At 37.1% G+C, this 144,179-nt stretch overlaps 6 protein-coding genes across 13 annotated transcripts; 3 read left to right on the top strand and 3 right to left on the bottom strand.

Moving 5' to 3' along the window:
* Window positions 1–46,029: 46,029 nt before the first annotated feature.
* On the bottom strand, window positions 46,030–53,654 carry LOC306864785 (ganglioside-induced differentiation-associated protein 1-like). Of its 3 annotated transcripts, none has more exons than XM_079409009.1 (6): window positions 53,074–53,359; window positions 50,373–50,565; window positions 48,812–48,985; window positions 47,752–47,846; window positions 47,431–47,545; window positions 46,030–46,806 (listed from the first exon to the last, which is right to left on the bottom strand). In XM_079409009.1, exons 2-6 carry the CDS (start codon window positions 50,476–50,478, stop codon window positions 46,454–46,456), a joined length of 843 nt encoding a protein of 280 aa, XP_079265135.1. In that variant the 5' UTR covers window positions 50,479–50,565; window positions 53,074–53,359; the 3' UTR covers window positions 46,030–46,453. The 3 variants fall into 3 exon arrangements, with proteins under 3 accessions (XP_079265135.1, XP_079265136.1, XP_079265134.1); XM_079409010.1 differs by lacking the exon at window positions 53,074–53,359 and adding an exon at window positions 53,488–53,654 and having other exon boundaries at window positions 46,031–46,806; XM_079409008.1 differs by lacking the exon at window positions 53,074–53,359 and adding an exon at window positions 50,946–51,294 and having other exon boundaries at window positions 46,031–46,806.
* Window positions 53,129–92,540, top strand: LOC306864784 (junctophilin-1-like). 3 transcript variants are annotated; one of them, XM_079409006.1, is made up of 6 exons: window positions 53,129–53,824; window positions 55,301–56,063; window positions 75,330–75,448; window positions 87,208–87,905; window positions 87,997–88,093; window positions 90,448–92,540. In XM_079409006.1, the coding sequence occupies exons 1-5, from the start codon at window positions 53,446–53,448 to the stop codon at window positions 88,075–88,077; spliced, it is 2,040 nt and encodes a 679-aa protein (XP_079265132.1). In that variant the 5' UTR covers window positions 53,129–53,445; the 3' UTR covers window positions 88,078–88,093; window positions 90,448–92,540. The 3 variants fall into 3 exon arrangements, 2 of the variants coding, with proteins under 2 accessions (XP_079265132.1, XP_079265133.1); XM_079409007.1 differs by having other exon boundaries at window positions 90,288–92,540; XR_013783812.1 differs by lacking the exons at window positions 75,330–75,448; window positions 87,208–87,905; window positions 87,997–88,093; window positions 90,448–92,540 and adding an exon at window positions 57,285–58,212 and having other exon boundaries at window positions 55,301–56,236.
* An 8,202-nt stretch (window positions 92,541–100,742) lies between these two features.
* LOC306864682 (thiamine-triphosphatase-like) lies at window positions 100,743–103,979 on the bottom strand. The gene is made up of 4 exons (XM_079408841.1): window positions 103,903–103,979; window positions 103,460–103,535; window positions 102,464–103,003; window positions 100,743–101,740 (listed from the first exon to the last, which is right to left on the bottom strand). The coding sequence occupies exons 2-4, from the start codon at window positions 103,527–103,529 to the stop codon at window positions 101,640–101,642; spliced, it is 711 nt and encodes a 236-aa protein (XP_079264967.1). The 5' UTR covers window positions 103,530–103,535; window positions 103,903–103,979; the 3' UTR covers window positions 100,743–101,639.
* Window positions 103,980–104,757: 778 nt separating this feature from the next.
* LOC306865288 (uncharacterized protein) lies at window positions 104,758–118,054 on the top strand. 2 transcript variants are annotated; one of them, XM_079409823.1, is made up of 6 exons: window positions 104,758–104,856; window positions 107,305–107,359; window positions 107,500–107,658; window positions 107,776–107,836; window positions 109,500–113,536; window positions 115,489–118,054. In XM_079409823.1, the coding sequence occupies exons 3-6, from the start codon at window positions 107,545–107,547 to the stop codon at window positions 115,861–115,863; spliced, it is 4,587 nt and encodes a 1,528-aa protein (XP_079265949.1). In that variant the 5' UTR covers window positions 104,758–104,856; window positions 107,305–107,359; window positions 107,500–107,544; the 3' UTR covers window positions 115,864–118,054. The 2 variants fall into 2 exon arrangements, with proteins under 2 accessions (XP_079265949.1, XP_079265948.1); XM_079409822.1 differs by lacking the exon at window positions 107,305–107,359 and having other exon boundaries at window positions 104,761–104,856.
* A 1,155-nt stretch (window positions 118,055–119,209) lies between these two features.
* On the top strand, window positions 119,210–127,333 carry LOC306864666 (polyadenylate-binding protein 2-B-like). 2 transcript variants are annotated; one of them, XR_013783801.1, is made up of 8 exons: window positions 119,210–119,717; window positions 121,174–121,282; window positions 121,570–121,637; window positions 121,781–121,887; window positions 122,310–122,397; window positions 123,321–123,472; window positions 125,748–126,018; window positions 126,672–127,333. XR_013783801.1 is itself a non-coding variant. In XM_079408817.1 (7 exons), exons 1-7 carry the CDS (start codon window positions 119,583–119,585, stop codon window positions 126,859–126,861), a joined length of 849 nt encoding a protein of 282 aa, XP_079264943.1. In that variant the 5' UTR covers window positions 119,216–119,582; the 3' UTR covers window positions 126,862–127,333. The 2 variants fall into 2 exon arrangements, 1 of the variants encoding a protein (XP_079264943.1); XM_079408817.1 differs by lacking the exon at window positions 125,748–126,018 and having other exon boundaries at window positions 119,216–119,717.
* Window positions 127,334–129,895: 2,562 nt separating this feature from the next.
* LOC306865085 (neuroguidin) lies at window positions 129,896–134,254 on the bottom strand. 2 transcript variants are annotated; one of them, XM_079409453.1, is made up of 11 exons: window positions 134,040–134,254; window positions 133,472–133,531; window positions 133,284–133,355; window positions 133,058–133,195; window positions 132,356–132,440; window positions 132,213–132,265; window positions 130,990–131,104; window positions 130,706–130,880; window positions 130,429–130,576; window positions 130,175–130,235; window positions 129,896–130,090 (listed from the first exon to the last, which is right to left on the bottom strand). In XM_079409453.1, exons 1-11 carry the CDS (start codon window positions 134,040–134,042, stop codon window positions 130,071–130,073), a joined length of 930 nt encoding a protein of 309 aa, XP_079265579.1. In that variant the 5' UTR covers window positions 134,043–134,254; the 3' UTR covers window positions 129,896–130,070. The 2 variants fall into 2 exon arrangements, with proteins under 2 accessions (XP_079265579.1, XP_079265578.1); XM_079409452.1 differs by having other exon boundaries at window positions 129,907–130,090; window positions 133,761–134,177.
* Window positions 134,255–144,179: the final 9,925 nt, after the last annotated feature.

Raw genomic sequence — 144,179 nt, 5'->3', positions numbered from 1 at the left:
TTGCCGTACTCTCTCTCGCTCTCTCTCTCTCTCACACACACACATTATATATGCATGTATTCTTTATTTTTTATTTACCATGCTGTCATACTTAATGTATTTTATAGGAAATGAACAGCAACAGTGCTGTAACAGACCCAAATCATCACTGCTGCTTAGTTGCATTTTTCCAGTTGCCAAATATGTTAATGTAGTGATTACGTCCATTTCTGGCGCTATGGTATTTCAGCGCGATGTCGGAGATGTTAGCATGTCTTTAATAAGATCGGTCACAAACATTATCCCTGCACGATCTAATGTATAGCGTCTTATTAACTCACTGTCATGCATTGTGTGCAACACATTTCTCTTCATGTTTTGTCCATTTTCTCCACTGCTAAAGAAACTCTTAAGCCCCTTAAAAGTCCTTGTCCGTACTCCTAACAATTTTGGACCTTAAGACCTCTTTTAAGGGTTAAGATGCTTTCTGAATGACTTTTTTCTTTACTAGGATCTTTTCTTTAATTTTAAGAGGAAACACCAACATTTCTAAGAATTTTCTTAGAATTTTGTTTACTAGGAGCGAGTTGCTAAGAGTTTTAGCACTAATATTTTTCATGAATACGGGCCATGATGTCAATTAACTTAATTAGTTGCTAGATGTTCTCCCAGCTGAATCTTTTCAAAATGTCTTGCTTTTTCAGCTCTTTATTGCCCCCGTGCCAAGTTTTTTGAGACCTGTAGCAGGCATCAAATTTGAATTGAGCTCATTTAGTGGATAAAAGTGTAAAATGTCTCTGTTTAAATATTTATAACGTTCTCTATGTTCTATTGTGAATAAAATATTGGGTCATGTGATTTAAAAGTCTTTTAGTTTTCATTTTATTCAAATTTAAAAAAAAAAAAAACATCCCAACATTTCTGGAATTTGGGTTGTAGTTCAGAGTCGCAGTGTTGTGTGAAAAACCAAAAGAACTTTGCCTAGCATAGTAGACAATGCTTTGATCTGTTTCTGACATAAGCTACTTAATGAGCTGGTTTTACTTCCAACAAAAGGACAAATGGATGAGTGAAGACTTAAGGCCTGTTCACACAGTGAATGATAACTTCAATGATAACTATAAAGTTTTAATAATCATTCTAATTCTAAAAGCAAAGCCCACACACAACTACATTGATAATAACGTAGAGGAACTATATCGTTGGAATCACTTGCAAAACTGTTTTTATCGTCTGTTGGTATTAGTATCGTGTAGCCAGACCTTCAGACTGACGGCAGAAGGTCTGGGAACATTGGTCGCTTTGAATGACCAAGGACCGTCCAAGAGGCCAAATGACAACAGGTAAAGCAACCAATCACGTTTTGTTTTGTTATGGGTCATGTTTAGGGGCGTGAAAATGTATCAATGTAACCATTATAACAGATTGTTGTTTATACTCTTGGACGTATTTTAAAGAATCTATGCCGCAAACTACATATTTCACTTTTGAAAATCTAGCATTTAGTTGATCCTGATAAGTGCTCATTGTCACATTTGTAAACACGACTACTTTCTTCTTTCGTAAGGGGGTTTGGCATAACGGCATCATTGTTTTCAGGCACAACGTTAAAGGACACGACACATGCAACTTCCAGAAATCCTGTATAATTTAACCAACTTAATGACGACTTCGAAACTCCTGAAGTGTCTCCAATTTTGTGTGCCATATGCATCAGACATTCAGCCAACAGTTCGTGGGTGTGACGTCTGAGGCTGAGACTAGTTGTTATAGACCAGGGATGTCAAGCATAGCTCCTGAGGGCTGCACTCCTACAGAGTTTAGTTCCAACCCTGCTACAACACACATACCTGTAGTTTTCAAAGGCTTTGTTCAGACTGCAGGCAAATCAGATTTTTTCTCAAATCAGAAAACAAGTGATCAAATCCGATTTGTGAGTCCAGACATAACCAACTTATCTGCAACTTAGAGTTGCTTTGATAACGAGGTAGGTGTACCTACGTATGTAAAGAGGCTTTCAAAACGGATGCAGGAAAGTGGACATGCATCATCTTGCTCTTAAAATATACGTCCTGTTGAACTGCAGTGTAAGACTCCTCCATCACACAAGAAAAACACAAGAGACGGAGGTTCTGTGTTATAGTCACAGCTGGCTTCACGGTGCACAGAGGGGTGCAGTGTTTTCCACCATTTCTGGTCACTGGTTTTGAGGTTAACCTTGTGCGTTACATTAAGAATAATGCTAAAGACTCTTTAAGATCCAATATAAGATGCATCTGTAAAAATCAGATTTGGAATTGGATTTCAAACCAGCTTAACCATAGTTTAAATCTAATTTCATGTGTTATTTGCTGTCCAGGCTTAATGCATGAGTTAACCTTCATACCAAATTTTCCCAAATAAAAACTTTGTATTAATACAAATACACATAAATACGGACAAAATGACATTAAAATCTTATGTCGAGGTAAAATATTAACAGATTTATTTACTGTACATAATAACATGTGATTCGCTTGATCCAAATGTCATGGAGATGGGCATGTTTTATATCATCTTCAACATTAAGGCATATTTACCATGGTGACATCTCCTTGTATTGTTAAAAAGAGTCCTGGTTCTGTTTGCTATAACTAATAGTTTGAATGAAAAATATACAAAATGTTCTCAATGCAACTTCCAAGGTAACAAGATAGAGCCAAAGAAACTGTACGCTACAGGGTTTAATGATAAATTGTACTCAATCCTTCAAAAAGAAGTTGATCTAAGCGCTTAAAGCTGGTAATGAAAGATTTCCAGTGTTACACTGTGTCCCCTTAATTGACCATTTTGGCTTTTTTTATTCAGAGGCTTTTTAAGGCATGTTGGCAGCGGTGATGGTCATTGAAAATCCATCATAATTTCTGTGCTTTTGTTTGGCTTACTCAACAAAGAATCCATTATAATTTAACGATTTCGGTGTCTTTAAATCTGTCACCCATCACTCTAAGTGAAACTGCCGCATGACCTCATTGTCTCCAAAAACAAAGAGTATCACACTCCCAGTTTTCATGCTCAGCCCATTGGCCTGCTGCATGTACGTGCTCAGCAGGTCTTGATTTAAAAAAGCTTTCTGTGAGGGCGTATCTGCTTTTATCGACAGGCTGGCTTTTATCAAGTATCAAATAGGGTGGTTCACTTTGAGGTCTTTCTCTAATTTCAAACAAATCATACAGTAAGCCGTGATACTGTCTTGTTTAATGAGACAATGAAAACTTGGCTAGAAACCTAGCAAGCTCACCCAGAGATGACCATGAGAATGTTGTTTTAGACTAGTTTGGGGTTTATTCCCATCACTGTATACCAAATGTTGACCTCACATGATGATGAAAAGAAATTCGCACAAGTACGCTTATTCTTTAGGGGGAAACAAGATTGAGCGTCTGTTTGTGCCTTCTACGCTTTAATAAATCTCATCTCTCCTTATCTTAAAGCTGAATTTAAACAGTCACGAGTGAAGCACTGCCTTATCGCAATTATTGTGTATTAGAATTACTCTTTGATGTTTCTGGATTCATTTATTATTTTATTTTCGACTCTGCTGTTTTAGCGTTGAGCAGACCAAACAAAAGTAGCCACTCCAGGTGCAAAATATGTCACTGGACACCCTAAAGTATAATTGGTGTAATGAGGCCGCTGAGGCTGAGTTAGAATCCATAAGCAGAAGTTTATTAAGCAGACTTTTAACAGGCAGAAACGAGAATTCAGGCAATGGGTCAATACCAGGATAGCAGTCCGATCCGTCGACAAGTACAGGGTTGATCCAATAGACAAAGATGAGTAGGCAAGCATAAGGTCCAAACACAAACATCAGAAGAATCAGGCAGGCACAGCAGAAGCGAGAATCCAGAACAATCGTGGTCAGATAAACAGGCAGAATCATACACAGCAAGGCAAACTAAATACAGGATGAACGCTCGGTAAGGCAGTGTAACTGGCAATACTTCGCATGGTCTAAAAAGGTCAGCATGCTTATAAATGTTCCAAACAGGAAGTGATAAGAGAAGCAGAGGGAGTGGAGCACAGTCAGTATTCAGGTGAGGGCTCCCTCTGCTGGTTTGGCATTACAGAACCCCCTCCTCTAGGAGCGACTCCTGGAGCTCGACGTGGCCGTCCCCGTGGTCGTGGCGCTGGTCGGTCGGGTCTGGCTCGATGGAATTCCTCGATGAGCGATGGATCCAGAATGTCCCGGGCAGATACCCAGGACCTCTCCTCAGGCCCATAGCCCTCCCAGTCCACCAAATATTGGAGTTGACCCCTTCTCCTCCTTGAATCCAGCAACACATTCACCCGATAAGCAGGATTTCCATCAATGTCCAAAGGTGGTGGTGGCTCTTGGATCTCGGTTCCGGGGTCAGCATCCCGGTGGACCGGTTTGAGGAGGGAAACATGGAAAGAAGGAGATATACGATAATTAGCAGGAAGCTCTAGCTGGTAAGTGACCTCATTTATTCTTCGAAGAATTTTGAAAGGGCCAACATACCTTGGGCTGAGCTTCCTGCTGGGTAGCCGAAGCTTGATGTCCCTCGTTGAGAGCCAGACCCGCTGTCCCGGCTGGTAGGAGGGATGTGGGCGACGTCGTTTGTTAGCCTGGAACTCCTGTGTTCTTACGGCTCTCTGAAGACGGACGTGCGCACTGTCCCACACCCCCTCACTACGCCGGATCCAATCATCCACAGCAGGTACCGAAGAAGGTTCGCCAGACCATGGGAACAGTGGGGGTTGAAACCCTAGGACGCATCGGAAGGGGGTTAGGCCTGTAGAGGGATGCGTGATGGAATTCTGGGCGTATTCAGCCCAGGGCAAGAACTCTGACCATCTGTGTTGTTCTCGCATGCAATAGGTTCGTAAATATCTGCCAATCTCTTGGTTGAGGCGTTCAACTTGGCCATTTGACTGAGGGTGATAACCAGATGTTAGACTCACATTAATGTCCAAATGTTTACAGAAGGCTCTCCAGACTTGGGAGGTAAACTGAGTGCCTCGATCACTGACAATATCTTCAGGTAAGCCGTAAACTCTGAAGACCTGATGGAACAAGGCGAGTGCGGTTTCCATAGCTGTGGGTAATCCTTTGAGTGGTGTTAGACGACAGGATTTGGAGAATCGATCTATAACTACAAGTATGGTGGTAAAGCCATCAGATGGGGGAAGATCGGTTACAAAATCGATGGAGAGATGGGACCAGGGACGTTGTGGGATGGGTAATGGATGAAGTAGCCCTGATGGTAGTTCTTTGGGAGTTTTGGATTGTGCACAGACTTGACATGACTTGACATACATGGTAGTGTCCTTGGTCATGGATGGCCACCAGAATGAATTTTGAACTAGGCGGAGGGTGCGAGATATCCCAGGATGACCCGTACTGATGGAGGTGTGGACCCACTGCATAATTCGTTGACGTAGATTGTGTGGTACATATTGTTTGTTTGGTGGGCAGTTATTAGGTGAAGGATCGTGTTGTTGTTCTCGTTGAAGCTCTTCCATAATATCCCAGGTTACGGGAGCAATGATAACAGAAGGAGGAAGAATCGGTTCTGGTGAGACATTTTCATTAGGAGGGTCATAACGCCTGGATAGGGCATCAGCCTTGCTATTTTTACTGCCTGGTCGATAAGTGACTGTAAATTGGAATCGGGTGAAAAACAGGGACCAGCGTGCTTGCCGTGGGTTGAGACGTTTGGCACCTTTTATATACTCAAGATTTTTATGATCAGTAATGACTTGGAACGGGTGGATGGCTCCTTCTAGCCAGTGTCTCCACTCCTCAATAGCGGCTTTCATTGAAAGAAGTTCCTTATTACCCACATCATAATTTCGTTCTGCTGCTGTCAACTTTCTTGAGAAAAATGCACATGGGAACAACTTGCCTGGTTGACCATGACGTTGGGAAAGTACAGCTCCGATTCCACAGTTTGAGGCATCGACTTCAACCACGAATGGTAAATTGGGTTCAGGATGTTTCAGGATTGGTGCTGTGGTGAATTTTCCTTTCAGGGAAGTGAAGGCGGTATCAGCTTCTTCTGTCCATGTAAGTTTTGTAGGTTTACCTTTTAGGAGAGATGTCAGAGGGCTGGAAATCATGCTGTAGTTACGGATGAAACGTCGATAGAAGTTAGCAAAACCTAGAAATCGTTGAAGTTCTTTGACTGTAGTCGGCCGAGGCCATTCAGTGACTGCTTTTACCTTAGTCTCATCCATTTTTACCCCCTCGTGGCTAATATGGTAACCCAAGAATGTTGTTTGTTTGACATGGAATTCGCATTTCTCTGCTTTAACGTATAGTTGATTCTCTAGAAGTCGAGAGAGAACAGTTCTTACATGGTTGATATGTTCTTCTTCTGATTTGGAGTAGATTAGGATGTCATCAATATAGGCTACCACATACTTATTAAGCAGGTCTCGGAATATTTCATTGATGAACGATTGGAAAACAGCTGGTGAGTTCGCAAGCCCATAAGGCATGACCTGATATTCATAGTGCCCCCTGGTGGTAAGAAAGGCTGTTTTCCATTCATCTCCCTCCTTAATTCTGATAAGATTATACGCACTCCTTAAATCAAGCTTGGTGTATATGGTGGCCTCACGAAGTAGTTCTAGGGCTGATGGAACTAAAGGGAGTGGGTAGCGAAACTTGACCGTGACATTGTTGAGTCCTCTGTAATCGATGCAAGGCCTTAGTCCGCCATCCTTCTTCTCAACGAAGAAAAAGCCTGCGGCAGCTGGTGAGGTAGAAGGACGAATGAAACCAAAGTTTAGAGCTTCATCGATGTATTCTTCCATAGCCTGGCTTTCGGTTCTGGACAGGGGATAAATTTTGCTTTTGGGTGGCATGGCATTGGGAAGAAGATCAATGGCACAATCCCCTGGTCGGTGTGGTGGTAGACTAGTGGCTTTGGTTTTACTGAACACTTCAGATAAGTTATGGTAGCAAGAAGGGATGTTTACAGTCTTATTAGTTTCTGGACTTTCGATGCTGGTTGTAAGACAAGGTTGCGGCAGTAAATCAAAACAGTGGTTCATACAAAACGTGGACCATTGAGTGAGCTCACCATGATGCCAGGAAATGTTCGGGTCGTGGATGGATAGCCAGGGGTGACCGAGAATGACTTCATGTTTAGAAGAGTTAACAACATACAGGGTAATGGATTCTTGATGAAACAGTCCAACTTTCAGAGTGAGAGTTTGTGTTCTTTGAGTGATTCCTTCCCCAATAAGTGCTTCGTCGATGGTTCTAATCTTAATTGGGGGGTTGCATGGTTGGGTGGGAAGGCTGTACTTTTCAATGATGTTTTCACTGATTAGATTAAGAGCGGCTCCAGAGTCAATCATCGCTGTTAATTCAAGAGAAATATGTTCAGTCTTAATGGTAACGGGAAGCAAGAATAATTTATTATCGAGCAGAGAAAAATATTCAATATTCACCCTCTGAGCGGTTTGAGACTTGTGTGGGCATCCCATGCTGACGTGGCCTGCCTCCCCACAATAAAAGCACAATCGAAGTTGTCTACGCCTTGTCCTTTCATCTTCAGACAATCTAGAAACACCAATTTGCATGGGCTCACTGTTCGCCTTGGTCTCTGCTGTAGACGAATCCCGGGGTGGAATTATTGAGTCGTGTCGGATGCCTCTGTTGCCTCTTCGTTTGGGTGCTTGTCTCATCAGATTGTCTATTTTAATAGCGAGCGTAACAAAATCTGAAAATGGTAGATCCTCCCCTTTACAAGCTAGCTCTGACTTTGCTGGAATATGGCCTTTAAAGAAACATCATTAAAACCGCTTTGGGCAGCGAGTGTTCTAAACTCCACAGCATAGTCCGCGGCAGTACGAGTACCTTGTGAAATGTGTAGGAGTTGAGTTGTTACAGTTTTCCCTCCAGCAGGATACTCAAACACTTCTTGGAGTTGATGAATGAAGTAATCAACAGAGGATCTAAACCGTGAGTCTGTGTCCCAAACAGCGGCTGCCCAGTCGATAGCTTTACCGGTCAACAAAGTCATCAAAAATGCACATTTCTTCTCTTCCGATTCAAACTTATCATCTTGATGATCTAAGTAGATCTTCACTTGACGAATAAAGCCTCTACATTGTTCAGGAGATCCATCAAACTTATCAGGAAGAGCAAAGCTTACCACCTTAGGTGTTGGTGAGGGAAGTGCCCGTATGTAATTCGTCAGGTGCTCGTTGATTGATTGATTGTAGACTAGAGAGCTGTTCCTGATAACCCCTCAGCAACTCATTTTGATAAGCAAACGCTGCTTGTAAGTTTGAAACTTCCGCTGGACTCATAGGAGGCGAAGTATTCTGTAATGAGGCCGCTGAGGCTGAGTTAGAATCCATAAGCAGAAGTTTATTAAGCAGACTTTTAACAGGCAGAAACGAGAATTCAGGCAATGGGTCAATACCAGGATAGCAGTCCGATCCGTCGACAAGTACAGGGTTGATCCAATAGACAAAGATGAGTAGGCAAGCATAAGGTCCAAACACAAACATCAGAAGAATCAGGCAGGCACAGCAGAAGCGAGAATCCAGAACAATCGTGGTCAGATAAACAGGCAGAATCATACACAGCAAGGCAAACTAAATACAGGATGAACGCTCGGTAAGGCAGTGTAACTGGCAATACTTCGCATGGTCTAAAAAGGTCAGCATGCTTATAAATGTTCCAAACAGGAAGTGATAAGAGAAGCAGAGGGAGTGGAGCACAGTCAGTATTCAGGTGAGGGCTCCCTCTGCTGGTTTGGCATTACAATTGGTTAGACGTTGTGCTGTTGGAATCCAACTTTTTAGTGTTTGGACTCAAGCAGACACACAAATCTGCATCACCTCAGTCTTTGTTTTGACTGCGGCTCTCTACCGTTGGTCAGTTTCACCCACCATTTTTCCTTTAGCTTTCATTCCCATTGCAAGCCATTTTTTTATTTATTTTTTTGCGCAACATAGACATAAGCTTGTTTCCTGGAAATAAAGTGGCTGGAAAATGTAAATTACTTTTAGCTCTGTTTATGAATTTATGCAAGGTGCGTCTAGCAGTTACAGCCCCAGATAAGTTTTGACTTCCAGCACCCCAAAGAGTAAAACCATGACATCATGTTTTACCACATCTGCATGGTGTTTAGGTCTCGCTAAAGCACTTAACCAGAAGATTCATTTTTCATTACATTCGACTGAAAATCAATAGTGCGTCACTGTAATGAAAATCCTGCCAGCAGGCTTTTGGTGGCTTGCTGGGCTCATCTTTTCACTTCTTCATTTCACTTGATTTTCCACAAACAGTAGCCATGTGGCCGCTGGTGCAAACCTCACATTGAATTTCTTCAGCAGTTTCCATTTATCAGCATGCATCTGACAATCATAACTCTGTCATATTACAGACAATCATTTTAGATCATGCCAGATGAGCTGGTTATATAAAAGGTTGATTATAAATAAACACAATTTTTTTTTTAGTGCAATCAAAATTCACAGTTTTACCAAAATGTCTGTGTTTTGTATTTTTATGCTTTTTGAGGTATTGTGCTATTAGCTTAGCAACATTCTAACATCCAAATGTGTTCAAATCAATTGCAAATCATTCAAAATCAGTCATTTATGAATTTCACCGTGTAAAATGGCAAGATGATCAAAAAGTCTTCCTTGTTGTTCTTTCTATGGCCTTTAAGTGCATCGGCAATGCACTAAATGTTGATGGCACTATTGATAAATAGCTAATGCATTCATATTTCTAGTCTATAGATATAGGTGTATATTATACAGATGTTCTGAACACAGTGAAAATGCATAGAGAAAAAAATGTATGATCTGTTATAGATGCTTTTTCCTACACATCGGAGCCAGTGGTATCTACCAGTTATCATAAAATAAATAGGTCTCTGCAGTCTCTGAAGTTAGCTTTTGGTCGTCAGGGCCATATCTTGAACTGAAACATGACTGACCAAAAATATGTTAGCATTTGGTATAGACCTAAAACTGCACTGTATCAATATTTTACTGTTACATAGTGGGTTTTAAATGTTGATGATACACTTTAGTGAGGTCACCTTTTAGTCCTTGTGCAGATTTTTCTCCCGTCCAGAATCTGGAACCCTGAGGTATCTCTTTGTGCTGTTAGAATGACAAACCTTTAGCTGACCTATGACTCTGAACATCACACACTGCCATAGTAAATCCAGATGGAACCACACTAAAAGAAATACACAGAAAGTCAAGAGTTAATGTCTTGTTTTGTCATAAACCTGTCCTGCATGTTTTAATAAGATATAACATATGTTATAATAACATGACTAAAGGTTGACTAAAACCTCGAAACCTTTAAATCATTTAAATTCACAGTGGTGGTGTATGACTCATTTTCTTGCTGCTCTTTTTTTGATAACTTGATAGCTAAGACTACTGTTAGGTGTTTCTTTCATTTATCATTTCGGTTACGCTTTATTTCGATGGTCCACTTTAGACATTCTACTAACTATAAGTACATTTGTAACTACACGCCAACTTATTCTCATTCATTTGAAACTACATGTCTACTAACTCTCAGTAGGGTAGGTTTAGGATAAGTAGAATAAGTTGACAGTCAGTATGTTGTATGTTGTGGACACATAAAATAATGTGTTAGAAGATATTAAGCAGATGGTCTACTATTACTCTAATGACTGCTTGTTGACATGTTGCAAAGTTTCTTACTGTTAGTAGAATGTTAGCAGAATGTTAATAAAGTGTTACCATAATTTCTTTTTTTGCATGGGGTAGGATGACACATTAACTTCTCACAGTGGGAAATACCCTCTTCTTCACTTCTTATCGTAAAAAAGACAATAAAGTGAAAACATACAGTCATACAGACCTGTTGACCACAAGTTGGCCTGAAAGTGGTGACCCTAATATACAACCCGAATTCTGGAAATGTTGGGACGTTTTTTAAATTTTAATAAAATGAAAACTAAAAGAATTTCAAATAACATGAGCCAAGATTTTATTCACAATAGAACATAGATAACATAACAAATGTTTAAACTGAGAAATTTAACAATTTTATGCATAAAATGAGCTCATTTCAAATTTGATGCCTGCTACAGGTCTCAAGAATAGTTTGAATGGGGACATGGTGAAGCATCTCCTCTTCTTTTCAACATAGTTTGAAGACCTCTGGACATCGAGGTTATGAGTTTCTGGAGTTTTGGTGTTGGAATTTGGTCCCATTCTTACCTGATATAGGTTTCCAGCTGCCGAAGAGTTTGTGGTCATCTTTGACGTATTTTTCGTTTAATGATGCGCCAAATGTTCTCTATAGGTGAAAGATCATGCAAGCGGCCCATACCGTGTGCACTTATGCACCCCCATACCATCAGAGATGATGGCTTTTTTAACTGAACGCTGATAACATGCTGGAAGGTCTCCCTCCTCTTTAGCCCGGAGGACACCATGATTTCCAACAAGAATGTCAAATTTGGACTCATCTGACCATAGAACACTTTTCCACTTTGAAACAGTCCATTTTAAATGAGCCTTGGCCCACAGGACACGACGGTGCTTCTGGACCATGTTCATATATGGCTTCCTAGATAGAGCTTTAGTTGGCATCTGCAGATGGCATGGTGGATTGTGTTTACCAACAGAGGTTTCTGGAAGTATTCCTGGGCCCATTTAGCAATGTCAATGACAGAATCATGCCGATGAGTGATGCAGTGTCGTCTGAGGGCCCGAAGACAACGGCATCCAACAAAGGTCTTCGGCCTTGTCCCTCACGCACAGATATTTCTACAGTTTCTCTGAATCTTTTGATGATGTTATGCACTGTAGATGATGAGATTTGCAAAGCCTTTGCAATTTGATGTTGAGGAACATTGTTTTTAAAGTATTCCACAATCTTTTTATGCGCTCTTTCACAGATTGGAGAGCCTCTGCCCATCTTTACTTCTGAGAGAATCTTTTCAAAATGTCTTGCTTTTTCAGCACTTTGTTGCACCTGTGCCAACTGTAAAGTGTAAAATTTCTCTGTTTAAACATTTGTTATGTTCTTTATGTTCTGTTGTGAATAAAATATTAGCTCATGTGATTTGAAAGTCTTTTCATTTTCATTTTACTCAAATTTAAAAAACGTCCCAACATTTCTGGAATTCGGGTTGTATATTAATACAGTGCAATATACCAGTTCTGTTATTGTTAACCAGAAATAATACCATACATTTTGTCAATTGAAATAAAGCTGAAATAAAAGAAAATATAATATTTAAAAAGTTAATCTGCATTAACACATATGTATTAAGGACTGAGGTACCTGAGAGAAAACCTACCTACCATTGCTTTAAATGCACTGGAGAAGTCATTTCCCTCAATGACATTAACACAAACAGAACAGTCTGGGGAGAGATCTCTCTGAACTCATTCCCATCGTCAAATAAACCTCAGTAACTGTAGTAACTTGGAGTTGGAGCCAGGAAAAGCAGACTCCAAAGCTCCAAACATGGTAAAAATAATAGTAAAGCAAAACATTTCATCAGTTAACAAAGATAAGAGAACTCCGTTATAGTTTGGGAAACCTCTGCTGTGACTGAACACTTTCTGGTCTATGATTTGTTGTATGAGGGTTCACGTTGTGATGACCAACTACATAATGACGAACAAAACGTTTCTTGAAACCTTTAGTCATTTAATAAACAAACTCAGAAAAGGATGGACGTCACAAAGAGATTTCACGAATCTCCAATAGCCTAATTGCATCAGCAGCTAAAGTGAAGTGACTTGTGGACTATATAATGTAAATTATATAGTGGGAGAGCTAAAAGGATTTAGTTAATTTATCATAGAGATAATGATAATAATTACACATATTCTTAAACAGATTTTTTAGAGATGATATTTGAATATTGCATGCCATTTATTATTGTTAGGGATAAGAATGTCTTATATAGTGCATTTTTAGGGGACAGCCAATTGTAGGTGTCTGAAACAATAATTGGCATTATTAAGTGCACTCGCACCTATTAAGCGCACCTCAATAATGATTGGAACCGAAGTAAAATGGCTAACATGTACTTTGAGCATTGCACCGAATGAATTCTCAACAAATGATTGCTGGCTCTTATTCACAATCATTAACTACCAATACAGCAGTGTCTTGGACTTTACAGTGACACCTACTGGTGTGGAGCCAGCACTGCAGTAAAAATATTACCAAAGCAGTTTTAGCCTGTGTTCCAATTTGTTTGTATCTTTCATAAACACTTCCCCTCAGGGGAATCCCCACTTGCATTGTGAGTGCGTTCCACATCGTGAAATGGACGAAGGGAGTTTATATGGGCTGACCCTTGACTCCTCGATTTTGACCAAGGGAGCGAGTCTACTTCATACACTCCAGGCAGCTCCATATATCACAATGCAACTCTATGATATATATGAAATCATTTGTAAGATATTTAAAATAGCACAAGCATACCTCTATAGAATGCTGCATCAAAGTAATTTGTAAGGGGGGAAAGTGTAAATAATAAATCAACTTCATAGCAGATTATAGGGTGTTCCAATTAGTAATTAGTAGTGGGCACTCGTGCAACATGATCAGTTACGTACATCAGAGTCAATGAGACAGAGGGAAGTTAGTGAGGAAAGGGCATAAAAATGAGGTGGAATGCAGCCCTTGAAACACTCCATTCGCAGATGTATTTTTTACCCATAATGAATTGATTCATCAACTGTGTGTTTGACTGGTCATATGATCTCAACATGGCAGCCACCATGCATTTGTAAAAATATTCGTCAAAAGTACAAGTCAGTCCTTTCAGTGTAAAACAGTTTCAAGTGGAAAGAATGAATTAGTGCACCTGTAAGTTGTATTAAAAGACAGACGGCACATGCTTGTCATACTACTTCATGTAGTAATGGCACCTTTGGTATTTGTCTTTGCCATTGTTTTGCAGATATATTTTTCCAGGTTATGATCCACACATATAAATTTAACTTAAAAAGACAATTTTAGTGGGATGTTTAGTTGAATGTGCAATATATCAGATATACCAATGATCACTTTATAAAGCATGTCTTGTTGAAAATGGCACATGATGTTGGCATATAGGTTGGAAAATTATAATCCGTTGCATAGTTTTTGAAAATTTCCTTTTAAAAATAACTGCTTAAATCATTTGAATTCACAATGGTGGTGTGACGAATTTTCTTGCTGCTCTTTTTTTGATATCTTGCCATTTTGAAAAGACTGCTGCTAGGTGTTTCTTTGATTTTTTGATTTTTTGCATGCTGTAGAATGACGGTCGCCATGATTTTGCTAAGTAAGACATGTTCCTGGATCAACATCTTTTGTAGATCCTGGATCAACATTACTGTCCAAAAATATAGACTTAACCCAATCCCTACCCCTAAACCTAGCCCTACCCATAATTTATTCCTAAAATCAGTGTGAAATGATAGCTGATTAACAAGGGTGTAGAAGCACCTAACCCTAATCATAAGCCTAAAACTAAAACATACATTCATACAGACCTGTTGATCATAAGTTTATAAATATTCATAAGTGATATTGCAATAGTACATATAATAGTGCATTAGTACTGTAATGACAGTCAAATCGATAACTAACTAAGAAGTAATAGCAAACTATGAAATAACACAAAATGAAACTTTGGAAACTATGGCCAAAACAATGTTAAACAAATAAAAGCTATTTTTTATTTTAGCTTCACCAAAGCTCTGAAAAATATTCATGAGAATATGAATATTTTAAATATTCCCCTGTGAATATTTTTTAAATATATCTTATTCATAGACAGTTTATATTGTCGTAGTTAAGCGTAAACTTTCAATCTTTTGATATTTTTATCGTCTTGTGAAGCATAACTGGCAGTGTACCATAAATCATGATTTTGAAAACCTAAGGTAATGCAGCTCTGCTTTAGCTCTGAGATAAATGCATAAGAATGCGCTTCTACAGCCCTAGTGGCATTTAACATAGGCTATATTGCCTGACAAGTCTTTATTTTTACTGGCACCTGGTGATGGAGACTTGTGCTTGTTTGATGATCTGCTCAGCAGGACTGCTTTACTTCTAACAGCAATGGATATCATATGTAAAACAGATTATCCAATAAAGCTCACTTTTCTTTTCCCACAATTAACAACTGAAATTGAGTAGTATGGGAGGACTAATGTATACTCTAATCGTTTCATATTTCTTAAAACTGGATGTTTCCAAAATTTGGCTTGTGATTTTATCATGCACAGAGCGCACATCCATTAGTCGATTTCCACTGACAGGAGCAGAGAAAGAATGTTAGGGCCCATCTGCAATATAGAAAAGGTCAGTCTTTAGCCATGATAAAATATCAATATGGTATCTTATTGGTATCAAGCCAATTTGAAAAAGTCAAGTATGTCTACTCTACAACTGCTCATGTAACATTGTGCATCCTTCCAAATCAACAATTAGTTTCACATCTTGCCGAATCAAACTTTTACCTTGCCCAGTCAAATTCAATTTAATGTCAGCATGCTAGACAGCAACCACACAATTTTTTTGTCCAGCGTTGTTATTGCAAGGCTAAGCCATTGTTTGAGATCTAGTCATGTGATTTTTAAGAAGTGAGTGTCAATGAATTGACCCTTGTCATCAAGAGGCAGACAGGGAAACACTTATATTACCCGTCCATATGTTGAGGAAAACTGTGGGTGGTAGTGACGTAAAACGCTGAAAGAACATTCTATTAACCTCCCCAAAAAAAACATTCCATTCATTCAAGAGCACTTTCATCAGCTGACACGAGTGACCAACATATGTGGGGTCAATGACGAAGATTATTGGATAAATATTATCATTATGAATGCATACATGCAAAAAACGTTTTTGAGGTATTTATTTACAATACTTGTCTCCAGCATAGGCATCTTCTTGTGGCTGTGGTAAAGTCATTGATAAAAAAAAAAAAAAAGTAGTTTTCTCCAAGACGTACCTATGAGGTTTGTTCTCACCCCATGGGGAGCCCCTCCAGCTACAGATGATGAGAAAACCAGTTGTGGCCCCAAAAGGGTAGCTAAACCCGCATTGACATAACAACAGTAGACTTTAACAGTATTAATGTGTGTCAGGTAAATTCTTAAATGGACAGAAACATAAAAATAATAATATAAATGTTTTTAAGTATAGCTAAATTAAATGCATACAAGTCTGTAAGATTTTTCAAATGTTTTTGAAAGAAGTCTCTTATGCTCATAAAGTGTGCACTTATTTGATCACAGATACAGAGAAAACAGTAATATAGTGCAGTATATTATTACAATTTAAAATAACTGTTTAAATATTTTAAAATGTAATTCATTCCTGATGGCAAAGCTGAATTATCAGCAGCCATTACTTCAGTCTTCAGCCTCACACGATCCTTCAGAATCTTTCTAGTAACATTTTCTATTATTATAAATGTTGAAAACAGTTGTGCTGCTTAGTATTTTGTGGAGACTGTGATAGATATTTTCCAGGATTCTATGATGAATAGAAATGTCAAAAGAACAGCATTTATTTCAAACAGAAATATTCTGTAAAAAATATTCATTCTTTGTAAATGTTTATGCAGTCACTTTTAAACAATTTAATCCATCCTTACTGAATAAAATTATTGCTTTCTTAAAACAAAGTTACTGACCCTCAAACTTCTAAAAAATATACTGCAAAAGTTATATTTTGTTAAATGTCATTATTGCCTTTTACTATGAATCATATACTGTAATGATACTCAAACCAGCTGAATATGAAAGTTTAATGCTAATTTTTATCTTTGTAGATAATCAGCAAGCACTTATAGCTGGTAGGATTATTTCATAATGTAACATTTACCAAAAACAAAACAAAAAACAAAGGTATTGATTTGACATCAATCCCATAATGCAACATATCTGTTATTCTTGGGGAGCCTGTGGCACAGTGACGCAAGCTGCCACAAAGACTTAGGCTCTAAAATGGATGAAGCATAACATTTTGGTTTCGTTCATGCAGTTACACAAATACACATCCTCTCAGTGCATGTAGCATGGAGAAGTTCACACTACAGCTCTCTGAAGACGTTTACATGTTTTCAAAACCCAGTTAAAATGTTCAATTGTAATAAATTAGGTCACAATCCCACTGTTAATGTTTGGGGAGTTTTTCTCGCGAATGCAAGTAGGTCCTAATGATAAATGGACTGATGTTGTTTGATTTACGAGATTTCTTAAGTACCCGACGCCAGACTAAATGGTCATCCAGGGCATATTTCTCAATGTTATCCTGTCCTTCCAGCCTACAAACGTCTCTGTTATCTGGATATCTTCAGTGCCCCAAAAGCCTAAATACAGTTAATTGTGATCTGAATGTTATAGTGGAATACAAAAGAAGATATTTTGAAAAAAAAAAAAAAATGCTGCTGCTTCTTAAAATCCTCTTAAAGATTTTTCTCAGAAATGGTGCAGCATTCCCATTGTGTCCTCTTTTGATGATATCAATAATTAATAAGCGTAATTTCTTTTGTTTGGATGGAACGGTACAATCCTTATCATGCCTTACAGATATCCATTAATCTTTCCAACTCAACATTCGACTTTTTTTAAGGAATAATAACTGTCTAAAGTCTTGTGGGCAGTAGCATGTTATTTTCTGTGGACTTTGAATACTTTTGAACTGTTCCTTTGGGGAAGAGTTTATTTTATTATCCATTATCAAGTCATTTAGATTTTTCCAAGATTATGTTCTGCTGGTTATGATTAATGTGATCACCAAAGGAAAGCCTGGACATTATCTTTGTATCTGAAAAAGGTGATTAACAAGTCTCAGTAGACCAATTTTCTTGTCACAGTTTTACTAGGCCAAAATCAATTGTAATAGACAGACAATATGATAGTTCTGGTCTTGTTTTTGGATGCTATTTCTGGTCAATTTGTTGATGAAGGCTTTCTCAGTTAGCTATGATAAACATTACAATACTGCTAGCATTGCATGATGGGAATTTAGGCTGCATTTCCCACTTCAGAAAATGTTAAATGCTTGCACAAGTGGAGAGAATGAAGAGGCTATTCACAGACTCAAAACTCATTTTTGGCTTTGGCTGTGAGGTCTTGAGCCAGACGCATGGCAATGTGGCTGTGGTCCGTCTTGTTTATTGGAGTTGCGAAGTGTAAACACTAAAACCTTAAAGCTGTAAATAAACAAGAGGGTATTGAGTTAATGTATTTTCCCACTGTGAATTAAATTAACATAGTAATATTTTCCATCCAAGTGTCACAAGACCTTAGCATGAGAGTGGCAATTTGAGTGGAAGAGACATTTTCTATTCTGGTTTTTTTTTTCTTTCACTTTGTGGGAAAAAGAGCTGATAGATTTGTTAATTCGAGACCTAATGTTCTTTGTGAACTAATTTTATGGACGATATGGTATCCTTTTCTAACTAGATGACCTTTAAAAGTGCACCACCTGCACTTTCTGTAGTTTATTGTTTGAAACACTGAATTTACAATCAGCAGTCAATCTGGGCAGGTCTAGATAAACTGAGATCAAACAATAACCAGTTTGAATTGTGGTAATGAGCCATATTGTGCAATATTTGTCAACATATACATTTTTTGAATGGTCTTCCACAGCGGTCTAACAGTGCTTGTCAATTTCAAAAAGATTGAGATGGCCAATTAAATCAAAGAAGGTGTGCTTTACTGAGTGCAAGGTAAGGTCTAAGTAGTTAAACCAAAGTTCCTTTCAAGGAAAGTCTGTTCACTTGGCAGCCATATTTGCAACGCCTCCATATTTGCAAGTCCTATCTAAATGAATGGGGAAATCCTGAAATCTCAAAAACTGCTCGCTGAACTTGCAATTAAATTAGATATTTCAAATCAGCAACAAAATCTGAAATAAACTGCCTTTTAATGTTGTTTCTTAAGCTCAAATATTTAAAAAGCTTATATTTTCAGACTAGACCAATGCACATGCGCAGACATAGCGTGCTTAAGACTGTGCATGCGCATTGGCTGGTCTAGCCTCAGGTTTCTATGGGAACCAGAGCTTCTAAAGGCCGCTGCAATGATGCAATGACTTTACCAATCAGCGATTGGCGCTTTCATTTAGAAGATGGGACTACTCCGCCATACTCTTTCATTTAGAAGATGGGACTACTCCGCCAAACTGCATGTTGCAGTTTATCCCATTCATAAATATATGAGTAAACTGTCTTTGTATCTCTATAGTCTTTGTTTAAACAATTCATATTTGACAAATGTTGATGTCTGATGCTAATATCCTTGAGTGTTTTGTCAAAATTCACCATTTTGAATTTCAGTAGACTATCATTAACGTTATCCATATAGTCCATAACCAAATGAAATTAAATACGTTAATGTAATTGCGAGTTATTTCAAATGTTTAGGCCTACTTTTTAATAAAAGTGTTTCTATAATTCAGTCCGGAAAAATAATACGAAAGTTTTCTGTCATTTTTATTAGCCTATAAGCTATTTTAAGTTTGTTCATCATTCTCATTTTTATCACTTTGCTTATTATTAAACATTTATTTTGCTTAAAGCAAACAGTAAAAGGTGAGTGATTAACATTTGTTCGCAAGCTGTTTTGTCAAGCTTCCGACGTCACACTCATTCAGGGTATCATTCAGATTTCCAGCTTTCTCACTTGTAAATATGATTTAGCTTGGCCATTCATCAACTCGAAACTGTAGCCTAAATATGATATTTCCAACTCCACTTGAAGGCCGCGTGCGAAGAGTGGAAAATGGAAAACATGGCGCGAGTACCGAAGCTTTGAACTAGAAGAATAAATAACTGTTGCTCCATTCCAGTCAAATACGTTCATGACTCCAGTCTGAGTCCGAATGACAAGCAAATCTTCATGGCTTCTTCTGGAACTATTTTCATTTGGTCAACTTTGAAACATAATGATTTTAACGTCTTGTTTATAGAATTGTATTGAATACTAATATGACTGTGATGTTCTGCAACCAAATTAACTAATTTCCTAATTATAGCTTAGAGTGTTTTTAGTTTATTTCACAGCGTACCATTGACTTTTCAGAAACTGCCATACCTGTTTATAAAGAATAAGCAATGGTCTAGTTTTTGATTATGTGAAGAAGTACAGTTTGTAATTTGCCATTGCTAGCAGCAAATGCCTGAACTTTGTTTTTGGCAGAAAAATAGGGATGTGAAAACTGAAAATATCCCACTGTAACATATCTCACACCATCCGAGGCACATTCCACGCTCAATATCTCTCTGGATTGGATGATGATGTGTATTATGGTGCAGAATGTACTGTTTCTATGGTATATGGTGACAGTTTATATGAGGCTGTCAGAGCACATACCCACCATGTGCCTGCAAGAATGCATGACCACAGTATCTCACTGAGTCTGCAATCCATCCTCTCTGAATCCTTTGTGCCTTGTCATTTTATTTGTGCAGGAATCCCTCGGTTCCATACCAGATGGGAGAGTGGAGACCGTATCTGTTCTGAAATATGGTTTTCAAGAGATTTCAGCTGGAAGAGTTGAAAGGTAGGAGAAATGACAAGGGAGTGCACTTTAGAGTGCAAAATAAATTAGGAAAAACACTCAAATTTTACCATACTGACATAAATTAAGAGAGGACTGAAGCGTATCCAAGATGTTCTGGTAAGAGGTCACCACTGTGGACATTTCATTCTTGAGAAACCAATATGAATCATGTGGCTTATCTAACGTCTGAACTAAAGACAATAAACAGCTGCATTAAGAACCAATAATATAACGTAAAACTGGGTTTTCATGACCATAGTGACTGTTCACACCGACTCTGCCCAGAAGTTTATCCTCATTATGCAAACACTGGAGCTCGGCGGGGTGAGAGCTATCAACAGCTATGCCAGACCTCCACTCACCAACATTATCTAATGAACCCCAGGACGCTGCATACTGTAGAGCCAAGCCAAACATCTATTAAACACCTTTGTTAAATTTCCATTTTCTACAGTGACCCATGAGGCTGATACGTCTGGCGTGATTTTAAGATAGCGAAACCATTTTTCGCTCGGACTACATCCTGTCAGCATGATTTAAATGCACGTGCACGGCTGAGATGTCTGCAGGGCTTTATCACCATGACCTTTGCAAAGAGTTTCTTCTGCTTTTTGTGAATAAGCCAGGTTCTCTAAAACAAAGACTTTGAAGGAACAGTTCACCCAAATATGAAAATTTGCAGAAAATGTACTCATCCTCAGGCCATGTAAGATGAGTTTGTTTCTTCATCTCAACAGATTTGGAGAAATTTAGCATTTCATTACATGCTCACTAGAGGATCCTCCAGTGAATGGGTGCCATCAGAATGAGAGTCCAAACAACTGATAAAAACATCACAATAATCCACACGACTCCAGATGTTTTTTTGGCTTACAGCTAAAATACAAGTACTCTATCCATAATATTACTTTCTCCAGTGAAAAGTCGCCCCATCTGAATCAGGAGATCAAGCATCGCTGAGATCGCAAGCGAAACAGTTCTAATATATGTGGATTTTGATGTAAGTGGACAACTGAGGGGATGGACTTTTTCATTGGAGGAAGCATTATTATGGATTATGGACTCTATTTTGGCCAGAAGTGATGGTTTAAAGTTAAAACGCCTTAAAATGGATTTGTTTCTTAAAATCACACAACTTTTTACTTCACATGATGTTAACTGATGGTCTGGAATCTCTCTTTCTGATGGCACCCATTCACTGCAGAGGATTCACTGGTGAGCAAGTGATGTTATGCTAAATTAAAATTCATGAAGAAATAAAGTCATCTACATCTTGGATGACCTGAAGTTAATTACGTTTTAAGCAATTTTCCATTCTTTGGTGAACTTCCTTGAACTTTATTTTAACTTTTTATATAGGCTAAGTACATACTCATATATAGTAGAACCTCAAACATTTGATTCTTCTGAAAAGTAAAGTATAGCACCATGATTGCTTTGATGCTGTATTATTACTGTATGTGCACTATGTAGATTGTGCTTGATTTTTATTCATAGCAACTAACTAAAGTATTCACAAACCAAAATATTCTCGTATCGTCTTTGGTAAGAAAGCGCTTGCCAAGAAAATACTGTAAATGTAAAGGTAAATGACACAGGCGCTGTTGACGTGTGAGGGACAGTGAAAGCTGCTGTAACAGTCGAGTTTATATTGAGTACATTTGGAGCTGATGAGTGTGGCTTGTTAGAGTTTAGTTTAAGAATTAAACACTGGAAATTAAACAGTGGAAAATAGCTTGGTTTTGAGTTTGCCAAAGCAACGGTTTTGGACCTTGCTGAGAAAACAGAGATCCTCAGTGAATTCTTTATGTCAATAAACCTTCCTGCCATCTCATTTAATAGATGTGTATTACAATGAATTATTGTTAATGCTTTTTCCCCAAATGAATATACCAAACTGTTTAAAGCTAAAGTAGTTGGACACGCATGTGGTCCCACCCCAAACTCACACCATTGGTTTAAGGTTGAACCAATAGGCTATATATGAAATATATTTTGCTGAAAGATATTTTAACTGCACAATGATATTGATGTGATGTGATGGTATTACATGATATTAGAGTATTAAAGTTTAGTTTTTTGTTTTTGCAAAGATCAAGATGCAGTCCTCATGAATAGTTAAAATTATTTTAATTAAAATTATTTAAAAAAAAATATTGTTGATGGAATGATGTATTTCTGAATAAATACTTGCTTATTCTTTCTATTATTTCTTGATTATAAATGCTATTATTTCTTGATCGATCACTAACACTGTTTCTGGTTCAGCATGTTCACAAGCTTCCCTCTTGGCCTATATACATGAGGGTGTGTGTTTGATGTGAAGCAGGCCCCCTCATGGCCATTAGCATTATTAGTGGCTGATAGAGATCATAGTAATAGGACCATTAAAGCCAGTGGTCTCCTGCCAAATGCAGCAGTGAGCCAAGCGCACAAGCACAGGTTGGCCAAGAAACCATGGCTGCTGTTATCTTTGGCTGTGGCCCGATCAAACTGTATTTGTCTTTTCAGACCAAAGAGGACCTCAAACAGGACCAAAATCTGCAATTAACCAAAAAAGTCAGCTGGCCTTATTACCAGGTAGTGTTTACTAATTAAAATGTGTTTCTTGAAAAGCTCTGGCAGGAGGGTCACTTTTCTAGGAATACATCCAGTGGACTGCATTCATCTAAACACATTTGTTTTTTTGTCTGAGCATGTTTAAACAAGAAAGCATGTTCAAACTTAAAATATGGAAATCATTAAACACGTTGATTGATTTCTATACATAAATGTGTTTATTTATTTAATAAAAATAATGCTTTTATTCAGCATGCATTAAATTGTTCAAAAGTGACAGTAAAGACATTTATATTGTTACAAAAGATTATATTTTAAAAATAAGAATGTTCTTTTGAACTTTCAAACTCATATATATATTTTATTGGAAATTATCTTTTATTATTTTTCTATCATTTATAATTTGTATTATTTTTAGATTTTCAAAACAACTTTCGAGATGTTTTCAAATTGATTCCTGTTATAACTGTGTATATAACAGGATTATAACAGGAATATGCACAGACAAACATTATAACAGGAATTATGCATAAAATAACATTCAGCCATCTGGAATCCCACTTCCCAAATAAGACACATTTTGTAATAATAATAATCGGAAGAAGAAGAAAAATTATAAAGCATTTATACAAGCTGCACATTTCTTCTCTGAAACCCTCCAGAATGCATTCAACTGTAAATCCACAAATAATTTTAGATTTTTTGTCAATTTGGACCATTTCCAATTTGGACCACTCTATAGCCTAATTTTTTTTAGTTTTCCGGAATCCAAAATGCTTATGTTTAAAAAAAAACAGCAGAACGTTACCATGTTTACCACACCGCAGACACCTGAGTGGCTTGTTTTAACACTTGCCTGTGTTTGAGCTCGGCTGTCAGAATGCAAACAGCACTGGGTCTGGCTGAATTCTACCTAGCACTGCAGCTCAACTCTTTGAGTCCCATGTGAAATGTATGTTTTTAATGCTGTGATTTACTGTGTTGTGACAGCAGTGTATACTTCCCCATCTTTTTGAGGCTGGACACAAGACTCTGGTCATATGTGTATCTGTATATGATAATGGGGATTGTGGGAACACCTCTTATAAACTCTGCTTTTATATTTTAAATGACCCTTGACCCCCAGACATTTGTACCAGGATGCACCATACTGTTATATTATCTCATGTGCAGTCTACTGACACTGAGCTTTGCAAAGAAAGCCAATCCTTGTGAGAAGAATGGCAAATGTATGGATTTATAATTCAGTCTAGCTTTGTCGCTGCTGTATCCCTGCAAACCGTGAGCCCTCTGGATTACCTTCACATTCAGGACATTACATTTATATCTGTGACAAAGAGCAATATTAAAACGGAATATTACACTCACAGACAGTATTAGCAGATTTTTTGATCCAAAATAGCTTTCACAGTTCATAGCTTTTACCTCAAATATTTTTCCCTTTATGGATGACTTGGGTCAGGAAATCAAGACTTTCAGTCTGACATGGAAACATTGGCTGAAACAGTGGCATGAGTTAACGCTGGCGCTATCTGTTTGTACGACCAGCTTTCATAAAAACTGTTCGAATTATTATAGTCATTATTTTTGCAGTTCCGGTGCCAGTAGTGGCCTAGAAATGACCAGAATTGTTTTGTTTTCTAAAACTATTAAATTTGTTAGCGTTAATTTAAATAAAGCTGAAATCAAAAGAAAATACAATTATTAGACGAAAAATTTTAACTTAAAAATTGTAATAACAATTTTAAAAATTACAGTGGAACTAACTGAAATAAAAATAGATGAATTACTAAAATTACTGAAATATAAATAAATTAGTTAATTATAAAGTTAATTAAAAAATATTTTTAACAAACTAACAAAAATGACAAAAGTACGGAGCCCCGCTCATGACATGCAGGGGGAAAAAATGAAATTGTGTGCAAAATATAATAATGTGTTCCCTCGTTTTACTAAATCGTGTGCACTACATAATTTGTTCCCTCATTTTAAGTAAATTGTGTGCACAACATTGCTAAATTGTGGTGGTCACATTTTAGTTGAATCAAATCGAGCGAACAAATTATTATATTGTGCTCACAATTTAACGAGTTAGAAAGTTGTGTGCACGATTTCGTAAAATGGGGGAACGAATTAATACGTTGTGCACACGCTTTACTTTTTTTCCCTGCATGTCATGTGTGAGGCTCTGTATAAAAGCACATAACAAAATTAAATTAAAATTAAAACTGAAAATGTAAAATAAAAGCTAAATACTAATTCACACAAAGAAGGATAACTATAAAGATAGCTATAACGTTAGCTATATTAGCATCCTGCATTCGTTTATTATAAGTGCACGCACAGTTTTGTCATTGCTGCTTTTTTTAAAGTCGGGTCGATTTTTATTGGAGTTATTATGTGATTTGCTTTATTGTTTATCGTCAATGTTTTTATCATTCATCAGCTGGAAAAATCCTTCTGAAAGTGATTCCACCAATATTGTTCCTTTGTGTCGTTATTGTTACAGTTTTGGTGTGAACATCACTGTTCTCATAAAATTAGAATGATTTTTTAAAATACAGCTTTACCATTGTTGTTATCATTCTCGGTGTGACCAGGCTATATATATAGCATACAATAATAGTAGAGAAATAATAGTAAAATAACACTGTTGTCACACTGTAAACTTAAAGTGTGTTTGACAATCATGTAACCTGCTTTTCAAAGGTCCTGTCCCAAATGGTTGGCATTATGTGAACTCTCTATCTTCCAGAGTTGCGATGACCCTTGCTTACACGTGTCTGTGAAGTCCATAAGCGTGTTCCATTTATCATTTTATGATTTTGAAAGGTGCTCATATGCACTGGCTATCTGTAATTTTGCCAAGTTCACATTGATAGTAACGCTACACATCATTACATTCCCGAAGTGTGCACTCGACTGTGAGGACCTTGGCAGGATTTGGTCTGGGATCAAAAGGTCATCCTGTAAGGTCATGGCACAGGATGTAACAGAAAATGATAAAGCATTTTCTATATATGAAGATACTCTATATATGAAATGAGTGTGACAGTGCCATTTCAGTGCAAAATTTGTCCTATCTACAGTATATGATGATTGTACTTTAAAGCCAGCGCTTGTGTATTATTTGCAGTCATTATGAAAAGCCTTTGCATTCATTTGGACGGTGAGTTCACATTTGCATGGTTAAGTATCTACCCAAGGCCTGTGATGGCCTGAGCCGCTATAGATCAAAGCTGTTGGACACTGATGGTCTTGGCATATTTGTGTAGCAAACACATGAGTATTCACAGGCTGGTGAGAGGAGACACAGAGACCCAAACAGAGAATGAGACCAGAAGCACTGGCTTGGCTCAAAGCAGCCTCACAATACACAGATTTGAAAGCATTTGAGAAAAGAATGTCCATCATACCAGACAAATCCTTAATTCCAGTAAATATCAAACTTTTTGTCATCTAAATGTGACATATTTGACATGCGTTTTTTAAGTAATGCTAACCTTTTGAAATACAATGAATTTTGTAGGACCATGAATGTTTGTATATGATAATTAAAAATATTTATATTCTATTGTTATTTTCTTTTTGCAGTTTCTAATACTGTATACACATTCTAAAAATGTTTTAGATTATTTTTACCTATTGTCATTTTAAATTATGATACTTTTTAAAATGAATAATCTAGTATTACAGTATTTGTTTTTACACATAATACAGTATTGTATTATTATTTTACACAAACCAATAATTCAGTATACAGTAAAATAATACAAACATGCAAACCTTCAGTTCCTTCGTAAACCCTTAGGGGTCATTTTCCTGCCGCTACATGTGTTTAGTCACATGACATTTCTGGCTCATGTGATTGGTTCAAAAGCACTCCAAAACTGAGCATCTGTAAATAAGATGTCATGTAGGCCTACAGTAAATGTGGTTTTACTCTCTCATTTAAATGAGAAAAGATGTTTTATGGCAATGGTTTAATTTTTGAAATTTCTTGTCATTTAAAATGCATAGTATTTCATTGCTTGTGACAGTTTGGAGCAAAACTGTGCAATTTCCAGCAGCAATTATGTTAAGTATTTTGTCTCTTGTCTGCAAGAAAGGACAAAAGCCTGAATATCTACCAACAATGATGTGTGGTCCCAAATATCGGCTTTATATAACATGTAATTTTCACTAAAGAGAGCTGGTATTTTAAAACAATGAGGTGCAATACAGTCCCAACTGAAGCAGTGCCTTTTTGCTGTGGAGGCAACAAGTTCATTTCTCCACATTCAGAAAATGAATTAAGGGTGTACAATGAGTTGGTATGCTTTGCTTGGATGAGACAGTTTCAGTAAGTAGGCTTACTGAGTAAGAGGCCCAGCAGCAGTGACTGTGCTTGTATTCATGCACTGCTTGTTTAAACATTTGAGGAGCACATGAACAGATGGATGATTGCAGCAGGTTTCATCAGGAAGTTACGATGTTCAAACTTGCAGGGGGGCCATTCTAACACTCGTGTCAACAGCCCGGGATCCAAGCAGCCCATTCAGTCAATACCATAAAACAAACCCTGAAAGACATTTCGGGAAGACAGGCTGTTTTCTGAGAATGGCTTTTGATGGGCCAACACATTTGAGAGAAATTGTCTTTCTCCTTGAGTCTGAGGAGAATGTGTAACAGCACCAAACGCAACTGCAAAACATTTTAGTTTTTGTTGGGGACCATAATCATTTTATAAATCAATAATTCAAATGGATAAATCAGTTGAGAAATGATAAACATGCGGATAAATAGATAAAAAGAATCAACAATTTGATAATCAAAAACATTTCATTTATAAAGACATCAATAAAATACAAATAAAAAATGCAATATTATGTGTAGCAATAACATTTATAATGAAATTATTTATTGTAAGGTGATTTATAATTGTTGTTTTTTTTCCTATTATGTTGGCCTTTTATTAATTTCCCACTGAGGGGCAGAGCTTAATCTGCTGCCGTCAATCATCGCAAAAGATGTTGTTATTAAATAACATGACCATACAGTATAGTTAAAAACAATACAATACAATTAAATATTCACATTAAAAATGTAAAAATACACTAAAAATGTAATTGTATAATTACTTATATTAAAAATATAAAAATATAATTAAAAATTAATCATATTAAAAATGTAAATACACAATACAGTTAAAAATATAATTATATAATCACATATTATAAAGTAAAAATACAACACAATTAAAAATAAAATTATATGAAATGTTATGTAAAAATGTAAAAAATACAATTAAACAATTTTAATCACATATTTAAAAAGTAAAATAGTACAATTAAAATATATAATTATATAAACACATTAAAAATGTAAAAATACAGTACAGTTAAACAATTGTATTATCACATATCACACAAAACCAGTCATAAGTAAAACATTATCACACAAAACGAGTCATAAGTATCACGGGTATATTTGTAGCAATAGCTAACAATACTGTCACGGTTTATGGGTTCACTGACTCATTCTTGCTCTGTATGTGTGTGTGTGTGTGTGTGCGGGGGGTGTCTGTGATTGCTGTTGCCAGCTGTTGCTGATCAGCTCTGCTATTTAAGACCTGTGCATTCTGTCCTGTGTTGTCAGATCGTTTGGTGTTCCCGCTGTGTTCAAGTTCCCTGTTCCTGTTTTTCGTCTTCTTGGATTCCGTTACGAGTTACGAAGGATTCCTTATGTTCCTGGGAGATACACAGCGGCTGCCCATTTGCGTCCCTGCGCTGCCAAGAGTGACTGCGTGTGATGGCCATGTATTGGGCCACACATATCTTCTATAGACTATCTTTGCACTGATTCATAAAAACAAGCACATTGTTACGTTGGTTTAGCATGTTATCTTTATTTGTCATTTTTACTGAGTCAGTGCACGGGCTTGGTTATTTTGGCTTAAGGCTAAAATGTTAAAACCAGTTAACATTCTTTTGACTTGAAAGGTGACTAAAATTTAACAAATAACTTCTGATTAAGATACAGAGTAGCAGTAGGATTTAGATAAAAAAAATATACCTGCTGTGTCATGTGTACCCAAGCCAGACTCCTAATAAAGGGGTTCAAACAGGAAGTTGAACTGTTTTATTGGATTCTGGAGGAAGTTGGAATGTACCAACTATGCTTAGTTGGAAGGAACATTGGAAAATGTGATGTCTTGATTAAGGTGATTTTATTGCCTAGCACAATGCTATTTACATTAACTAAAGTTATCCATGGCTCTAACTTTAGTCAAATGTATTATGTTAATTCCTGGATATTTGTGGTTCATGTTTGTGTGTATATGTAATTTTTGTTACTCCCCTTTTTCTTCTTAAATGGTGCTGGTCACCTTCTTTAAATTCAGTGTATGTCTTGTTTTGGGGGAGTGGGTGATACTTCTTGTTCTGGGAAAGTTGTGCTGTAGTTAGTCCTCTGTGAGTTTGAGAGGCTAGAGCAATGTAAGGTGACTCTTTCTACTCCAACTGTATCCATGTGGAAGGGATGGTATTTTGCTGAACATTTGATTTTCACCATATTTTTTTTGTCATCAAAAGGATGTCTGAAGTCAGTAGTAAGTTGGTTTTGCCTTTTTTGCCTGCTGCTGTACGTTTGGATTTTTGTTAGTGGTTGGCCATATTTCATTATGGGGCCGAAGAAAGCACCGACAAGTCAAGCTAAGGAGACGACCGAAGGAGCTATCAGAGGAGAGGAAGATACTGAGGTGGAAATTGGTACCTTTTCTCAAGATGCTTCTCTTCAGGAGCTCAGGGACATGTTCCAGACATATATTGTGACGCAGAAGGCACGAGACAGTCGTATGGAACAAGCAGCAGACCGTCAGGACGCAAGGTGGAAGTCTCTGCAGCATCAGTTTAGTCTCCTTCAACAAGAGGTGCATGTTCGCACTACTCCTGTCCTCAATCCCGGGCTTAGTAGTAGCCATGATGATTCAGCGTCTCATCCTTCCATTCAACAAACTTCTCATGTATCCCAGCCAAGTCCTAGTAGTAGACAGCCTGCAGCATCACCAGTCTCCCATCAGTATGTCTATCCTGGTTTAGGACCACCAGCGATACAAAAAGAGCCACATTTGCAACAGCTATCTGACTTAGATGACATAGAGCACTATCTTACGACATTTGAAAGGATAGCTGTGGCGTGTCGGTGGCCTATGACTGATTGGGCAGTTAGACTAGTGCCCCTGTTAACCGGCAAAGCTAGGAGTGCCTATGTACATATGGATATGACTGAGTCTCTTGATTATCAGAAAGTCAAAGCTGCGATACTTAACAAATACGACATCAACTCTGAAAGTTATCGTTTGCAGTTTAGGTCTTCAGATGTGGGAAGGGATGAAACCCCAAAAGAGTTATATGTGCGACTGAAAGAACTGTATCACAAATGGGTTCAACCTCAAAATCGAACCAAGGAAGACATTGGTGAAGTGATTGTGCTGGAGCAATTTCTACGCATGTTATCCCCTGATTTACAAATATGGATTAAAGAACGTGATCCAAAAACTGCTTCTGAGGCTGCCGCTTTAGCTGATGTTTTTATGTCAGCTCGACGAAAGAACTCTGTATGGACTTTCAACCAGTGGCGGGGATCCAAAGATTCGAAGAATCAAGCTAAGATGCCTCCAGCCAAGACCAAATTCATCAGTGAGGGTAAGTCTGTGGGTGATCGGGGTGGTCTTGTTAGTCCCAACTCTATTCAAAAGTTTAATAGTAGGAAGGGTGTTGTGTGTTATCAGTGTGGACAGGAAGGTCACACTAAACCCAAGTGTCCCAACAATCCTGCTGCTAATGCAAATTTGTGTTGTGTGCCACGACCTGTTCACCCTGAGCGGAGACCTGTTCCCTTACATTGTGCTACTGTAATATTAAATGGTCGGGAAGAAAGAGCCTTAATTGATACAGGTAGTATGCAGTCTTTGGTCCGTACTGAGCTAGTTCCAGAAAATCGTAGAAATTCCGTGGCAAAGGTGTCTATACGGTGTATTCATGGAGACGAGAAATGCTACTCTACTGCTAATGTTCATATTGAAGTGCAGAAACAAGTTTATTTTCTGAATGTTGGATTGGTAGATGATCTTCCCCACTCAGTGATTTTAGGCCAAGATTTACCAGTGTTGTTTGACTTGTTGCCTGGTAGTCAGGAATGTAATATGGTTCAAACACGGTCTAATGCTAGGAAGAGAGAGGAAGACACCCGCTATATTAGTGCACTGCCTTTTTTTGATTCAGACCTAGACAGTCAACCCGGTAAAACCCGTAAGTCTAAGAGACAAAGAAGACAGGAAAAATTCAACTTTGTTGCAAGTGGTACTGAGGAAGAATTTGTTTTTGAACAACTTGAAACAAACTTTGAAGTTCCAAAAGATATAGGCCAATTGCAACAAGATGATTCCGAAATTGGGCCTTTATATAGGGAGGCACAAGAGTGCTCGGGCCAGAGTGGTCAAGAGGACCATCAGAGTAGGTTTTGTATACAGGATGGAGTATTGTATAGACAGCAGAGTGCCGAGACAAAGATAGTGGTGCCACAAAAGCTTAGAGATATGGTGCTTCATTTAGGTCATTCAGTTCCCTGGGCAGGCCATTTAGGGAGACAAAAGACAACTGCTCGTATTAGCCGTCATTTCTTTTGGCCCAATTTGAGAAGAGATGTGGGAGATTTTTGTAGGAGTTGTCCAGAATGTCAGTTTACAACTATTAGAGGACCTCCTAAAGCTCCCTTAGAACCCCTGCCTGTAGTAGGTGTCCCGTTTGAGCAGTTGGGAATGGACGTGGTAGGGCCATTGGAGCGAAGCAAGACAGGAAACAATGAGAAACGGTGAGAGCCAGAAATGTAGCTTTTTGTCTTGTTCAGCTGTTTTCTAGAGTGGGTTTCCCCCGGACCATAGTGACTGATCAGGGATCTAATTTTATGTCCAAATTGTTACAACAAGTGTATCATTTGTTAGGGATAAAAGGGTTAACCTGTTAACGTTCACCAGAGCGACCTCGCACTGAACGATCTTTGTTTGCATGTGTCATTGTTTTCTAATAGAATAAATGAAACGGGACAAAGTTAATCTTGTCAAACTATATATCATTCTGAGGGTCTAAGCCTCAAGCATCGACGACAGATCGCTGTTTTTCGATGGAAAGCTTATAAGGAATGAGTGGCACAAATTTGCTACATTTGTGTAAGCAGTACACATCCAAACACGCAGAATAAAAAAGCAGTACGTACCTTTATCATTGTAATAACGAGCCACAAACGCGTCCACTGCTGAAATCCCAGTTTAGTTAGAGAGGTAAGGGTCCACAGAACAACATACCAGCGAGCACTTTTAGTCCAGCGAAACAGTAACGTTGTAATAAGGATGAATATTCCTTTGTTTACGTTTCATTTCTTCAGAGAGTTATTGTTCGCGTCCGTTATGGAATAAATTACGCTCAAAAACAGCGTCTTGGTGGTAAAAAAACAAAACGATGTTACAGCATACGGTTTTACAAAAATAATGAGACCGTCTACGGAAAAAAAAGTCTCAGAAAAGCGGAATATAGATTATTTGAATTTGGCGCTCCCTCCTGCGAGCTCTGACGCGGGCTATGACGCTTCTGTCATCTGAGCGGGGCGTAACTTAGCGATCTGCTTTATCCATAAAAAACTTTTTTTTTCTTCTACATTTTTTATGTGTGTATTGTGTGGGGAATGTGGCCGTGTCTGCATGATTATAATATGTATGGACGCACATCAGCGTGTTTATTAGCGACTCTATGACGGCTATCATTGTGATTCATTGATCAGCTATTATTGATTATATGGCCCATCTGTTTGATTATAATCTGAATGGAAGCACATCAGCGTGTGTTTACTGACTCTATGACCATGTCTGGCAATATCACTTCACGTCTGGCAGTGATATTTATCATTGTAATAACGAATAACGAAGAATACTTCAGTATACATACTATATACAAAGCATTTTTTTTCTATTTTTTTTCCTTTTTATTACTCAAATAATTATTTTTGTATTTTTTAGTGCTCAAATAAATCTGTCTATTATTTTATAATTGAAAAACTATGCAGGAACATGTATAATGACTAAAATAGCTTGTATAATTCTGCAATCCATTTGGTGGTTATTTTTCCTCAAACAGGGGGGAGGGGGGGACTATAAATAGTTTCAGAAAATATTGCAGGAATCTCATTTTTCATGGTATCTTCTTCAAATTTGAAATATGAACTCATGAGACCAGTGGCTTTCGATCCATTACTTTTCTGGATTGCTCCAGGACTTATTTCATGTATTTGTATATGAAATAAAAAAAACATTCAGTGTGGAAAAATATTTTTCAAGGCACGTCAGTGCCTATAACTTTTTATCTTTTTGAGCATTATCAACTCTGGATGATAGATAGTAAAGCCCAGAGTCTCTTCTTTCCAAAGATACCTAATTTGTTTGTGTAAGCACACTTTGTCACAAACTGTTACCATTTTAATTTAGGTAGGTTATTTTCACCTGCGAGGCCACAAATGGCAGTGAAGGTTAACAGGTTAAGGACCACACCCTACCATCCACAGACAGATGGTCTGGTTGAAAGATTCAACCAGACCTTGAAACAAATGCTACGGAAATTTGTCAGTGAAACTGGGACTGATTGGGACCAATGGCTCCCTTATTTGTTATTTGCATATCGAGAGGTGCCGCAGGCTTCCCTGGGATTTTCCCCTTTTGAATTGTTGTACGGCCGTGAGGTCAGAGGACCCCTATCCCTTTTGGAGGAAACCTGGAAAGGAAGCCATAAGATCCCTGAACCCCAGAATGTGGTTGCCTATGTCCTACAAATGAGGGAAAAGTTGGAGGGTATGTCAGAACTTGCTCAGAAGAATCTGACTGACTCTCAAACCCGGCAGCGAACTTGGTATGACAAAAAGGCGAGAGTTAGAAGTTTTCAGCCTGGAGCTAAAGTGTTGGTGATGCTTCCAAGTGATAACCGTAAGCTATTGGCCAAATGGCAAGGGCCTTTTGAGGTGATTCAGAAACTTGGATCTACCACATATGAGATTGCCTTGCCAGGGCAGATCCGGTCCAAACGGATACTCCATATAAACTTGTTAAAAGAATGGCATGAGAGGTCAGAGGCAGGGGTGGAGGTTCTAATGCTCCGCAGAGTGGAAGATGAAGATGAAGTTCATGAACAGTACCTGCCTATCTCATCCAGGGCTACTTTGGACCTCCAGCATCTTTCATTGCACCAACAAACTGAGGTTCAAAATCTTTGTAGCCCAGAAGTATTTAGAGAGACCCCGGGAAGAACTAGTTTGATAGAGCATGACATAGTACTCTGTGAAGGAGCCATCCCTCGGCGCAGGAGTTATCGTCTCCCTGAACGTCTCTTGACATCTCTAAAAGAGGAATTGGATCAGATGCTGAATATGAACATCATCGAACCCTCTCGAAGTGATTGGTGTAGTCCTGTGGTATTGGTCCCTAAAAAGGACGGCAGTCTTCGGTTTTGTGTGGACTTCCGATATCTTAATTCTGTATCCAGATTCGACTCCTATCCAACACCCCGGATTGATGAATTGGTTGATCGTCTAGGCAAGGCTAAATGGATTACCACTATCGATTTATGTAAGGGCTACTGGCAGGTTCCCTTGAGCGTTCAGTCAAAAGAGTTGACCGCTTTCCGCACCCCTTGGGGGCTCTTCCAGTTCTCTGTTATGCCTTTTGGGTTACACGGAGCCCCAGCTACATTTCAGAGACTTATGGACTGTGTTCTGTCTGGTCTGGGGGATTATGTAGCTGCTTACCTGGATGATATTATTATTTACAGTTCATCTTGGGAACAACACCGCCAACATTTAGAGAATGTGTTCCAACGTATTCAGGAAGCAGGTCTCTCCATTAACTCCTCTAAATGTGCCATAGCTAAAAAGGAAACGGAGTACCTAGGGTATATTGTTGGTAATGGTGTCATCAGACCACAAATTCAAAAGATTGAGGCTATTCAGAACTGTCCTCTTCCACAGACAAAGACCCAGATTCGATCGTTCTTGGGGATGGCAGGGTGGTACAGAAGATTTGTACCAAACTTTTCTACTCGTGTGGCATCGCTGACTGATTTGATTCGAAAGAACTGTCCTAATCAGATCTGCTGGACAAATGAAGCCAAGGATGCTTTTCAGGACATAAAGGCTGCTTTATGCAAGGATCCAGTACTTTATTGCCCTAAATTTGAAGAGCCATTTGTGTTGCAGACCGATGCCTCTGATACTGGCATTGGGGCAGTGCTCCTTCAGGGCGAGTCAGACAGTAGACATCCAGTAGCATACATTAGCAGGAAGCTTCATGCGAGAGAGGTACGGTACTCTACCGTTGAAAAGGAGTGCCTGGCAGTGAAATGGGCCCTAGATACCTTCAAGTACTATCTTTTAGGTAGAGAGTTTACCCTTGAAACTGATCATCGGCCATTACAATGGATGGACAGAATGCGGGATACAAATGCTCGAATCACCCGCTGGTATCTTTCTGTACAGCCTTATAAGTTTACTATCCAGCATGTTCCTGGGAAAACTAACGCCACTGTCGACTTCCTCTCCCGCTTACCAGCGTGAGATCTTGGGTTGGGGGGTGTGTGATGGCCATGTATTGGGCCACACATATCTTCTATAGACTATCTTTGCACTGATTCATAAAAACAAGCACATTGTTACGTTGGTTTAGCATGTTATCTTTATTTGTCATTTTTACTGAGTCAGTGCACGGGCTTGGTTATTTTGGCTTAAGGCTAAAATGTTAAAACCAGTTAACATTCTTTTGACTTGAAAGGTGACTAAAATTTAACAAATAACTTCTGATTAAGATACAGAGTAGCAGTAGGATTTAGATAAAAAAAAAATATACCTGCTGTGTCATGTGTACCCAAGCCAGACTCCTAATAAAGGGGTTCAAACAGGAAGTTGAACTGTTTTATTGGATTCTGGAGGAAGTTGGAATGTACCAACTATGCTTAGTTGGAAGGAACATTGGAAAATGTGATGTCTTGATTAAGGTGATTTTATTGCCTAGCACAATGCTATTTACATTAACTAAAGTTATCCATGGCTCTAACTTTAGTCAAATGTATTGTTAATTCCTGGATATTTGTGGTTCATGTTTGTGTGTATATGTAATTTTTGTTACTCCCCTTTTTCTTCTTAAATGGTGCTGGTCACCTTCTTTAAATTCAGTGTATGTCTTGTTTTGGGGGAGTGGGTGATACTTCTTGTTCTGGGAAAGTTGTGCTGTAGTTAGTCCTCTGTGAGTTTGAGAGGCTAGAGCAATGTAAGGTGACTCTTTCTACTCCAACTGTATCCATGTGGAAGGGATGGTATTTTGCTGAACATTTGATTTTCACCATATTTTTTTTTGTCATCAAAAGGATGTCTGAAGTCACTTTTCTCTTGTGTAAGCAAGAGTCATTAAAGACCATCACCATTTCACTCTGACCCCTGGTTGTGGCTATGGACTTTTTTTTATTGATGTGATTTTGCTAATGAATATGGCAGATCCATCACACTGCGATCCTGCACATGCTTCATTTAACTCTGGCTATATGTCTATAAATTGTTATATTTCACATTCTTTACTGAATCCTCTTTTGTGTTCGTGACAGAACGATCTGACCACACAATGGATTATTTTATGGACGAAGGGTAATTTTATGGACTTCAACTTGGCACAACACCTTCAAATTCCCATTGTTCCTCTCATCCATAAAATCTGTCAACGCACTCAATGGACAGACTCTTCCTTGTATTACACACATTACTGGCCCTGTCACCCTCATCACTTCAGGAAACCACACTGAGAAGCTCACACTTCTGCTCACAGAATCCCCACTGGCTCCAGTCGTTCTGGGCCATCACTGGCTAGTCCGTCACAATCCTAGGGTGGGGCCATAGCTCCTTATCGGTGTGGAGTGATCTTTTTTATGCTTCCTGTCTTATGTCTGCCTGTTCGTCTGTGTCTGGTTCTTTGTTGCAGAATGAGCCGGTGAACCTGTCTAACGTGCCCGAGGAGTACCTTGACCTGAAGGAAGTGTTCAGTAAGTCCCGGCCTGCTTCTCTTCCTCCGCATCGTCCCTATGACTGTGCTATAGATCTAGTACCAGGTAAGTCTCCGCCTAAGGTCAGGTTATACTCGCTTTCTGCTCCAGAAAGGGAGGCCATGGAGAAATATATTTCTGATTCTCTAGCAGCCGGACTCATTCGTCCTTCCTCTTCTCCAGCTGTGGCAGGATTTTTTTTTTGTGTGGAAGAAGGATGGTTCTGCATTGATTACCGAGAGTTGAACAACATCACGGTAAAGAATACTTACCCTTTGCCGTTGATGTCTTCAGCCTTCGAGTGGTTTCAGGGAGCATCTGTCTTCACCAAATTAGATTTGCGCAGCGCTTATCATTTGGTCCGCATAAGGGAGGGGGATGAGTGGAAGACCGCATTTAATACCCCCAGGGGGCACTTTGAATATCTTGTTATGCCCTTCGGGCTGTCCAACTCCCCCATGGTTCTCCAAGCACTCGTTAATGACGTGTTAAGAGACATGGTCAATCAGTTCATATGTCTACCTGGATGACATTGATATTTTCTTCCTCTCTCCAGGAACATGTTCAGCACATCAGGCGAGTGCTCCAGAGGCTGCTCGAGAATAAGCTTTTTGCCAAGGCGGAGAAATGTGCGTTCCATGCACAGTCAGTCCAGTTTTTGGGTTACATCATCTCGTCTGAGGGGATGCACATGGATCCCGACAAGGTTAAGGCTGTGGTGGATTGGCCAACCCCAGATTCCCGTAAGGCCCTGCAAAGGTTTCTTGGGTTTGCCAATTTCTACCGGCATTTTATTCGCAATTTCAGCCAACTAGCCGCTCCTCTGACTGCCTTGACCTCCACCAGAACGATGTTCAGGTGGTCTGGTGCAGCTGAAACTGCATTTACCAACCTCAAGAGCCGCTTTGTTTCAGCTCCCATTCTCATCGCCCCTGATCCCACACGTCAGTTTGTGGTGGAGGTCGATGGTAGGTGGGGGTAGGCGCTGTTCTTTCCCAGCGCTCCTCCTCGGAGCGTCCACCCGTGCACATTTGTATTTTTTTTTTCTCATCGTTTGTCGTCCGCTGAATGCAATTACGACATTGGTAACAGAGCTGCTGGCAGTCAAGTTAGTCTTGGAAGAGTGGCGTCATTGGTTAGCGGGTTCGGGGGTACACTTTATTGCCTGGAACCTCGAGTATATTAGAGCCGCTAAACGTCTTAACTCCAGGCAGGCTCGGTGGGCAGTTTTTTTTCAGCCGTTTTGACTTTTCCCTTTCCTACCGTCCAGGTTCCAAAAACAGGAGATTTTGTTTTGGCCTTTTCGGTTTGTGCTCATGGTAAGACTTCCAATCGACCCCCGGAAGGGTTACTTCAACCGCTGTCTGTCCCTTCGAGACCCTGGTCCCACATCGCGCTCGATTTTGTTACTGCCCTCCCAGGGTAATACGGTCGTTTTTACCGTGGTAGACCAGTCCTCGAAGGCGGCCCATTTCATTCCCTTGCCCAAATTACTCTCTGCCAAGGAGACAGCTGTTACTGTCATTGATCACGTCTTTCGCATTCATGGCCTCCCGATGGACGTGGTCTCCGATAGGGGACCCCAATTTGTTCTGTCGCTTACTGGGGGCGAGTGTCAGTCTGTCCTCTGGTTTTCATCCTCAGAGCAACGGCCAAACTGAGCGGGCCAACCAGGACCTTGAGAGAGTGTTGCGATGTTTGGTGGCTCAGAATCCCGCCTCCTGGAGCCAGCAACTCTCATGGGTTGAGTACGCTCATAACTCGTTACCAGTGTAGTCTACGGGCCTCTCGCCTTTTGAGTGTAGTTTAGGTTACCAGCCACCTATTTTTCCTAGCCTGGAATCCGAAGTTGCGGTCCTCTCTGCCCACGCCTTCGTCCCGTGAGACTCCAGGTGGGAGCGCGCACTAAGGCTCAGGCCGATCGCCACCAGTCGAAGCCTCCCGTCTACGTCGTTGGTCAAAAAGTGTGGCTTTCCAAGAATATTCATCTCCACTCCGTCTGTAATAAACTAGCCTCCAAATTCATTGTCCCATTTACTGTCACTAAGATTCTTAGCCCAGTGGCAGTCCGCCTCAAACTTCCTCCGGCGTACAGGAGAATTAATTCCGTTTTTCATGTCGCTAAATTGAAACCCGTTTTTCATTCACACGTTAACGTTCACATTTCATTCACGCCAACCCCACGCCTCGTAGACGGGGAAGCAACTTATTCGGTCAACTGTATTCTGGACTCGAGACAGAGGGATGCTGATCAGCTCTGCTATTTAAGACCTGTGCATTCTGTCCTGTGTTGTCAGATCGTTTGGTGTTCTCGCTGTGTTCCTGGTTGTGTTAGAGTTCCCTGTTCCTGTTTTTCGTCTTCTTGGATTCCGTTACGAGTTACGAAGGATTCCTTATGTTCCCAGGAGATACATAGCGGCTGCCCATTTGCATCCCTGCACTGCCAAGAGTGACTGCGATCCTGCACATGCTTCATTTGACTCTGGCTATATGTCTTGCTTGGATTCTCACAAATAAATTGTTATATTTCACATTTGCTACTGAATCCTCTTTTGTGATCGTGACAAATACATTGTATGGGTAAAAATTATAGATTTTTCTTTAATGCCAAAAATCTATAGGACATTAAGTAAAGATCATGTTCCATGAAGATATTTTGTAAATTTCCTACTGTAAATATATCTATATATATAAAACTTAATTTTGGATTAGTAATATGCTAAATGTAATTATTTAATACATTTAATACTAAATGTAATATGCATTGCTAAGAACTTAATTTGGACAATTTTAAAGGCAATTTTCCCTGGGGGTTTTTTTTTTGGTTTTTTTTGCACCCTCAGATTCCAGATTTTCAAATAATTATGTCTCTGCCAAATATCGTCCTATCCTAACAAACCATACATCAATGGAAAGTTTATTTATTCAACTTTCAGATGGTATATATGTCATGACTGTTGTTGTGGTCCTGGGTCACATATTTAAAATGGTATATACAATTAAAAATACAATTATATAATTGCATATTAATTTTTTTTATAAAAAATCCATTAATTGCTCAACTGAATATTTTATTTCTCATTTATCTGTTTTTAGTAATTGTATAGATTTTTTTTTTTAGCATTTGCTTTTTTTATTTAATAAATTGGTTTACTGATTTCTCAACTGATTTCTCAAATTAATTATTTTGTGGTTCTCATGGGCCACCATAACCCACTGCAATATCAGAGGGCTTTTAGTATTTAGCGCACATTAATGACACTGCACTGGCAGCCAGAATTACAAAAAAAGAGAAGTGGTGGCAAGGTCACTCAAATGACCTCAGTGTGATACTGATCACCCTTTTATTCTTGGTACATTTGCAAAAGCGCTTGGGCAGAATGTCAGTGCTGCGGTTTGGCCAAAAGTCAGATTTCACAGTAATGTTATGAAAGCTGCAACTTAAACAACTGACATCATATTCTGAGAATAGCAGCGGAGAAGGCTGCTGAACGGTGAGTCTATGGTAAGAGCATCAAGCATATATCCATGTGCCAATGACAGACAACAGACAGAACCACATGAAGCAATATTTCTAGGGATCTTGCGAAGCACTCAGGAGTGTATATCACGTGTGTCCATGGAAACTGGATTTTCTGCCCACCTCTAGCATCTGTCTTTCTCTTGCACGACACTTGGGCCGCAAAGATGGACTGGCGAGAAAAAGCACCTTGGAAGTTTCCATCCACCCCACCCATTCGAAGACTGGGATTGCTGCCACTCCACATTGAGCTGTGTGGGATGATATTTACCTTATACCCCAGGCCAAAATCCTCCCTTTCTCCTCCTCGGTTCTCTTTCGTCTTATTGCAGTATGTCTGATCAGAGTTTTCTTCTCTTCGAGGGCAGGGCAAGCTTTGCTCCTCCTTAAAGATAAGCAGGACAGATGTCCTCTCAAATTTAAGACGTGTTAATTGGTCTTGGATGGTCTAGGGAATCGAAGTGGCCAAATATGAACCTTATTCAGATTTATTTATAAAGCCATTAGTCCCTTGATTACAAGTTTATCAGTTTGCAGTGAATATAAACCACACACAAGGCCAGTTCCATGAAAATGATGCCATTTTCAAGGGATTTAAATATAACCTGGTTTACCCATATAAATTCAACGGTCCTCAAGGGTTATGGTTACTTAAAAGCAACTGTTGTGTGAGCAACACAATAGTTCATACAAATTATGGTCAAACAAGTCAAGTGTGTTGTGACACTAAAGAAGTGGTGTTGGATTTCAATGTTGTCTTTTTGTTGAGATGAGACTAGTCTTGGAATATACACTCAAAATGGGAAATGGTTCAAACAAGCACACCACGTCAGCATGCACAAAGCCTGGAGCTTATAAAATACTTGCTAAGACACTTTGTGTATTCATAGATGAGACTCTGCTTTTCTAGATTCATTTGTTTTATTACAATCTAATGGGCCTTAGTGTAAATGTGAACTCTGTTAAGTGTCATCCAGATGTATCTTACGTTTGGCCGGGACACATTAATATGACGACATCTGTGATATTTATAAGAACCACACCCGACACCAAGTGATTTGGATACCTGAAGAACTTCAATGGAAAGTCATGTGTCTTAAATTTTAGAAGATGATGAGAACTTCACCAAGTTACTGAAACACACCTGCTAAGATTTAAACAACTGTAGCAAGATGTCAAGTCCAATCAGATGAGGAATAGGCATGGGCGAATGCAACATTTCTTTGACTTTATCTCAGAGGTCACTATAACTTCAGTCTTAACACTTACATAGCAATACTGCCACCTCATGGTGACCGTGGTTCTACACAACATGCATCGATGGCACCATACTTGCAGACAGCAAGATATTTAGTGGGGAAGTGTGTGTGTCCATAAGGACAGTAAAACCTGAAATTCAAATAAAACCTGCGGTCCCCACGAGGGGAAAAAAATAAATTATTGATTTAGTAAATTATGCTTATCTGAAAGTGTAACAATGCAAACAGGCTTTCTGTAAGTGTTAGGTTTAGGGTTGGGTTAGGGGATAGAAAATATAGTTTGGTGAGTATAAAAGAAATAGAGTCTATGTAAAATCCTCACAATTCACAGAAACAAACGTGTGTTTGTGTGTGTGTGTGTGTGTGTGTGTGTTGGGGTATATATCCTAGGATGTATATCCCTTAACTCGTTCACAGCTTGATAAGTAAAACCAGTTATGTAAAGTATTTAAATTGATTTAGTTTGTAATTGATGTTATTAAATATTTTCCGATTGGGTAGTGGTTTTTAAACCGGGGACCCAGGGGTCTGTGGAATAGTTTAGAAAAACATAAGTAGTAAAAATATGTTTAAATGAAGTATAAAAATACAATTAAACTAAATAGTTTTACACCCAACTTTCTCTTAAACATACAAAAATGTAGAAATACCAAATCCATCATAGTTCTATATAAACATTCTGATACAAAGTTTTTCAATTCAACAACAGTTCAAACTATTTTATTTCAACAATTTGAAACTTCCTGACTGCATCATACTTCTTTTTAATTTTAGAAACTTTTACTTCACTACTAATTAACAATTAATGCATGTCTATATTTCCCACTGCCAAAGCAGTTTCAAATGAGTTTCAAACTAGCATTCTTCTTAAAACTGTATACATTTTGCCTTATGTGATGTCTTTTTTATAGTATATTGTTTGTCAACAAACATTTTGTTTTTTGTTATTTTTTTATACTTGGTTCTAACATACACCGTCTGGTGCTACTTGGACACATCATCAGTGTTGACCCCGAGGTCATCAGGTGTTTCGGGTCTTTAATCAACAGACACCCTCGCCCGGGTGACCCTGCCAGGGTGATCAGTCCCCAGCCTGTGTCCAAGTGGCATGCTACTCCACGGATCCACAGCCATCGTGAGGCTTTTTCAGCAGCCTCAGAGATGTTCTTTATGGCTCGTCTGCACAGTTTACCTTTAACTCCAAGGAGTTTGAGTGTTCGGAGCAACGACTGTCCAGCAAAGCCCCGGCAACCGACCTCCACTGGCTCACTGCGTGCTTTCCAGCCGCCGCTCCTGCACTCATCCACCAGCTCTGCATACTTGGCTCTCTTGCGCTCAGTTGCCTCCTCCAATCTGTCTTCCCAGGGGACAGTAAGCTCCACTTGACCACCTGCCTGGTCGACTCCGATGTTATCACCATGTCTGGGCGGAGTGAAGTGGCCGTGATGTGACTCGGGAACTTGAGCTGCCATCCCAGGTCCACTTGAAGGTGCCAATCTCTTGCATTGGCGAGGAGCCCACCTAGGGAGCGTGGCTGCTGTTATGCCATCTCCCCAGCTCTAACAAAGGAGATGGTATGCTTGGAGGGATGCTGACTCTTACTGCTCTGAATCACTTTGGTGATTGTATCTGCCAAAGCCCTGAGGACCTGATCATGGCGCCAGCGATACCGCCCATCCCCCAAAGCCTTTGGACAAGAGCTGAGGATATGCTCCAGTGTGCCACTCCTTTGGCACAGTTGGCATGCTGGTGAGTCTACCAAGCCCCAGCGGTGTAGGTTGGATGGACTGGGCAGAAGGTCGTATACCGAACTGATGAGGAACTTGATGCGCAGTGGTTCAGAGCTCCACAACTCTGCCCAGGTGATCTTGCGCTGCTCGGCATTCTCCCACCCAGTCCAGGTGCCTTGCTGTCGCATACCAACCATCTTGGTCAGGCGATCTTGCTCCACCTCTGCCCGCACCTTGTTCTGCACCAGCTGACGCTTCTCCCTCCCTCTTGCTTTGTCATAGCGAGGCTTAGAAAAACTGCCCAGGCCAGCTCGTCCCACCACCACCTTGCCAACCAAGACACCTTGCCTCAGCCATGCCTCCGCTCTGTCCACCGCTTTCTGTGCCTGCCACTTCCTTCCCGTCTTAACGCAGATTCCCGCTGAGGAGACTTTGGCATCAGAGGAATCTCGGTACATCAAGACCTCCCGGGCACGTGTAACCTTGAACTCCTCGGACAAGCTGCTGATGGGAAGCTGCAGCTTGGTGGAATGCCCATAGAGGGTGATGTTACTTAGGGACTGTGGGAGCCCTAACCACCTCCTGAGGAACTGACTGATGGTTCTCTCCAGTGCTTCTACCGTTGTCATGGGTACCTCGTATACGAGAAGGGACCAAAGAAGCCTCAGCAGGATTCCGTGCTGATACATACAGGTTTTATACTTTCCTGGAAGCCCTGACTTGTCGACTGCAGTGAGCCAGTTCGTCACGTTGTTCCTGGTTTGTTGGAGAGTGGCTGTGTCCTTCAGGGAGCTCTTGACTGGTCTTTCTGTTACTGATGGAATTTGTGACCACTCCAGGGTAAAGCGGAACAGGTCGGCCACTTTGCCTTTCTTTAAGACCAGGGACCTGGATTTGACTGACTTAAAACTCATCCTTGCCCATAGGATGAGACGTTGGAGCCCCTGAAGAAGCCATCTGCACGCCGTAACTGAAGCTGCTGTCACAGTTAAATCATCCATAATGGCTCTTATGGGTGGCTGCCGAGTACCAGATCTAGACATGGGGCCTCTACATTCCACCTCTGCTGATTTGATGATCATGTTCATGGCTAGAGCAAAGAGTGGTACCGAGATTGTGCAGCCGGTAATGATGCCCTTCTCTAGCCGTTGCCAGGCAGATGTTACCGTTCCTGATGAAACTCTCAATCTGAAACTGTTGTAGTAGTCCAGAATGAGGTTGTGGATCGTCTCTGGCACATGATATCTTGTCAGTGCTTCTTTGACCAGCTTGTGGGGAATGGACCCGTAGGCGTTGGTAAGATCCAGCCAGAGTACGGCAAGGTCTCCTCTGGTCTCCTTTGCCTCCCGGATCAACTGGCTCACCACTCCTGTGTGTTCTAAGCATCCAGGTACTCCTGGGACTCCCAGGAGGTGTCTATGTACCCGTTTTTCAAGAGGAACTCCATTAGCCGTTGGGACACAATCTTAAAGAAGATTTTGACATAAAAAGACGTTGACATAAAAAGGAAATTTACTTTTGGTACTTAAGTACTTTTAAAAGCAAGTGCTTCTGTACTTCTGCTTAAGTAAAAATCTGCCTTTACAACTTTCACTTATAATGGAGTAATATTTGACCAGCAGTAAAAGTACTTCACTCAAGTAATGGAGTTGTGTACTTTGTCCACCTCTTCAGTAACCTAAATTGATATTTTAGAATATTTAATGTTTTGATAGTGTATGACATAGCTCCCTTCCTGAGCAGTAGGATTATAGAAAAGTAAATTAAAATTACAAAATAATTAATTGATCAGTACGTTTTACTTACAAGTCTAACACTTTTGTATCAAGTAAAATTAAAAGTAAAAAGTAAAAGTACTGAATTTAACTGTAGTAATATTTTATTTGTGTACCTGTAGCCTATTTTTTCTTATGCGCTTGATTTGTGTTCATCCACCACTTCCACTTTCAATGTTATAATGCAAAGTAAACCACCTTTTTTATTTTATGGTAACATGATTCAGTGATATAAATAAAAGGGTACAATGGGCCTAAAGGCACACCTTTGTTTGACAGAAACTTTCTGACCTGAGTTCTTCTGTGCTCTTAATCACTTTGATACTCTCTACTCTCTATATATTTTTTCCTCCCCATATTACATGAGAACTGTGACTTGCCTAATAATGTGGAATAACCTCAAGCCCTAATGGTTTTCCATTTACCTAAAAAGACCTGGCAAACTATTTAACAAACCAGTCTAAGATCAATCATTTCTCTAAAAACATGAGAAACACACACGCACGACACAACTATACTATAATTACTGTAAGACACTTGCATAACTGAGAAATATGCTTTATTATATTTGTCTTTTCTGTGCAGAGAACTTACTGTTGCATATGCAGTAGTATTATATATATCCTTTGACTTATCAAGTGAAAAGCAGGACTGAATTGATGAAACATACTAATGCAGAACAGACAAATTCTTAGACAAAACCAGGAAGTTTTGTTTCTGTATTTGCTTCTACTGTATTTGTGACCAGACATTAATGCAAACATTTTAGCACAAAACACAATGGCCATAAAGGACCTACAGCATGAACTGAATCCATTTAAGTCTGTTTAATGAACCTATCAATGAAAAGATGAATTGTGTCTATTTTTCAAACTGCTTTGCAACAATCATCAAACTGTTACAGAATATATGAGTCGAATGTGATAATAAACATACACAGGTCAAGACAGAGTCCCAATAGCTGTTTCAAGACATGAGAAGTCTCCTTTTAAAATAAGTGAAAGCCAGGTAAGTAGCGCCCCCTATCAAGCCAACCAATAAAGTGGCACCAACAAAGGCTGGAGCCTTTTTCTTTGCCACCCTGAATGCAGTGGGCAGCACAGCAGATATGAGGATGTTGTTGACATGTCCAAGAACTCTGCGGAAAGCCGGCCGGTTCAGGACACGCTCATAATACGCCTCCAGGTTGAACCGGGTCCCATTTCCCCAGTACCGACGGGACAGACCCAGGAACTTGAGGCGGTGAAGGGTGACAGCGAGGGAGACATCAGCAATGCTAAAGAAGTCGCCACAGAGCCAAGCCTGCTGACTGCCCTCTTCTGGAAAGATGATAAGATGATAAGTGACAGAAAGCTTTAAAAAAGTTTTAGAGAGTTTAAATATTTTATTTTGTATTTGTTTTATAAAACCAGCTGTTCCCACGTCAAAGTTACTTGACAACACGTGTGCAATGCACCATAAAAAATACATAAAAGTTAAAAACCCAAGGCAACGTTTTAGGTTTTCTCAACTATTGTCTTCATAATTGTATCAAAGTGACACTACTTTGTTTTTTCAATTTCAATTTATTCACTAAAAATTCCTCATTCTGCCAATACGTTTGTCAAGACAACTAATGATTTTCTTGTTCAGCAAATTTTTATTAAGTAACAATAAATGAATTTATTTTTTGATAGCGGTAATCTTATAGGACACTTGACATGTTAAGTGTTTGTGAAGGAACAATAGTCCTACAAAGCAAAGACATACAGGATATTCTTTTAAGTGGTTGAACATACTGTAGGCTTCAACACTTGTAAAAAGATGAGCTCTTTACAAATACAATACACTGGTTGGGACAACAATTAGGCAACTTCTGTTGGTCTGACATGAGTTTTTATGTAGTTTCAAGAAAGTTTTTTTTTTTTACTGTGCTTTTACTGTTTAACAAAAAATTCTCCCACCTGGTGTCTCCTCAATCCTCCTCTGCAGCTCGGTCTCAACTTGATCCAGAACATTCTCCAGTTCATCCAGGAGTTTCTTCAGGTATTTCATATTATCATGGTCAAACAATTTACTCTAGAGAGATTCAAACAAATAGTGTTTTGTGACATCCAGCAATCACATTCTTGGCATTGTAAAGAAGATTGTAATCTAAATTAAGTGCACATACTCAAAGGAATAAAATCATTGAGATAATCTGAGGTCTTGGGTACTGTACTACAAAGAGCAGATGCCCAGAAAGGGAATAACTGAAACTGAACACTGCATGAATGCTTACTTACTTTCAGACGTCTCTGTTTTGAAATATAAGCATCTTTAAGATCAGGATTCTCCGCTGCTAGTTTCTTAAGTTCAGATTCTGTGTTTAAAATCTGTGCTATAAGAGAGAAATCGCTGTTAAAGAAATAGTTCACCCAAAACTGACATTTTCTCATAATTTATTGAGGCCAGGGGTGTCCATCCTGCTTCTGGAGGGCCACTGTCCTGCAGAGATTAGCCCTCAAGGACTGAGTTTGGACACCCCTGCCCTCAGGTTATCCAAGATAAGTTTTTCTTTATCCGAACACATTTGGAGAAATTTAGCATTACATCACTTCCTCACCAGTGGATGCTCTGCAGCGAATGGGTGCCGTCATAATGAGAGTTCAAACAGCTGAAAAAACATCACAATGATCCACAAGTAATCCAAACGACTCCAGTTCATCGATTAACCACTTGTGAGGCAAAAAGTTGCATATTTTTATCCATAATTATATCCACAAAGACGTTTTTTAACATTTTCCAGCTAAAATACAAATCCTCTATCCATAATATCGCGTTCTCCAGTGAAAAAAGCTGTCCCCTTTGAATTGGGAGAGAAATATACACAGATCAAGCACTGTTTACGAGTTCTAAACAAATATGTCAGTAGGTTTTGTCTTCAGAGGACTATAGGGGATGGACTTTTTCACTGGGGGAAGTGATATTATGGATTATGGTCTTCTATTTTGGCCAGAAGCAATGTTTTAAAGTTAAAATGCCTTAATAGTTGATTTATTTCTCATAAACATGCAGCTCTTTTACATCAGAAGATGTGAATTGATGGTCTGGAGTCATGTGAATTATTGTGATGTTTTTACCAGCTGTTTGGACTCATTCTGACGGCATCCATTCACTGCAGAGGATCCACTGATAAGCAAGTGATGTAATGCTAAATTTAGGTTCTGTTCTGATAAAGAAAAAAAACTAATCTACATCTTGGATGGCCTCAGGGTGAGTACATTTTGAACTACTCATTTAATTCACAGTATTCACAATAATTGAAGGTTCATATTAAGTTATTATGCTCAGTCCCCTTCTTACTGCGAATGTGGGTGGTGGCATAAGCTGGGATGTGGGAATCTACTGTGATCTCTGGGTGGAGGATGCAGCCATGGGTGTATGCATCCATCTGCAGGGAGTCCAGCAGCTCTCTGTAATGCTGAACTCGATGATAATATGTGCTTCCCTCTTCTGGGATCAGTTTTGGGGTGTGCTCTAATTCAGAGAAGGGCACAAAGCACATATACAGTATGCATTATGACCCAAAAATATAGCGGCAATCTCCAGTGAAAATATCTTATTTTGACTCACCCTTTAGTGCCTCTCATGTTATCCAAATTTCTGCACAGGCATGCTGAACGTAACATGGTACATGCAAACATAAATGCAACCAAATGAAAATAAGATAACAACTGCACTGAACACAGCAGCAAAAAACAAAAAACCAAAAAAAAATCCAACATAAGCCTGTAGTATAAAACAATTCCAGCTATTAACATACAGGATATCAAATGGCATCTAAAACAAACATAATGAAAATGGAGTGTTTTAAACGCATTTATTAAATGTATATTCAGGTGCAAAAGTTATTTAATTTAGTCATATATTTATTGATCCCTCTAATGCATGACTTATTAAATCCCTAAAACGAAACTTAATGTTTAGTACTACAGGCCAAAAGTAGTAAATTTTAATAATTAAGATTGTTTAATATTTTTAAAAGAAGCATCTTATACCATCAAGGCTGCATTTGACCAAAAATACAATAAAAACAGTAATATTCTGTAATTTAAAATAACTTTTTTCCTATTTTAAAATGTACTAATTTACTCATGTGAATTATTAGCAGCCATTACAGTGTCACATGATCCTTCAGAAATCATTCTAATATGCCGATTTGCTAAGCAGTTATCAATTATTATTAGTGCTCAAATGGTTCGTATTATTATCATCAGTTTTTGACGCTTAATATTTTTGTTTAAACAAAATACTGTAATAATTTTTCAAGATTCTTTAATGAATAGAAAATGAATTTGTAACATTATAAGTGTTTTACTATAAATGTTTTTTCTATCCTTGCTGAATAAAAGTATAATTGCAGCAAATCAGCATATTAAAATGATTTATAAAAGATCATGTGACACAGAAGACTGGAATAATGACAATTAACCTGAAAATTCAGCTTTGCCATCAGAGGAATACATTTGAGGATATATTAAAACAGAAGGCAATTATTTTCAATATTTTACAATATTACTGTTTACTGTGTTTTGACCAAATAAATGCAGCCTTGGTGAGACATTTTCACAAACATTAAAAAAAATCTTAATTATGTCAAACCTTTGACTGGTAGTCTAGAGATGCTTGGTTAGCCGTGTTGAATTAAATAAATAAAGACATATACAGTTAAAGGGACAGTCATATAGAATTGTTATTATTATTATCATTATTTATATGTGACTACACGCCCTGAATTATTAAAAGGATTTTAAAGAAGTGTGGTGGAGGCCATGCATCAGAGGGTTCAACATTATGTGCCCTTCAGTACTCTTTATAAATACTGTTTTACACATGACATTAACCCAAAATCCTGAGCGTTTACCATCACAGAAGTTCTGCTCCAAATAGTCCATGATTTGTGTGGGGTCACAGACGACATTGTCATTGTGAACCAACACAGGAACCTCTCCAGTGGGGTTCAGACGCATAAACCAGGGCTCATTGTGTTCACTCAGAGGCAGACTCACATCGTACTCCTCACACTGAAGACCTTTCTCAGCTATGGCCAGTCTCACCTATGACAGAAACACAATGTTCCTTTGTTTGAGTGTATCATTAGCACTCTCTTACTCTCATCTTGTTTAAGAAAACAACAGCAGGTTATGCTCTTGTTTTACAATTCTACAATACACTTGTAATTCAGGCGTCTGTGTTATGATTACAGTAATTGAACACAGCCTACACACTTGCTTCATTAATAATGTATAATTTATGAATAATTAACATGTATGCTGTCAATCTGCAATTGTTTAATTGAGACAGCCACATGAATAAGTTTTTTTGTTTTTTTAAATATATGCGAATGTTACAATCAAAACAACAGATCAGATGCTGCATCCGCCCTGATGCTCTTGACCTGCCTATGCTATAGTGATGTTGTTATGGGATCACTTACCTTCTGAGAGCTGAATGACTGAGTCCAATGATACAAAATCAGTTTAGACTCTTTGTTTTTTGTTTTCTCGACAACCTCGCCGCTGTCTTGTGACAGTGCATCGTTCTTAATAAGGACTTCCTTCTCATCCTGAGATTCACCGATGTTTTCCATCGCCATTTTATCAGACATTGGCTGTGTCTCAAAATCTAGTTGCCTTCGACGACATGTCTGTGCATCTTCGGCTATGATTTAAACAAATGCGCACTAGATAGTCAGCATACTAGGTTTTGAGACACAGCCAGTGTGTCGAACGGCGTGGTACCCAACTTTTTAAGGACAAACACTTGCATTCACAATCACAAAATATAGCCTTATATAAATAATATAAATTATATATATATATATATATATATATATATATATATATATATATATATATATATATATATTTCTATTCCAATCAAGTGAAAATCTGATTCTTATTTGTTATAGCGATCTAAAAAAAAAAAAAAATTGAATATTTACATAATGCATTTTCATGCTTAAAGATGGCTATAAATCAGAAGCGCACTTTTTAAATTAACCAACAGATGTCTCTGTAGACTATCTTCTCTATCAAATTACATTAAGCCGTTTATTACAAACTCACTGCCATAACATGTTGAGATTTTTATTTATTCTGATGAGAAGATTGAAAATTTAGGCTAGAGTGTTTTTTTTTCTTTCATATAATTTATATGCAGTATTAGTATACTGATAATAAAAACCTTTCACACAATAAAAATAAACTTTGCCAAGTTTCACAAATAGGCCTAATATATTATTTTGTAACTATTACCTGCATGTAAAATACATAAATTGACAATTTGATTTAGTGCACCCAAGGTTTGAATATACTGTAGGCCAATATGATTCATCTATCCAAATCACAGAGATTTTACATAACCATAAAGGAACGGCAGCCAACATATCAACCAAATTGTTGAGAGGAAGTATAAAGAGAAGAAGAAAAAAAACATCAGTGTTGAGTAACAAATTAGGCATATCTATATTGTATCATTTAATGGCCTCACTGTTCAAGACAATCTTCAAAACTATTAATATAATTAACCACAATTAGTTGAGGGGACACATTCAAATTGGTAAAGATTAAATTAAGAAACATGATGTCATGTTGTAGCCTACCTCATGGCAGGTTGTAGTGTTTGAATTAAGTTAGATTATTGTAATTTATTATAAAGAAATGACCCTTGGAAGTATTCTGAAGCCCCCTAGTGGCTCCCAGGTCTCTGGTCTCATAACAATTAAAGAACTTTCTAGAATAAAATGAGAAGATGTTGCTAGTTGGCAGGCAAAGTTGTCGGACAGTTGGGAGATTTCAACAAATTCAGGTCTATGTCTACATTCTTATATGCTTTTAACACAGCTAATGCATCTTTTTCAACAACCTGCCAAAGCAGGTCATCTGTCCATGACATTATGGCCTATTACAGAAGTACTCTGAACACCCTGACCATTTTTAATTCAATGCTACAAGAACAAGCGGTAATACATAGTCACAGTGACAACATAAAAAAATAAAATAAAAAACAGTAGATTTAAAACATTGTTTTCCATGATTTATTTATTTTTTTGTTTATTCCAAAAGGTTTATGTGAGTCATTTATAAAATGTAAAGAAAAAAATGCTTGCTAAAAGCCTTACTTAAAATAGCCTAAATTGCTACTGTATACTTGTACTGTATATTTATATATATATATATATGAAATTTTCAAAATAAATAAATAATTACTTAATGTACTAAAGCACAGCAAATACACAGATATCATACATCTCATGTTTTCATGTGAATATAGAAATCATATATTCAAAATCGTCCCTGAATAATCTTGAGTAAATAGAATGATTAAAAACATGCATAATTTATCTTTTTTCCAGGCCACAAAATTCACAGGTATGTGAAATTCAGCTTAAATTGTTCCAAAACATGCTTACATATGCAGTGTTTTATAGGATACTTCTCTAATTTTGTTATTTATACAAGATTTGTTTAGCAATTTCCCTTATATTTAACCAAATAAAGCAGACCAAAAAAATCGGCTCCGGGAAAAGAATAGAGACGAAAAAAAAGGGGATATCTTACAACCTCTGAACCTGCGTCCTCTCGTTTATCCCGGTGAGGGTGAAGTGGGCGTGGCCGCGTGATGACTCGGAGGATTGGCAGGCGGTTTCGCCGCCGCGCCGCGTTCTCGCTGTGTCTGCTCTGCGCAGCGCCTGCGAGCGGAGGGAGTCGGTGAAACGCAGCGGCGGTTCCAGCGCTTGCGGCTTCGGTAACGATGCACTAAACCTGCCTCTTCATTCATACCCTCACAACCCAAGCAGAAATACCAAACAATATCTCCATTGTGATTCGTCGTTGCTGCTGAACTCGGCTTAGAAAAGAAGGTTTAATGAAAGAGAAAGACAAGAAGAAGCGCACGGCAACGTTACGACTGGTTTTATTTTCATCCCATTCTGAATGACGGGCGGACGGTTCGACTTCGACGATGGAGGCACTTACTGTGGCGGATGGGAGGACGGGAAAGCCCACGGACACGGCATCTGCACGGGACCCAAGGGTCAAGGCGAGTACGCAGGGTCCTGGTCCCACGGTTTCGAGATAGTCGGGGTCTACACCTGGCCCAGCGGGAACACGTACCAGGGCTACTGGTCTCAGGGCAAACGCCACGGGCTGGGTGTTGAGACCAAAGGGAAGTGGCTTTATCGTGGGGAGTGGAGTCACGGGTTCAAGGGTCGCTATGGAGTTCGGCAGAGCACCAATACACCTGCTAGATACGATGGGACGTGGAGTAATGGACTACAGGATGGCTATGGAGTCGAAACCTATGGGGATGGTGGTAAGTGCCACTGCAAATGTATGTGTATGTTTAGGGATGAGAATCGTGAGCAGCTGAAGCATTACGATCCCTCTTGTCGATGCCCCATTAATGATTCTTTTAGTACTTTTGAGAAATGTTTGGAAATGAACCATTCTCTGATTTACAGAAGACTGTTACTGATGATGATATAACAAATCAGGGATAGCCTACATATTTATAAGACGAATGTTAGTCCTAACCATATATCATAATTGCAGGCCTAATCATACCAAAATATTATATTATAAAGTATTTCATTAACAGACATGCAGCAAACTACAATTTGTCAAATGAACAACCAGTCAGACGCTGATTTAAGCCTCGGAGTCTTAAGTACAACATAACACTGTAACAGCTGTTGCTTCATTTCGACTCGGACATGGCGAAAGTAATAACTTGCGGTTCAGTAAGTAAGTGAGTCTGATTAAATTCAGTAACCGTTCCGTCTGATTCATAATGGTTTTTGATTCACTAAAAGAACCGGTTCATAAGAGTCATTAGTTCGGGTGTCGAACACAGAACACAGAGCTGAATGTTTTTGATTCTCTAAAAAGAATCAGATCAAACGAGTCATTCGTTTGAAAATGTGTTTGCTCTTAAATACATCTCTGAGAACTTTCTGGACTACTGACATAAACTGGTCGCATTATATTTATTTATTTTTGAATTTAGTTTCTATTTAAAGTACTTTATATGGCATTGTTTTTACATGCAATGTTGCCATGCATTATAAACACAAGTAATGACAATAAAAGGACATTTATATTATTACAGTAACAACAAAAATAATATTAAAATAAAGTTGTAATGAATAAAATAAGATTAAAGAACAATAAAATAAATCTGTACATATAATAAACATATCAAAACAAAAAAATACTGTTATAGACTATATGTGTACATAAAGGTAGTTTTATATATTCTCTAAAAATCATGAGTCATTTATTCAGGAACTGTGAACACACTGGTCTCGCTGTATGTTTTTGGTTCACTAATAAGAACTGGCAGGTGAGAATCATTCATTCAGGAATCAGACAGTAACTGATCGATGTATGTTCTGAGCTATAGATTCAGTAAAGGTCTTCCAACTGAATACTAGGATGAAATTTCATAAGACTGAAATTTTGAGAATCTTTAACATAATAGAACAAGCATTTTCAGAGCCTACATTTTAGATTAGGCTGACTGATGAACACTGTGAACATAAAACACGTTGGTCATGCATCACTGAAGGGGCAAGAGATGTTAATTATCCAATTTTCATTAGTTACACTCTTACGGTTCATGAGTTGTTAACAAACATGATTTGATATGCTAATGTGCCTAAAGTGCATGCTTCTATCATTAATATTACCACTGAATGCGTTTCAAACCAAATTAAGCAAGGTATGACATTTCATGCGCTGTTTGCTTACTTGATCTACATGAGTTTAATGTTCCATTCTGTTTCATAAGGCACATATCAAGGCCAGTGGATGGGGGGCATGAGACATGGCTACGGTGTGCGACAGAGCGTGCCTTATGGAATGGCCACCATTATCTGCTCTCCGCTTCGCACCTCCCTGGGTTCCCTAAGAAGTGTGCAAAGCAATGGCGCCGTTCTGCAGGATGCGGTACCCGACACACCAGTTGGAAGCCGTGGTGGTTTTGTGCTAAATTTTCACAGCGACACCGAAGTCGTCACCGGGAAAAAGAAGAGCCTGTTCCGCCGCGGGTCCCTCTTCGGCAGCCTCCGCCAGCTACGTAAATCTGACTCCAAAACGTCCATCTCTAGCAAACGGAGCTCGGCGCGTAGTGACGCCACCATGAGCCGCATCAGCTCCAGCGACGCCAACTCCACCATCAGCTATGGAGACGGAGAGGTGCCTGATGAGTTCACCCCCATGGAGGACCATGTGGACGCCACCACCACAGAGTCCTACATGGGCGAGTGGAAGAATGACAAACGCAATGGGTTTGGAGTCAGTGAGCGATCCAACGGGCTGAAGTACGAAGGGGAATGGATGAACAACAAGAGGCATGGATACGGATGCACAATATTCCCAGATGGAACCAAAGAGGAGGGAAAGTATAAAAATAACGTGTTGGTGCGTGGGATAAGGAAGCAGCTTATTCCTCTTAAAAACCATAAAACTAAAGAAAAAGTGGACAGGGCCGTGGAGGGGGCTCGAAGGGCGGCAGCTATCGCCAGGACTAAAGTGGAAATAGCAGTGTCAAGGTAGGGCACCTCCTTTGCTGAAAATCCTTTTGTAAAGCCAAAAATTTAAATTCTGGCATCATTTACAAATTCTGATGTGGTTCCAAACTCGTGTGGCTAATGTGATAGCCACTCTTTTTCATATAAAGAAAATGAATTGGGATCTGAGCTGTTAAGCTGCTGAATACAAAAAAGTAGCTATATTCCAATTATTCTGAAGCCATACAATGGTTTTGTGTGAGTCAAATTCGAATCTTTCCATCCACTCAGTGGTGTAGCAAGTCAGCCCCGGGCCTATATGCAAAAAATTTGTACGCTGCCCCCCCTTTCAAATGATATGGGCTTCAACTCACATAACTTGTTATTGCTGTTTTCCATGTTAAGAACAACAGGTTTAATGTCACAGACTTTTTTTTTTTTTTGCGGAGTGTAATTTTCACATTAATTTCACGCAATATAATATGATTTTATTATCGTAATTTTGACTTTATTAAATTAGTATGACGTTAATCTTATTTAGTTATTTTTCTGTGTGACACCAAAATGCCGCTGTAGGGTATTTGTACTGCATGCAAACACAATCTTGGCACAGCGGCCCAAAAAACAAAACAAAACAAAAAAATAAAATAAATAAGTAAAAATAAAATAGTATTAAGTTTGACGATCCTGACTCCCCATATCTCCTCATTGGACGTGCCTTAAGCCAGAAATGCATCTTTATGGATTACATAGGCTAATGAAAGAGTTTTTAATTTTTTATTTGAATGATTTCGTTTGAAGTAGTAAAATTTATAGCATTCTATAGATATATTTATGTCAGTGAGGCAAGTATTTGATGAGTTTCGGTTCAGTTTTTGTGAAGTGTTCCTGCTCAAGATCAGGACCACCCTGTTTATTTTCTTTATTTTAAAAAGCAAAACATTTTGTTGATTTTGTGAGTTATTACACAAAATAAAACTATTTGGAGCTTCGAATTATGTATACTCTTACCTTTATGAGGAAAAATTATAGCGTATTTAAATTTTCCACTCTTATTAAGAAAAAAAAATTGCTAGCGCAACCGTCCGCCCGTCAGATCTCGCTAGCGCCTCCATGTCCTTCAAATCGTCCGGGCCCGTGCAGGGCTCTATATTCATTCTCTTGTTTCAATTAAAAGTTCCCCCTCGGTGCGGCGGGCCCCCAATCTGCCCGGGCCCATATGTACCTGCATACCTTGCATGCCCAGATGCTACGCCACTGCAGTTTTTGCCTAAAACTAAAATGATTGAAAATCACTTTTAATTTAAATGAGGCTTAAAGGGGTCATCGGATGCAAAATTCACTTTTACATGTTGTTTGAACATAAATGTGTGTTGGCAGTGTTTGTACACATCCACCCTATAATGATAAAAATCCACCCAGTGTTTTTTTTAATCCCTATGAATAATATCCCATTTCTCAAATCAAGCTGTTCTCAGCTTCTTAGCTGTGAGACATCACACAGACCTGAGTGAGCTGTCATCAGTCCGCCATTGTTTTGACGCCGGAGCAGGGGAAGACAAGAATGTCTCCTAAGCGATTGAGGTGTTTTGTTGTTGGAAGTAATAATGAACATAGCAGTCGTCCTTTACTCCCGACATCTGCTGAGGACGCTGTGGATTACTTTTGTTTTTGAAGAGAATGCACCCCCCCAATCTACCTAAATGTGTCTATGTTTGCGCGAATCATTCGTGATCCAGCTTCACCTACAGAAGCGGTGAGCATAAGGCTCTTTTATGAATCTTTGCAAATCGCCTTTCCTAATAACATGCTAGTTAGCAAGTTCTGCGGGTAAATGCTAAAGTAAACAGTACAGCTTGTCACCCCACAGAAGAGAGGGGCGGGGTGAGCAGAGCGCATTAGCATTTAAAGAGACATGCAACAAAACGGGTTGCTGTGTACAGAGCTGTTTTTGACAGGGTAAAAAGGGTGTTGTTTTACACTACCATTGAGAAATTTTAACCATAGTATGTTCTAGACTTTCCATTAACACCCTAAAGAATCATATCAGCTGGTGAAAAATGGACATCCGATGACCCCTTTAAATAATACATACATACATACAGATAGATAGATAAATACTGTAGATAGATCGATCACAAACCCTGCCTTTGCAACTGATTAAAATAAAATAAGTTTAGGTTAAAATCCTAAAAAAAAATTTAATAAAAATGAATAAAAGCTAAATATAAATTTTGAAAAACAAAAACAAAGTGAATTAAAAAATTTAAAAAAGTACATAAAATGACTACAACTTAACTAACAAACCTTGAAAACATAAAAATAAAAGCTAATTCAAAATATTAGTAAATACTATATAAATAATGCTAAATTAACACTGCTCCTCTGTAGCTTTTATGTCTTAGTTGCACTTACACATATTCATATTCAGTACAGAAACGTTTTCGGTCAAACTTTGGTCTGTTAGTCATTCTTAAATAGCACAGTTGTATCGACTGCTTTTATGATACTTTACTGGTGCGTTTTTGTCATTTTGGGGTTCAACAGCATGGATCCATTGATGTGGGCAGTTCATTATTCCCATTTTTGTAGTCCATGTAAAAAAGCCAAATGTGTGTTAGAACTAAATGAAGGTGAGTAAATGATGACAGACAATATAATAAGAATATATGACTCTCACAACTGTAAATTATTCTCAATTTAGTAATATATCATGTCAGTCACGACAGGTTGACTTGAAACTTCTGTGATCAAGTGCACCAGCCCCATCAAGGCTTCTGTAACATTCCCAAGATTGTTACTACATGTACTGTTAAGCTGTGATGTCTGCATGGTTCAGACGTATGGTGTATAGGGCATTTATTTAGATGTCATTCATTAACCATATGTCATAGACCTATTTTAAGATGTGGCTTCACACACCAACAATGTTCAGCAATGCTCAGGTGTTTTTAACAGATATCCTTTGTTCAAGCTTCTCAAATGGTTAGGAAGGCTGAGTTTTGAACGGTTTTCCAAGCAGCCTTATTGAGGATTGATGTCTATTTGTCCATAGCTCAGATGCACAGGGAGCAGTCATGGGGTCATGCATCTAATGTACACTATTATGATGTCTGTGCCCTTGCCAAGAACCATAGACAGACATTTTAATGGATGTGTTGTGTAAACCTCTTATTCAAGGCACACAAATTCATAACATCCTAGACAGGTCTTGGGAAACTCGCATGCTCATGCCCCTTCCATTGACCAACCAAACAGATACTCTGTCGAACATCTAGACAATATTCAAGTATAAATTATGTGTGATTGTATACACACACTTTATGAACATACTGCATGGATTAGAGAGGTTACTTGCAATGAAGGATTATCCAAGGCAGTGATTCTTATTCAAACAAACATTTTAATATAGTGACAGCTGTCCTTAAACAAGCTGTCTTTGAACCCACTGGATGAGCAAAACCCTTGGTTCACAAATTAGTGGGCTTTACCTCTTAATGGGCTTTAATAAGTCATTTTTAAAACTTGTTTTTCAGTTAAACACTAGAAATAAGAGAATCCACGAGAAGCAACACTGAATAAGATATTAAGACTTGTCATAGATTGTATCTTGAATGTAAGTGTATTTTGTGTTACTGGCACATTTCTCTTTTTCAACTTGTTTTTAACTGGATTTGATTTTTTTTTTAAAAGGGGGGAAATCTGCCAGAGCAGTAAGACTAAATATATTATGCAGTTTTCCTTTTTAAGTAAATAAATTGAAATATGTTTAATGTTTTCACCGGAAAATTAGACCAAATAAATACTGCAGTTTTACAAAGTATGTCCTGCTCTAGTGATCAGATACAGTGAAATTAATGGATATTCATATATACTACCATTCAAGAGCCAGTAAGATTTTTTGTTTTGAAAGAAATTAATACTTTTATTCAGCAAGGATGGATTAATTTGATCAAAAGTTACCATAAAGACTTGTAGAAGATTTATATTTCAAATAAGTACTGTTCTTTTGAAGTTTCCTAAAAAACAAAGAAAAATCCTGAAAAGAAAATATATAAAAGTTTCCTCAAAAATATTAAGCAAAACATTTATAATAAAATGAAATATTTCTTGATCACCAAATCAGCATATTAGAAGGATTTCTGAATGATCATGTGACACTGAAGACTGCAGAAAATTCAGCTTTGCCATCACAGGAATAAATTATTTTAAAATATATTAAAATATTTATTTTAAATAGTAATATTTCTCAGTTTTAACATTTTTACTATAATGTATTTATCAAACAAATACAGCCGTAGTTGGCAAAAGAGACGTCTTAAAGACATTAAAAATCTTAGTGAAGGGTATAATGTAAATAATTCAGAATATGACATTTTAATGACACGTTTTTCAAGTTGGGACTGAACCTCTATGTAACCTTTAACCCTTTAACATTTCAGCCCTGATATAGGCTATTCAATTTATGGATCCAAGACCACCAACAGGACTAAATGACTGTCGGTGTGTGTATATGTGCACGTCTGCCTCATGTATATGTTTCGGCTGTCTGATGACCCTGACGTTCTGACCTCATGTTAGTGATCAGCCAATCAATAAACAAATAATATGACACAGAATATAGGCAGCACTTGTGCTGCTAGTGTTCAGAGGGGTCACACAGGTTAACAGTTGGTTTGAGTGCCACTTTCAGGCCATTTACAGTTTCTGTATTTATCTTAACATCGAATAAGCCACATAGCACGTACTGGGCACCATTAGCCAACTATCTGGCATTTGTCCCTCTTAGGAGTGGCCTGTCTTCTGTGGTTACCTCTCCCTCAGTGAGCAGTGGGTCAGGGTTACAAGACTTATGCTCCAGGGTCATCACCAGTGCTATGAAATTAAAGTAAAGCCATTTTACTATGCATTACTTGCATTCAGTTACAGCTGAGCAAGAGTCTTGGCTGACTTGCAGTACTTTAAAGATTGATATACTAATACTCCTCACTATCTTCTATCCACCCTAGAGTATATTCCCTTCAAAGGGTCGTAAATATAATCCCATAGCCCCCCCCCTGTCCTTCAGGGGCTGGGCTCTTGCTGCGGTCAACAAAATCTGCTGTTTTAGGAGGTAGTGTGAAAGGTTAACTGGCGTACTTGGCCTCACTGTGAAAGGAAATGTGATAGATCCAGTGTCAGGACAACTACAGAATATAACAGGTTCATTTCAGGTGTTAGCAAAAAAATCATTGATGAGAGTGAGCTTTAACTTAGTTTGGACCTACTATTAGGTTAAATCTGGTATCAATGGACAAATTAATAACATTTCCTTGTTATCACTTCTTAAAGGGATAATATACATAAAAATGTAAATTGTGTCATTAATTACTCACCCACATGTAATTTCAAACCTTCATTCATCTTTGGAACACAAATTAAGATATTTTTGATGAAATCCGAGAGCTTTCTGACCCCGCATAGATAGCAATTGAACTAACATAGTCAAGGCCCAGAAAGGTAGTAAGGACATCATTAAAATAGTCCATGTGACTTCTGTGATTCCACTGTAATTTTATGTAGCTATGAGAATACTTTTTGTGAGCAAAGAAGACACAAATAATGACTTTATTCAACTATTTCTTCACTTCCATGTCGATGGCTGTTCACAAGAGTACCACTCTCAAAAATCCTAAAAATGTTCAAAAATGTTACAAAAATTTTCTTTAAGAAGAATAAAATTTTTTTTTGGTTTTGACATAAAATATGACCTTAGCAACGATTTGAAAAATGTGAGGGTGTCTGTAAGGCATGAATATTTATTAACTCTCAAAAAGCTGGGTGGCACGAACATATTCATATAAATGTCTAAATGTGGCAGAATCATAAACAAACCCCTCCTCCCCCATTTATAATGACAGCTTTGCCCCTGGTTATGCTAGTGATTCTGAATGAGAGACTAAAAGAGGTAAAAAAGGCTTTCAATTTTTCCTCCCACCTTTTCTCACCCTCTTCACACTCCGCTCCATTTGATATTAGTCATTCACCATAAAAAGGAGGGAATAGAGGAACATTTAATTGTTCAGTCAACCTACAGCCTAGTGCTATCTCTCTCTGTGTTTCTCTCTTTCTCTCTTATGCTCACTGGTGTGTCAGCAGCACAGAACTCTGGCTGACTAAATAAGGCAAGGATGGAGTCAACTTATCAGCTCTGGACAGAAATACATAAGCCAGTAGCAGTTGATACAGTAGCCCATCACTGCCTGGCTGTCATCTGCCCTACGTGCCAATAGACTTCACAAATGTTTATCGCCAGTCGCAACAATGACTTCATCTGCATTTGTCTCTTACCCACATGCAAGCACACAGATATAAACTCAGTGACACACACACACAGACACTTTGAGCCAATTAGTTAGGGAAGGAAAGAGCAAAGGATTATGATTATAATAATAACATGTATAATACACATTTTGTTGAACATGCATAGATGGACAGACAGACAGACAGATAGATAGATAGATAGATAGATAGATAGATAGATAGATAGATAGATAGATAGATAGATAGATAGATAGATAGATAGATAGATAGATAGATAGATAGATAGATAGATAGATAGATAGATGGATTGATGGATGGATAGGTACTAACTTTTAAGTACTTATCAAATTAAATTTACAGGTGAAAATGTGCTCGACAATTAAGATCAGAAAACTACATTGCATGAATATAATGTCATAAAACAATGATTATTTTAATGTTTATTATTGCTAAAACATGTATAGTGTATTATCTTTTTTGTTTGTTAATTTTGTTCAAATGTAAATACATTTTTATGTAAATTCTTAATATCATTATCATATATTACTAGTTTCAAAATTTTATGGTCGATTAAAAAATAGTTTAGTGTTTTTAAAAAAAACTCTTATTCTCACCTATGCTGCAATAATTTGCTCAAAAAGACAGTAAAAAGTGAATTATTGTAAAATATTATTACTATGTAAAATCGCTGTTTTCTGTTTTAATAATTTCAAAATGTAATTGATTCCTTTGATGGAAAAGCTGAATTTTCAGCAGCCATTACTCCAGTCTTCAGTGTCACATGATCCTTCAGAGATCATTTTAATATACTGATTTGCTGCACAAGAAACATTTCTTATCATTGTTGTAAACAGCTGGGCTGCTTAATATTTTTTGTGGAAAAACTGTCGTACATTAGGATTCTTTGATGAATAAAAAGTTCTAAAGAACAGCAATTATATGAAATGGAAATCATTTGTAACATTATAAATGTCTTTACTGTCACTTTTGATCAATTTAATGTGCCCAAACAATATTGGTCAATCTCTCCAAACAAACAGTCAGTCTAAGAAATAAATATTGCATGAGCCAATGCTCCAACAGTTGAATATAATTTTACATTGAATGTAATTAGGGAATTGATTTTAGGGTGTGCTTTCAGAGAGGGAACTGAACCATCTCTAAAAGCATACTGTGTTTTACAGTGTGTGAAAAATCCACTTACAGGAAAGAACAAACTCTGATTGGTTCAAGAAGCCGTTCGTTACCTGAGCCACCCAATACCTCTCATCTGTGTATCACTGTGGCTGAAATGCAGAGAGGGATTACTTCATGTTGACAGGTTATGAGTGAAGAGCCTTTCCACATCCAGCTCAACGCGGGCTCACCCTCCAGCACAGTGCACAGGCCACTAAAATTAAACATGCTGATGCCGAACTCCAGACAAGTCCCCTGACTAGAGCTTAATATGAGCAACACATAAAAAGACTGATAGATGCAGCCATCGTATTTTTAATGAATGCGTTCTGGAATGAGGACACATAAATTAAAGCTGTGGTGAAAATGGAAAGCATGCTCAATCACATCATCACTGCCATAATTAGTGTGTACAGTTGCGAAGTCCATTACTGGATAAGTAGGATGACAGTTCTGATTTAATTTAGGCAAATTTGTAAAATGGACGCAAAATGTGATTTTTTTTTTTTTTTTTTTTTTTTTTTAAACGCTTGCATAATTTATGTTAATATCTAATGATTCACAGCTGTAGTGATTGATATTAGCAATTGCGTTTAAAGCCAAGATTAGTGTATCACTGTCAGGCAAAACATCTGCCAGCTTTGTCATGCGGCCTCACCCTCCCTTTTGGACCATCACATGGTATTAATAACAGAAAGATCTCTCTGTACAGTAAATATTAGGAACGGCACGGCATTGGCAATAAAACTGCTCTGATCCGCACCTCTGGTCAGACCAACCCCGTGTTGAAGAGCCTTCACAATCTCTGGCTGTTCACTAATCACAGTGTATCTCTCTTCAATTCCTAGTGCTATAACTCTGGCCTTTGTTCAATGCCACCACCTAAGCTCATTATATAATTCAGAAGACTTTAAATCCTATGCGCTTATCATAGAGCTTATGGAAGTCTATATGACCCAATATGGATATAAGAATTGGTATAGTGCCACACCGCAAAAAAATATTTTCTTACTTCTTACATGGCAGTAAAACTATTTCAGTGACCTTAAAATGAGATATAAATGATCAAAAAGTTTTTATATTTACATTATATTTATACTGTATTTATAGTGCATAAAATCATTAAAAATTTAACCTTAAAAAAGGACAAAATTGTCCTTTGGGGTAATAAAATAAAAATCAAGATAATTCAAGGTGTATTCTGGATTGATATGATAAAAAATTTTGCTCTATGATAAATTTAATGTAAATGTTTCTTTTTGATTACCGTTCAAAAGTTTGTGGTTGGTAAGATTTTTCGTGTTTTTGAACGAAGTCTCTTAAGCTCTTAAGCTCACCTAGGCTGCATTTATTTGATCAAAATTCGGTAAAAATTTTAATATTGTGAAATATTATTACAATTTAAAATAACTGCTTCTATTTTAATGTAGTTTACAATGTGATTCATTCCTATGATGGCAAAGCTGAATTTTCAGCAGTCTTAAGAGTCACATGAATGCTACAAAAAACATTTTAATATGCTGATTTGGTGCTCAAAAACATTTCTTATTATAATGTTGAGAAAAGTTGTGCTGCTTTGTATTTTGGTGAAAACCATGGCACATTTTTGTTCAGCATTTATTAAGAGCTGCTTTTATTTTATTTATTTACTTATGTATTCAGCATTTTTTCATTTCTTTTTTGTCACTTTTGATCAGTTTAAGGCATCCTTGCTGAATAGAAGTCTTGATTTCTTTTAAAAAAAATAATATCAATAATGCATAAGTAAACAATATAATAGGCCTAGTATTAAGACCTAATACTAATAGTATTAAGAAGTGAACTGTCCTGTTCCCCTTTCACCTAGATTGTAATGAAAGATGTGTGCTGGAGTTGACCGTTAGGGGCATATGCATTTGTTTGCACGTGAATCAAAGTGGTGAAGTGGAAGACGTGCCCACTTCACCTGCTTGTATCGGCCACATACTTGTTAACAGAAGGAGAGGAAGCAGAGGGCAGGAAACAGGTTTACCCTAATTAAAATTGCAGCTGGAGCTCAATGCAGTCAGTTGCCAGGCGATGTGACCTTTCCTCTAACAGAGTGCCGTGAACGCTGTACAAGAGACATCAAGTTTCTCAACGACGTGCGTGATTGTGTGTGTTTAAGCTCCCAAAGCTTTTCACTTGAATGCACGACATGTACTATCCCACCCTGCTGTGTTCATGTACACCAGTGTTAAGTGAGTATATGTGATCCAGAATTCGTGCCATAGCCATAAAGTCTTTATTCCGCTTGGTTTGTAAAGCTCTAGCTATTTGTTAACACAGGGCCAGATGATGTGTAGAAGCACCTGCCAGAGTGCTGTAGCGTTGCCATGGCAATTGCATCCAGTCATCCTGTCAGCCATGCACGGCTTTTTCTGCAGTAGAAGTGTTACTGTGAGGGAGGCAGATGGTTCGCTCCTACTTCCTGTTTATTTATTTATTTCATTAATTTAATAACGAGTGAAAATTAGAAAGCGATAGCAGTGTGACCATTTTGTACTCATCACAAGATAAAAAAACATGATGCAGATCTCACTGAACGCATGCAAAGATCACAAGCTCTTGCTAAAACGCGGCAGATATAAATAAGGTTCACTAATGGATGATCAGGTGGATGTCTTTGATAATCAGTGATACATGTATATTCTCAGCCTTAAAGATGCCATGAAATTAAAAATGAAGGTTTTGTGGCTTTTACTTAGAGTAGTTCACTTCCAGAATGAAAATTTCCTGATAATTTACTCACCCCCATGTGATCCAAGATGTTCATGTCTTTCTTTCTTCAGTATAGTTCTCCATATAGTGGACTTCAAAGGGAGCAAACGGGTTGAAGGTCTAAATTGCAGTTTCAAAATACAAATTTATATACTTTCTAACCACAAATGCTCATCTTCACTCATTACGTAATCACGCATGCATGACGTAGGCGAAAGTACGGACTTAGTGTTTACAAAGCGAACATGTAAAGAAAGTCAAACGACTTTTACCAAAAAAAGGTAGAACAAAGATGTTGGACGATTTTGAAGTTGGAGGAGACTTTTCGACTCTACCCTACCTTTTTGAACTGGAATGAAGAACTAATTGTGCACTACCTTTCCAACATTATTGCAACGCATGAAGACACGCATGTGCATCGCAGAGCTAGTGCAAGATGAGCATTTTTAATTAAACCGTATATAATTTTTTTTAAGAAAATGGCCGATCGTTTTGCTAGATAAGATCCTTATTCCTCAGCTGTGATCCTGTAGAGCTCTTTGAAGCTGCATTTAAACTGCAGTTTGGACCTTCAACCCGTTGGCCACCATAGCATTGGCTGCATGCATAAGGGGATCTATTAAAACTCAAAGGGCTCAGGGGAGTCATGACAGATGCGGCTTCCACTGTAACTTTACCCGCTGGTGTTGCTGTTAAACAGTTTTCCTTTAGAAAAACGTGCATTATTTAAACACTTTTTAATGTCATATTTTGTAATATCTGCATTGTTTTATTTTTGTACTATGAATTTTTTTGTCATCCTACTTTTTGAGGAAGCACTGCCTCCCTTGCCTCCTCAGAGGTAACGCCCCTGTCCCTGACAGCCTCTGTAGTCCCATTTAGCCATTTTGCAACCGTCTTTTTCAAGACAGTTTTTATGTTGTAGAATAAAACATGAAAATTTGTTAAGTTTGTTGACCTTGTTTTAGGCATTTAACCAAAAAACCCATTCAAAAAAACCTCCAGCTGACTCCCATTGAACTGGAATTAAGCTAACATGCTAACACGTTTCTAGGTTTTGGCCTACAAAAATACGTCATCCCTGCAGCATTTTACTATCCCTTGAGGCCACGGGAGAGATTTGGCAGTGAAGCGACTCAGCTGATGTTGTTGGTCACATAACAATAAAAATATAAATGTAGAATGTCCACTCCAGATTAAGTTTATACAATATAGAATGTACTTTTTAAATGAATACAGAATAAGTATATACTTATTTAAAAGAAGTAGGTACTCAGAGAGTATGTGATTTTGGATTCCGCAGATGAGAAATGGCAAATCATATTCAGAATGGAATACTTACCGCACAATATATACTGCATACTGCCTGCTATTTAAGGATGAAGTGAAACTTTAGAAAAAAATAACTTTTTATTCATTTTTGTGTTAAAAAAAATGTCAACGTAACATTTGGCAGTCCAACAGAATGAGTCAAGATGAAGGAAAGATATTCATGTTGTGGCTGACATTACTTCCGGTTCATCACATGGAAATGGGAGGTCAAGTCAAGCGCACTGCATCGTGCAGTATTCCACCCAGCGAGCTCTGCTCATTTTGGTAAATATTGTAGCTCATCTGGGTTATTCTGTCCACATAGGAAATGTGTAAACTGTAAAATGTACATACTATACACTGCAGATGTATGGTATGCTATTCCGAACACAGCTCATGCATTATGGTTGTGACGAAACTAAAAACTATTTACTTATTCAGGGCTCGCAAAATCGCTAGCCCGACATCCCAGGGCTATTGTGTTTTCCAGTTGGGCTACCAAAATGTATCACTGCCCTGCCCGACGGGCTACCTTAAATACAGGGCTCCCACGCAGTGTTCCCTCTAAGCTGAGCGCGCGCGGCCGCGCAGAAGAAATAATGTGCCTCGCATTTATTTCAAAAATACAGAAAAAACAGTGATATAGTGAAATATTATTGCAATTTCTAATATTGGTTTCCTATTTTAATACCTATACAATAAAATAGCATTTATCCCTGTGACCAAAGCTGAATTTTCAGCATCATTACTCCAGCAGTGTCCCATGATCCTTCAGAAATCATTCTAATATTCTGATTTATTATCAGTGTTGAATCTGTTGTGCTGCTTCATATTTATTTGGAACCTGTGTTACTTTTTTCTTTGATTCTTTGATTAATAAAAAGTTTAAAAGAACAGCATTTATTCAAAATAGAAATATTTTCTAACAATAGAAGTCTTTACTATCAATTTGATCCATTTAACACATCCTTGCTGAATAAAGTTTATTTCACTTTCTTTACACTTTTTAAAAGTATCTTTAAAAAAGAAAGAAAACAATTCTGACCCCAAACTTTTAAATAGTTTATATTGTAACACAAAATCTCTATTTTGACTAAACACTGTTCTTTTTAACTTTTTATTTAAAAAAAATATCACAGCTCCCAAAAAATACAGTATAATAAAAAAATAAAAAAGCAGTACAACTGTTTCCAACATTGATTAAAAATCAGCATATTAGAATGACTTCTAAAGGATCATGTGACTCTGAAAATACTGCTTTGCTTCACAGGAATTAATTAAATTTTAAAGTATATTAAAATAGAAAACATTTATTTGAAATTGCATTTTGTGAAATATTATTCAGTATTCTTTATCAAATAGATACAGCCTTGATGAGCACTTTTGAACTGCAGTGTATTGTACAATAAAACCTAAAATGTACATAATTTAGTTACATCAAGGGTCAAATCAAATATAAATAGCACATCAAAGTTAAAAGTTACACACTTTTGTGTGCATGCTGTACAGGTCTGGTCTAAAGAATGCTTTTGCTCAGGTGCCCGAAATGTCCGCCCAATAGAGAAAAGTTTTGCTCAGCAAGAAAGAAAATTAGATGCTCCCACGGGTCCTTAAATTGAAGCGTTTTTAAGGCCTTAGACAGTTTTAAATACGTTAAATGGTATAAGAAATAATTTTTCAAATTGCCTTAAATAGATTTTTAAGAATTCTGCAGATACCTTGTAAATAGTAAAATAAAACTCTTTCCTTGATATTCGTTGATATTTGTGTATTGAAAATGTTTTTGATTGACATTTATGGTCTTTATTTTATTTGGGCTAGTTAAATTAATTTTCGGGCTACCAAAATCTGAAGAGTACCTGCCCGAAGAAATTTTGCGAGCCCTGCTATTCATCAAATGATTTCAAGGGCTTTTTGAGAAGGAGATCAAATAATGCTCACTTTAGTGGGGGTATTTTGTGAAGCGATGTGTTGAAATGTCTCAGTTCGACTGAGGACAGCAGCCTGTGAGGCATGAAAGCAATACTTTTCACACTGATCTGAGATCTGTCGTGCAGTTCCTTTGATATTGGCATGGGAATATTTGTTCTGGGCAGTATTTTCAAAGTCTACGTGTTCTAAAAATTCTAGAGATCAAAATTTAAAACTGTAAGCTACTTCTGCTTTCTCGTATTGCCACGCAGAATATCAGATAAGGTTTGCTTTGAGTAAAATCTGAAGTAGTATTCATTGTATGTGCCTTTTTGGCTTTGATATCACATTAATACTCAAGCACAAGTATCCAGGATGATTGTGAGCAGGTGATATCTGGAATACTTGAAATTGTCAATGACTGCCACACAAAGTATGTCAAAAAGAGATTAAAAAGCTAATCCAGGCGGAAATGCCCATGCACTGGGTATTTTCTGTTTAATCAAAGCTGATTTTGACTATTCTCCCAGCCAAGCATCTGTCTATGTTTTAGTAATGGATGCTGAAGAGATCTTGGTATGCATTGAACATCTCACTAACCTGAGAATGAACTTGCAGAAATTCTGAAATGTGCAATTTTATTCTACCCCTGTATCAGAATTTGAGTGACAAGTTGGATGAGGTGGATATGTGAGGCTGAGATAACACTTTTTTTTTTTTTAATCCTGTTTTTGCTCACCAAAGTATGCCTACACCAAGAAAGTTTATCGGCATAAATTATTATAGTAAACCCACTGCAAATGTTGAAAGATGATCTATATTGAAAAACCTTTGGAGAGGATCCATGTGATGTCAAGAGTGTGTATTTTCTTTTGTTGTGCCAACTATCTGCTTTTTTCAAGTATAAAGTACAGCTTCGTTTTTGTATTGCTCAATGCCAGTGCCTTCATCTCATCCTTAAAGTTTTCTCTCATTTTATACTAGAGAAACATTAGAGTCTGCTTTTCTAGATTGTATGTCCTCACAGTTTGCTACTGAACCTAAAATCAGTAAGGCTAACAGAATATCACAGCATTAAGATCTTCATGATTACAAAGGCTGACTGTATTTTTGTCATCAGTGTTTATGTACGTTGCCTTGCCGTGCATATTCAGCGTACCATTTTGTTCCTCAACTCATTTGAAAATCAACACAGCTTGGATAAATGATTATGTTTTTGTTGTTTATTTTAGCAAGGCATTAATTAAGTCAGCGTAATTCCACATTCCCATCTGCTAGCAGTCCAGCATTAGACATTGCATGTATGTAAAAGCATTGTGCTAATTGTATACAATTTAAAGCATGCTAAACACTAGATTTAAACATCTGACTGATTATTTGAAGAGTATTCCACTCTGTGCTTAATGCATTTTACTTGCATTGTACTGCAGTTTCAAAATATACTGTGAAATTTCTCTTAAAGCAATAATTCTTTCATCATTTACTCAAGCTAAGTTCATTGCGAACATCTTTTTGAAGAATCTGCACTTAAGTATTTTCCTTGACATGGAAAAGCTCTATGTCAAGTCTCAAAAATGAAGATAGCCACTACAAAACAACATAAGTTGTTTCATATCACAGCTTTGTATGAGGAATTGACTCATAATTTAGTTAGTATTTACCTTCCACTCCAGTGAGATTTGAACTGATTCATAGCCAAGAGTCAGATCAGTTCAATTCCTAAACGAGTCTTTCACTCTAATGATTTGTATTTATCTCATGACTCAATGATTTGGAATAAGAACTTAAATTTGTATCCTCACACAAAGCTGTCACATGACTAAAATATAATGCAAAAACAATATGGATTAGACTACTGATCAAAATTCTGGGTTTTTTAGAAAATGAAAAGGTCAACGCAGTTTCTGATCAAAAATACAGTAAAACAATAATATGATTAGAATTTAAAAGAACTGTTTTCTATTAATATTTTGTAAAATGTAATTTATTCCTCTGATGCAAAGCTGAAATTGAAAAATAAATCTTTTGGAACATTATAAATATCTTTACTGTAATTTTTGATCAATTTAATCCTTGCTGTATCTTATTGGCCCTATATACTTTTGAACAGTAGAGCATAGTTATGATACTTTTATTGAGCCCTTTGTCCTTTGTGGCAAAACTATCAGATGTGGGCACAATGTACTTCATCATTTGAAGACGTCATAATTTGTCATTTCATGTTGCATGGAAGAAAAAAGTCATACAGGTTTGGAACGACTTGAGGAGGCTGAGTAAATAATTGCATGATTTTTATATTTGTGTGACCGATCCCTTTTAGGTACTGTTTATCCAGTGCTTCATCAGCCCTTTTCATAGCCTAAAGGGATTTGTTATTCAAAGTGATATAACCAAAACCTCCCTCTTTATTAGTTATTCAAATGCACAATACTCAGGTCTTTACTATGATTCATCACTGAGACCTAGAGTTTGATTTGTCTGTGTATCACGTAAACATCTTAGAGGGCAGATTTTGGCTTGTTGAATAAAATGCACATATCTCCTGTATAACTGAGGAAATGTGGGAGGGAGAAGGTCACGGAGAGAGAGAAAGAGGCGGGCACATACCAATTGCCAGCACCGGCTCACAGCAAAACGGTGTCAGCAAATGTAGCAGAGATTCCGCAAATAGCTCCGGGTGGAAATGGGCATTTTGCTGTGATCTGGAGGCAGCCTGTGCTACTTGAATCCTCATCTTAAGCATTATATGAAAACTTGCAAAACTGATCTTAGATCAGGCATGTTGGCTCTTCTCAATGTGGGCCAATGGCCTGAGGGGGGGACCAGCCAATCCCGCAGGCACATAGACACTGATTTGTCTCAGGCCTGGCCTGAAAGGAGGTCACAGAGAGGGGGTGAAATTCAAGTGCACCATTAAAATTAGAGGGGTGCAGACATGCATACCGGGGTTTTAAATACCCAAGGTTTTCAAGTAGGTACACACAGAAATTGATGCGTTTTGAAGAGATGGAGTGTATGAAATAGAGAGAGATGTTTAATTGTTAGTCTCTTATTCATATTTTATAATGCTTTGCATACTTTTGTACAGTATATGTACAGTCAGGTCTAAACTTCTGAGACCACACTGAAAATACGGGATTTAAATGGGCAAATACTAAAATATAATAAATAATATAAGCAATATTAATTATAAAAATAATGAATTTTTAGTATTTTTATAAAATGTAAAACAAACAAGCAGTATGATTCCTAAATGTATGCCAAATACCAAAACATTCTGAGATGAATTTATTAATTTATGTTGATGAGGAACATATTGTATAAAATTCTACAATAAATGTGAAATCGAAGCATTTTTTACTAGTGGTGTCAGACTTTTGGACTCCACCTTAAACGTCCATTCAAACGTGTATATTTTTCCCCTTAATTTTTTTTCTTATGTTCATCGATACAGTAAAAAATACAGTAATATTGTGAAATATTTTTACAGTAAGTACATGTAGTTAATTATATTGCTCAGTACTTAAAAGTATAATTACACTGTAACAAGGTTACCTTAAAATAAAGTATAACCTAACATTTTTATTTTGATATATTTTAAAATGTAATTTATTTCTGTGATGGCAAAAGTTTATTTTCAACATCATTATCAGTTTTCACATGATCCGTCAGAAATAATTCTAATATGCTGATTTGCTTATTAACTTAATGTTTAAAACAGTTGTGCTGCTTTAATATTTTTGTGGAACTGTGATCATTTAGTTTTTCAGAATTCTTAAAAATTCTAAAGAACAGCATTTATTTGAAACAGAAATCTTTAGAAATCTTTTGTTACCTTATAAATGTCTTTACTCTCACATTTGATCAGTTTAATGCATCCCTGCTGTATGAAACTATTAATTTCTTTAAAAGTATGTATATTCAGTAGGCTATCTCATGTGCCATTACAGTTTTATTGTAAAGAGTTGAGAAAAAAAAAAAGAAGATTTGACTCCGCTTACATGGTGTATTTATCATAATAATATGTTATGGATTTGCCTATTGAGTCTTATGGTGGGCCTTGAGGTTATGCAAGGAGCTCAAAGACTGGCCTTCATAATCCCACAGTCTGTCTTATACCCCAAATAGATGTGACTAGAACTCCCTCACACTTCCTTTGCATGCTTTTGCTTGAGGATTCTACAATGATCGTTATTATGTGACTATCGGAAATAGAGGCCCATATGTGTCAGAATCCGAAGCTGGGCAGAAAGTACCTCTTTGTCCCTCAATGATAAGCTATTTTTTGCACTGACAGCCGCAGACTGTCCCAAAGCATCTGGCCTCTTGCATTTTAAATATGGTTAATGATTAAAACAGACATCCACTTTGTCTAAGAAGGGTTTAACGAAGTCGTAAACATCTCAATCCATCATGGCCACAGGAAGGATAGTTTATAGGGAACTAAAAGCTTTCATTTCTATATGCAAAGCACTTAAAGGTTCCTTTCAGACAACCCATTCTGCTGATGCATCTTGTTTTGACGCGTATTTGAAGGCTGGTCTAACTGAAGCACCAAGTTGGACTAATCCGCTGCATTTTATAGTGTTTATCTTGTGCTTTTGATGCTAGGTTGCGTAATAGTTATAGTAATATCCCTGAACCGATGGGAAAAATCCCCGATGCCTAATGCATACACTGCACAGACTCGATCTGGCTGGTCTGTGAGAAGATGAAAACAGTGTGTGTTGCAGCACGTCAGGGGTTTTGAAGGGATTTGAGAAGCAGGTCACCTCTTGATTCCTGTCCATAAGCTTGTGTTTCAGTATGATGCTGGCTTCATTAAAGCCACCCAGAGGTCAAGCCTATCATGATCCCAACATAAACCTTTTTCTCTTTTTGTTTTTTTGTGCTTGTTTACTTCATAATCACACCCTGTGTTCATGATTTTCTTTTCTCCTTGAAACATTTGAAGACACTTGTTTTTGCTCTTGAGAAAAAGACATCTTACATGTTTCCAAAGTTTCAAATATCAACAATGTCACATGCTGTGCACAGCGATAAACCTGTTTTTTTCTTCAGGCATGTCCCAACCAAGCATATACAGATATTAGATATGATTTATTGTATTGATTAATTTTCTAATTTCTGTATTAATATTTAATGTTATTTGAATAAGTACATTTATTATTGGAATATTAAAATATATGATAAAAATAAATAAATATGGTATAAATAGCAAATGTTATAAATATTGTATGCAAATAATGTTTTACTGGTTTAATATAATAATATTTTAAAATGTATTTAATTGCTGTAAATAATTTAAATGTATTTATTTTGAATACAAGACTTGGCTTTCTCGCAATGTATGCTGTCTGCTGAGTAAGAGGGATTTTTTTTTTTGGTCTGTGCTCTCTGACCGGATTAAATGCTTTGTCCCCATCCATTTGTAAAAGCAGGATTTGGATTTAACAAAAACGGGGGATCAGCACACCCCATAGTACTATTTAGGCAGAGGAATCCTCCACCCTCCATATACACATATGTATTGAGAGCACACATGTACATATACACACAGATCCCCTCTGCCCCCCTCCTCCTCCCTACACACAGCTAAAGGCAGCCCACATCAATACATACGTTAATGCATCCTCATTTCAAAACCCAAGCACAAGCATTCAGCAAAGCACTCATTCAAAGAAATTAATGACCTGTAATAGAATATATTTCATATATTACATTTATATTTATTTATATTTCAGAATTTAAAATACATAGCACAAGCACGCTCTCACAGCAGAACGTTTACTTACATTTATTTAAATACTGTAAAAAAAAAAAAAAATGATAATGTATGCTATAACTTTCTCTGTCTTGTGTGTACAGGACATCCCACGCAAGGACTAAGAGTGAAGCAGCAGACCAGGCTGCACTTGCAGGGTGTCAGGAATCAGACTTGGCCAGAGCTGTGGCTTGTGAATTGTCTCCAAGCTTCCATCAACCAGGTAAGTTACAGAAGAAAAGTTTTACTTTCCCCCACACACACCCTGAATATAAGACTTAAATACCCCTGATGAAAGCCACCAGATTATAACCACACACCCTCACTTACATTCCTTGCAACAGATACTTACCTTTAACCTAGCTCAGTGGAGCTCTGCTGAGGGTACATGAATGTTTTTCCCAGGCTCTAATCAAGTTGATCAAGGTTTTTGGTCACATTTTATTTTAAGGTTACTCACTATTAACAAACCATTAACTACGACTTTTGCCTCAATAAAATCCAAATTTGCTGCTTATTAATAGTAAGGTAGTTGTTTAGTTTAGGTATCGGGTGGGATTAGGGATGCAGAAAGTGGTCATGCAGAATATGTGCTTTATAAGAACTAATAAACAGCCAATATGTTAATAATAGGCATGCTAATAAGCAACTAGTTAATAGTGAGAATTCGGTCTCTATACTAAAGTGTGAGCAGATTTTTTGACAGTGATATGATATTTTCCAGGCTCTCTCTCTTAGATTATCAGGCTGTTATGCTGCTGTACCTTTAGGATTTCAGACCTCTGTTATGATTGGCTGACCTTTGCATGTCAGTGTAGTTCTCACTGTCATTTTTCAGAGCATTAATATGTAAATATTAGTAGAAAAATGTTAATGTACTCATGGTTGTGAGACAAATAACATGAAAATTGCCGAAAGAATATGATTTATTTATTTATTTTAATATTTTAATGTCCAAATGTTATTTAAATACAAACTTTGGGTGTTTGTAATGTAAATATTTAAATAAATAAATATTTTTAAAAAGTATTATATAAAATATGAAAATTAAAATAAAATAAAGATAAATGTCATACTATGTATCTATAATATTTATCTATAAATAGCATTTAAATGCAGACCTTAGGGTTTTATTTTTATTTTTTATTTATTTTAGTGCTGTCAAACGATTAATCGCAGCCAAAAAAATTATAATTTTTTGTTTACATAATGTGTGTGTGTACTGTGTATATTTATTATGTATATATAAATACACACACATACAGTATACATTTTGAAAATCTTTACATGTATATACATGTGTGTATATATATATATATATATATATATATATATTAGTGCTGTCAAACGATTAATCACGATTAATCGCAACCAAAATAAAAGTTTTTGTTTACATAATATATGTATGTGTACTGTGTATATTTATCATGTATATATAAATACACACATGTGCATGTATATATTTCAGAAAAATATGTTATGTTTATATATTAAATCTATTTATTATAATATGAATTATAGGAATATAAATATAGACATGTAGACTCATGTAAATATTTTTCAAATATATACTGTATGAGTGTGTATTTATATATACATATTAAATATACACAGAACACCCACATATATTATTTAAACAAAATCTTTTATTTGGAATGTGATTAATCGCGATTAATCATTTGACAGCACTAATATATATATATATATATATATATATATATATATATATATATATATATTTTATATTATATAAAAATATATTTAATATATAAACAACGTATTTTTCTTAAATATATACATGCAATTGTTTGTTTTCATATATACACAGTATACACACATATTATGTAAACAAAAACTATTATTTTGGATGCGATTAATCACGATTAATCGTTTGACAGCATTAATTAATTTAATTTTTATTTTTATTTGGAAGCTACAGTTTTGTAAGCTATAGTTTTCTTAAATGCAGTGGTAATGGAAAGGGATGGTAAATATCAGAATATCTCTACGTAATACATATACATTTTTTATTACATTTATGCATTTGTCAGACAATTTTATCTGAAGGAACTTCCATTTTGCCTGTTCCTTAGTGGGAATCGAACCAATGACCTTGGTGCTGTACTGTTAGCAGCTACAGGAATGTGTTTTTCTCAATATTGTCCCTGTAAACATTTCAATGGCAGATTCATATGTAATTCTAATACTGATGTGTTAGCAGATTAGGAACATTGTTTTTTATGTTTAATGTTATTTGTATCAGTAATTGTGCACAATGAGCATATGACACAGTATTTTTGGTTTGTTTTACATTACAAATATTTAAACATTCTTAAATCAAGATACATGAGAAGTAAAAGTACTTAAGTTTGGTTTTCTAAACAAATGACCAAAATTAAGTACGTTTATACTTACTTAACATATATAATATAAGTGCGGTAAGAAAAATGAACTTAAATGCAAAGGGAAAACAAGTTTTTTTATTATTTGTTAGTAGGGATGTAACGATTACCGGTTTGACGATAAATCATGATAAAATTTCCCACGGTTAGTATTACCGTTTCATATTTTAATTATCATTAAAACCGTATTCGATTACCGTGATTTGAACAACTCGCGATAAATAAATACTGTCCAGCATAAAGCAGAGTTTTCAGTAACAGTGTCACGAGCGCACGGCAGCACAGTAGTTTCGTTCTGAGTGAAAACAGGGCGGAAAAGCTGGGAGGTTTTAAAAGAGTGCTAAGGGAATTATACAAATGAATATATCAATGAATTAATTATATGAATGTACCTCTGAAGGTTCGGACTGTCTTCAGAAACGATTTGATGGCATTTTGTTCTCATTTTCGCTCCATGCAATACCTAAAGGAAGTGTTCGCGGAGTTCACGGGAATCAGCTGTAATTCAGCTTTTCCGTATAAAGCGCCACCTGCTGCCAGAGAGTGGATTTACAGACACTTATTTACATTCAGCCTGTGTGCAGTTTCTGTCTGGCCAAAAAATTGACCAAATTTGCATGACCTGCTGTAAATTTTAACCGGTTGATGAAAAACAAACTTATGTGGATTCTACACATTTAAACAATTCATATGCTATATAGAATTATTTATGTAGCAGATAAAATACATATAATCATTTATTAATCAATTATCATTTTAACTTAACCCTTTTCTTTAAAGGCTGAAATGTGTGGTCTACCTTTATGTTAAACTTTTTCAAAGCTTTATTAGAACATTTACATTATTTATTTGAACATGCTATTAAACTGGTGTCAGTCAAATTGTCATTTAAAATCCAGACCTCATTGGTAATGTTATTGTTTTAGTGATTATGCAAACAAAAAGTCATTTTATTTGCTGTTTGTTGATTTTTAAGTATGAAACTTGGTGAAGTGATTTATGTGTCGGTACTTTTTGAACATCTCCAGCACATTTTAACAATACCGTGATAATACTGATAACCGTGATAATTTTGGTCACTATAATCGTGATTAGAAATTTTCATACCGTTACATCCCTATTTGTTAGGCTATTGTTTGAAGCAATAATTTTAAAACAGTGTTATATTTTCATAATTTTGGTTTTCAGTGTATCTTGATTTAAGAACGCTTTGATATTTTCTTAAAAAAACAAGACAAAAATATTTGTTTAGAAAATAATTTTTTTGCAGTGTATACTAACAGTCTTATTCAAAACATGAAGGTTGTTACTCAACATTACTGAGCACTAATATTAGTAGACTGCTCTTCTGTGATTGTTCTGGTTCCCTTTGGAAATACCTCCGACAGCAGCCAAAGAATGTCGTCCATATCAAACCGTGAATGTTCTCTGGATGAGGAATGTATGGCTTGTTGAGTGTGTCGTGCGTATGGCACATTGTTATCAGTAAGCGGATTCAGATAAGAAGTGGGCATGTTACAGCTCTATTGTGCCGCTCACCTCTCATGGAAAAGGTTCCAGAAACACTTCTCAGTTTTCAGAAGCAAACTACACCATAAACTCTTGCCAGCTGAGCAAAGGGAGGTCAAGGGATAAAGGTCAAACTCACAAGGGGCCTGGTACATAACCTTCTGCAGATCTATAACTGGAAATCACCTTCACAAGGAGATTCTTGTGTTGGACACGATATGACTGTGCAAATGAATCATGTCTTACAGATACCTGTGAAATCTTTGCGAGAGCCGCCAGGGAGATAAAATCTTAATTAAACTGAGCTGTTTCTGGAGAACTGTTGCTCAGATTTGCTCACTTTTTTGTTCTACCATTTATTTTTGCTCTCTTAGTGACCTGATTTACCCTTTTGTCTAAACTACAATCCATTATTTGTGAAATCTAATGCCAGATTGTTTAACACTACCTTATTTGTTCAGTGAAGAAGCGAAACTGGTTTTGTAAGAATTTGTAATATAAGATTGTGCCTATTTAAGATGAACTGCACAGAAAATACACAGAGTAACTGGACATAAGCATCAAAAGTACATACATTAATACAGGTGGGCGATATACTTGTAGACACAATTAAATAATAGAAAATTGTCAACCGATTGAGATTTTGGACTATTGTCTCTATCGTGGTATCATTTGCATGCATTTTTAAGCATTGCGGTTTTTAAAAAACAAGTGATTTTAAGCAATTGAAGTGCAATCAGCTGCAAAAGAGAACTCATTTCGCCATATGCACATGAAGACGGCACTCATAGAGCATGAGATTATTGAACTGACTTATTTTTGCTGTTTATAGAACTTGAACAGTTAAATACACACACTTGTATGTGCCAAAAATGACCGTCTTTGCAAGTATCCTTGTAAACACTGTAATTTAGGTTCTAAGCGAACGCGAACAGCTGAGAAAGAAAAACACGTGTAACAGTTTACTGGATCCGGGCAGCTCTTAAAGTGACAGCAGTCTAATATTCCTGCTGTCTGTCATTGATGTTAATCAAACAATAAAAGAGAGAAAATTTCTCACTGCTCTTGATTAAATCACTTTTGGAACTTTAATAAGAAGAGATATATATTTAAATTGCACAGTGAAGAATATGCACTGTTTTTGTACATTTGATTACTTTATACAATGTTTGCAGCATTTATGTATTTGTTCTACTGTAGTTTTTTGTCTTATTGCGTGTAACCAGTTTCTTATTGTTATATAATCGCCGACTCTTTACTTGTCTTCAGTGAGCTTGAGTTGTTTTTTTGGGTTTTTTTAGGCTAGAATTAGTTTTTTTGTGATATTAACACTGGTGACAAGAATTCTGAAATTTCTATGGTATCAAAAATATATACCCACCCCTACACATTACTGTTAAAAAGTTTGGGGTCTGTAAAAATGTTTTATGTTTTTAAGTCTCTAATGCTCATCAATTCTGTATTTGTAATCAACAATACAGTAAAACAGTAATATTACATTTACAATTTAAAATAACTGTTTCCTATATTTTAAAATGTAATTTATTTCTGTAATGGCAAAGCTGAAGTTTCAGCAGCAATTACTGTAGTCCTCAGTGTAACATGATCTTTCAATATCATTATAATATCCTGAGTTGGTGCTGAATAAAAAGTTTAAAAGATCAGCATTTATTTAAAATATTTTGTAACATTATAAATGTCTTTACTGGTAATTAAATGCATCCTAAAAAAAATGTACTGATCCCAATATTGAATGGTATATGTAAATTTGCATATAATAGTAAATTTTTTGTTGATAAATTGAATTCAGTGGGCATGATGTGTCAGGCTAGATTCATTCAAGTAGACAGGTTCATTTTGATAGTAGCGCTTCAGATTAATCCAAGGGAAGATATAATTTGTTAATGAGCCTATAATAAGTGCCACTAACTAGATTTAATGACTAACACACTTGAGGTCACAACAGCCATGTGTTTATTTAATACGATACGTTTTCAGTACCCTGCATGCTAAAACTGGCCAGACATTCACATTTCAAGAGTTGCAAGTGTTAGCACTTCTCTGTATTTATTTAGGTGAGGTTTCTTTTACAGGACTCGCATGCAATATGTTACCCATATGTTTCCCTGTTAATTAGAAATTCCTGGTCGTTTCCTGGTCCTGTTTGCTTATTTGCAATGCTTAGACTTTACTTTTATTGTTTAACAAAGGCAATATCCCCATATCGTCATCTTTCCTAACTACACACAGTGTGGTTGAACAAACACTGCAACCAGTTAAACAACACTTTCAGTGTAACATCAAACACTTTGTGACTCAGATGTTTCTTGACCTTCAGAGTGATTTCTGAAAGATCATGTGACACTGAAGACTGGAGTAATGGTGCTGAAAATCCAGCTTTGCCATCACAGGAATAAATTACATTTTAAATATATTCAAATGCAAAACAGTTATTTTTTGTTTTATATAATGAGGTTTTCATAGCAGAAACAAACCTACTTAAATTTGAAGTGTCGTATGAAAACAAAGTGGCTTTCTGATATGATCTGGCCCGATTCACCTGATCCCCAGCGTTGCCTGGTTCTCCCACTAGCTCTCAAACATCGCGCTCAGGAGAGTAAACACTAGCACTCGTAACTGACATTTCTGGCTTATGGCAGATTAGTGCAGAGGTTAAGAATGCCTTTGTCAGGAACACATCAGGAAAAACCGCTGCACTGTCGCCATGGTTGTCTTCAGGCCCTGTTTGAAACGGTCTACCCGATGAGGTTTATAGAGTGACGTTAATTGCGCTATATTTGGAGCGAATGTGTCCTTTACAGGGAGCTAGCAGAGGGATAGTTGGAATGGAAAGGAGCTGGAATGGCAGGACAGCGAGCAGGGCTCTGACTGCAGCTGTCCATTCCTTCAGTCAGACATGTTGAACCCTGACTGCACCTCCTCTTCCCTCCTCCCTTTAAATCACTCAATCACTTCCCGTCTCCTCAATGCAAGGTGCACAGAAGCCAGTTGCTGCCCTGACCTTATGACCCCAACAGTTCATCTCTCTTTTTCTCTATTTATTTATGCCGTTTCAGTACAATCTTGATGGCTCAGATTTTGGCATATATAATAAATAAATAATGTATAATGTATTAAATTATCTTACAATTTTGACTGTTTGTTGTATAAACAGAACAAAAAATGTGTGTATACTTGTTGATCCACACACACATTCTTACTACGTTATATGTGTATATACATTTGTATGTGTGTGTATATATATATATATATATATATATATATATATATACACACATATATGTACATACATAAAGTTGCAATTGAGAATTAAATACACATATGTAATACTTTTTTATTATTATTATTAAAGAATGCCAAGAACATGTATTTATAAGTAAATAGATTATAGATTAATATATGTATTATTTTTTATTTGTTGTTTCTTGTATACTGTATATGTAGCCTACATATATGCACGTATTTACATTTTTATAACGTATTTTCCAAATACAGTCGCAACTACTTAAAGTAACAGTTGTGAGAAAAATAAATACATGTATTAATTGCTCTCACAGTTAAAATTGTTTCTCATAACAAACATAATAAATAAGAAATATATTATTATTATTATTATTATTATTATTAAAGAAGGCAAAGAACATGTATTTATAAGTAAATAAAGTATACATTTTTGTATAAATGTTTATTATTTCTTGTACATATTTACATATCTATAATGTATTTTCTTAATACAGTCACATGTATGTGTTTATTTTTTTCACAGTTACAACGGTTTCTCATAACAAACAATCATAATAAATAAGACAAAATATATTATTATTATTATTATATACATATTTATAAAGTATTTTCTTAATACAGCCGCAATTAAAGTCGTTGTGAGAAAAATAAATAAAAAGGCCAGGAACATGTATTGAGAGAGTACACAGATAATCTGTAAGCACAGATAAGTGCTTAATAAATTCAAAACCCCCCATATCACATGCTGCTTTTATTAGCTTAGGGAGCCTATTAATATTCTTCACAATGTAGATAATAAACAAAAGGTTAAGGTTGATTGCACAGACTGCATCTGTATGTTTGTCATGCCTCTGACTGATTTGTTTGTGCTGCGTTGTAGCGTCTCTGAATTTGATCTATTGCATGTTGAGACAATAGTGCTGCTTCAGTGCCATCCGCCCTCGTGTCAGGGGTAATTGAGTTGTGTCTCTTAACGGTGGGTGAAAGTATTTCATAATCCTTCTCATGTCATAAGAGAGGCCTTTGGATCTTTGTCAAATGCCTTATGCAGATTTTGAGCCTGTGAGGTTGTATTGCCACCACTTATTTTTGGAGTTGAATTTCACATGACAACATGACAGTTCTCATTATACATCTTGATGCCTCATCATATTGTATCATCTTCTTTTAAGGTAACAAGGACTTTCCAGAATTTAGTTATTTAATTAATAAGAAGCATTGCGTTTTGTATTGTTACAATATAAAAATCATTTTCTAATCTTTTTGTCTTTGTCTTTAGATACAAATAATTCACTTAAGATTTTTTTGCCTTTTAATAATTAATGTTAGAGAACATAATTCAAGATATCTTCTCTGAAAACAAGTCTTAATTAATGATGTTTAGATGTTTTTTTTTCGAAAACAAGGCAAATATAGTGATTAAGAAAATAATATTTTATAACTACACTGCACAGGTGCCATAATCTAATCCACAAAAGCAGCGGATGTGATTGTGTAGCTCCATCACAACCTTAGAAGACGAGGCCTTTCCGTCCCATCGACTATTAAATGAATACCTCTCGTTATTGACGTTCGGTCTAATTTAAGGTCGGCGAGGGTGCAATGCTCCAGAGGATTTAAACAGAGCGTTCCCCCACATAGCACTGTCTAATGGTGCTGAAATATGGCCAGGATTATCTGTCATCTGTGCATAATACAAAGAAATAGATTATATATATATATATAAATAATTAAAGTAACATTTATTTACATGTACGGTTTTTTTTAATATATTTATTATTTATTTATTTAATTTATTTGAATCTTTTCACACTTCTAAAAGGATTCAATTAAAAATATATGTATGCTGTTGTGCATTTTTATGTTGCCTTTGTAGTTGTGTAAGTAAAAAATAGTGCTGTCAAACGATTAATCGCATCCAAAATAAAGGTTTTGTTCACATAATATGTGACCCTGGAGCACAAAACTAGTCTTAAGGCGCTGGGGTAGATTTGTAGAAATAGCCAAAAATACACTGTATGGGTCAGAATTATTGATTTTTCTTTTTCTTTTATGTTCCATGAAGATATTTTGTAAATTTCCTACTGTAAATAGATCAAAACTTAATTTTTTGATTAGTAATATGCATTGCTAAGAACTTCATTTTGACAACTTTAAAGGACGATTTTCTCAACATTTCGGTTTTTTTTTGCACCCTCATATTCCAGATTTTCTAATAGTTGCATCTCAGCCAAATATTGTCCGATCCTAACAAACCATACACCAATGGAAAGCTTATTTATTCAGCTTTCAGATGATATATCTATAAATGATAAATCAGATGATAAATGTATAAATCTCAATTTAGACAAATTGACCCTTATGACTGGTTTTGTGGTCCAGGGTCACATATATATTTGTATATTTATTATGTATATATAAATACAAACACATGCATGTGTATATATTTAAGAAAAATGTTATGTTTATATAATAACTATATTTATATATAATATAAATTATATGAATATAAATATATATAACTACATATATATATACAAGTATTTTCAATATATATATACTGTATGTGTGTGTATTTATATATATATATATATATATATAATATAATTTCCTTTTTGGGGGGGTTCAAAATGTCATGTTTAATTCAGTGTTACTTGCTGTTTCTTTGTAATTGTTTTCTAATTTACCAGCCATTTCTGAGTTATTTTTTTATTTTTTTCATTTATATGTGCTTGTTCAATGTTTGTTAATTTCATAATAATGCAGGATTTAATATTAAAATGATTTGGAATAAAATTGCTCGAGTACATTGTATTTGTTGTTTTGTTTATCAAATACAGTATTTTACTATTGTGCCATCCCAGGGTAGCAGACTTCCACTTTCAGAGTCTTGCTTTAGGATTAAAGAGAGATCAAAGCAATCTTAGAGTATTATGAACTACAAGATTAACAGTTCATGGCGATGGTTAGAGAATAACACTCTGCACAATGGCTTGTAACATTAGACATCATATGATCAAAATCAATCTGAATGTTGATAGATACTGATTCTGCTTAATGATTTTTAAGAACAATTAAGTTAGTTAATAGCTGCTCATATAAGTACATAAGTGTCTTCTGTAAATGACAGAAGAACAGGCTTGTGTGTTTGGCAGTGAATTATGCCTGCAGTGAGCTAACATGGTCTCTTTAGACCAGTAAATCATGCAAACAATGCCAGGAACTTGTGACAGGCGTTCAGATCAGACAGAAAGAAGGAGAATGAACCCTCCATAAAGCATGAGCTCTTATCAAGTTATTGTGAGAAATTATCTTCAGAGGATACTTTAAGCCTTTTAAACGTTAAGAATGCCCTCGCACTCTTTGAAGCTGGTCATCATGGATGCCAGAGATGTCAAGTGAATTAAACTGCAGTTAAATTGTTTGGGCTTAAGCTAGTTGGAGCCGTACGATTTTCCCGGAAAGCTCTATTATGCAAACTCAGCACTGTGTCATTCATAGTTTTGCTGATGTCCTCTAAGCAGTTTCAGCAGTTAATTGATCCAGATTAGACAGTTTTCATTGACAGGGTGACTGAGCAAACCATGTTTGAGAACTAGAAAAATTCACTCACATTACCAAAACTGTTTTTATTTTACAGAATAGACTTGAACACATGAAGCTGCATTAAAAGGGACAGTTCACCCCAAAATTTAAGTTGTTTCACCCTCATATCGTTCCAAACCCTAAGAACTTCATTCATCTTCGGAACACAAATTAAGATATTTTTGATGAAATCCTGATCCTGACTCGTTCAAAGGCCCTGAAAGGTAGTAAGGACATTGTTAAAAAATGAAAATTAAGGTTGAACCACTGATGTCACATGGACTATTTTAACAATGTCCTTACGACCTTTCTGGACACTGAACGCGTCAGTTGCATGGCTGTGTATGCAGGGTCAGAAAGCTCTCGGATTTCATCAGAAATATCTTAATTTGTGTTTTGAAGATGAACGAAGGTCTTAGGGTTTGGAACGACATGAGGGTGAGTAATTAAAGACAGAATTTTTTATTTTGGGTGAACTATCCCTTTAACGCACAATATCCCTTTACAATATTTCTTTAAGAACCCGAGTTCTTATATATATCTAAAGTTCTGACACTGGTCAGTTACAGCTTGGTGTACAGCCGTCAGTCTGAAGGTCTGGCTACGCGAGACTACATTTATCTTACAATAAAATACAGTCAAAATATTCCAATTAGAGAAATAAACTCTATTGTATATTATATTTTCTAAATAACTTTAGATTGTACATGTATAAATTCATATAATTATATTTAATTAGTATAATTTTATAAATGTTACATTTTACACACAAATAATATAAACATAAGTTTATTTGTTATATATTTGAATGTATGTAAATATTTAATATTATATTTATTGTATATTATTTATTTATTTAAATATGTGTTTTATAAACAAAAGTTTCTCTTTTAATCAATAGCTCCTCGATGACTTGCGATTTGGCTATATTGTTTGTTGTTTGTTTGTAACTGATCAAATGTTATTTATAAAAAAAAATAATTATGGAAGATTTTTATATTATATACTTTTAATAGAACATTGTTTTATATTTATGTATATATATATATATATATATATATATATATATATATATATATATAATCCTTGGCAATGATGACCTATAACTTGGCAAGTGTGTATGAAATTTGGTGACCAGTCAAAATTCGTTTTTTGTAATAATTATGTCAAATTGCTGGTGAACTTGTATTATAATTTCTGACATTTTATGCCTCCCTTTCAGGACTTGACTACATCAAACAAAAGTTCAGTGAGCCGGTGGAGGAGATCAAGGAGGAAGCACCTAAAGAGAAGGAGAAGGAGAAGGACAAGGAGAAGCCTTCTGGCAGCCCTTTCTATCGGCGCGGCACGACTCCAAGCCACTCTCCTGCCCAGAGCCCAACCCCGTCACCTCCTCTCTCCCCTCAACAGAGCCAAGCACCCAACCCCAGCGCCAGCCGCAAGATAAGCAAGGACAACAGCAGCGTAGCCCGAAAGATAAGCAAGGACAGTAGTAGTGTAGCTCGCAAGATAAGCAAAGAAGAGAGAGCCTCCATTGTGGCAGAGATCACCAAAGTATCCACCCCTCCTCCTGTACCGGCCATCAAGCTACAGGATGTTCCTCCACCAAAGCCCCCCAAGGCCCCTGAACCCCTGCTCAAACCTGCCAGCACAGGTAATGGGCAGCTACATGCTGCTTATCACAGTTACTACGTGAAGCCGGTGATGAAGTTGCCTCCACCAGAGGAACCAGAAGATGAAGAGCCTGAGATGACTCAGTCTAGCCTGGCCAGGATGCCTCCACCACCCAAAATGGTCAGGACGACCACTCCCAAACCAGACGCCAAGATCAGGAAACAAGAGTCTATCAAACCAAAGAGCTTAGCTGAAACCAAGAAAGCCAGCATAGATAAGGCCAATGAAACCGTAGCGGAAGAATCTGTAAGTGTCAAGAGTTGTAACTGTTATACTTACAGTTGTGTGTTTTATGGATTATTGCTGGAATTGTAACATCATGTGTCTTTTTACCCAGGGTCCTAACTCAATTTTGGTTGCCATGGTGATGCTTTTGAATATTGGATTGGCAATCATTTTTGTCCATTTCCTTACATGAAACACTTCCATCTCAGGTAAACTTTTTTATCTTTATACATTATTCTTGATTTTCCAAAATTGTAAATGACACAAAGATTATTGAAGTAGATTTTATAAGAAGATACTATTTCAGTTTTTCTACTTCAAACTGTCAAGTTTAATTCAACCTGTTACTTCCTGTTTCTTTATAATTGTTTGTGAAATTTACAAGCGTATTCTGAGTTTATTTTTTATTTTTTTGTATACGATTCAAAGGTTTGAGGTCAGTTTTTTATAATGTTAATGTTAAATGACAATTTATACATTTGTAATGTTATAAAAGATTTGAGTTTTCTATTCATCAAAGAATCCTGAAAAAAAGGAAAAACAGTTTCCACAAAAATATTAAGTAGCACAACACTGATAATAATAGGAAATGATTCTTGAGCACCAGATCAGCGTATTAGAATGATTTCTGAAGGATCATGTGACACTTAACAATATTTTAAATTGTTATAATATTTCACAATATTACTGTTTTTACTGTGTTTTATATTTTAAAAATGCAGCCTTGGTGTGCTAAAGAAACTTACCGACCCCAAACTTTTGGATGGTGGTATAGTTAAAAAATGTTAAAATCAATATTGAATTGTCATTGGCAACATATTTAAATTCCATATTTCAAGACATATTTCTGAGTGAAACAGGATATTCAACCAACAAAAAATGAGGACGGGACTTGAATCTGATATTATCATGTTTCTAAGTAAATGACTCAGTGCTAGTATTCACACAAAACATATAATTATTGGATGGAATAATGTGTTTTTAGGTGGAATTGTTTGAGTATTGACATAAACATACCCAGCAACTCTCTTAATAATCTCTGTGTAGATTTTTGATGACATTTTTCATCAAGTGCATTGCAATGCATTCTGCCATTGCTTTATTATTGCATGTAATATTGCCTTTAGTAAAAATTTAGACTTCATAATTTTAAAATGTTGACCATTCACCCCATATAATAGCGAGACATGTCATCACATTGCATGGGGTAAGCTGTCAGAGCCTGCTGTCAAACAGCCTATTATATGCTTTTCAGCAAAATTATAATAGTAAAGAATAGTGCTGTCAAACGATTAATCGCATCCAAAATAAAAGCTTTTGTTCACATAATATGTGTGTGCACTGTGTATATTTATTATGTATATATAAATACAAACACATGCATGTCTATAATTAAGAAAAATATGATATTTTTACATAATAAATATATTTATATATATATATATATATATAAAATATAAATTATATGAATATAAATATATACATGTAAATATTTCCAAAATACAGTATCTCACAGAAGTGAGTACACCCCTCACATTTTTGTAAATATTTTATTATATCTTTTCATGTGACAACACTGAAGAAATGACACTTTACTACAATGTAAAGTAGTGAGTGTACAGCTTGTATAACAGTGTAAATTTGCTGTCCCCTCAAAATAACTCAACACAGCCATTAATGTCTAAACCGCTGGCCACAAAAGTGAGTACACCCCTAAGTGAAAATGTCCAAATTGGGCCCAATTAGTCTCAGGTGTGAATGGGGAGCTGGTGTGTTAAATTTGGTGTTATCGCTCTCACTCTCTCATACTGGTCACTGGAAGTTCAACATGGCATCTCATGGCAAAGAACTCTCTGAGGATCTGAAATAAAGAATTGTTGCTCTACATAAAGATTACTTTGGCTATAAGAAGATTGCCAAGACCCCGATCCCGATTAGTCACGATTAATCGTTTGACAGCACTAGTAAAAAATTAAGCAAAAAAGCTCATTCAGAAATCAGCACAATAGAGTTGATTTTACCTACAGAAATTAAATAAAATATATAAATATCAAATAAACCTTGTACCAAAAATGCTAAGTTCTAAGTTCTACCTTCATTATATATAGTTCTTTATTTTCACTTTTTAACCAACAGTTATTACCAGCATATGGTGACTGGAGAATATATTTCACAAAAAACAGTTGTATCAACTTAACCATTAACATCATAAGTTCTAGACACTGAAAACAAAATATAATCACTTCATAGAGCTATAGAGTCTTCAAAAACACAAACTTGCATCAACACTGTCCAAACTGAGCAACCTGTTAGTTGACCCCTCATCACAAAACGTAACATTTATAATTTCCTGCTCATACTAAATGACTTTAATTGTTTCTGTCTACTTTCTACATTCCATAGATCGTTCAACCTTTAAAATAGAGTTTTTTACAGTTTTGTTTGAAGCCAACATCCATAAGACCTGCTATCTACAGCCTCTGAGACAACTAGCCCCATCTGCATTTGTTATGGATGTACTGTAACTTTTAACCCTGTATTCCATTATTATAACCACTTTTAGTGTTGGATGGTGACCCGCACAGTGTCAATGATCTTTCTGAAATCCAAATGGCACCAGGCAGTCTCCAGAGGGCAGAGGGAGCTGAAGAATCAACATATGGGAGTTTGAAACCCAGAGCATCATCTCTGAGAATGGGGTGGTCTAATATCATGTGGCTCTGGCAAAAGAGATGAAATATTTTTTGGGGGAAAAATTACCATTAAAATGGAAACCGAAGAAGAGAATGCAGTGCAACGTGACTTTTTGCTGACGGAAAGCCTTAATATCAGCAACTCCATAGGTCTCTGGCAGAGACTTAACTGAAAATGTTCGATGATGCACTTTTGCGTGATGGGCAAGAGCAGCTGCCTTACTCATTTACCATCTGACGTGTAACTGGGAGATGTGCTCGCAGTGCCAGAGGAATGCATTCAGGGGGCTTTGCTGCAGCGGGCGTACGTTTAAGCCAGCCTGGCCCGAGGAAACCGAACGCGCACACCAGCGTCACTCATCCGTCTTACACCCTTTACCGACTCACTGCAGTTCTTCTCGGAAGCTCTTGAATCGATGCTCCCTACTGTACTCCTCACGTTTCGTTTTTTGTTTTCATGTAACTTTGTTTGTTAACCTCACTGAAAATCATGTTTGAATTTAATGCGAAGCAAATTCACTCCCACTTTTTTGTGACAAGGGAAAATATATTATTTATTGAAAATGTGCAATATGATTTATTTTTACACTTGCATAGTTTAATTGTTCACCAAATAGGGGCATTGTAATTCTGTCCCAGTATTTGAGAGATGGAAAATTCTAAAAGTTCTGTGGTTTCCCACTCTTTGTTGAATACATCCATTGAGATCATGGCAAAACCAATCAAAAAGTCTTATAAAGTGTGTTATTTATTGAATTCTGGGAATTGACTGTTTTGTCGTGTTATGTAAATGAAGCCTATGCCATCGTGCATGCAATGTTGTGCAAGATTTATTGTGCTTCAGATGTCAGGTTTGACATGTGACAGCAGGTGAGATGTTTTGAGAGAAAAAAAAAGACGATGTTGAGGGCTTGCTTGCATGTTTATGACCTTGGATGCTTTGGATATCAAAAGTCAGGTAGTGCCACAGTCGGGTGGCGCTAGAGGAAGTAGGACATTGCCTTTAAGAGTCTTTAACAGTACTTCAGTTTACCTCAAACAACACAGAAAAGGAAATAAAAGCCTCGTATGAGATGAAGTCTTTGTCTTAAATCTGTAGTATGCAAATTCTGACTGCCAGAGTCGTTGGGGATTCAATTTAAATGTGCCACTATTGTAAAATGAGTTTTTTGGTACATCCTGAAATTTTACTTTTATTTGTTATTCTTATATTTATGTGCAGTTTCCCTCTTCAGAAGGTTTATTTATTATATATAGCATTCTAGATATCGTTTCTAGTGTTTGGTGAGTGTACAAGGGCTTGGAAAACTCAGTTTCTCTTCTTCAAACCCTCATTTGCTTTTAGTTTTCATTTGCATGGGGTCTTTAAATGCATTAACACCTGTATATTTGATTCAAAACAACTAAGGTAAAATATGTTTAAGGCATACAACTTTACTCTTGAAGGATGTGTTTCATTTGGTTGGATTTCAGTTCTGTGCAACAATGCAGTGCAATGTGTACGGGCTCTTTTATATGTTTTCAGAAGGAGAGTTATGAGCTCTTATGCTAACAGGGCAGGACATGGAGTTATTTTTCTAAAAACAAATGTTGCACAAACAAAACACATTTATATATTATATGAGGTTTATTCTATTTATAAGCATTTTTACAGAGCACAGCCATTACAATATGAAGTCTAAGATATTTTTCTATAGAAATGCACAATTGTATTTTGGCAAAAGCAGTATAGCTCCTTTATATCAAGCATTGCATCTCACACATTATCAGAATTAAGACTCTAAGCCTATATATGATTCAACGTGATTTGAAATGCTGAGGATGAAGGAATTCTTTTTGAACCCTCGAATGCAAAAAAAAAACCTCATCTCTGTTTCATTTCAAGCCCATGGCTTAGCCCGACGTATTTCTGTAATTTGAAAAGTTATGGTATTTATCTGTATAATAAAATGTTATGCCTTGTAAGTCTGATTTTTTATTGTGCTAAATTTAACACATCTATGTACTGATTCCAGTACAGTGTTAAAGGACTGGTTACTGATTCTGAATCAGTGAATCAAATTGTGTCGACTCTTACAATATACTTACAATTATTTTATTGTTATGTTAGATTAGATAAGATAAACTTCATTAATGATACATGGATGATATTTAAATGATATGCAATAGAATTTTAAATAAAATAAAATGGTAACACACAAAACTACAATCAATCGTTTTAAATACGGTATAATATACAGTAAGAATTTTTTTTAATCTACTTTGATAGATCTAAAGATTTTTCTTAAACTATTATTGTTTGTTTTAAATATTAACATTAAATGTAAAATTTAGTGCTGTCAAACCACGCTTAATTGCATCCAAAATAAAAGTTTTTGTTTACATATATGTGTGTGTACTGTGTATATTTATTATGCACATATAAATACACACCCATGCATGTTTATATATATAAATATATTCATGTAAATATTTTAAAAATATATGCTGTATGTGTGTGTTTTTATATATACATAACAAAAATACACAGTACACACACATATATTATGTAAACAAAAACTTTTATTTTGGATGCAATTAATCGTTTGACAGCACTAGTAAAAATAGAGAAAACGAGCATGGACAATTAAATATCCAATATCAATCCGTATCATTTAAATTAAAAAATCTCTAACATCCACTGATAACCAGTATGTTACCGCACTATTTTAACACACATTTCTTCACTTTTGTTGGGCTATTTTGCACTAGACAGAAGTACATTTTGCTCTGTACCCTCTGACTGTTTAAAATACTTTCCGCGTTTCACTTTTGCATGACTAAATGTAGACATGCATAGCGTGAGCACTGTGCTCCACACTAAAGAATCAGTTTCACATGTGTAATCTTAAACGTCTTCAGAGGCCAAAGCTCTACCAGCTTCTAAAAAGTGAATGTAAAGTGTTGCTGAAATTGGATTAAGACTAGTAAGCAGGGAAGGGATATCGCTGGTTATGTGTTTTCTTAAAACAGAGTCGCTAAGACATTAACATAAGCAAAATTATATTTCTGTGTTTAGCTTAGCACCATCGGAATAACTGGTTTCCACTTAGTAGACATTATAATGGATTATATGTAGTGAATCACCCTTGTGCCCTTAGTTGAAAGCACTCTAAGAAAACCAACGTCTGAGTGTAGCGTACTTGGCAAATGACTCACATACTGGTAGTCTAAACAAACCTGGGCTCTGCTTTCCTGACATAAACAGCTGTCAGAATGTAAAATACGTATATCTAGATTGTTTCATGCAATAAACAGCATTCCACATTCAGCTTAGTTTACAAATTCGATTAGGCCAAATAAATTTTAATGTATGGATCTCAGACGCTAGCATTTCAGTGTTTATTTTGTAATGGCCATTGGATGTGATTTGGTCTAATTAATTTTAGGAATTTGGCATAAGCCACTGTTAATTGAAATGGAATTGCTTACAGTGGGTTTATATTGTATTGCCTATATTTTGGGCCCCTGCCTTTACAGTATATACATTATTTGCCATCAAAACAAACTTTCAATAAAATGGTTACATATGACATTATAGTTAAGGAATCATCAGTTTATGACAAATGAATTATGGCTTAACCTTTGGTTTACTGTTGATACATAAGGATAAGAGACTTGAGAGCTCAAGTCCCTGGGTCACTGGTTCCTTTAGATATGCACATATCTGAAATGAGAAGTGACAGAACTGTTACAGGAGCTCGGATGTGGCTTTATAGCCTCAGAGGAGTGTGATGATAAATTAGATATGACATTGCTTTTCTTTTTACCACAATTATCTTCTATACTGTATCTGAAGCCTACTGTCCTTAATTTATTAAACAATTGCATGCATATACAGTCCTGCAAAAAAAAAAAAAAATATATATATATATATATGTCTATCAGCCATCGGCGATGGCATCGTCTATCAGCCCAACCCTACCCTGGACCACAGAACCAGTCATAAGTAGCAGGGGTATATTAGTATCAATAGCCAGAAATACATTGTATGGGTTAAAATTATCGATTTTTCTTTTATGCCAAAAATCATGAGGATATTAAGTAAAGATCATGTTCCATGAAGATATTTTGTAAATATACCGTAAATATATCAAAACATAATTTTGGATTAGTAATATGCATTGCTAAGAAATATGGTTTTCTCAATATTTTTATATTTTTTTGCACCCTCAGATTCCAGATTTCCAAATAGTTGTATTTCAGCCAAATATTGTTCTATCCTAACAAACCACATATCAATGGAAAGGATCTCAATTTTTAAAAAAAGATTTACCCTTGTGACTGGTTTCGTGGTCCAGGGTCACATATACCTCTGAACAAAACCTATTGCAATGCAACGAAATATTCAACTGCTTCTTTATTTCCAATTTGATTAATCAATTTATTTATTTTTCTTGGGTGAGCCGCAACAGCTGCATGTAAACATTTCCTCATATGATTTATTGACCTTGTATCATATTATCAAATGCATGAACTATTTCTGTCACACTAATTTACCCTAACAAAACTATTGCAACATGTCATCTCTCAATGTCATACGCACTTTTGACCCTTAATAATTCAAAACTTTGTTAGTTTTGTTTTTTTACCTTGCAATATCAGTTTCAAATTCATTCTGACAGCACACTGACTTCCAATAAGATGAATGGCTTCTGTTTCTTTCCCATGTCTGTTTTTGGAGTTTGTAAGTTTAGCGACAAAATTCTGCCAAAAGGGCAGATTGCTTTATGGCAGCAACAAATGCAGTGTACAGTTCAGAGATTGTCTGTAAAGGCCTATTCACACCAAGAATTGGAACTATAAAGATAACCATATTAGATTTCACACCAGCGGACGATATTGTCTGTAAGCGCACACTCATCTGCTGCTTTAAATTCTTGAGCTCGTTATAGCAGGATTGACTCTGACTGGCCATCAACGTTTTTATCGTTCATCAGCTGAAAAAAAATAGTTTTGAACGTTATTCCAACAATATGATTTCTCTGTGCCTTTATCTTCATAGCTGTGGAGTGAACTCTGCTATTCTTTAATATATGTTTCTCCTACAAAGTGGTGGTGTGGTGTGTGGTCAAGTATGGTCACCCATACTCAGAATTTGTGCTCTGCATTTAACCCATGCAAGTGCACAGTGGTGAACATACACCCGGAGCAGTGGGCAGCCAATGCTGCAGCGCCCGGGGAGCAGTTGGAGGTTCGGTGCCTTGCTCAAGGGTCTCACCTCAGTCGTGGTATTGAGGGTGGAGAGAGTGTTGGTTATTCACTCCCCCACCTACAATCCCTGCCGGACCTGAGACTCCAACCCACGACCTTCTGCCCTTTATCGTTATATATACAGGTGCATCTCAAAAAATTTGAATATGTTGAAAAAGTTTTTTTGCAACTTATTTCAAAAAGTGAATCTTCCGTATATTCTATATTCGTTACATGTAAAGTAAAACATTTAAAAAAAAAAATTGTTTTAATTTTGATGATTACACCTTACAGCTCATGAAGGTCAAAAGATCCAGTATCTCAAAATATTAGAATATTTCGTAAGATCAATCAAAACAAGGATTTGCAAAACAGAAAAGTTCAAGTTCTTTAAAGTATGTTCATTTAAGCACTCAATACTTGGTCGGTGCTTCTTCAGCACAAACTCCAGCATCAGTGAGGTGTGGCATTGAAGCGATCAGCCTGTGGCTCTGCTGAGGCACTATTGAGCCTTCAGCTCATCTGTATTGTTGGATTGACTGTTTCTCATCTTTCTCTTGAAAATATCCCATAGATTCCATATGGGGTTCAGGTCAGGCATGTCGGTTGGCCAATCAAGCACAGTAATATCATGGTCAACAAACCACTTGGAAGTGGTTTTGGCACTGTGGGCAGGTGCTAAAGTCCTGCTGGAAAGGAAATCAGCATCTCCATAAAGCTTGTCAGCAGATGAAAGAATAAAGTGCTCCAAAATCTCCTGGTAGATGGCTGCATTGACTTTGGACTTGATAAAAAACAATGGACCAACATCAGCAGACGTCACAGCACCCCAAATCATCACTGACTTCAGAAACGTCACACTGGACTTCAAGCAGCTTTGATTCTGTGCCTCTCCAGTCTTCTTCCAGACTCCAGACCTTGATTTCCAAATGAAATGCAAAATTTACTTTGATCTGAAAAGAGGACTTTGGACCACTGAGCAACAGTCCAGTTCTTTTTCTCCACAGCCCAGGTAAGACGCTTCTGACGTTGTCTCTGGATCAGTGGCTTGGTAGCCCTTTTCCTGAAGACGTCTGAGCGTGATGACTCTTCATGCACTGACTCCAGCTTCAGTCCACTCCTTGTGAAGCTCTCCTAAGTGTTTGAATCAGTTTTGCTTGACAGTATTCTCAATCTTGCAGTCATCCCTGTTGCTTGTGCCTCTTTTCCTACCCAATTTCTTCCTTCCAGTCAACTTTGCGTTTAATCTGCTCTGATACAGCACTCTGTGAACAGCCACCCCTTTCAGTAATGACCCTCTGTGACTTACACTCTTTGTGGAGGGTGTCCATGATTGTCTTCTGGACCATTGCCAAGTCAGCAGTCTTCCCCATTATTGTGGTTTCAAAGAACAAGAGATACCCAGAATTTATACAGTAGGGATGGTCATTAAATAAAACTCAAATGTAAATATTCTAATATTTTGAGATACTGGATTTTTGACTTAAGCTCTAATCAGCAAAATTAAAACAAACAAAAACTTTTAATATGTTTTACTTTACATGTAATGAATCTAGACTATATGAAAGTTTCACTTTTTGAAATGTAAAAAAAAAAAAAAAAATGAATTCAATTTTTTTGAGATGCTCTTGCATAGTTATGGTGCTTGGTGTGAACGGGCCTTAATACTTACTATTGGAGAAAGCGTAACAGCTAACTTGGATCACGTGTGCTGTAATAACTAATCACATTACAGCCTTGACTTCATTGAATTTCAATCAAGAGTTGTGCGACACCCAATCGCCATTTACGGATACCATAGGATACCCCCCCCCCCCCCCCCAAAAAAAAAACAGCCTCTGGCTGTGTCCAAATTCAGGGTCTGCATCCTTCGGAGTACTCATTTGAAGGATGTTACGTCACAGCGCCGCGACGAAGGCTGTCCAAATTCGTAGGATCCTTCAAATGCGGCCCACAAATACGTCCTCATTTTCCCCGAATTGGAAGGATGGTTGTGGTGGATCCTTTCCCGTCCTACCTATCCCATAATTCTTTTCGGCAGAGCGTAATGGCGGACGAAGCGAGCGGTAGCGGAGTGGGAGAGGAGTTTCTCTGACAAAACAAGCTAAAGTTTATGCTTCGGCTCAATGAATTTGTAGGAGAAATTAGTAGAATACTTAAAAACAAATAAAAATAGGCTATAATGGCTTACCTGGATGTGACTGTCTTGTAGTCTGATATAAAAAACTCTCCGACAACGAGCAAAGAAAGTATTTAATTTATTTAATTGCTTTATTTCTTCCAAAAGAATTAAAATGAGGAGAATAACTCTTTGTTTGTCCATTTTCCCGCTTCTTGCTTGGCGCTGCCACGGTTGCTAGGCGACAGGATATGAGCAACGGGTAAGGGAGGGAACTGAAAGAAGGGTAGGCTGTCCAAATTCACAAACACCGACTTCCGGGTTTTGCGGACGTCGGAGGATCCCTCCTCCTTCAACCGGGTAGGAAGGATCCTAAGGAGGATGCAGACCCTGAATTTGGACACAGCCTCTGTCTCCTTTCCGTTAGCATTAGCCGTTATACTTTTTGGCTAAAGGTTGCAGACTTGCCACTGTAATTACGACAGTGAAATATTTACGACAGTAAATCCCAATGGCTTAACTGTAGGGGCTCCAAAGTCGCAAAAATACACAAAACTACATACATTTCCTTTAACATTGGAGCTTGATACCCCACATGAGAACTTGTTATCATGCTTCAAAAGTCCTCTAAATATGTTAGGTAAAAAAGTATTTTAAGTATTTTAAATCTTTATCCAGAACAAACATACCTTTTATTGTGTATACCTGACTCTGACATTATATTATCATTTATTCAGAGGACTTCAATATGCTATTTTATGCTGATTAAATTGTGCTCTCTTAAAGATACACAGGGCAGATGTGTTTTAGATTCATTTATTACTCATTGGAGATTATCTAAACCAGATCTGTGTGTGTGTGTGTGTGTGTGTGTGTGTAAAGGGGCTGTAGTCACAGGCTCTGCCAAAGCCAAACCAAAATAGTGTAAAGCAGCTGCTGTGAGAGGAGTCAAATGTGAGAGCTTTCAAAGCAACAGCGCCATGTGGCTTCATTTGATCACCTGTGTAAGTGTAATAGATGACAGGAAGGTCACTGATTGTTTGGGCAGAGAGAAAGGGGGGTTTTGTGAGACTGTGAGAACTTCAATGTGAATCAATTCATGTGGGATTGTAAGCAGATAAACTAAAGCTTTTATTAGCAAAAATTACAAGGCCTCCAATGGTTTTGATGCGAAAAATACACCTCTGTCTCCCTCTGTCACCCGCTTCCCATCTGAAGGTTCCTCTGAAATAATGGCACTTTAATTATATCCTGTCAAACCTTGAACAATAGCTTCTTTTCATTACTATAGAAATACAAAAACAAAGAAGAGAGTTGGTCTATCAAAAGCAAATATCTAGAGTTTTCTCAGGGATATCAATATAAAATAATAGAAATAGAAAAGGCCATATGTTGGGGAGAAGAAAGCTGGAGATAGGCTACTTGCACTTTAAAGTGAGTACCCAGCATCATATTTCACCTCTCCTAATATTTCCTCATAAAAGCCTTCACTCCACACTCAAGCTGAAGTCTCGGCCTGAAATAAACAGCTCTTGCATCCCTCTTCCATACCAGCTCTCTTTTATTTCAGCCTTGCACGTGAGCTTGTAACCTTCATGACCTTCCCTGTCGTGTTTATATACAGTATATATATATATATATATTCTTTTTTATTTTTGTTTTTGAGAATCTGTCGTGTTCATATATTTTTTTTTGAAAATAGATAGAAAGATAGATAGATAGATAGATAGATAGATAGATAGATAGATAGATAGATAGATAGATAGATAGATCCCTAACCCTACCCATAATTTATCCCTAAAATCAGAGGGAAATTATATTTGAATAATTGAATATAGTAGTTGAATAACAAGGGTATAGAAGCAGCTAAATCTAGTTGTAAGGCTAAAATTGACATTTCTTGTAAACTTATCCCTGCATTCTGATTGGTTGATTGGAATGTTGTTCCAGGATTAACATGGATGTTGATCCGATCCAAAATACAGCAAAAGCACTAATATTGTGATATATTTTTAATATTTAAAATAATTGCTTTCTGTTTGAATATATTTTAAAATATAATTTATTCCTGTGATCAAAGCTGAATTTTCAGCATCATTACTGCAGTCTTCAGTGTCACATGATCCTTCAGAAATCATTCTAATATGCTTATTAAGAAACATTTATTATTATTATTATCATCAATATTTAAAAGTCGAGTACATTTTTTCAGGATTATTTTTTTTTATATTTTTGTCTATATATAAATATATATATATATATATATGGGGTATTTGGGGGGGAGAGGAGAAATTATAGAAATTAATACTTTATTTAGCTTTATGTAGCAAGTGATGATCAAGACATTTATAATGTTATACAAGACTTCTATTTCAGATAAATGCTGTCCTTCTGAACTTCCTATTCATCAAAAAAACCTGAAAAAAATATATGCAGTATAATATATTCATGTTATATTATGTGTTCAACATAATAAATGTTTTTTGAGCAGCAAATCAGAATATTAGAATGATTTCTGAAGGATCACGTGGCTGGAGTAATGACGCTAAAAATTCAGCTTTAAAGTCACAAGAATAAATTATATTAAAAAAATTATAGTTATTTTAAATAGTAAAAATATTTCAAAATGTTACTGTTTTTGTTGTTCTTTGGATCAAATATATGCAGGCTTGTTGAGAAGAGACTTCTTAATATATATATATATATATTCTGACACTTTATCCTACATTATATTAGAATCTGTTCTGAATTATACATGTATTTTGCAAATAGTGTACACACTCATATGCCAACAATCCGACACCAAATGTATTTCAGTTACAAATTTAAATATTTATGAATCATAAAAAAATATTTCATGTTGGCATGATGTCCATAAGAGAAAAGCATTGAGAATAGCATAACATATTTACAGTTGCGTGTCGTGTGATCATTGGGCATCTATTTCTGCTATTTATGCATCAGTGTAATATATATAGATAATTGTTGTGTCATAAATCATTAGGATCATTTTAATAATTTCTAATTCTGTTCAGCATAGATTACCCAACCACCTGCTGTGAAAACAGATTAGAATGAATTTGTCAGTGGTTTTTCAGGAACATTGCGCCAACTGCTGGCATGCTGAGCGAACAGCTCAAAACAAAGATAACAGCGCCCTCTGCTGAGCAAACGTTGACTTTTACAAAGATAAGTTAATAATTAGTTCGGTCAAAGCAGAACATCACAACATTTTGCGACTGTCAAAATAAAAGTATCTGCAATATTTTATATTTTCATATAAGACATGATTCTATTGGTCAAACAATCTAACAACAAAATTATTGCACACTTAATTGAAGAGCTTGTTGTTACCTATTGTGCATGATACATGTAATTTTGTTAGAAAGAGAGCAATCTTATAACTCAATAACTCAAATTTATATAACAGAAATAAAAATTAACTGTTGTTTATATATTTTTTTAAATCACAAGTACTTGTAAGGTATTCATATTTTTATGATATATAACTACCTATATACTATATATTTTTTAATTGGCTACTGTATTTTTCTGTATTAATCTTTACCTCAACACAAGTAATATATCTGTTAATCACAATAATACACTATAAATTATGTTCCCAGTGCTTATTTTCTCATTAAAATATGAGCATTAAGGATGAATCATAAATGAAACCGAATTTAAAAACTGTGTTACACTAGTGATTCCTCATAAAATATGAGCACCAAGAAGCTTTGCATAGTGTTCAGGACGATATCTTTGAAGGTAAACATCCATTTTCCCCTTTACTTTCTTCTCACAGCTTAAACCTGTGGAGACAGACAAGACAAATACAGTATATATATTACTAAATGAAAATAGGTTTTATTTATATGTAATTCTAAAGGGTTATTAATAAACAATTGATGCCAATGTGTTTTAGACTCTTGTGACCCTAGACCACAAAACCAGTCATAAAGGTCCAAGCTGAATAAATAAGCTTTCCATTGATGTATGGTTTGTTATGATAGGACAATATTTGGCTGAGATACAAATCTGGAATCTGAGAAAAACGCTTTTAAAGTTGTCCAAATGAAGTTCTTAGCAATGCACATTACAAATCAAACATTAGGTTTTCATATATTTATGGCAGGAAATTTACTAAATATCTTCATGGAACATGATCTTTACTTAATATCCAAATGATTTTTGGCATAAAAGAAAAATCTATAATTGTACATTTTCTACTGTAAATATATCAAAACTTCATTTTTGATTAGTAATATGCATTGCTAAGAACATCATTTGGACAACTTTAAAGGCGATTTTCTCAATATTCAGATTTTTGTGCACCCTCATATTCCAGATTTTCTAATAAGTTGCATCTCGGCCAAATATTGTCCGATCCTAACAAACCATACATCAATGGAAAGCTTATTTATTCATCTTTCATATGATGAATAAATCTCAATTTAATCTAAAAATGGACCCTTATGACTGGTTTTGTGGTCCAGGGTCACATATGATATGGTTGTCCACAAACATCAGCTCACCCAGTTCTACAGCAATGCCTGTAATCCTCTGCAGAGCTGCATTCATGTCACCTCCTTCCGGCACCAGAACCTCAATCTCTCCCACACAATATCCGAAATCAGCCTGGTCCAGATCCACCCGCACTGCACCGGCCTCCCTCTGTAGCGTGTAAGAGCAGCGGTCGGTCTTGAACTCAGCAAAACAGACCAGATTGAGGTCATTCAGCCACTTTGTGTCATCTGCCGAACAGATCTCGGTGTCCTCATTTTCTGCGACTTTGTCAATTTGTTCCCTTTGTGAGGAATTTGATTCACTCCCTTCAGCAGTGTGTTCCCTGATTATCCTGCTGACTTCTGATTGAATCAGAGGGAGAGTGGTTATCTCTCTGTATCGTGTACAAAGGGTCTCGGTGTCATTGTCAGGAGTAGTTCCTGAAACTGCAGGGCATTTCAACTCCCACAATCCCTCTCGGCATCTCAGCCAGAAATCTTTTAGCGTGAGGATGAAATCTGGTGAGTCAAAGTACTGGTCTCGGAACTGCTGCTGACCAATGCATTTAGCTGTAGAGATATGAAAATTATTGCTGTCAAACCATTAATAATATGTGTGTGTACTGTGTATATTTACAATGTATATATAAATACAAACATGCATGTATAAAATATGTATAAATATGTTTATATTATATATATATATATATATATATATATATATATAAAATATAAATATATGCATGTAAATATTTTTAAAAATAATAATAATAAAATATTTTTTGTATATACATAATACATATACAGAGTACACACGCATATATTATTTAAACAAAAACTTTTATTTGGGATGCAATTAATCGTTTGACTGCACTAAATTGAAAATATAAGAAAAAGACATAAAATGAAAGGGTATTTAATACTGTTGCTTGTTACTTCAGGATTCTGTATAATAATGAATATAAGTATAACGTGTGTGTGTGTGTGTAAATGATTCATTTGGATAATTAGAAGAAATTAACACACCTCCAATATCTTGTAGTTTCCTCATAATTTCTGCATCACAAACGAATTTTCTCTCAACCTCTACAGTCATTTTGTTCTATGAGACATACAAATCAAAACGAATTCAATATTTGCATATTCATCATATTAATTAAAGACTGCAGTAATGGACAATCTGTAGTGTTGTAGTGCCAAATCAAATCAGGTCAGCTGTGTTTCAAAACCAAGAGAGCTGCCTAGTAAGACCGTAGCTTTCCGTTTTCGGGACTGACTAAAAATGCTGTCTGGGTAACTTAGGCAGCTCCTTAGGTTTGGGCACACAGGCAAATATTGCCCGGAACCTGGTAAAAGGTTAATTAATTGTTAGCTCAGACAGTGGTAATTTTACTACTAATTCTACAACTGCGGTAAAAATCCGGTTGAGATAAGAAGAAACAAACTATCAAACAAACAAGTAAACTTACTGATCACTCAATAGTGTAATGAGGACAAACGCGGAGTCGGGGTCCTGTGCAGCTTTTCTGTTCAGGCATATATACGGACAGCCTAATATCTGCGCGTCATTAAGCGCACTGCATAACCCACGCAACAGAATAATTATAAATGCACATATTGCTACTTTATCCAGTTTGGTTTTGTATTAAATATATAGACAGCAAAATAAAATAAAAACTAACAACACGTTCAACAGCATTGCCAACAATATACATATAAGTGTAAATATTGTATACATAATATATGATAATCAAATATATACTATATTCATGTTAAGAGACTGCTCAGATATCCAGATGTTATAAATAAAAACAAGCTGGAAAGACAGTGGAACGCCACTAAATCGATTTTATTATTATTTAGTTTTTCTTTTATCAAGACGAAAACCTAGTTAATTTTAATTCTGCTAAATAAATCAATATAAATGTAAAACTAGATTTTTGTATTTTGCTTTTTTTAATCAGTTCGATCGGTATTTTAATTATTAGATTACATTTATTCGCTTAGAACTATTTGATTTGGTTATTACATAATTAACACAACAGTAATAATAACAAAACAGGCCTAATTTATTAATTATTTGTATGTAACAATCACCTACATTTAAACATTTCTGTTTTTGGCATGTGTTTTTCTTTTTTAAATACTTCGCCTCTTCAGCCTTAAAGACGAAAATCTGAAATAGAGTTACAAATAACTGAATTAATGTCAGCAATCAGCATAACAACATTGTTCCAGCATGCTTTTAGGTGTGTTAAATCAAAGAGGAACATTCTTGGAGAGAGTGAGCACTCAGCTTTTGGGGGAGCTGTCGTGTGTTTACTAGAGGAGAGGGAGAGAGAGAGAGAGGGAGAGAGAGAGAGAGAAAACTTTTCAGTTTTAAAGAGCGAGAGGAAGCGTGTGCTGGAGTCCCAACCATGCAGGTAAAAGCCTTAGCTAATTGCTTTAGTGTTAATTAAACGATGTTGACGCCGAATTGATCAAGAAGTTGCGATCGAGGGGGCGATGCGGATCCCATCGCGTCCCGAGCACGACTAATAATTAAATGCATGCCATTTCTGCGAATATTTAGTTACAATTCGAGTGTTAAAATCCCAACTTTTCTGCCTCGGTCTCTCATTTTGGACCCGCCACCCCCTTTCGCTGCTCGTTGTGTTGCACGTCGCTCTTTTCGAGCAGCAATCGTTAATTACTGCGTTGTGCAATTATTAAAACACACTTCTAATGCTCAATAACAACATTATATACTAAACGGCGAACTTAGACCGCCAACTGCAAGGTATTGGGTAAGATAAACGGTGAAGGGGGGACGGCAAACGGGTTGTTTTTAACACATCTGTACGAAGCAACCCAAATTCATTAATTAAATAGCTTAGTCGAAGTAGGCCGCAATTTCCGTTGTGGAGCGGACGGCGGGCGGGGAATGTCTCAATGCCCGACCAACAGGCCACAATCAGGGGGGCGAGCAACTAATCAAGCCCGAGGTTTTACATCTGAGAGCCGTAAGCCTATTTACACAATTCAATTAGTGCGTTAAAGCAGACTTGTACTGCAACATCTCCAGCGATGCGATTGTTTGTGTTTAATTTATTCTCGCAGCGCTAATTCTGCGTCTTTGAGAAGTTTGTGGGCGATTTGTGGCTTGATACGCGATACATAATTAGTTGACCAATTTGTTGAGTGTGTTGTTAGCTGCGTTAGCCATGTGAAGTGCCACGAATGTTTGAGAAAACGGCTTCTTTTGTTTTAACGTCACCCTTCAAGTAAGAAATCGGTAAAATCTGTCGCTTTGCAGCGATTAAAGTTGGGAAAAGGGGTAATTAGGGCAGCAGACTGCAGTGCGATGCACTTTAATGGGGTATTTGTCATGATTACACTGGGGTGTGTGTGTTAGCAAGGCAGGCTAAAGCTCTCCGTTTCCAATTGATTCAGCAGCACACGGGTCTTGCTAATTAGGCTGTGGGTTAATTAACGAAATCATCAAGAGTTATGGCAGGCATATGAGCTCGCTGTCGAACGGCAGTGTCCCGCGGCGTGTGGGTTCGTCTGTCTTTGACTTTTAGGAGAAGTTAATAGTACTTGTGTTGAGGATTCAGAGCATGTTTTCAGTCTAGCAGGGAAGCTAATTGGCGTGGCATTGTAGCACTGTTGGCATTTGATGTCTGTTCGTTCCTTGACCGTGGCATGTAAAAACGAAGCCAGAAACTGTATCATTTAAATGAATTTGTCATTTAGTCGCTTAGATGTAAATTAAGATGTTTATGTCTCTGTTCTGGATGTATGTTATTTATTTATTTGGGTTATTGTTTTAAAGAGACATTACTGCCATTAACATCCCAGGGGATTTGCACCCATTATCTGTTATTTACAGCCCATGTCACCTTATTCACAAGGGGCAACATGTTGACAGTTCAACACTGATTTCACTCACATCAGCATATTATAAGACCAGTCAAGGTCAACATTTAGGCCTCCTCTGCCGTTAAATAGCCTAATTATTGCAGAAGTGATAAATGCATGCATAATTCCGGGTGTTATCAGATCAACATGGGATGCCTCATATGAAGTGATGTACATTCAAATGCATGAATTATAAACAAGCTGCAAGGTACCGCTTGTACAGATGTATGTTGTGTCTAGCAAAAAGAACATAAATGCATCTGTGAATTCAATTTGATGTCTTGTTATAAGTGCATAGCACAGATGGTATGGCCTATATAAATAAGTAAAAATGTTAGACCTTATTTGATATGGTGTGATATATGGTGATATGTCCTAATATTATTATGCATAGTATTTTTGTTTTGATTTGTAAGTGTCAGTTTACATCAAAGCCAATTAATCGAATTAATGAGACAACTGTTGCATTTTTTAAAATATAAGTTTTGATGATTTAGCTTATTTGAACTGAACAACTGTACAGTGCTGATTGTATATTAGACATGCACTGTCAGAAAGAATTCTATTGCATTAGATGCTGTCTATAAAGTATGTCCAGTTTTTATTTACTGTAATCCCATTTTATGTTTAAGAAAGGGCTGATTCACCACAAAATTATTATTGTGTCATCATTTACTCACCTTTGTGTCATTACATGACTTTGTGTCATTACAGCTCAACTTACATGACTTTATTTCTTTGAAACATTTTTTTTTAAATGTCTCAGTGGGGTCCAATGTTGTTTGGACACTGATGTTCAACAAAACATCTTGTTTTGTATTCTGCAATGATAGTCATACAGGTTAGGAATGACATGAGGGTTAGTAAATGATGACAGAATTAAATTTTTAGGTGAACTAACCTATGAAGACTTTAGCTTTATAAAGTGCTGCATTTGTTTCATGTATTTGTTAATATCAGATTTCTTTCAGATCACTGACGTGTTAAAAAAAGGACCAATTCAAATACACAGTATGCAGCTTGAGGGTACTTTAAACAAAAATACTGTAAAATATAATCAAAAATTTCTAAAAAAAGAATTCTGAAAATGAATGAGTAAAGAAATATTTGCCTTATTTACATATGATTAAATACTATTACATATAATAATGTGACTTTGGTTTCAGGAGGAGCCAGGAGAAACTCTGGGAGGTGCCAATAACAGGGGTTCAATGTGGATATGCCCTCTATGTCAGGAAAGTCAACCAGACCGTGAGAATCTCTCTCATCACCTTACGGACAAACACAGTGTCCTCCCTGCTTGCCTTGATAAGTTACTGGATATTGTGAGTACATTTACAAAGAGCACATTTAAAAAAAAAAATTGTATATTATGTTCGTTTGATGATGTGATCGTTTGAAGTGTTTTGTTTTTAAGTAAAGTGGTTTCCTCTTTTCTTAAGGCTGCTCCTAAGCATCGTTCCATTGCTGAAGAAGAAGAATCCAAAGCCCAAAATGATGCAGGTGACTTTTGATCATCTATAGGTTATTCTTAAGTGTTTGTGACACAGTGGTTCAATACTATCCCAGCACTGAGATCCAGGGTTCCAGTGTTATTGATACCCGGCTTAGGTTATGCACCACTGGACACACAATTGGCTGTGTTGGTGACCACCTTGCTTCAGTAGTCTCCATGGCAATGAAGCACCTGTAGGTTGCAGCCTTCTGAGTGTGGGCCCCCACAAGTATTCAGTTTTTTTGCTGACTCCTGGACGTGATGATTGAAAAAGAAATCTTGAAAACCTGATGTCCAACATTTTTCACGTTGGATATCAGGGGTTTCACAGGCTTTCTAGAGTCAGGAATGGACCAGGGACCCCGTTAAATACTGTATAAACTGAGTGTTGTTTTAAGCATAATAACATGTATAGTTTTATATTAATTTATGTACCTACTATATGATGTTGCAAAAACAACAAAATCTTACTTTTAGGTAAGGTTGGGTATCGAAAACCGGTTCCATTTTAGAGCTGGTTCCAAATTTCCAAGAACCAGGTATTCGATAAGACACGTGCATTTTGATTCTGCTTAACGATTCCTGCGTTCGAATTTTAATGTTTATCTAAAAGCATTTAAGTGCAGGAATAGAAAGAACTTGCGTGCTGTTTGCGAACAGCGCACAAGTCTGAAGCACAAGCGCGAGCACAGAGAACAGCGTGTGGATTCCTATTTTGTGTCCGTTCTCGAACTGTTCCGTGCATTTACATCGCAGAAAAACTTATTCTGGGCCAGAACTGACTGACTGACTTTAATATTCATGGACCAGTGTGCAGAAAACTACGTCAGTATAACATCATACGTTTTTATAAAACACAGACGTTTTTGTCTTAAGTTAACGTAAAGAGATGAGAGAAAACGCAAATGTACAGTATTTTTAGATCTGCGTGCGTTCGGTGTTAAAGAGACAGCAACCTATTAAATGCACTGCCTGTCATTAATGTTAATCAAATAACAAAAGAAAATCATTCACTGAACTATAATTAATTATTCTATATTTTATTTATGAAAGGAAATCTATGCAATGTTTTTAAATTTAAAAAATTTTCTGGAAGTTTACCGGAAATTTGGTTCAGTTGTATTTATTTATGCTATTGCTAATTGGTTTGTTTTTTTTCTGTGGTATTTTTGTAAAAAGCATAGGCAAAAGTTCCTCTTGTAGGCCTAAGTGTTCCGTAAGTTGCAGATTTTTGCTCATGTTATTCGGCTGCAACAGAATGCTTTGTAAAAAGACAGAATAAATGTTTGACTTCATTTTTTTATATTGGATTTTTTTTATCTCATTGGAATCGAAAAGAATCGTAATCGAGAATCGATAAAATCCAAACGATACCCAACCCTACTTTTAGGATATATTCATTGTAAACTTTATCTTTGGTTAAATGTTACTTAATGTATTAAGTATTTTTGATTAACACTTTTTTTTTTTTTTTTTTTTTTGGAAAAACAAAAATTATAAAACAATTAGTGGAAAATTTGTGAAATATTCCAAGACCTGTCTTGCATATTCTGCATAATATGGCTAATATTATGTAGAATATGCAAGACAGGTCTTGTAAAATTGTAGTGTTACAAAACTTTTTTTTCTTTTAAAGGATTACTAATATTGAATTGTTATTTAATTCATCAGATGACACATCTCAGCTGAAACATTTAGAGAACTCAAAATCCCCCTCAATGGCTTCCCAAAATGAGAGCGAATCTACAGATGCAGGTGACAAGGGTGGTTCTTCTCAGGAAAAAGAGATGGAGGAAGGGAGAAATGAGGAAAGTGATGCAGGGGTGCTGGAGTCAGATCAGGACAATGTGGAGCAAACTATAAAAACATCAGAGGCTTCTGTCAGCAATGGCAGATCTGTCTGTAAAAACAGTGTAGCCTCTGAAGGTGACAACCGTCCATTCAAGTGTAATGCGTGTTTGGAGTCATTTCCCACTAGAACGGCTTTGAGTGTTCATTATAATTCAACCACCCATATTCAGAGGATGAGAACCGGGACGTTGAAAGACAGTGAATCAACCCCTTTCCTGGCTCGACCTTACATCTCCAACAAACCATACCAGTGTGCCGTCTGTCGTGTCTCCTACAATCATGCCATCACCCTGGAAAGTCATTTAAAATCTGTGTTGCACCAGAGCCGCAGCAGGAGTGCTGGGAATGCTACTCCTAGTTCCACTGCAAATACAGGAACTGGATCCATGGTTACAAACTTAGCTGCGACTACTGTTGGAAGCACCACACAGTTAGTTAACACCTCCACCAGCAATTGTGTCACCCAAGCAAACCTGACTGCATCAGCAGTAACGACCAAAGACGGAGAGCAGGTGCAGCCTCAGCTAGCTTCCTCATTACTTTCTTCTCCGGTGGCCTCTGCACAAGCCATGTCTGCTATTCTCACTCTCCTGACTTCCAGCCCAAATTCTCTCCCACACTCCATTCTTCCTTCTCTCTTCACAACCGGGACGTCTGCAACACCAGGAGCAGCTACCCCGCAGCTTATACCCCAGCCTCAGATGCTCATGCCCCTGGTGTTGAATGGACTCCAAACCCAAATCCAGGGCCAGAATCCAGAGTCTCCAAACCAGCTTTTGCAGCAGGCAGTGCCAGTCCTTGGTCTCAGTGCTGCACAACAGGCTCTCTTGGCCCAAAGACTCAGTGGCTTACAAAGCCAGTGGGCTGCATTTGGCCCCCTAACTACCACTCAAATGAGTTTAGAGGAGACCAACAAGATGCTGGACAAAGGTGCAGACATGAGAGTATGCAATGAAATAAAAGTCGAGCCTTGCGATCAGCAAATGTCACTAAAATCAGAAGAGGACTGGAAAATTGATGGTGTAAAAAAAGAGATGTGTAATAAGGCTGAGAATACACAGGAACAAAGTGAGAAAATGGTGAGCAACAGCATAACATGTGAGGAAAAAGAGCGAAAAGAAAGTGAAATGGAAGTCGAGGGGATGGGTGAAAAGGTGTGTGAGGAGGAAGATGCAAACTCCAAAGTAACTAAATCCACAGCAGCCCGGGTCCTTCAGGGTAATAGTCCGTTGTCATGTGCTTTGGATCCAAACCAAGGTCTCAGCCATACACATATTGTTAACAGCTCTGCTGCTGCTAACTGTACCTTTCGGAACACTAATTTTGCCTTAAGATCTTCAGGCCATAGAAGTGCAAAAGATCAAGCGCTCTTGTCTTCAGGATGGCCTGTGCTCACTGAGTTCCAGTCTCAGGTTCTATGGGCCTTTTTAGAGTCACGAGATGATGCTGAAACATCTAGTCCTCAGCGGGAGGACTGCGAAGCCCTCGGCAGGGAGGTAGGGCTAAGTGGAGAAGAGGTACGCAAGTGGTTCTTAGATGCCTGGCAATCCAAAGATAGGGATAGATTAGACCGCTTCCATGATGAAAGAGACAGAAGTATGGAGGAAGAGGAAGGTAATTTAATGATAGATGAGAGTGAAGATGGACATAGTCCATCAGCGACAGGTAGTCATGCCATTGACTTATCCAGCAGTGCAGAAAGACACAGAATTGGTAAGGGAAGCCCAAGAGAACTGCTGTTGACATCTGACTCTGAAAATGAAGAGTTCTACACGTCTGTTATCGTTACTGATGAAGAAAGTCAAAGCAGCTCTATGAGGGAAGAGTCAGGTAGCCCAGTCAAACAGTCTTCACAGGTAGAGCCAACAGCTGAAAGGTCAGGTGGTGGTGGAAAGGTTCTTCGCTCTACCACAGTCTTCCTCTCAGATGCAGAGGATGAAGATGATGATGAACAAAGTATGAAGAGGAAAAAGAGGAAGAGTGAGATTGATAAGGAAGAGGTGGAGATCAAGCGGGAGAAGCAAGATGTAGATCTTGATCTTCAGCTGGAGGCACAAGCAGACCCTCCTACTCCTCTTTCAGTTGCAGTTGATCATCAGGGCATTCCAACTGGCATCTTGCAGTCACTGCCCCTTTCCCTGTCTTTGACTTCACTTTCCACCCAGTTATACAGTCCATATGTACTCTCGCTTCCTTCATCAGTTATTGGGGTTGGTGTTTCTGAAGGTGGTAGGGGTAAAATGGCCTTTTCAAACACTCAAGCAGTTACTCGAAGTCCAGCAGCATTTTCAGACCCCCTTAATGCACCCGCAGCCACCTCTCTTACACACTCCTTTTTATCTAATGGTAATGATTGTGAGTCTGCTTTGGATCTTAGCATGGGGAAAAACCACAGCTTTGCATTATCATCATCAACATCATCATCTGTCTCCGCAGCTAACAAGCCCTCCATACAGAAAAGTCATTTGCTTGATGGTCTGGGATTGAGACCAGCGACTGTTGGGGTTCCTACAGATGGAAGTCTTATTGTTGTTCAGGTGAAGCCAGATTCTGCCATTGCTATTCCATCTTCCAATAACAGTACTCTAACTAATCGCAATAATTTGGCTAAGACTAGCACTGTGTACATGAGGGCTGCAGAAAAAGTTAGCACATCACTCATGGAAAAAGAGAAGGAACGAGAAAAAGAGCGGGAACAAAAGAGGCCAAAAGTCAGACGGTTCAGGGACATGAGACGGTCCAGGACCATCATCCATGCTGACCAGCTTGATATTCTCTATGGATGCTATTTCAAAGATCCAAACCCTGGAAAGCATGAATTTGAGCAAATATCTGAGTGGGTGAACCTTCCAAAGAAAGTGGTTCAGATCTGGTTCCAGAATATGAGGGCTAGGGAGCGAAAGGGAGAGGTCCGTTTTATCAGTGATGGTACTTTAGCAGCTGTTGGAAAACCACTCATTAAGTTCACCTGGCCACTCTCGAAGCCCATATTCTCAACCCCACCTAAAACTAACCCAAGTCCCTCTACCGTCTGGGCCTCTGCAAAACCCCAAACTGGAAATGTTCCTCCAAAGTCGGATAAGGTGAAGGAGGTCAAGGAGCCCCTGAAAACTCCCACTCAAGGTCCAAGTAGACCAAATCAGACACCTTCTTTTACCGTTGTGTCCACTGGTCCTTCATTATTTCACAAGACCAAAGCAGAAGCAACTCCCATCACAATGGTTAAAATAGCTCCTAAGACAGTGGCCACACCGGTTGCAGTCCCTCTGCTTGTTAGTGGGATTCCTACATCTCGATCTGCTCCGAAAAGGAAGGTTGAAGAGGTACGAGCTGAGTCGGACCATACCGATGAAGAGGAGGATGATTATCAAGAAGAGGTCGAGTCTGGGACTACCAGCCATATGGTGCCAAAATTGTCCACTACGCCAATTAACAAGTCTTCTGCCTTGGCATCTCAGAAACACAATGGGCTCAAATATTGGTCTCAGAAAGGACCATTCAAGATCAACACTCTGTCAAGAGAACAGTTAGGCCTGAGCTCACAGCGACCTACGCCCCCCACTACCACCACCACCCCTACCACACCATCCCCTGTGACCGTAACAGCATCCTCTGGTCAAAGCCAAAAAGAAACAAGTTACATGCAGAATAACTCCACCCCAAGACGACCTCGAACTCACCTGAACTCTCTTCAGCTGTCCATCCTGCAGTCGTGCTACGAGACATGTGCTCATCCTAATGCACTGGAGTGTGAGGCGTTGGGGACAGAGCTTGGGCTTCCACTAAAGGTTGTGCAAATCTGGTTCCAAAATACACGTGCCAAGGAGAAACGCTGGAGGCTTCAGCAAGAGAAAATGGTGAGGACATTTTATTTAATATTGCAAAGCAGCTGTTTTCATGTCAAATTATAGTATTTTGCTACAATGTCACTGACTTTCTAGGTCTTCCGATGTCTTCTCATCATAGCAACACAAGCTATGTGCCAGATGCAGTACAAATATATATATATATGTATACAATATTATTATTATTATTTATTTTTTTTTTTTTTTTTACATTAATTGCTTAAAGGTATAGTTCACCCCAAAATGAAAATTCTGTCATTAATTACCAACTCTTATGTTGTTCCAAACCCGTAAGACCTTTGTCCATCTTCAGAACACAAATCAAGATATTTGTGATGAAATCCGAGAGCTTTCTGACGACTTGAGCATCACGTTTTTAGAATGCCGTGTCATGCATGAGACGCTGCAAGAGATCAGAGCGTAACAGTCAGACACTGAGACAAAATAATGGAACAGCAGCACAGTCAAATATAAAACCTGTCACTACTACTCTATAACCCTATTCGCACGGGATTAGTATTATCTGGTGACCTCCAGTCATTTGTAATAATTGCAGAGGTTGTCTGTGATTTTAATCCCAAGCGAATCGGCCATGTCTGTAATTTGTAAAGTAAAAATTCCCCCGCAAATGACCTACCATATTTCGCTGAACACCGAGGTCCTGTGATAATATTAGTCCCGTGCGAATCGACATCTCTGTGATTTGGCCAGCATTTGGCGGGTCGTATATCATTTTTCAAGGTTTTTGTTTCCTGTGTGCCTTTTTATCCATTTTTCGCAAAGAATGGAGCTGCAATGGAGTGTTTGATATTTTGGGTGCTGTGATATCGCTACACCATACAATTTGCAGAAAGAGAAAGCTGAAAAGGTTTAATGCGTTACAAATAAATCAAGCATAAAGCTTGAGATATTATTTTAACCTGGTGAAATGTAAATGACACGGGGCACGAAACTATTAGTTTCTTTTTTTTTTTTTATTCATCTGGACCATAGAACGGGACTCTCAAAGTCTTGACATCTGGGTATCCGGAGATAAATCAGTAATTTTGAGTCAAATCACAGGCTTCGCTTATCCCGTGCGAATGCACCACACGAAATTCAGACGTGGGGGGGGGGGGGGGGGGGGTGTGTGATTTCAAAATCACACATGGTCCCCAGATAATACTAATTCCGTGCGAATAGGGCTTATGTCTGATTTTTCATGCTTGCATCATGGTGACAGGAAAGCTGCTGTTGTTTTTACAGAACATTTATAGTCTACTTGTTATACTTTAAGTCATTTTGGATTTAAATTACCTTGAATTTTGAGATTTTTTAAAACATTTTCCTCGTATTATTTCTGAACACAATGTGTATAAGAAAAGTTTGTACAAGATGTGGTTGTAGTTCATGCATCTTTTCTGAAATGTTGACAACTTCATGTGTGGTGCACTTGGAATAGAATTTTCTTTAACTAGAGGGTAAGTAATGAAAAAGTTACTTGAATCATGTTGTACATTCTCAAGTTGACTAGTTAAAAATCGAGAATCGGTCAAACGTTCTGAAAAAAATTTGACATTTAAATTTTTTGCCAAATCACTGAGCCCTATTTGTAGCTTTATAACGTTGTGGTTGAACCACTGATGTCACATGGACTATTTTAATGATGTCCTTACTACATTTCTGGGCCTTGAACTCCGTAGAACATCTATAGAGGGTCAGAAAGCTCTTGGATTTCATCAAACGTATCTTAATTTGTGTTCCGAAGATGACATGAAGGCCTTACAGGTTTGGAACGACATGAGGGTAAGTAATTAATGACAGATTTTTGGGTGAACAATCCCTTTAAGTTTTTCCTTTAAAACAGAGAGATTTTCATTGAATTTTTCACTTTTCTTCATTTTTATTGGTATTGCTTAGCATTATTATTTATTTTAATTAAATGAAACTAACTTTATATATTTTTTTTTTACGTCTTCACACAGTCTCCTAATCCCAATGACCCTTCTAAGAAGGTAGACATCAGCTCGGGTAGCTACCTACAATATAATGCTCTCCGAGCCAACCGTCCCATCCTGCCCAAACCTGTACAACTGACAGTTATGGATCCAACTCCATCATATACCATCGGCCAGACAACCGGCCGTGAGACTCTGAGAGGCAAGTGCGAGGCCTGTGGGGTTGAATTCGAATCCAGGGCTGCAGCACGTGACCATGTCTTCTCGGCTCGACATCTTGCCACTCTGAGAACCACTAACTTTGGTCAGCAAGCATCGTTGGTCAGCAATGGATCTGGTACGGGGTCTACTGGTGTTGCCAGCCAGTCTTCTACCCCATCACCAGCTAGCAGCTCCAGCTAAACAATGAATTGAAGCTGGTATTGTCTGCGGACCCACTAAACTTGTTGGCTTTCAATAGACAGAAAATGGGTGCTGGTCTTTTAAGCTAATGTTCTTTTGAGACTCTAAAATTGGAGCAGGCCCAGTTGACACTGGCCTTCTTTGCTCTCTCTCCTTGGATATCAGCGAGACATTGTTATTATTATGATATAGAGTCTTTGCTTACAGGGCTCATTTTAATGACCTATTGCCACAGCATCATTTTACTATAAATAATCTACTGAAATGGTAATCATGGACATGCTAATGCTTATGTGATTTATGGTCCATCTTCACAACTTCATCTCGGTTTAAACTCCTATTATGTTTGGTCATATTTCTACTCACATTTACACAAAACACTTTGTTTGATTGGGAGAATCTGTGGTAATGAAGCACCCAAAAACTCAACCAAAGTGCTCTGGGTTCTCAATTATGTTTGTGGTACTGCTTTTGCTTGAGCCAGGGTGGTCCTTAGCCTGTTTTAAAGCCAATATAGAAGAGTCTTTCTAAGCTGATTTATCTCCAATCGTCTTGTTAATTCAAAGAAATTTATTCCGTAAACAGAAGTTTTCCTTCTGGCTCAGTTGAAAGAAATAACTAGACTACGCTAATGGTAGATGGTAATTAAATGACAAGTAAGACTGAGAATGTGTCTTCTGGAAATGGAGACTTTGGGAGAGAGTTCTGAATCCAGACACATTAAAACGAGGACATTGTTAACAATATGATAGCTATTTTTGAACAGCCATCATGACAATCCCATCAGCAGAGCTCTCGTTGAAAGTTCAAGATGTCAGATGGTCATCATACAGCACTTTGACCATTTTAAAGTCTCAAACATTTTTTTTTTTTTTTTAAGTTTTCATGTTCCGCAAAATAAACAATTTTGTTGTATGGTGAAATCTTACTGTATGTCAAACTATAATGAAGTATTAATCAGCTTTTAATGTTATTTTTAAAGGATTTGCATTGCACATAGTTAAACACAGACAAAAATATGGATCAGACCTAGCCGCTGTGCACGAAGCCAAAGTCAAGTCTGTACTTACACAATTTTATATGGATTTGTGGAACATCGAAATTATATAGCTTACACCCTCTGATAAACCATTTCGTTTGGTTAGAATTTTTAGGGAGTAACCCCAGCTTGTCGATATAAATTAAACACAAAAGTCATTTATTTATGGTAAGAGCAAAAGCGTTTTAGAATTATGGGAGAGAGTTGTCATCTTTTTTTCTTGTTCTTTCATTAAGCGTTTTGTGTTGTTGCGAACCGAGTGCTCATACTGAGTAGATTCAAGTATTTTTCTTAAAACCCACAAGGAGAGAAGACAGGGTGCTTTAGTGAACCTGGAAACTACTCATCAGGGCAACAGGAGGTGTGATTTGAAGGACATGAAATACTAAAGACGATTTTCCTTTTTGGTTTATTTTGTATAATATTATTGATACTATTAATACTTTAACAAAATGCAAAACTAAAAAAGATTTTTTTAATGAACTATATTAAGAAAATGATATTCCAAAGTTATTCTTGCTTTGTCTCATTAAAGAAACCAAAAAGCAATCTTGATTGGAAGTGTTCGTAATGCAAACCTCAAATGGAGCTCCCATGCCTTGACACTTTGAACTAGTCCAGGGTTTAAGCATGAGCTACAGAGAAATGCATTTCAGACAACTCTGCTTGGAACACTTGAAGTTCATAGAAAAGTTTTGTTTTCGGTATATATCCCAGCAAATGCAAGTTGTTTTTCTTCAACTAGTGTCAAGTTGTAGCTCATGAAATGAACATGGACTGGGTTGTAGTGCAGTGCTACAGGATGTGGGATCACACAGTGTTGCACTGTTCAGAGTATATCAGTAGAATATGGAGAAATGCTTTTATATTATCTTTTCACTTTTTCATTGACACTTGATTATCACTTGTTATAACTGTACTACTTACTATTTTTCAGTACATTCATCAATTTTGATTATTATTGATTCATAACGGTTTTAATGGCATCTCAGACTTAGAGATGTCATTGATATAAATATTGAACGATAATGGTGGCAGTCTTATGAAAAATTTGAATATTGATTAAGCTTGTTTTCCCCTCACTTGTACCTTCATTTTGTGTTGGTTCTCCTTTTTTCTTATGCAGAAAACAAATAAACTGAAGTTCATGTATTGAGGTTTCTCTTCATTATGTAAATTACCCTTCATTTATGTAGATACATTTATATTTTGTTTAAGTTGTGTGTTGGCAGCACTAAGTAATATAACTTTTATGCACCTTCTTATCAGGGATTATCTGAGAAACAAGCATGATATTTTAAAGGTATCTTGTGTCACCCAACACTGCTTGAGCTTCAGATGTTGCTTGATGTGGTAGGCAAAATACTGAAAAAAGTATAGGCCTACTTGTTAGAGATATCTACATTGGTGTCACATAGTGGGCAAGACGAATATGCATCGTTTTAATGGCCTGGGGTTAAGTTATATTGAAGATTTAGGAATTCCACTTTGCTTTGCATTGTTGCCAGATTTCACGTGAAAAAACTGTCCAAAATAAGTGACTCTGTCATAAATCATATATTAAGGGGGGAAAGGAAAGGGGTGTGTGGCAAGTACACACGCACGCGCACACACGCACGATCTGAGATTCCCCAAAAGAGTGCATTGCAATTTAACAATGAACTTTAAATATGTACATTTTAAAAAATATATATTAAAATATCTCACGTGCAGGTCATCTACAACTACTGATAATCAAAATGAATGATTACATGTCTTTTGTGTGCACACACGAGGAACGGAAAAGGGAGAAACTTGTAGGCTAACAAACAACTCGGACAGAAGGTGAGGATATTTAACAGCCATTTTAGTGGTCATGCTTTATTTTTCTTAATTTATTTTATTTCATGAACATGACAAACATCCTGAGAAGGAAGGTGAAAATTGAAAAAGCATAATGTAATCTTATTCCTGACATTTGACAACTGAACTGCTTTAAATGGTTGCTCATACTAGTTTTAACAAGTACTAGGAAGCCTAATTATGGGCCTGTATCCTGGAAGTAAGTATAAATATTATCTCTGCAACTTTAAATCCACGTGGATTATATTGTCCGGACATGGCAACATTGCATAGTAGCATATCCCGTTTCAATCTAAAGGTGGGCTGTGAGCAGTGATTGACGCTGCTTATATCCAATCACAGTCGCTGTTTTAAAGTCTAAGCGGCGAGCGCAAAGAAATACCCCGAGAGAACACCAATACCCGTCCTCGATATGTTAAGAGGGCGTGTCTAAAGTGAGGAATTGTCCAATCACCTGTCGCTGGTGCGCCTGCAGTGCTCAGAATCCCCGCCTACGGCTTCCATTTCTGTTCTGGAACACACGAGCCCTCGCGAAGAATACACATTTGCTTTTCTGAATTTGTCTTTTACTGTAAATAGAATAGTAAGTGCGACATATTGACGAAGTGAAGCCTATTTATATTTGGATAAATAGTGTTGGGTTTTTTTCTTCCGTTCAAGGACACGTTTGAGCTCCAGAAGAAGCAAGGCGGGCTTTTATTCCCCATTTTAACTTTAGTGAGCGGCGTTTTCCGCCGTTTTTTTATTCCCTCCCCTACCCCTCTCTCTCGCTCCCCCCTGTGAGAGTCGCGGCCTGTAGTGCAGCCACGAGGCGCGTCGGACCACCGGGAATCAGGCGATGGCGGAGTTTGGTAACGGACTGGCAGAGGAATCTCTGCTGGACTCAGACCCGGGACACTCAGAACTTGAAGACCCAGGCGTCGGCGATGAAGAACCGGGATTAGATGAGGGAGAGGCCGCTATTGAAGATCCGGTGAGTGAAGGACGCATTTTCCTCGCTTTAACAGCTAGTTTAATTTTCTGTATAGATTTTCATCCTAATTCCTTCCCCCAGTCTCGCATTTAAAAGAAATATGTGAATTTCATACGAAAACCAAATACTCATGTTTACGCGAAACCGGTTTTGCCAGGACGGTTTGTCCGCCATTGTGGCTCACGCAGTGCAGTGGAATTAGTGAGTGACATGCGTGCTGCTGGCCGCCATGTTGGCGCAACATCGGTCTGGGTTCCTCTGCGCCAGATCTGTCGACCTAGCGGGGGGAAAAAAATCTTCATCGCAAAAATGCGAGACGGGAGATGTAAGAGACAGGGGCGAGGGTAGGACAGGCCGCCATTAGCCTCAGCAGTGTGGGTCCATCCGCAAAGAAGCAGACGGCTCACGGTAAACACGCCTCTTTTCTGATCAGTAATATTTGTGGAGTGCAAAAGTAAGTCGCGTTGGTAACTGCGCGTGATTTTCGTTGCCCTCTGCAATGGAATAAATCTTTATGCGACGTTTGACATGTTAAAAGAGGCGTGAGATGCTTTTATTTTCAGATTTTGCGTCGAATTGGTAATATTAAGGAAAACTACAGAGTTGTCGGTGGGCAAAGCGCACTATATGTAATGCACATCTGTATCGCCGTGATTTTATTCGATGTGCGCTAAGGATTAAATGCCGCTCGTGATGTGTTGCATCATTTGTTGGTGATTTTGTGATGGAGATGGTACATTAGGGCTGGGCTGGTGCGTTTCTCTCCGTGCACATTAACATTATTGGAGCTAGAGTAGGTCATGCATTTGCATGCTGAATGCATGTCTACTTTATTTCATCATACAATGAGGATGTGTAGTATTTAAATGATTAGTCACTGTTGGTTGCGCTTGTGATCGGTTGTGAATGCTAGCTCGTATCATGCAAAATCTTATTTTAACTGCGTGAAAGAGGCCATCACATCCATGCTGGGTTACTTTACTCGCGATCCAATGCGACTCCCACTGCCCTGCAATGCAGCACTGCTCAAACTTGTGTGCGTGCGTGCGAACACACACCAAACGTGTGTTCGCTCGCGCACAACAATGCGTCCACGGATGGCATCATGCTTAGGGCGTCTTGCTGACTGGACAGTAAAAAATGGTGGTTTGAATGAGCTCGGTGCACAATCACGTGTGAAAGTGCATGTGCATGCTGTGTCCACGATCACTGGTGAGAATAATGAATGAGTGTGCATTCTGGGAAAGAAGTCGGCTGTGCATTTCAAAATGGGTTTAGCAGCAACACATGATATTGATGCAATATATAGATCCAATGTGGCTGTCGATGAGGGAAGCCAAAATCATTTATTCAGGATGGAGTTATGCAAAATATTCCATTCCACTGTTGTTAAAGGTTTAATATTGTGTTTTTTGATGGTTAAAGTCAATATATGTGCATTACATTGCCTTTTCAGGAGCTGGAGGCAATTAAAGCCAGGGTGAGAGAGATGGAGGAGGAGGCAGAGAAACTGAAGGAGCTACAGAACGAGGTGGAGAAACAGATGAATCTCAGTCCTCCACCTGGTAAGTGAGACTAAACGAATGGGTGAACGGGCAAGTCTGGGGAAGATTGAGCTCGAAAGAGAGCACTGCACAACAGACAGTACTGATGAATAGGACTGCATTAGATGGTGAAGAATAACTAGCTCTGGACCATTTGAGGTCAATCGAGATATGACTAGAAACAGAACGTAACCTAGATTTCAGCTGTGAAGCTATGCAGTAAGCTTGCAGACACTGTTTTCTGTGCTAAATCACACAAATGCTTGAGTGTTGGAGCTGCATGGGAATACAGTGTTTTCTCTTTGCAGCTGGCCCTGTCATTATGTCCATTGAAGAGAAGATGGAAGCAGATGGGAGATCTATTTACGTTGGAAATGTATGTGTAATAATTTTTATACCTACTTGGCTACCAGCTATATTCATGTATTTTGTTGCATTTATATGTGGCGTGTGCTATTTTCCTTAGCATGCTTGATTTAATGACATTTTAGAAGTGGTGTTGATTGTTGTCTCTTGCAGGTGGATTATGGTGCGACGGCAGAAGAGTTGGAGGCGCATTTCCATGGCTGTGGTTCCGTAAACAGAGTCACCATCTTGTGTGACAAGTTTACAGGACACCCCAAAGGGTAATTCATGCATTCTTCTGTTGATTTTTCTTCTGTTTTGCAGCATCTCCTCCGGATAGGCACTGTAGGATTAGAGTAGGCATTGATGCATCACCTCAACCCACAAAATGAACAGTAGCCACTTTACCTTAAAATAACTTTTCTCTTCAGAATCGCTTGGAACATAATTGTTTATCTTTTTGAATGGCCACATTGCAGTAATTAGTATGGCCTTTTACATGGCATGATGTTACACTATATATGTGGACTTGAGACTGTGAAGTGTGAGATTGTTCTTTAGCTTTTGTGCTTCTCTGGTGCATAGTATTTTCAAGCTGCTCCCATTAATAATTTGAATCATTGCATGGGGTAATTTCCTGTTTTTTTTTTTTTAATTGACCTCAGCTGCCCTCTTTTGATCATTTGCCCTCTTCATGTTTCAGGTTTGCATATATAGAGTTTGCAGACAAGGAGTCTGTTAGGACAGCCATGGCACTGGATGAGTCTTTATTCAGAGGAAGGCAGATTAAGGTGAGATGAGGCATTACAAGCTTGCTACTTAATACTACTAATACATTTAGTCAACGTAAAACTGAAAATTCTGTTTTAGCAACAAATATTACTTGTGTAGAAATGTAGCAGACATGCTTTATGAAGGATTGGCAAAAAGGATTTTTTTGTTAGTTTTTTTACCTATTATAATATTATATAATTTAAGGCTTGTGCACACCAGGACAAATATCTCGCACGATTATCGCTGACTTTTAACTCCTCGTGACTAAGCAAAGGGCGCCAATGTGAGTGTGCACACCGACATGCAAAATGGCAGGTGGAAAAGCGTCATTTAAAAAAAAAAAACACCTGGCTCGTTTTTTTGGTTTGACGCGCCGTGTCAAAAACTGGCCAACCAATGAGATTGTCGCTTTTGCTCACGTGCTTGGAGCTGCTGAAGTTACAGTAAAACACGACTCGATGGCGCTCAAGCACAAAACGGTCTTGCCGAGCACACATTGATACCTAACAACGAAGAGGAAGTAAGTAGACGAAGAAGATGCGTCAAGGCAAGATGAATGTAGAGCTGCTGGTCTCATTGGTGTCTGAACACAAAGGGCTTTATGACAAACACGACAGGGACTACAAAAATCTCCATAAGAGTAGTTGTTATGGAGAGGAATTGCTGATCAAATAGGATTCGATGTGTACCGGGGTATTTCTGTTTTTCATGAAGCGCCATCTAATGTCAGGGAGTGAATTTGCACGTTCACTCGGCTCATCGGCAGCGAAAATCGCTTGGGTATGAACAAAAAGATACTTCGAAAAACGCTGGTGGTAAGCGTGCGCGATAATCATCATGCATGAGGCTTTATTCTAAATTTTTAGGGTTTGTACAAAATATATTTAAAAATTTGAGTCTTTTGAAATTTTAATCATAAATTTCCCAACTGTTCTTACAGGTTGGGGCCAAGAGAACAAATCGTCCTGGCATTAGCACCACAGACCGCGGTTTCCCTCGGGCCCGCTTCCGCTCACGGGGAGGAAACTTTTCATCCCGGGCGCGCTACTACAGTGGCTACACACCCCCCAGAGGCAGAGGACGGGCCTTCAGGTGAGCTCCATGCCAGCCTTACATGTTTGACAGTGACTGACACACAGGCTCCATCCTGACAGAGAGTGCTGCTGTGAAAGTGTGTGTGCATCGGGTGGGGGGACAGGTGACAATCTAAAATAATTTTTCTAAATGTCGTTGCTTCATTTTATTTATTTTTATTTATCCCATCATGTCATGCTAAGCACTGCTGGAAAATGTATCAAAAAAAGAAAAATAATGTATCAGAAAATGAAATTAATGTTAAGACAACAGGTTATTGGTTTTATAACACCATGCCAGTCGTTTTTTTTCCTTTTCAATCAGTTTTTTTTCCCGTTTTTTGATCAGATTATTATTATTATTTTTATTTTTTTTTGCTTGTCACCTTTCTGTTCTAATCTATTATTGTATGACGGTCTGCCTCTGTATGTATGCATGCCCCTGTTTAATGGCTCTGGACGTGAGGAGAGAACAGCACCACTCTTATTTGTAGTCTGCACTCTCTGTACAAACTCCTGTGTGTCGTCATGTTTAAAGGAAAACTGAGGAAGAATTACAAACCATTAAACACACATGCACAGCCATCGTCATCATCGCTGTCCATTTCCCTCCTGCAGTGTAAGATTCTGAGCATGGAATGAGCCTTCACACTCACCAGAGGTTTAGAAGTCAGTCTGCTTCCCAATGTGAAGATGATTTCTGCATTGTGTCTCAAAACAGAGTGAGCTGCTTACACAGTGGTGAATTTTTAAACAGGCCTGTGGTCCTCTCTAGATAGGCGCTTCACTAGGTTTTGAGACACAACCCAAATCCTATTAGGCCCTCTAAATGGATTTTGCACTCAATAGTTTTGGTGATGAAGGGATATAAATAGAAGATTTTATATGGAAAGATCTGGTTGGGTGAAAGCATGTTATGAATCAGAATCTTGTACATCAGTTTGTTGGGAAACTCTTGTACGTGCACTGCCACACTTTGACTTTTTTTGTTGGAGTGGAGCTTGGGTTAATGCCCTGTAAACGGTTTTTGATTGGTTTAAATTAGTGCTGTCAAACGATTAATCGCATCCAAAATAAGTTTTTGTTTACATAATATATATCTGTGTATTATGTATATGTATTATGTATATATAAATGCACACATATACAGCATATTTGAAGATATTTACATGTGTATATATTTATATAAATATATTACATAAACGTAACACTTTGCTTAAATATATATATACATGCATGTGTGTGTGTATTTATCTATATGTAATAAATATACACAGTACACACATTATGTAAACACAATTTTATTTTGGATGCGATTAATCACGATTAATCGTCTGATAGCACTAGTTTAAATATTTATTTTATCCCACACCCAACTTGATACCCTGATTTGAAATATGTTAAGTAGGTCATTATATGGTTGTACATTTTTACAGTTAGCCAGTGGGATTGTACTGTAAAACAAGATAAACCATATCAAGTATGTAGTCGATGTCAATCAAGCTCAGCTCTAAATAACTTGAAGGCAAGTGTGTTTTTTACCTCAGACACGTTTGGTTCAGAAAAGCCCATTTTGGTTCATTTTCAACCCCTCGCATGATTAACAATATGTTCACTTCCAGAACGGAGGGTTCATTCCTGCAGCCTGATATTGACTGTTTTAGTATCCAACCTATAACACAGAGGATTCTGTGCCATAAAGCGCACAGGCTATTCCTGGAGGGGGTTTGTGTGAATGAAGAGTGTCTCTGGCTGCCTGAATGGATGCCCCTGCATTTATTGATGTATATGAGTGAGTGTGTGTGTGGCCCAGTCCATATGTGGAGAGCTGTGTGTCGTCGCCTGTAACTGTGTGCATGGAGGGTTCATGTCCCCAGGATCTCTCCTTTACAGAGACCACAGGATCCGCCCCGTTCAGAGAGAGAGAAAGAGGGAGAGCGTGCTTTCACTGTCCCCTACACTGGACACTAGATCATTTCTAAAGCCTGAATATAACACACACACATTTTGCTGTTGGATAATCTTCCTCAGCTTCCCTTTATATTAAACCACTTTTACTGGATTCTTTATACATGGTTGCATTAATCACTAGAAGAGGGGTATACATTGCATTTCATATTATGAATTATGTGTATACCTGAAACATGAGTGCACAAACGTTCACCTCGTAAGGCCCTTTAAAATGCATATTACTGACATAAACACTCATACCCCCAAAAATTGAATTGGTGTCCGTCTTCTTAAACAAACCACAAAAAAAAAGAACTCACCCTCTTTTTCTCTCTCTTTTCCAGGGGCCGAGGGCGAACAACATCGTGGTACTCCCCTTACTAATACCTCCCCACCCCCCTATGAAATCCCCCCCCTTACTATCATCCCGTATCCCTATAGAAAAGAAAAAAAAAAAAGACCCCTCTCAAAAAAGGAAGAAAAAAAGAAGAAAAAAAAAAGACAAAAAAAAAAAGGAAAAAAAAGAAAAGAGCATCTCCAGGAAAGACAGACTGACTGGCCGCAGTGTGCGATTGTGTGTGCGCGTGCGTGTGAGGAGGTGTTGCGATCGCCCTGGTAAGGTACAATATGGCCGTCGGGGAGATTTGGTGGCATTTGTTTAAATTTGAGAAGATGATGATGTAATCTCAGGCTGCAGATGTGTGTCCTTTTGTCTGGCTGTGATTTTTCTCTCAGCAAACAGCACCTCTTATGTTTGCACTCAAGAAAGGCAAACAGAAAAAAATGTTAATTTTTTTTTTTTATTATTATTTTTGTAATGATTGTAATGTGAATATGTGAACAATTTAATAGCAAGAATGTTGTTGTTTTCACAAAGTTGTGCTATTTGAGATCATATTCTCTATTTTGTCTGTGCTCTCTGGAATCCCTTTCCCCCCCAGCGCTGGTTTCTTTCCCGTTCATCCCTCACTCGGATTACTTCCTCCACCTGTGTTATTCCAACAGTGGTTTAGAGTTGGGCGTTGTTTTTATGTTTTACTGTTCTTGAACCATCTTCCACACCATACGACTATTGTAAGATGGCATGGCCTGAGCTCTGAGATCTTTTCTTTTGTGTTTTAAAAGTTATTTTTTGTCTCACGCTGCCATATGCCATTCCCGACCATCCTTTCCCTGTTCCTGTGCTGCTTCTCCTCCTCCCCCCCTTCTGTCTCTCACTCTCTCCCTCTCTCTCTCTTTGTATATTAGACCACTTCTTGTCGTTTCAGGTTTCAGGACCAGTGGAGGCTGACTACCCCTCCTCCTGTGGCCGCGGCGCCCCCTACCGTCTCGGCGGCGTCTCTGTCTCTTTCTGCACCCGCTATGCACACTCACCCCATCCTCTCCGTGTGGGGGGGAGGGGGACAGGGCGACCACCGGCCCACTGCGGGAGGCATTTATTACAATAACAAGCGCTGAGCTTTACCAACATGAATATACTGAGATGCACCAGGCCCATGTTAACACAGACATACAGACACCGCATACACCACACACATCCACCACACAAATTTATATATCGTGAAGGCAGAGCCATGATAGAGCAATGGCTGCTTAAATTGCGAGTGAGTGAGAGGCAGGACTAGAAAGAGCTTGAAGGGGAGGGTTCTTCTAGGGCCTTGTCTTTCTCAGTGCACAGTGCAGTTAGGGCACGATGGAGCACTAACGCGTGGGCTACAGGTATCGGTTACTTAAGGAGGGCTTCGGAGCTTTTATTTTGGGGGGGAGGGGGGGGGGGGGGTTGTGTGGAGAGGGGTTTCTCGTTACTGTTCGTTTTCCTTTTTCAGATGGGGGAGTGGGTATGGACGAAAAGAGAAAAGATGTTTTCCTTTTTTTATTTTATTTTTAACCCATGAGTCTGTAATTAGAAAAAAAATAAAAGACATTGTGTAAAAAGTATTTGAAGTGTTTGTTTGGTCTTTCTTTCGGGGCATTCTATGACTTCCATGCTAGGTTTCCATGGTTGTGGGTAAAGTGTAAAATTAGAATAAAACCAAAATGAACGTGTAAAATCCTGAAGTAAGCACAAACTACCAAAAAAAAAAATATTTTTTAAAATAATTTGGCCATACGGTAATTCTATCCAAACTGGTCACTCATTCCAAACTCACCATAGAGATTATGCTTTTGTTGTTCCCATGCCAACTTGATGTACAACGTATTTTACTCATTCCAACCTGAATTATGTACAGGTGCTGGTCATAAAATTAGAATATCATGAAAAAGTTGATTTATTTCAGTAATACCATTCAAAAAGTGAAACTTGTATATTAGATTCATTCATTACACACAGACTGATATATTTCAAATGTTTATTTCCTTTAATTTTGATGATTATAACTGACAACTAATGAAAGTCCCAAATTCAGTATCTCAGAAAATTAGAATATCAATTAAGAATAATGCAAAAAAATGTAATGAGAGTGTTATGAGAGCCCATGTTGCTCTAATAGTGGCCTTCAGCTCTTCTGAATTGTTGGGTCTGGCGTATTGCATCTTCCTCTTCACAATGCCCCATAGGTTTTCTATGGGGTTAAGGTCAGGCGAGTTTGCTGGCCAATCAAGAACAGGGATACCATGGTCCTTAAACCAGGTACTGGTAGCTTTGGCAGTGTGTGCAGGTGCCAAGTCCTGTTGGAAAATTAAATCTGCATCTCCATAAAGTTGGTCAGCAGCAGGAAGCATGAAGTGCTCTAAAACTTCCTGGTTGACGGCTGCTTGACCTTGGACCTCAGAAAACACAATGGACCAACACCAGCAGATGACATGGCACCCCGAACCATCAATGACTGGAAACTTTACACTGGACCTCAAGCAACGTGGATTATGTGCCCCTCTCCTCTCTTCCTCCAGACTCTGGGACCTTGATTTCCAGAGAAAATGCAAAATTTACTTTCAACAGAGAACATAACTTTGGACCACTCAGCAGCAGTCCAGTCCAGACGCTTCTGACGCTGTCTCTTGTTCAAGAGTGGCTTGACACAAGGAAAGCGACAGCTGAAACCCATGTCTTGCATACGTCTGTGCGTGGTGGTTCTTGAAGCACTGACTCCAGCTGCAGTCCACTCTTTGTGAATCTCCTCCACATTTTTGAATGTTTTTTTTTTTTTCACAATCCTCTCCAGGGTGCGGTTATCCCTATTGCTTGTACACTTTTTTCTACATCTTGTCCTTCCCTTCGCCTCTCTATTAATGTGCTTGGACACAGCTCTGTGAACAGCCAGCCTCTTTAGCAATGAACTTGTGTGTCTTGCCCTCCTTATGCAAGGTATCAATGGTCGTCTTTTGGACAACTGTCAAGTCAGCAGTCTTCCCCATGACTGTGTAGCCTACAGAACTAGACTGAGAGACCATTTAAAGGCTTTTGCAGGTGTTTTGAGTTCATTAGCTGATTAGAGTGTGGCACCAGGGGTCTTCAATATTGAACATTTTCACAATATTCTAATTTTCTGAGATACTGAATTTGGGACTTTCATTAGTTGTCAGTTATAATCGTCAAAATGAAAGGAAATAAACATTTGAAATATATCAGTCTGTGTGTAATGAATGAATCTAATATACAAGTTTCACTTTTTGAATGGTATTACTGAAATAAATCAACTTTTTCATGATATTCTAATTTTATGACCAGCACCTGTACATGCTTTAGTTTTACTTAATGCAATAAATGAGAATCAGATAACCATAATTTAAAATATAGAAGAAAAAAATCAGCAAAAAACATAATTATACATAACCTTTTCCTTTTTTTTCTATCCAAAAAAGTCTTTGGAAAAATACTTGCCCTTCTTGCTCCAGGTAGGGGCAATCTTACCCTAGTAGCCTCTGAATAATTTCACATTTTGTGCTGTGAAAACTAATTTAGCAAATGCCTATTTCAACATTCATGTCCTTGATTATGTCCCTTTAAATCACATTTGTAGGTTTTGTAATGTTATACAGTACAGCTATTAGACCCTGTCCATTACAATAAACATTCAACTTTGAACAAGTTTTATCTCCTAATTTTGAGGTCATCCCTGTTTTACTTCAAAACCCTTATAATGTAGTTTTAACATATATAAAATTGAATATATTTTTCTGGCTTGACACAGGCCACCGTGATTCATCCGAAAGAAATATTGCTTTTCAAAAAGCAAAAATTATACGGTTAAGTTGGTTTGCCACAGTACAGCAAACTTAACACAAAAACCATTAGAAGAACACCCCATACAAGTGACGGCCATCGTAATGCATGCAGTTTCTGCATGGGATGAAACTATATTTTAAATCCTGATCGTGATCATTTTAGTTTGTCTTCATTTATTTCAACATAATTGTCAAGAATTGGGGCATTTTTGTTCACCAGATCAAACGCAATGATTGAACAGATCCAATTAAATATGAAATTAGTGTAACCATATCAAGATCCTAAAGACCACCACTTACAAAAATGTTTCACCACTGAATACACTTGAAAAAAAATATTTTATTAGAAACTTAAGGGAAATTGAGGAAGTCAGATTAGCACTGAGATTAACCTTTTTACATAAGGCTCGACACCCTTGTTCATGAAAGGAAAGATTTATTTAAACATGAAAAGAATCATTTTGTTGAAATGCATCTTAAAATCTCTCAGCATCAGTGGTTTACTTGTGCTTCCTGAAAACTGAAAACATAAAATATGAATTAATATACAACACTGGACACTTGTATTTTTTAAAGCACTCGCATAACATACAAAAATACTTACTTTTCTTTTTCCCTTTCTTGATAATTTTTTTCTTTTTCTTGGGTTTTGGATTACCAATATCCTATCAAAAAGAGAAAATTCACTCAGAAAAGATCAACTTGAACAAAAAAAGCATTGGTCACGGCTTTATATTAGGTGGCCTTAACTACTATGTACTTGCATCAAAAAGTGCAATGTACTTATTGTGTTCATATTGTATTGCGAAACACTTCTGCTGCTATTAAAACTACCCATGATGCCATGGGCCAGCTCACCTGTGCTCCTCCCCCTGTCAGAGCGCTGATGTCACTGAATCGTGTGATGTTACTCAGCTGTGATGTCATTCCCACCATTCCTCTCTTCCCAAGTCTCTGCTCGCGTGTCATACCGAGACGCACCAACATAGACTCCTCATAGATTTTCCTTTTATGAACATTTTTTCAAAATTATAAAGGGAAAAAAAACATCTGAAAGATTATAATTTGTCCGTTTACCAAATCTACTGTATTTAACCTAGAATATAATATTTCCATAAACTTTCATATCATGTACCTGTTGAGCTCTTCTCTGCTTTCCCGTTCGGTCTGGAAGTCTCTGCGGTCTCTGATCTCCTCAGGAGCATCACTGTATTGCTGCCGGAGCTCCTGGATCACAGAGCTGCGGAGTGCCACTTTCTTCTGTTTATCGATCTGCTCCTTCTGCCGGTCTGCTTCTGTCATGTCTCCGTCTGTGTATGGACAGGTGTATGGACAACTATCAATGCTATTGTATGTCTCTATATCTAAATCCTAAAGTTAGGTAACCAAAGTGAACTGCTATAAAATCAAAAGATTTACCATAATGCATTGGAGCAATTCGAGGAGGTATATATTTCCTGCTGGCTGAGGGATCTTTTAGCCCCTTTGATTTTCCTCCTTCGTCATCCTCATCTGAGTTCTCGGATTCATTCAGCTATGTGGGAAAGAAATGCAGCAATGTTTAGGTAATACGTTGAATTATCACTCAGTTGGTTATTTTACCATGTATTACTTTCGAAGGCGTTTGTATTTCAAACACATTAAAATGCACAAATTCGCCAGCTTTTTTTGTCATCTGATCCTCTTTCACCTAATATGTGACCGTGGACCACAAAACCAGTCATAAGTGTCAATTTTATAAATAAGCTTTCCATTGATGTATGGTTTGTTAGGATCGGACAATATTTGGCCGAGATACATCTATTTGAAAATCTGGAATCTGAGGGTGAAAAAAAATCAAAATACTGAGAAAATTGCCTTTAAAATTGACCAAATTAAGTTCTTAGCAATGCATATTACTTATCAAAAATTAAGTTTTAATATATTTATGGTAGGTAATTTACAAAATATCTTCATGGAACATTATCTTTACTTAATATCCTAATGATTTTTTGGCGTAAATGAAAAATCGATAATTTTGACCCATACAATGTATTTTTGGCTATTACTACAAATATACCCCAGCGACTTAAGACTGGTTTTGTGGTCCAGGGTCACATATATTTTTATTTGAAGTCCCCCTGAAATTTTAAACTAAATATTCTAATAATCACATTTGCATGTTCATGGTTCTTTGACATTGGTTTTGGACACATGACATGCAAATAAAATATTTCATGTTTTATTTTCAAATTTATTTATTTAATTTTTTTATTTATTTAATTAACTATTAAGTTTTTTTATTAAACTCACAAACTCCCTGCAGTTCCTTCACAAACCCAGTTTTGGAAGCCTTGACGTAATATAATGTATAATGCACTTCATGTTGTTGATAACTTACTCTTTGTATTTTTATATCAATATGGTACATGATTATCCTATTTAAATAATAAAAAACAGTAATCTAAAAGTAGTCTGATTATATAACCTAAAATGTGTAATGTAATGTATTATGATACTAACTACAATTTTTTGTCATGTAATTAGGAATCAGTAACGGGTAACGATATGCAAGTAATCTACCTAGCTCTGCTTATAAAATAAAAAATACTTTTATTAAAAATATGCACAAATTAAATCAATTTAATTAAATTAAACATTACCTTGCTGACCAGATTCTGAGGGTTAGGGCGAAAGTGTAGCGGGTCATTCTCAGCTGAAAGAAACACCATCAATCAAGTCAGTAAACTTGAGTGTTCTTAATATCTGCAATCAATGACAAAACGTGTAAAAATTAAAGACTTACCCAGGCTGCCTGTTACTGCAGTCCGCACTAATTTATCAATCTGATATTTCAGCTTTTGATCTAAGGGACGCATCTTCTCTAAAACCTATACAACAAAAACAGAGAGGAAAATTCTCCTTAAACATAGGCACAGCAATTAAAGTAGTCTGCTGTGACAATTCCCCCATCTGTGACTGATGTGACCTGATCCATACATTTAATTGCATTTACATTATATATGGAAGTCAGAAATAACCAAGAAAGACAGGATTAATTTCTAAAATACTATGGTATAAATATATTTGATTTAATGCAGTATTGTATTTGTTTATTTAGAGTAGTGCTGTCAAACGATTAATCGCATCCAAAATAAAAGTTTTTGTTTACATAATGTGTACTGTGTATTATGTATATAATATAAATACACACACATAGTATATATTTTGAAAATATTTACATGTATATTTAATATATAAACATAACATATTTTTTAAATATATACACACGTGTTTTGTTTGTATTTATATATACATAATAAATATACACATGCAAACAAACTTATTTTGGGTGCGATTAATCGTTTGAAAGCACTAATTTAGAGAACGAATTGATTCAGACGAGGAATATGACAAATAATGGATGACATACTTTGTTTTGTTTTAATAAAAGGAATAACAAAATTAATTTCTGAGTGTTATGCGTTTTATGAGGTTTGTGTCGTACCGTCCTTATGGTGACTAGCCTGTGGATGGCGCTGTTGTCTTTCAGACTTTCTCCTTCTGTCTTTAAACTGATCAAATGTGTGATGTCTTGAAGGTAAAACAGTAATAGATGATATCTCAAATCCAGAAAAGACAAACCCTAGAGCGAAAAAGAAAGGAGATATCAAGCATTTTAGAAGATTGTTAAGGTATTTAATATGTGATCAATATCATAAAAATACTTCTACCTTAGAAGTCTGATAAGCTTTCTCTCTGACTTTCTTTATCAGGTCCCGGACATGACTTGTTACTGAAGCAACCTGAAAATAAGACCATCATATCTTTGTGTATTATAACCAATTGTGATGCTGAACTCAAAATAAGACCATATGCAATCATCTAAAGCAAAATATTCAGGTTCTGTGACCTTACACACCTGTTCTGTGAGACTGTTGAGTAGACGCACAGCAGTGGGAAGATCATTGTCTAGAAGATCCTGCAAAATACAACTGCATTAGTTAAGTGTTTCGCAGAGGATACAGATCATTAAGGCTATCAGGTGGTTAGCCAATGTACAGTTTCACCATATCTTGCCATTTATCCGCGAAATAACAGACGAATCCACGACAACATGATAATAGCAGTATAATATACCGGTTACAATACAACACATCTATGTTTAGGTTTAATTAACGACAAATTTATTTAGTTAAAGAACAACTCACGTTCCCAACAGTGGTGGCCGCCATTTTGGATTAACAACGTTTGATACGGATGCCACGTAAGGACAAAACTCAAAGCACGCAATTCAAAAATCGTTTTAAGAGTATTCGTGTTCAAATGTGCTTGAATTATTATATAAACTAATTATTATATAGTGTATTACATACACGAAGATAAAACGACCGAAAACGCTTTAAGAGTCAAACAAAAACATACATCAAGTAAGTACGACAAATCACAATATACTACAAATTTTAAATATGAAGACTATTTTTGTTTACCATTCCTGCTAGAACTCATAATCCAGCATACGGTGGTTCTCTTGCTGGTTTTAGACGCGTTTTTCAGCTTGTAACTAACCAAATAGAAATACAGCAGGGTCAAATTGCACACGTGTTTGTTTGTTGCTAATTCTAAAATAGAACTTTGGACTTTCACCAGAAGATGGCGGATGACTCCATTAATACATCCCTCAGCATCTGAGAAGCACAGGAGTGATGATGTGAGTTAATGCACTCTGTGCATTACATATTTGTATGATTCTTACATTATGAACATTTCTGGTCACTTGAAAAATGAAACTTCAAATGCATGGTTCATTTAAGTTATAACATTAATCACATATATAGCCTAAGCCTTGTACTTAGTGATGCACATAATTATAGTTTGGATAGCCTAACTCAATAATATGCAGATAAAGTTCAATTAGTTGTTTGTGATCTTAAATGCTGAAATAATAACTTGTTTGAAACAAAGGTACTCTTAGTAGAAGAGTCCCTTTCGAGTACCTTAGGTTTTTATACTATTAGACCTACACATACAGTAAAATGACAGTATAGTAGATGAGATACAATACTTTAGATGAGAGAATTTTGTAAATATTGTACACCCTTAAACTTGTAATTATTGAATCGCTTTGTAGCCAAATACTTCTTACATGTACTGTATTTTTGCAGAACTGCTGTTTAGGGGAAATAGGGAAAGTATTGTGCTATAATTTGGCTGAGGATGCTGATTTTTTATTTTTTTTCTACTGTACAGTAATTTACATTATAGTCTACTGAATTGTGTGTTTATATAATTTTTTTTTTTGCCATTTGAGCTTTTCTTTTCTAGTGCTGAGATCTTTTTACAGTAGTGTAATGAAAGTATTTTTTTCTTAAAGCTTATTGATGAATTTCACTGTATCTGCACCCCTCTTTTTATGATTTGCCAAATGATTCCTGATTCCAAAAAGGAGGTACCTGTGTTTAAAAAAAAAACAACAACAACGACTGGAAATGCTCAATTCTATGCAGTATTTGTGACAACTATATTTACACATAATCATTTTATAAGCAGTTAAGATTATATGAATTTAATGTATTTGTATTAGGAAAAAGTGGACAGTAAAAAAGGACATTTTTCCAAATTTGTAATCGCCGTCTATAGTTCTTCTAAAGGATCAATTTAAATGTCTAGCTTGATAATAAGCCCAAAATAGAGGTATTATGGCAAATGTAACATTATGACAGACATGTTTAAAGCTAATGCAATCCATTGTATTAAAACTAAATGATCATCTCTTTAAAAAATCTTTAGAAAAATTCTCTAAGGGTTTTCCCTCAATAAACTCCTAACTTGCTTATTTATGGCAAGTAAAGTAGTTTTTGTAGTAGATGGGCAGAGTTATGCAGAGTTATATGTGCTTTATAATTATTAATAAACAGACAATCTGCATGCTAGTAAGCAACTAGTTACATGTGAAAAGTGTTCCCTCATCTAAAGTGTTACCAAAGAATCATACATTTACTGCTTGTTTCAGATCTAAGATAAATATTGTGAGCGTGTGCTTTAAATAGCTTTCACTAGCTTTCTCTATACTTTTTCTATTCTATCTTGTTTTTATTTTTGTTAGCCTATATATCCGCCATATATATATATATATATATATATATATAAAACTTGCTAAGTGTACTGTGTTAGGCTAAGCAAGACTTGTCATAGCACTTGCATATTATTGCTCTTTTGTTGGTTTTGATTGTTTCTACTGTCATCGTTTGTAATCGCTTTGGACAAGTGTCTGTAGAATGCAAATGTAGAATTATATGCACAATAAGAGGAAGAGAGGCACAAATACATTCAAAAGGGTGTTGATAATGAAATGAGATGAGAAACAGGCTGAAAAAAGTGCAAAGTGCAAAAGTTATTTGCAAAGTGAGAACAGATAGAGACAGATGTGTGTCAGTGTGAGAAAAGCAGTGTGTCCTTGAGCTGTACCTAAGAGCCGACTCTCTTCCTGTTAACCCTCCTGACATGATGGACCTTACAGGAATCACTAATGAATCTGTGTCTGGGCTTCTGTAACTATTAAAGGAAATCATACATGTTTCTGACAGAGCCTTTCCCGAACATACACTCTCTTTCTCTCTTTCTTGTTATGGCCTCAGAGGATATGTCTATGTTTGTTGCTGTAAGAACACTTGTAAAATGTAATTATTATCTGTCTCTAAAGAGCTGCCATGTTTGTTCCCATTCTTATGGATTAGAGGGAAAAAAGCAATAAAAAGTTCACCCATTCTCCCCCTCTCATCAGTAAATGGCTTTAAGTCATTCTGAGGCTTTTTCTGCTCTCTGATTGGATGTTCTTTATAGTGCCGTTTAAGGAAGGCTCCCACTTAAATTAGTCTTGGCTGGTAATATCATTAGTCGGATGAAACTCTTAGAGATGTGGTCTAATTGGTCCAACTGTAAATAAAATAACATCACACCTTCAGCTCCCCTCGACACACTAACACCGAGTACAAAGATAAGCAGGGAGCATAACAGTTGAAAGTGAGTGAAATACAGACCTCATTGAAAACCTATAGGCCCCTTACCAAGCGCAGAAATCCAAGCAGATTGGCCTCATGGTCATGCAAAAAACCCAGGCCACGTTACAAAGAATCCAGCAGTAACACAGTGTGAGCTGCTGCTCAATGACAATGGAGCGCCGCACACCCCCACACCGACTATCAGGGGAGTTTTAACAGTTATGCGTCCTGCCACATAAAGGATTACCAGGGCTGTTTCTGTTACTCAGATAACTTACAACTGTTTTCGACAAAGACACCGTGCAGGCGAAGCAAAATCCTGCGGAGATGTGGGAATTGAGCTCTCTCATTTCAACAAGAGGCTTTTGATTGAAGGCCTGAAATTCATGCATAATTCTGGCTTTTTAACCACTTTCCCATATAAATGATAAAGAACGGAGAGTTAATATTTGTTTGTTATGTTGTCCCTTTTCAAGCTATTTTATAGCTAAACAAGTATAACTAAAAAAGTATCAAATATATAACAAGTATATATTTTATAACTAAACAAGTTATAAACAAATCCCTTCATTTTTCCTTTTTTCTCCATATTTTACAGTTTTTTTATTTATCTATATCAATACTTTTTATTTTATTTTATTTATAAATTTATTTATTTCTTCATGTTTCTTTATATATTAATATTTATATATATTTTTATTTATATATTCAAGCATCTAAGTTTCACTTTAAATTTAATAAAGTTCCTTTATTGTCAATTCACAAGTAGGCTATAATAAGTTTTGACTCCAATAATGAATGTTTCAAAAAATAAATTAATTAATTAAAAATAAATAAATGGGTAGATGGATAGATTGGATGGATTGATGAATGAATGAATGAATGAATGAGTAGATGGATGTGTGGGTGGATGGATGGGTAAATGAATGAATTAATAAGTAGAATGATGGATGGGTAAATGAATGAATGAAAGAGTAGATGGATGGATGGTTAAATGAATGAATGAAAGAGTAGATGGATGGATGGTTAAATGAATGAATGAAAGAGTAGATGGATGGATGGTTAAACGAATGAACGAATAAGTAGAATGATGGATGGGTAAATGAATGAATGAAAGAGTAGATGGATGGATGTGTGGGTGGATGGATGGGTAAATGAATGAATGAATGAATGAGTAGATGGATGTGTGGGTGGATGGATGGGTAAATGAATGAATGAATAAGTAGAATGATGGATGGGTAAATGAATGAATGAAAGAGTAGATGGATGTATGTGTGGGTGGATGGATGGGTAAATGAATGAATGAAAGAGTAGATGGATGTATGTGTGGGTGGATGGATGGGTAAATGAATGAACGAATAAGTAGAATGATGGATGGGTAAATTAATGAATGAAAGAGTAGATGAATGGATAGAAGAGTGGATGTTGAATGAATGAATAAACAAACAAACAGAAAAGGAGTAGATGAATGGATGGATGAACGAACAAACAAACGAATGAATGAATGAATGAATGAATGAGTAGGTGAATGGATGGATGGAAGAGTGAATGGTTGAATGAATGAATAAACAAATTGAAGGATGGGTAAATGAATGAATGAGTAGATGAATGGATAGAAGAGTGGATGTTGAATGAATGAATAAACAAACAGAAAAGGAGTAGATAAATGGATGGATGAACGAACAAACAAACGAATGAATGAATGAATGAATGAGTAGGTGAATGGATGGATGGAAGAGTGAATGGTTGAATGAATGAATAAACAAACAGAAAAGGTTAATGCATAAAGAAAGAATATAAAATATATATATTTTAAATTACTACAGAGAAATATGGAAATAATACAAATGGAAATGAAGTGGTACTCTTTGCTGGATTACTTTGAGTCTGCATTTCTTTCACGTGATTTCTCCTCCAGAACTTACAGTAATGTCAGGGGAATGAAATGCCCAGCAGAACATTACATATCAGACTGTTACAATCTTGTCTCGGCGTATGATTGACACTCCTGCATCTGCTTGTTTAATTAAGACTCCAGCTATTGATGGCTGGTGGGGGTGGGAGATACTAATAAATGGGTGAAGAGCAGTTCAGTAGCACTCAGCATTTTCCCCTAAAGTTTACTGTAAACACAGGGCTGTTTCAACCTCTTCCCAGCACTCTAAATAGATGGAAATGGGGTAACACCTCCAGGCTTTGTCTGACAAGGGCGACATCCAAAGATCCTAACAGTGTTTAAGGGCCCACCAAACATTTAATATTCGTGGATGCCAATTACGCGCACATGAATGCATAATTGCTCTAGAGGAGCTTAAAGAAGCAAGTCGCAAAAGCCTAGTTATTTCAATGGAGCCTTCAGGCCGTGGTGATCAGGATCAGGTGGGCTTTAAGTCCATCTCCTGAGGAACTTTGGACAATGTGAGAGAGGGTGTGGGCTGATCTGATCGTCAAACCCAAAGTTGAGCTTAATGAAAATGAATGAGGGACTTCCCTTGTCACTCTATAAGGAAATAACACAAAATTTAACAAAAACCCTGATTGCTTAGATGAGCCATCCATTAATCATGAGAATCATTAATCATTGCTGTTAATGTTGTTTGTTTGGATATTCCTAATAAATCATTAATAACAATTGGTTTTAACATTTAACCCCAAGTTAGGGGCACTTTTAGAGTTAAACAATCTATTTGTTGTTGTTGTTGTTTTTTGTTGTTTTTTTAGTTTAAAAAACTAGTGAAATTTTTGTTCAACCCCTTGAATTAAAGCTTAAAGTCTGCACTACAATTTTATCTTGATTGTTTCATTTTAATTCTAGTAATCTCTAATTTTAATTCTTAAATTCTGGTGGCAAACAGAGATGAAATTCTGAAAATTGTATAAGTGTGGTATATATATATATATATATATATATATATATATATATATATATATATATATATAATTTTATTTTTATAAAAAAAAATTTTTTTTTCTATTTAGTCATTTAGCAGACGCTTTTATATGTAGAGTGAGGACCAGAAGTATTTGGACTCTGACTGAGTTTTTGTGCTTTTGCCTTTATACACCACTACAATGGATTTAAAATAAAACAATCAAGATATGATTGAAGTGCAAACTTTAGGCTTTAATTCAAAGGGTTGAACAAAAATATAAAATGCTTAGGAATTACAACCATTTTTATACACAAGTCCCCCATTTTCAGGGGCTCAAATGTAATTGGACAAATAAATGTAATCATAAATAAAATGTTAATTTTTAATATTTGGTTGAGAATCCTTTGCAGGCAATGACTGCAATTAAGTCTGGAACTCATGGATATCACCAGAGACTGGGTTTCCTCCTTTGTGATGCTTCGCCAGGCCTTTACTGCATCTGACTTCAGTTGTTGTTTGTTTGTAGGTCTTTCTGCCTTTAGTTTTTTTTCAGCAAGTGAAATGCATGCTCAATTGGGTTGAGATCAGGAGAGTAACTCGGCCATTGCAGAATATTCCACATTTTTACCTTCAAAAACTCCTGGGTTGCTTTTGCTGTATGTTTTGGGTCATCGTCCACTTGTACTATGAAGCCCTGTCCAATCAACTTTGCTGCATTTGGCTGAATCTGGGCAGACAGTATATCCCTATATACTTCAGAATTCTTTCGGCTGCTTCTGTCCTCTGTCACGTCATCAATAATCACCAGTAACTCAGGAACCACTGAAAGCCATGCTGCTCATGCCATCACACTGCTCCACCATGTTTCACAGATGATGTTGTATGCTTTGGATCATGAGATGTTCCAAGCCTTCTTCATACTTCTTTCTTCCCATCATTCTGGTGCAGGTTGATCTTAATTTCAGCCGTCCAAAGAATGCTTTTCCAGAAGTGGTCTGGCTTTTTTTAGATTTTTTATTTTTTTTTGGCTAAATCTAATCTGGCCTTTGTTTGCACCTCGTTGTGAACCCTCTGTATTTGCTCTCTATAGTCTTCTCTTGATTGTAGACTTTGACAGTGACACACCTACCTCCTGGAGAGTGTTCTTCACTTGGCTGGATGTTGTGAAAGGGTTTTTCTTTTCCATGGAGAGGATTTTCCGATCATCCACCACTGTTGTCCTCAGTGGACGTACATACCTTTTTATGTTGCTGAGCTCACCAGTGCATTCTTTTCTTCTCAGAATGTACCAAACTGTTGATTTGGGCACTCCTAATGTTCCTGCTGTCTCTCTGATTGATTTGTTTTGTTTTTGAAGCCTAACAATCATCTGTTTTAACTTGTATGGATAGATCCTTTGACTGCATGATGTGGGTTCACAGCAACAGCTTCCAAATGCAAATGGAACGCTTAGAATCAACTCCAGACCTTTTACCTGCTTAATTGATGTAGAAATAATGAAGGAATAGCTCACATCTGTCCATGAAACAGCTTTTGAGTCAACTGTCCAATTACTTATGGTCCCTTGAAAAAGGGGGGAGGTACAAACAGTCATGGCAAAAAATATCTGCACCCTTGGTAAATATGATCAAAGAAGGCTGTGAAAATTAATCTGCATTGTTAATACTTTTGATCTTTTATTAAAAAATTCACAAAAATCTAACCTCTCGTTGGATAATAAGAATTTAAAATGGGGGAAAATATCATTATGAAATAAATGTTTTTCTCAAATACACGTTGGACACAATTATTGGCACCCCTAGAAATTCTTATGAGTAAAATATCTCTGAAGTATATTCCCATTCATATTCACAATTTTGAGCACTCCAGGGTGATTATGAACATGAAATGATCCAGCCATGGCTTCCTGTTTCACAGAAATATAAACAGGAGGGAAAACAAAGCCCAAATTCCCTTAATCATCCATCACAATGAGAAAAACCAAAGAATATATTTCTGATGTGCAGCAAAAGATAATTGAGCTTCACAAATTAGTGAAGTGGCTTTAAGAAAAGAGCTAGAGCAGTGAAAATTCCCATTTCCACCATCAGGGCAATAATTAAGAATTTCCAATCAACAGAAAATGTTATGAAACTGCCTGGAAGAGGACGTGTGTCTATATCATCCTAATGCACGGTGAGAAGTAGAGTTTGAGTGGTTAAAGACTCTCCCAGGACCACGGCTGGAGAACTGCAGAAAATAGTTGAGTCTCTGGGTCAGAAAACCTTAAAAAAAATGATCAAACAGCACCTACATCACCACATGTTGTTTGGGAGGGTTTCAAGAAAAATTCATCTCACTCATCCAAAAACAATCTCCAGCATATTCAGTTATCAGACATGACTGGAACTTCAAATGGGACTTGCTTCTATGGTCAGATGAAACAAAAAAATTAGCTTTTTAGCAGCAAACTCAAGATGGGTTTGGTGAACACAGTGATAAAAAGTACCCCATGTGTACAATAAAATATACTGCTATGTTTTTGATATTGTGGGCCTATATTTCTGCTGGAGGTCCTGGACATCTTGTTTAGACACATGGCATCGTGGATTCTATCAAATACCAACAGATAAAAAATCAATAAGTGACTGACTCTGTTAGAAATCTTATAAAGGGCCATGTTTGGATCTTCCAACCGTTCAATAATCCAAACACAAATCTCAAAAACAACACAAAAATGGGTCACTGAGCACAAAACCAAGCTTCTGCTGGCCATTCCAGTCCTCTGACCTGAACCCTATAGAAAATGAGTGAGGTGAACTGAAGAGAAGAAATGCCGTCATGGAGCTATGAATCTGACGGATCTGGAGTGATTCTGGATGAAGGAATGGTCTCTGATCTCTTGTCAGGTGTTCTCTAACCTCATCAGGCATTATAGGAGAAAATTTAGAGCTGTTAAACTGACAAATAGAGGTTTCAAAAAGTATTGAATAAAAGAGTTAATTGTGGCCAATGTGTATTAGAGAAAAAAAAATATTTCATAATATTTCCCCCCATTTTAAATTCTTATTCTCCAATGAAAGGTTAGATTTTTTTGAATTTTTAAAATAAAAGATCAAAAGGATTAATGCAGATTAATTTTCACAGCCTTCTTTGATCATATTTACCAAGGTTGCTGATATTTTTGGCCATGACTGTATTAAAGAGCTGTAATTCCTTAACCTCTCCTCCAATTTTGATTAGAGTACCCTCACATTAAAGCTCAGAGTGTGCACTTTAAGTCCATATTCATATATTAATATATAACTGTAACTTGTACATGTTTTGGTCAGCAGCTAAAATAATAAACAATTGTGTCTGTTTCTAAATATATATACTGTATATATATATATATATATTAGGGGTGTAACGATCCATCGATATGGATCTATACATTGTTCAAATGTCTGACGATACAATGTATCGATGCCACGTGTAAAATATCGTTATCTATAGTATAAATAGGCACCTTTATTTTGGTATTTCTATAGCATTACCGCCAACGTGTGCATTCTCGTTCAAACTCACATATCAGGACTCGATATAAGGACTGCCTGAAGACACAAGGCGAATATAAAAGACGCTTGTTTTATGTTATGTAGGCCCTATTTGTGTTATAATACATGTATATGTAGCGTGAAACAAAGCATCATATTATTACTCTGTTTATACAACAATTTATACATTTGAAATATCATGTTTTATAAATAAAGAGTCTCCATAGCCAAATAAAATGTGATTTCCAACATCTTGGCAGATGTTTAATGAAAAATATTATTTTAATCTCTTCACATGCTAAAATTGTCTTTACAGGCTTTGCGTTTGATTCACTGATGTAGTCACTTCAGCCAACAGCTGCTCACTTGGTTTATAGTGTTTGCAGCCAGTGTAGAGAAACCAGCATTACCAATCTACATAAATGACACCGTCATGTGTCCACAGTTTTATTTGCCCCATACTGACTTATTGTGAGCCCTAAAACCACTGTTTCTGCTTACAGGCTCCATCTCTCTAATTGCTCCACCTGTACTGTAAATTGGACCCTACTGTTAATTATCCTCGGCCAGTCGTGCTGCATTTCAATAGCTCCCCTAGTGTGCTTCAGTGCAGTCTAACCAACATGCTGCCTCATCTCTAGTCTTTAACCTCTCTGCAACTTTATCCCTTATTTCACCGGCTTAAGCAGATTCTAGTGCTGGCTTAAGACCCTCCACAAATTAGCACTGAGTAGGAAATATTAGGCCATCATTAGTCACACCTATTAAAACTGGGGCTTACAATCTGTTACAGAAAGCTGTCACTCATCACATTATGTTTTTTCACCAGCTAACATTGTATGAGTTCTTGCACAGCAGGAAAAATGTAATTATTTTGTAGTGCACAGTTGGTTAAAAACTGCTTTGTAGATACTGTGATTATAAAAAGTCCATGCTTTGCTCTGTTTTGCATCAATAGATCATGCTTTTTGTACATGGTTTGTGTTTTAAAATATAGTTATGTGATATGCATAAGAAAGGTATACAGTAGGATTCAAGTCCTTATATTTTTGAACCTGTAAAAAATTTGAATGTTTTAGGATTTAAAAGAAAAAAATCTATAGAGAAAAAGGTAATGCATGAAAATGAAGGGGAAAAAATAGGATATATAATACAAAAAAAAGGATTCTAGGATTTAAGAGAAAAATGGATGAATGAATGAAGGAATGAAGGAAGGAAAGAAGGAAGGAAGGAACAAACAA

The sequence above is a fragment of the Barbus barbus genome (assembly GCF_936440315.1).
Source record: "Barbus barbus genome assembly, chromosome: 46".
NCBI lineage: Eukaryota > Metazoa > Chordata > Actinopteri > Cypriniformes > Cyprinidae > Barbus > Barbus barbus.
The sequence above is the reverse complement of the archived record's forward strand: the minus strand, read 5'-3'. Positions and strand labels throughout refer to the sequence as shown.

What these genes read in the sequence shown, in the direction of transcription:
- LOC306864785 (XM_079409008.1), bottom strand. Translation starts at nt 51,116, where the DNA reads ATGTCTGATAAAATGGCGATGGAAAACATCGGTGAATCTCAGGATGAG. An exon ending in AGTCATTCAGCTCTCAGAAG is followed by an intron (nt 50,566 to 50,945) that starts GTAAGTGATCCC and finishes TTTCTGTCATAG; the next exon opens with GTGAGACTGGCCATAGCTGA. An exon ending in GGAGCAGAACTTCTGTGATG is followed by an intron (nt 48,986 to 50,372) that starts GTAAACGCTCAG and finishes TCTCTGAATTAG; the next exon opens with AGCACACCCCAAAACTGATC.
- LOC306864784 (XM_079409006.1), top strand. Translation starts at nt 53,446, where the DNA reads ATGACGGGCGGACGGTTCGACTTCGACGATGGAGGCACTTACTGTGGC. An exon ending in GTGGAAATAGCAGTGTCAAG is followed by an intron (nt 56,064 to 75,329) that starts GTAGGGCACCTC and finishes TTGTGTGTACAG; the next exon opens with GACATCCCACGCAAGGACTA. An exon ending in TCCAAGCTTCCATCAACCAG is followed by an intron (nt 75,449 to 87,207) that starts GTAAGTTACAGA and finishes CCTCCCTTTCAG; the next exon opens with GACTTGACTACATCAAACAA.
- LOC306864682 (XM_079408841.1), bottom strand. Translation starts at nt 103,529, where the DNA reads ATGACTGTAGAGGTTGAGAGAAAATTCGTTTGTGATGCAGAAATTATG. An exon ending in GAAACTACAAGATATTGGAG is followed by an intron (nt 103,004 to 103,459) that starts GTGTGTTAATTT and finishes ATATCTCTACAG; the next exon opens with CTAAATGCATTGGTCAGCAG. An exon ending in AGGCATTGCTGTAGAACTGG is followed by an intron (nt 101,741 to 102,463) that starts GTGAGCTGATGT and finishes CTGTCTCCACAG; the next exon opens with GTTTAAGCTGTGAGAAGAAA.
- LOC306865288 (XM_079409822.1), top strand. An exon ending in TTGATAAGTTACTGGATATT is followed by an intron (nt 107,659 to 107,775) that starts GTGAGTACATTT and finishes TCTTTTCTTAAG; the next exon opens with GCTGCTCCTAAGCATCGTTC. An exon ending in GGCTTCAGCAAGAGAAAATG is followed by an intron (nt 113,537 to 115,488) that starts GTGAGGACATTT and finishes GTCTTCACACAG; the next exon opens with TCTCCTAATCCCAATGACCC.
- LOC306864666 (XM_079408817.1), top strand. Translation starts at nt 119,583, where the DNA reads ATGGCGGAGTTTGGTAACGGACTGGCAGAGGAATCTCTGCTGGACTCA. An exon ending in AGGCCGCTATTGAAGATCCG is followed by an intron (nt 119,718 to 121,173) that starts GTGAGTGAAGGA and finishes TTGCCTTTTCAG; the next exon opens with GAGCTGGAGGCAATTAAAGC. An exon ending in GATCTATTTACGTTGGAAAT is followed by an intron (nt 121,638 to 121,780) that starts GTATGTGTAATA and finishes TGTCTCTTGCAG; the next exon opens with GTGGATTATGGTGCGACGGC.
- LOC306865085 (XM_079409452.1), bottom strand. Translation starts at nt 133,784, where the DNA reads ATGGCGGCCACCACTGTTGGGAAC. An exon ending in CGGCCACCACTGTTGGGAAC is followed by an intron (nt 133,532 to 133,760) that starts GTGAGTTGTTCT and finishes TGTATTTTGCAG; the next exon opens with GATCTTCTAGACAATGATCT. An exon ending in AAGCTTATCAGACTTCTAAG is followed by an intron (nt 133,196 to 133,283) that starts GTAGAAGTATTT and finishes TTTTCGCTCTAG; the next exon opens with GGTTTGTCTTTTCTGGATTT.